This window comes from Pecten maximus, chromosome 11 (assembly GCF_902652985.1).
Source record: "Pecten maximus chromosome 11, xPecMax1.1, whole genome shotgun sequence".
Lineage (NCBI taxonomy): Eukaryota > Metazoa > Mollusca > Bivalvia > Pectinida > Pectinidae > Pecten > Pecten maximus.
Window position 1 is genome coordinate 30,362,425 of NC_047025.1, and position 144,179 is coordinate 30,506,603.

A 144,179-nucleotide genomic window follows, 5' to 3' on the forward strand; every position below is an offset into this window, starting at 1 on the left:
TCATATACTAACTCATCAAAGGAAGTATATAAAGTGGTTTTCTTATCAAAAAAAAAAAAATATCACTGATTAAAAATGTAACGTTTTCCCTGTGCATTTGTCAAACCGTATTCGATGGATTTTATACACACAGAATTTGAAGTTTTCATGGACATAGCGGACATTTTAACAAATCGAAGGTCAGGGAGAGTAAAACACGTGTTTACGTAATACTTACGTGTCCCGTACCACCGCCCGTATCATATATTACCTAGATCTAGGAACGCGCACCTGTCCTCTTTCTCTTGATGTCATTCATATTTATATATTCCTAATGTGGTAACTAAAGAGATGCCGAAGTACTTCATTATGTAGAACAGCCGCCGGCGTACAGCATCGCTTTTGTCATAACATGTTTATCATAAACATGGTAATATACGTATATACAGGTTTTTTTCTGCAAGATGTACACCTTCCTGTATCTTATGATATGTGCTAGTCATCGCTTTAAGAAATAAACAAAAGTAAAATCGTTTGAGGCTTTGGAAATATTAATACAAAGTATGCTTATTATTTCCGCCCAACTCTGACTGGTACAAGGCTGGAGGCATTTCAAAAATACATTGAAGTTTTGGCATATGCATGAATTTATCCAGAGGGGGTTCAGGAATATTAATAAGTAAATGGTCGAGCGGTTTTGTATGGATGGACGTTAAAGCACGTGTATCACGATGTTTTATACTTGAAGCAGATACGACAATATCTGTATATACACACTGTCAATCATTGTCAATCATATACATGTATACGAACATGTCGGGTGTCGCATGCTCTGTAGCAGGTGTTAGTTATAGATCGACATCCTACAGGGAAATCTTAGTGTTTAATAAGGCATTAAAGGGGGGGGGGGGGGGGGGGGGGGGGGGGGGGGGATAAATCTCTGCACACTATATTTGCTTAATATTTTATCTTGCTTAAAACAAGCATTTTCATTGTCTCAGCAATTCATTTGTAACGTCGTTTTTAACTGGCCGATACAGCGGCGTACTAATTTCTAAGAGAAAATAGTTCATTAATGAAAGTGGCTTTCCACAGGGATTATGTACAGTAGGTTAGATTATAAGTATTAGCCGATGGCGCTTATAACACACACACAAAACCGGAGTCTGCTGTCATCATAAACCGCGAAGTACAGTCCATTTTTTTGCGTTATATCGCTATAACATAAAAATATATTCAAGTTAATATTTAAATTGCGAAATGCATAAAGAATGTGAGAAAATACAGAGAAAGATGAAACATTTTCGAGTTGAATGTTCCGACAAAATATACAAAAAAAATGTTGGCTGTATGTACTGTTCCACATGAAATTCTAATTAAATGTAAAACAACATAGCCTGTATAATCTAATTAATTTAGATTAGGCTGTCCGCGCAAATATCACATTTTGACTCGTTTTCATTTCAAAGGGCGGTATCACATATGGTCTTCCATACATGGAAACATTATATTTTTACTATATTACCACCACGTGTAAATGTAATTGGATGGACTTTTCGGTCTACTTCAATGCCTATAAGCAATGCAACCTAGAAAATGCTATTATAAATTATATTTGACTGTTCCTTTGCACGCGCGAACATTTTGTCACGCGATGCCTCGATTTCATTTTGACCAACTAGCCGAATTGCAGACAGTGGTCACGATGTGCTTAATGTGAATTGCACGTGAATACAAGTCACATACGTACTCCATTGTTTACAACGTCAATGGTAGAGACATTTGGTAGAAAACTGCACGTGCACTGCTTGTAAGGATTAAAAATCATGAACTATCCGATAACTCAATGATGTTGACGTGATATTGTCTTCAACTCCATCTACTTGTAAGGATGGTATGGGCTCCCGATTAAAATTCAAACGGTTTTGTGATAATGGAGTATCAAGTTGTTTCTAATCGAATATCAAAACAGTGAAATTTCTATTTTATTTACTTTAACAATGGTATGTACATTTCTCCTTGTCTTATGAAACCGAATTCTTGTCCGAAATTTTCCGCTCGTCAGTCCTGTCTCATTTCCCCAGATATTGAGATTGTATGCAAAGCTAGATAACACGTCATTAGATGGCCCGAGTTTCCTCTGGCCTACATCAGACATGGTGTCAGGGCCAGAGGAAACTCGGACTAGTCATTAGAGAGTAGATATATAACAGTTAACACTCCATCTACGATTGACAAGATCGCCAATACAGTTTGGGTAAAAGAGATACATGTATGACGTCATCAAGTCAGGCTATTTTTCTGTCCATCTCTTGACAGGTCATGTTGCGATTCAAATGTTAAATTATCTCTGTGTTTAGGTTCTGATCGATTGTCTTTCCTGTACGGTAAGATACTGTTGGTCAGGGCAGAAATAGCCCGACAAATCGCGACATCTCGGCTAATCCTGTTAAGGCTCGGAATCAAAAAATCCAATATGACGCATGCGTATTGATATACATTATCATTAGTATTATCATAAATAGGATCTTAAATGAGTTTTCATTTCATACGAGAGTATATGAACTGGATCTTAGAAGCGAGACTTGGCGAGCAAAAAGAAATCTTCGAGACGAGTTTCATAAAATATCATATAACTCGGAAACCTTAATTTTTTCAGGTTTAAAAGTAGTCTTGCGCCATGTTGACTTCATGACGTCACGTCATTGTCCATATTATAATGTCTAAATCGATTTCTGAGTAGCAAAGTCAATAAAAAAAAACGCTCCAAGGTATATTACACTAAAAAAAAGGCGGATAAACCGAAAAATAGGCCGATTACGTAATAAATATATATACATGTATGTATATATCAATAAGATTTCTTACAAAGCTGTCTTCTGTTAAACGTCAAACGTCATACATACTGGTCTTTTAACGTTGTAGCTTTTTTCTCATTAATAAATCATTAGCAGAGGGGAGAGTGAGGGTGTAAAAGTCTTGACAAACTCGATATTATTGTCAAATTTAAAGTTAGTGGTATTTCTCAGACGACATTTAATGAATGTTATAAATTTTATTTGTCCTATATTAACTTTCTATGTTTTACAATATTCACTTAAAAACGTTAAGATGTAATTTAGATCGCGTGGACAGTTAGAAAACATATTAACACTATACAATAGTACAAAATGTTGGACGTGAATGTCCTTCCATTTTAGTACATAAGTTCTGTACATCCATCACGATATAACGAACTATAAAATCTTCAGTACCGTCCAAATATAAACTAAATAAGGACGACAATAAATTGCCCTTTGTCTCAAACCGTCATCACGCGAGAAAGACATAACCTTGACCATGAAAAGATACATCGTACTTAATGCCGAGAAAAACACTTTATCCTGGACAATTTCGCTGTAATTTATCGAACGCTATTATTTTCAAAATCAACAAAAACACGGCAATTTTCTTCTTTGCCGTATGGGTATGATAAGAGATACAAGTTCAAACCTTAAATCCAGCACCGTTTGATATTCGTCACAGTGTACATTTCATGTAGATTTATGAAATGAGTCTTAAACGAGCAAAAGTGGAATGTAAACGGACTAAGGTGACCATTTTGTTTCACCTGGTTTGATGTGTTTTATAAATATTGCTGAAATCACACTTTCCAATCTCATTCTTGAATCTTGTTAACCCTGCATTAATTTCATCTGTTGTGATTTCAATGAGTTACCTCCTATGGTGTGACGTCATTTCATCATAAATCAATATGATCTGAACATGCTCACTAAATAACATGGCAATTTTGTGATAACGTGTTGCACTCTTCAGAGTGCTCATGGAAAGTTGATCAGAAACAACTAACTTTTGACGGGTCTCCTATGGCGATCTCTTCTTATACGTAGGAGGCGACTTTAATTTAGGGGACATGGGGGAAATACATAGTTGATTTACTACTCTCATTGCGAAACCCCGGATGTTTGGCTTATTCTTCCTCTCCCATTCTTCAATGTCTGCATTTTCTTACCTTGGTTTCTCCTCGACGGGTTTAAACTCCGCAAACGCCGGGATAAAACTTCACAACAGAAAAGAATACAAGTAACTTTTGTAGATACATTCCGTACATTTTCGGACATGTGAGTTTTGTAGATACATTCCGTATAATTTCGGACATGTGAGTTTTGTAGAGACATTCCGTATAATTTCGGACATGTGAGTTTTGTAGAGACATTCCGTATAATTTCGGACATGTGAGTTTTGTAGAGATATTCCGTATAATTTCGGACATGTGAGTTTTGTAGAGACATTCCGTACATTTCCGGACAACTGATTATCTATGGAAGATTTAACAAAGCATACATTATAGCTGGACACCATTATGGATTCCACTGTAAGGTACGAGGATAAATCATAAAGGGGGATAACAGGTTATAGAACTACCCTATATTACAATATCACATTCAATAACAACACATCGAAGTGAGTGAATTAAAATCTAATCCGACGATGTCAATAATCCCGTACATATTGGAGGAATATCTCAGTCATAAAACTAACAATTGTGAACACAGAGATCGATATGAATGATAATGTAAATTGATATCGATCTATACCGGCTTTTAGCTGGATGTATTTTGCCTTTGATGTCTGGTCTTTATGACGGAATCACTACACCTGTACATTGACACATCACAGACATATCTACACTTATGGAAAATAGATTTAATTCGATATCCATTCAGAATTCGTTATTGGCTTCGACAGCGATGGTTTTGAAATCGAATTTTCTGATATTAAATTGTAGTATCTGTATTTTTAATTAGGGTATTACAAGATACGAAGCCATTGTCACGAAAGGATATTCGTCTCTAACAGAAGCAACGCGCCTCCGACGGAAACAATACACCTGGGTATGGCTTGGACACCAATCCGTGTGCATACCGAATATTCCACACATCACATCCGTACTCGACATTTTGATATTTTTTGATGTGATAAAGTGGCGATAAATTCTACTTTAACACGAGCATTGAGACAGACTTTTAGAGCTGTCTTCATGGGCATTGCACGTCGGCACAAAGATGACATGTTAAAGAATGAAATACCAGTTTAGATATGTCCTGAATTGGCTGGGATATGACACAATGTTAAGATCTATAGACGGTGTTGAATATGAACGATTCTCTTGTTTTCTCTTCGCGCTGGTGATCCTTCATGTTGTATTCCTCTTTGTTTTGGTGTTGATCAATCCTTAGTAATGTGGTACAACATGAGCCTTTATGTTGCGTTCCCCATTATTTCGGTGTGTCGATGGTTTATGTTTGGTAGTGGTATGTTCGTCCTTTTAAGTTGTATTCACAAAACATTTGTGAGAAGTACACGAAAATAAATGTAGTTTTATTGTTTATCAACGTTTAGTAAATGATAACAGTACACTCGCTGTGTATCTGTGACGTTTCTACGATGAATGATTTCGATCATTCTGTAGCGGCTGTACTGTAGACTTATTAAGGTACACTGGCACTTTGTCATCATTGCTATTGTTTTCAATATATATAAAACATCAGCTTTTAGTTCATTTTTCAAAAGATCCTGGAAATTGCATTTTATAAGACGGATATTTAATTCAAAACATCAATGTTTTCACTTCTAATCCCTTTCTTTGGTTACATCACAGTGCATGCGGCGCCATTGACCTATGACATCACAGTGCATGCGGCGCCATTGACCTATGACATCACAGTGCATGCGGCGCATTGACCTATGACATCACAGTGAATGTGGCGCCATTGAACTATGACATCAGTGCATGCGGCGCCATTGACCTATGACATCACAGTGCATGTGGCGCCATTGACCTATGACATCACAGTGCATGTGGCGCCATTGACCTATGACATCACAGTGCATGCGGCGCATTGACCTATGACATCACAGTGAATGTGGCGCCATTGACCTATGACATCACAGTGAATGTGGCGCCATTGACCTATGATATCAGTGCATGTGGCGCATTGACCTATGACATCAGTGAATGTGGCGCCATTGACCTATGACATCACAGTGAATGTGGCGCTATTGACCTATGACATCACAGTGCATGTGGCGCCATTGACCTATGATATCACAGTGCAAGTGGCACCACTGACCTATGACATCACAGTGCATGTGGCAACATTGACCTATGACATCACAGTGCACGTGGCAACATTGACCTATGACATCACAACCAAACCAAAGGAACCTTCTGTCAATTATAACTAAGTATTATTAGGTGCGATATTATTTATTACTGTATGTATTTGGTGTTGATACACTGATTATTAGGTCACAGGACTTGACACAAGTTCCCAACCCACCATCCATATACACCACAACAAATATCTATACATGGACAGTTGGTTGGGTAATGTCCCTGTGGAGTATAGTGACCTGATGAATAACATTTTTGTCTGGTGTGCATGTGATGTTACTGAAATTATGTACTATCCACAAAATGTAAAAATAGATTTGATTTCGTCATGGCTCCACAACATCAATGATCATATCATGACAATTTGTAATTTTGGATCCTTAGCTAGAATCATTCATGTTGACGCTTTCCCTGATCTCTACAGAAAGTAGAGCGGCACCAGTCAACCCATTAATATCTGATTAAAACATCGGACTTTGTTGGTTTTTGCAAAAACAAAAGACAAACACAAATATACAGTTGCTTTGGCCTTTTTATTTGTCTGTATGACAAAATAAAAACCTAAGTAATAAACTACATTGTACAGACTGTCTACCATTACAACTTGTCCAGCCACACAATTCCTTATTAAATATCTAAAGGTCAAAGGTCAGGTGAGGTCAGTCACATCCTAAGGTCAAAGATCAGGAGTGGTCACAATATCACCTAAATCAAAAATATATATAGCGCATTAAAGTAAATAAATACTCATTGCACATGATCAAACCTTGTATCTGTTAACTTCCTATATGAACACAAGAACAGCATATTCAGAAAGCTAGCCAAACACCCCTTCCCTATATTAAGGGTCCCCAGCCCTCCCTGTTTATATATTAAGGGTCCCCAGCCCTCCCCTTTTATATATTAAGGGTCCCCAGCCCTCCCTGTTTATATATTAAGGGTCCCCAGCCCTCCCTTTTATATATTAAGGGTCCCCAGCCCTCCCTGTTTATATATTAAGGGTCCCCAGCCCTCCCTGTTTATATATTAAGGGTCCCCAGCCCTCCCCTTTTATATATTAAGGGTCCCCAGCCCTCCCCTTTTATACATTAAGGGTCCCCAGCCCTCCCCTAACGTACTGTTACAGGCAGTGTAATAAGACATGATTAGAATAAAACCACATAGGCGTTCTTTAATAATGAGAGATGACCTGAGTCAGTAAACTATGTGAAAACATTTGGGTCAAGGTCAAAATACATGGGTCGAGGTTAAAGTTCACTAAAAAGTAATGGGAACAGTGAGTTTAAACAAGTCATTAACAATTTAAATTTATTTTGCGACAAAAATTTCAATATTTTCCTCTTCCAATTTTTTTGTATTTTCACCAATAACAAAATCAAATATAAAAATCATTAACATATATATGATATGGATATATCTATTTTATTGTTTTTCTTCATATTGATCTCCCGAATTATTCACACAATTTGATAAATACATGTGAGAGCTAATAATATATTTAGAATAACATTACATTTTATTACATTAATCTCTAAAAACTCCCCAATATATGAACAACAAATGGTTTCACAATAGAAGCACATCAAGTGTAAAGATTTCCTAGAGAGTGAAGTGAGTTCATAGAGAGTGTAAAGACAAAGGTAAAATAAATCACAAATTTTCATCTGACTTGTGTTGGAATTGGTCACATTCAGGGTAGAATAGCACATTTACAGGAAAGTTGAACACAGGGAAAAATAATATGGATTTCGATGATTGATAGCGAAGACTGTGAAGGATAAAAATAAAGTAACTTAAAAACAAACAATAATTAGGTACATTTACCTACTAACATGGCTTTAAATTTTGCATCTGAATTATGATGGAAGCTCTTGAGACATGTGCAATATCAATGGATTTCATTTAACTGACAAAATAATTTGTTTACACTATTCTTTCAATGAACCAGGAAACATATCATGGTTCACATAGTTATACCCTGAACAAGGTGATATTCTGTCTTTCACAAATTAAATGTTATTATAGCAAAAAAATTATTTTGCTTTTTAAGCAAGAATGAATATTAATCACCGGAAAAGTTTGCTTTGGAATTCAGCGGATAAAAAAACTACTACATGGCATGGAACCGGTATTCTATAACTCTCAGAGTGGAAGACCAAGTAAATTTTCTACAACTCCAGTCTAGCCATGCTCCAACTGTATTATTATTATCAGTAACAAAGACTTTAAATTAAAAGTGTCAGAAATATTCTCAGAATTGTCTGTAGGATTCAGCATAAAGACAATAGAACCAGTGTCTTTATATCGAGATGAAATGATTTTTAAAAAATATGAAAATGAAAATGTATTTGAACAGTTTTTGTTTCTTACATTAAGAAGCACCATCTGCGTTTCTGTAAAAAAAAAAAAAAAAACAAAAAACAAACAAAAGTTTGTAAACATTTGAAAAAAAAATCCTTTAGCAGGAGAAGAGCTGTAAATATATATATAGCAACTGAAAACCAACAAGCTGTAATGTAATGATGTGATGTGCAAATAAATGTACAAAATAATTAATTTACAGTAGCAGAAATATTGCTATGCATGTACATAGGGGCTATATACAGCTTAAATAACAGAATCTTTGGTGTCAAGACAGGTTTGCATAGTTGTTAACTATGTTCAAACTATAAGTATATGACTAATGGGGGAGGGATAGGAGGGGACTAGAAAGTAAGATAATACCATATACTGTTATGTGATAGAGGAAGTTTACACTGGACAGTGGGGAAAGGTGGCAGAAAAAAGTGACGGTATATTAGATATTGATTTTAAATAATGATACATGTATATAACTTGTGAAAGAATACTGATGGATAAGGTAATTGTCTACTTATCAAACGACATATCTGCATTCAGTAATATTAAAATAAAAAATTCTATTCTTTTTTCGCTGTAGATGTATCTGACTGGCAAGATTTTGGAAACAAATTGCAAAATAAATCGCAAAGGTTGACAATGCTAAAACTCAAGTTACAATGAACTGCTCAATGGAAGGCAGTGGGTCTAACAGCTATTGTATCAAAATGGGCCATGTTTTTTTAAAACTAGTTTGGATCTTGACCACAGATCCAAGGTGAGCTTGGTTAAAGGGCAAGGCAGGGTAGATCAATTATTATGATATGCAAATATAAAATTGTTTGATTAGCAACAATGTATCGACTAGATATCATTTATTTTCTACGTAAAAGTACACTTAAAAACACTTAAGACTACCAGGAAGTTCCTTTATAATCATTCAAACCATCAAGGTGCACATCATGTAAGTTTAAAGGGTGAATGTCTACAGATCTCATTCCATAAACATTCACTTTATACAAAAATGTACCTATACATTTATAACATATTTATATAACTACACAATACATTTCATCATGCGTACCTTAATAAAAACAAAACCTGGTGTGCACAAAATACTGTGACATCTCCATGATAACTATGTTACCATGGCAACACACCCTGTTTCCAAGACAACACAATGTTACCATGACAACAGAGCTCAGAGTAAATACACAATGAGTTATCACAACCGTTATTATGAGGGAGATTCTACATGTATCCGGTATTACAACTTCACATTGAGGCGGATTTTTTAAAATATATAATACACCATATATATGTCATCTGCCCTTACGTATACCTTGAATCAATAGTGATACATTCACAGACTCATAAACTTCAATAAACATCATATTTCAATTTCTTGAAAAATTCACAACAAATGTCTTTCGCTAAAAAACAACATACCAACAGTGACAATATTGTTCTTGCAACATTTTGTGGAATGTCGCGTGAGATAAACATCCAGGCCTATAATTACATCAACAACAGGCTAAATTGTTACGATCCACCTCTCTCCTCACATATTTATGTACACATATTTGTACATATTGAACAGCATGCAATATTGGTCACAGAAAGGTAAACTGTTCTTATATCGACAAAGCCACACTGAAGACCAGGAGGAGAGTATGTAGAGTTCACAAAACATCTCACAATATATAATAGTTATGGCAACCTCAGGCTACAACCCCCTTATGGGCAGACTCGCCCTTCAGGTGGAAGGGTTGAGTGTGGTGGTCGATGGGACTTGGTGAGGAGTGATAACCCTTTGAGGACCAGGAGGAGACCTTGTCAGGTAGTGAGGAAGTGTTTGGTGGGGAGGGAGACGACCGTGAAGACTTCATGCTCAGGTCAAGCTCACCTGAACTTGACGCACTACTACGAGAGTCTGTGTTACGACCTTCTGAGGAACTTTTCACTTTCCAGTCAGATTTCGCGTTACTGAAAGAGTCTGTGGCTTTAGAAATGCTACCACTACTGCGAGGGGATGTCATCTCTTGTGAGAGAGACATGGGAGGCATGTGTCCTAACCCTCCTGCCAAGTTCTGGATCACAGAAATTTCGTTCATTTTTGGTGGTGTCACTCCCATAAATGGTGGGAATTGATAAGGGAAAAAGTCTGGCGATCGGTGTGGAAACCCTGCTAGGTAAGGGTTGTCTTTGTGGGCCATCATAAATGGTGGCTCAATTGACATCCTGCGTCCGCGTCGCGAGGGACTGTTATTCCACATGTGAGTGCCCATGTGTACCTTTAAATTACCTTTGGTGGTGAATGCCTTTCCACAAACAGTACATTTGAAGGGTTTGTCACCAGTGTGCGTACGGATATGTATCTGTAGTGCACTTGCACTTGAGAAGCCTTTCTGACAGACCTGACACTGATGTTTAAGAGGCGCCTCGCGTACGAATGGCGAGTGGTCGCCATCGCGTGAACTGGTGGTGTTGGTGGTAGTTGCAGTGGGACTTGTTGAGGTGATCTGATTGCTGGAGGATCCTGAGGTGTTTGAGGAATCAGATCGGTTACTAGAGAATTCCTGAGAAGACTTGCCCTGTTCCATATCGGGAGCGTCCAATGAATTATTGTTCTCGCTCATTTTGCTATCACCATTTTCCTTGAATGATTTGGGTAAATCACGGATTTTATGTGTTAGCATATGCTGCCTCATATTTCCCCTGGTGGAGAAACTACGGTCACATACATTGCACTTAAATGGTCGTTCCTTGGTATGGCTCCTGTAGTGAATTTCCAAAGCACTTCTACATGCAAAAGTCTTCATGCAAATGTTGCATGTTGTACTTGTCCTGCGATGGTCACTGGCATCCATCATGAAGCCACTGCCTGACCCAATAGAACTTCCCCCATCACTGTTGACCGACAGAGCTGGGGTGCCTGGTTTGCTGCCGTCCTCACCACTGTGGCCCTCCGACCCGGACTCATACTGATTGTTGGGAGAGGTTGGTGAGGTGTCACCATTAGGCAGGGACAGCGGCAGCCCATTCATGTGTGAAATGGGCCTGAAATGATGCAGAGGCGATTGAGCCATGGATGCATCGATTGCTCGTACACGTTCTTCTAGAGCAGCAAGGGAGGTGTTGAAGACTGGTGCAGAGCTTGTGGAACCAAACGATGAAAAGATGGGCATGTCTGGTGCCATCTGTGGAGACCGACTAATGTATTTTGGACTCAAAGACCTTTCTAGATCCTGAGATCCATCCGATGCTGCAGAGGCAGGTCTTTTCATATTCTCTTTCTTGCTCTTCTCATTCTTATCAAGTTTGGTGTTCATGTTCAAAGCTAAATTGTGATTTACAGCATCTTCACCATCTTCATCCATTAACTCCTTTTTCATCCTCTCCCGATCCTCCTCTAATTCCATATCTTCCTCAATGTCACAATCGTCCATGTCATCAAAGCTATCATTGTCCATATAATCGTCTCTGTTGCCTTCATCACCACTGTCTTGTTCATGGTCCTTCTGGAGACACCTAGAGCTGGAGTCCTTGGCCTTACTAAGGTCAAGCTCCTTCTCAGGGTCTGGTTTAATTGACAGGTCAAATGGCCTTGGGGCCCAGCTGGGCATTGGTGGGTGCATATCCTGGAACATGCGCATTGGTTCTACATGGGGCATAGGGTGCAGACCCTGCATGCCAGCATGGCTCCGGATGTGCTGCTGCAATACCAACAGGTTGGTGAAACTCTTATGGCACACAGGGCACTGGTGCATCATTCTAAGTGGTGGTTTCATGCGATGGACTCCCATGTGGGTCTTGAGGTTGCCCTTGGTTGTGAAGGCCCTGCCGCATATCTTGCACTTGAATGGCCGTTCCCCAGTATGGATGCGGTAGTGCATTTGAAGTGCACTCTTGCAGCTGAGGACTCGGTGACATATAACACACTGGTTTGGATCAGACACTTTGTTCTCCAAGTTGTCGACCAGTTGTTGAAGTTTTGAGGTTTCAGATCGGTTGATCTCCATGTACTGCTCCAAGCTTTCATCATGGTCGATCATCTTAGCAGGCAAGATAGAGTCCCGCCCAGTAGGCTGGCCAAATGGAACAGCTGACATGAGAGGTGGAGGTGGTGGTGGTGGTAGTGCATGATGCATCGAGGACAAGGGAGACAACAACGGGTGTGACATGATAGGTGGCATCTGTGATGTGGGTGGAGCCAGCATGAAGGGACTAGAAACAGACTTTAGTTCATTGTGACCAGAATCACTGGAGCTAATCGGTAAGGAAGGTGGCAGTAATGCAGACACAGATGCTGACGATACTGCCTTCGAGGAATCATCCACCGGAGACTTCTTGCCACTAGAATGGTCACTTACAACAGACGAGGGAGTTGTGCTAACAGCAGAAGTAGACGACTGCTTGGGACTAGGCAATGACTTCCTGTCCTCTGAAGACTTGCTCTCAGATCGTGGCCGAGAGTGTGCTGTTGGTGGCAGCGGTGCGGGAGCTATGGAGGTGATCGGTGGTGGCAGCGGAGCATGTGAGGAGCTCATCATGCTGGAGGACAGAGACAGAGGAGGAGGAGTAGTGATGTTATGGAATGGTGATCCCAGCAGTGGTATTGGCGGAGTTTTGTCCAGGTGCTCAGGAACAGGATTCGGGTTCATTTTTACATGTGGATACTTGGCCTTGTGTCGCTCAAAGTGGACCTTGAGGTTACCTCTGGTGGAGAACCGGTTTCCACAGATGTTACACTTGAATGGCCGTTCCCCTATAATGACAAAATGGGAAGGAAAACATTAGTACGGAGAAGGATATACGGCATAGTAATGAAATATCACTAGTAACAACTTATTCTTGAAAAATATGAATATCTTGAAAACAAATAAGAGAAAATTATAGTTTGTTTCAAAATTTCTGCAAAAGGTACTTTAGTAAATTGGTCCTTGTTGCTTAAATCTTTTGATAATACTGCAAATATCTGAACCATTAAAACAAAATGTTTACAGTAATTGTAATATCTATGAAGGTATGGATGTATATTGTAATATCTATGAGGTATGGATGTATAATATATCCTGTATTACATAGACAGAGTTGTATATTGTAATGAGAACTATCATTACACCATACATCTCCAATATTTGCTCCAACATCTTTTGTTCTATCTACTCTGGAGATAATTGTGTGTTGATGATCGAAGCACAAATATAGAACAAATTATTGTATGCTAACTTCAGGTCTGAGAGACAGATTTCAAGCTATAAGCTGTTTTTTCTTATATTTCTTGAAAATATCCACATCCTGGCCATAATATCTTTTGTGTAAACAAATCACAGTTCCTATAAACTAATTAGACAGAATCTGATGGAAGAGAATTCCAAGCCCTTTATAAGTTCTGATATATGGACAGCATTAATATACATCAGAGGTGTAAAATTGAACAAAGGAAGCATTAGTAAGAAAGCGATCTGGGTTTTAGTGTAACAGATAGGCCTCTGGTTAGCAGGGCTTTTTTATACAAATTTCACATCTGAGTAATATTTGACGGGATGTAGCGGGGCCTGGTTTATATCACAGATATGAAATTAAAACCACTCCACTTTGAGGTAGGGTCACGATACAGGGTCTAGATGCAACAAATGAAATGGTCTGATAGCGGACTCCAATGAAGTCATGTCATACATCATATATATTTTCGACAAATAGCTCACAGCTGGGTGCTCCAGCTTGCCAAAACTGGCAGACATCTTGTTTGGAACGGCACTTAATGTTCACTTTGTCAATGCGATAAGAAAACTATCTACTTTTTCTTTCTCATTATTTCATACGAACATGTCAGTCCCACACTTAATATCTAGGCATTTTTCGCTAATTGACTCATAAAGTAAGAATATATCTTCAGTTCTGATGAAACTAGAGGCTGAACAGACACCCAACTAAATCAACTTCAAGCATATGACATGATTCAAATATCAAAAAGAATCAACATTTAAAATGCAGAGCTTGCTGCTATCTAGGAATGGTTTATATACCAAAAATATCAAGCCATAACACTGTATTGTACAACTCCAATCAGTGCAAGACAGAAATTTGTCATACAGAATACTAAGTCACGGTCTGGCCTTTACACCCCCCTGCCACGCTTAATTGTCAGAATTAAAAACTAATGTATATCTGAAGAAGAATCTGAAGTATCTTGAGAAGAAATCCAGCTTTGAAATACAGTCTGTAATATATGGTGTTGTAATTTTTCCATTAGGTTCCAGTACTACCATCACATAGACCCCATCATACCCATACATGTCTTGTTTCCTCGCATCTCCTGCCATCCTTCCAATTAAACTTTACATCACAAGTGTTCAGTAATTTTTGTGTGGTAATGTTGTTCAAACATGTAATTAGCTTCATCCTTTGGTATGCAAATAGTTTCCATTATTTCACGCACCAGGAAAGACAAGTGTTTTTTATAATAACATCAAAATTGCTTATCTACATTCACAGCAACTAAAACCTGCAAGATGTGAAAAGGAAAAATGTTGGCTTCTTAGATTTCATACACAACCACGGATCATTAACGTCATAGCGAATTACTTTTGAATCCGAAATAAACTGAGTCTTCATATCAAGAAATCCAAATTTCCTAGTGGTTTATAGGAAGTCATTATCTGGGTAACATTTCACTATAGTATCTCCAGTCATAAATAATCTCTAAACCAAAGAACAATGGAATTCTACACAAAACATGGTTCCCACACTCTGACAAGTTTCAGTTTCAGTGTTGTGGCGACTTTTGATATTATCGGGAGTAATAAATGCTCATATGAAACTTGACAGTTTTTAGCTTGTTAGCTACCGTTACCTTTAGGAATGTCTATCAGCCCTATTGCCGTGGATACTTCGAACAATGGATTCCACTTATGTCCATCAGTTTTGTTTACAGTGAACACTTGCAGATGCTCAAAAGTCGCCTGTTTCAAGCATGGTTCTTACACAATCGACTGGGACGGCCCTTTTATATTAATACATTTCACTTGTAAAAACTTCCTTTGTTAGTTCTGTTAAATGTCACCAATAGTTTCAACCTTTACCGATAGCTGGGGAGGTCACCAGGTTCAATTTGCCCCATGCGTTATTTCTGTAGGTGGATATGAAGTGTGTATATATTTGAAATCTTTACCGTAAAGATTATATAAAGTTTCAAAATAAGGAAAAACTGAGAAAGTATAATTTTGGCTTAATTATTTTAATATTGGAATAAGAACAGATAAAATGGCATTTATTTTTTTTTTATTTCTGAGAAAAAAATTTGCCCTTGGAACATTATACAGATATGGACTATTTACCTGTGTATAACAAAAGGTCACCTATACTTATTGTTAGTGTTAGGAATTTACTTATTTCCCCACAACAATTGCTAACAAAATATGTAAGTCCCTCTTATATAATAAATATGACTCGACTTATACGCTGACCATCGTCCGAGCGAACAAATTACCGGTGTATACCTTGTGTAAAATATCCTTTGTTGAGTGGGTGTAGAATGATATTCAGCACTTTGTCTATCAACTTATTGTCTCTAGAATAACGTGTTTGAAACATGAATTTATCAAAGAAACTTATAAGAAAATATTTGATATACAGATTATAACATTTATTATAAATTCATCTGAAAATTAATTCTCTCTGAAAACTGTTGTTAGTATGTATAAAATAAGTTATGTAAGAGTTATAAAATGTCACAGCTATAGACATTGTAAATAACACAGGCAATCGGTACAATGGTCAGCTAAACCTCTATCAAAATATTAGGCCTGTAATACTGAGAATAACATAAAAATCCATAAAACAAATTGATTTCTGATAAGCTAAATAAAATTGCCTTGCCCTAATCTCAGTTGAATGTGAGACCCAGATACAGGAGATGTTATGTAATAATAAGTGAAAACAGCCTTGCCAACCCCTATCACATGTTTCACCGAGAGTGGTCAGGGTTCAGCAACTATCCATATCAATTATGGTTACAGTTGAAGAATTTCTAAAATTACCAGAAGGAAGTTATCAGTTTCCATTCTGAGATCAAAGGATTCCAGTTACTCTGTCAGTTTTAATCACTGAAAATATGAAATAACACTAGGGCTGAGGAATTCTCGCCTTTGATTTCTCAAGAAATTATGTAGGCATTTAAATATAGGTTTGATTAATATGTGACAAACAAGCCTCAAGAACTTTCCATTAATCTCCCTTTCATCCTAAGATTTAGGTAGCCTAGAAGGGCTGTTTATTTAATTTATCAGCTGACCAGAGTTATGTACGACTGGACAATACTGACCAGCAAACATATCAGAATGTAAACAACCATAAATTGCCTCAACTTCAATTGCAATCTACATAGACCTTCAATTAAATAAATAAAAACAGTCTGTTTTTGCCTTTAGGCAGAAATCTGGAGAGAAAAGAAATGCCAAACTTGTGTATACTTTTATTATAAATATTTCATTGTATAATGATTGGCCACAATGACTGGGTCCTAGCCTTACCGGCCAGGGAGTGCCCCAAACCTCGGTCATACAACCAATTACTTTCATATGACTGCCTATTACTATGCAAATTGAGAAACATTCAATTTAGATGCCTCTTAATGACAAAGGGTGAAGAGGTCATCTCTAGTACATACTGACCCACCATGGTCAGTTCCAAATGACCATAGTAACACCATCCTCATTATCTATCCCTGTCTATCTGATTACATATATCATACCAAAATCTTATATCCATTTATGTACATATCTTAATGTAATGTAATGTCAAACATTATATATATCCACCTGCTGTCAAAATGTCACAAGATATCCTTCATTAGAGGTCAAGGGTAATAATGATATCATATACCCATTCTTTTAGTTCAGTGATCATTGATATCTATCCTACACTAAGTCCAAGGTCATTGATATCCCACCTAATAGGTCAGAGGTCATTGATATCCCACCTACATGTAATAGGTCAGAGGTCATTCAAACACCCCTTTTTATAAATGAAAAGTCCTCTCTATCTAACCAGCTGACCCAAGGTCATTAATAACCCTCCCAGAAACAACCAATATCTATTCCGGAAGGTCAAAGGTTATTGACATATCTGTCATATCATCAAAAGTATTTCCATTAGAAGGGGGTCTTTAGTTTTCAGCAATTAATATTGGACCAAAACAACAATTACGATAGGTTAATAGTAAAAGTGTAATTTTTCATTCAAGCATCACCATCTCATAAATAACAAAAAACACTGTATTATAGAACTCTCATGTTTTCTTCACTCAGAATATAGAACAACTTATAATATACCATTAATATGAAAGCTTCGAATATGAATAAATGATATAAAATTATTCACTGGAAACTTTTATACTCACAGTTCATAATTGAACATCACAACTCATAGCTAAAATTCATTTTCCGTATGAATAAATTACCTATAAAGCAAAATGCTGTTAATTATTTATTTCATTTTAATGCATATACTGGAAACCAATTACTGTTTCAATAAGTCAATAAACATCATCTTCCTTTTTATCATAAATATCTGGCACAGAAATACTCCATTTTTGTCTGACAATAATGTGTTTTCATATAATCAGCAATTCACTAACATGTATAATTCACAGAATGTGTTGTGATGTATATTGCATTTGTTTCATCAACAGGGAGGTGTTTGTTGGGAACATTATAGTAAAATAGAATACATGAACATGTTTTTATTAATAATGATCGGTTGATATAGACTACACACTCAATGATCCCACTGCTTCAACAAAATGGTTTAAACCTGTACTTCACGTCAGTTATCAAGTACGTTAAATAACAAAATCAAAAACAGCAAAGTGTCTCAACAACAGTACAATCTGGAGACCGACATGTTGTACTAAACTTTGTTAGGAGAAAATAAGACTTATATGTGGGAGGGGTGGGAGGGGTGGGGACTGTATACAGCTATAGGCATCAGGACTGGAATAAGGTTGGTCTGTAATACATGTATGTCTATTTGAGTATGTACATGACTCCTCCTTATGGGGCAGGGGGAGACCACTCTGATTTTATAGGGGTGAGATGGACCACTCAAGGTGTTATAGTAAAGGTGTGGAGCGCACTCACTATACAGGTAGGGGTGGGGAGCACTGACTATACAGGTAGGGGTGGGGAGCACTGACTATACAGGGAGGGGTGGGGAGCACTGACTATACAGGGAGGGGTGGGGATCACTGACTATACAGGGAGGGGTGGGGAGCACTGACTATACAGGGAGGGGTGGGGAGCACTGACTATACAGGGAGGGGTGGGGAGCACTGACTGTACAGGGAGGGGGTGGGGAGCACTCACTATACAGGGAGGGGTGGGGAGCACTGACTATACAGGGAGGGGTGGGGAGCACTCAATATACAGGGAGGGGTGGGGAGCACTGACTATACAGGGAGGGGTGGGGAGCACTGACTGTACAGGGAGGGGTGGGGAGCACTGACTGTACAGGGAGGGGTGGGGAGCACTCACTATACAGGGAGGGGTGGGGAGCACTCACTATACAGGGAGGGGTGGGGAGCACTCACTATACAGGGAGGGGTGGGGAGCACTCACTATACAGGGAGGGGTGGGGAGCACTCACTATACAGGGAGGGGTGGGGAGCACTCACTATACAGGGAGGGGTGGGGAGCACTCAATATACAGGGAGGGGTGGGGAGCACTGACTATACAGGGAGGGGTGGGGAGCACTGACTATACAGGGAGGGGTGGGGAGCACTGACTATACAGGGAGGGGTGGGGATCACTGACTATACAGGTAGGGGTGGGGAGCACTGACTATACAGGGAGGGGTGGGGAGCACTGACTATACAGGGAGGGGTGGGGATCACTGACTATACAGGGAGGGGTGGGGAGCACTGACTATACAGGGAGGGGTGGGGAGCACTGACTATACAGGGAGGGGTGGGGAGCACTGACTGTACAGGGAGGGGGTGGGGAGCACTCACTATACAGGGAGGGGTGGGGAGCACTGACTATACAGGGAGGGGTGGGGAGCACTGACTATACAGGGAGGGGTGGGGAGCACTGACTATACAGGGAGGGGTGGGGAGCACTGACTATACAGGGAGGGGTGGGGAGCACTGACTATACAGGGAGGGGGGGGAGCACTGACTGTACAGGGAGGGGGTGGGGAGCACTCACTATACAGGGAGGGGTGGGGAGCACTGACTATACAGGGAGGGGTGGGGAGCACTCACTATACAGGGAGGGGTGGGGAGCACTGACTATACAGGGAGGGGTGGGGAGCACTCAATATACAGGGAGGGGTGGGGAGCACTGACTATACAGGGAGGGGTGGGGAGCACTGACTGTACAGGGAGGGGTGGGGAGCACTGACTGTACAGGGAGGGGTGGGGAGCACTCACTATACAGGGAGGGGTGGGGAGCACTCACTATACAGGGAGGGGTGGGGAGCACTCACTATACAGGGAGGGGTGGGGAGCACTCACTATACAGGGAGGGGGTGGGGAGCACTGACTATACAGGGAGGGGTGGGGAGCACTGACTATACAGGGAGGGGTGGGGAGCACTCACTATACAGGTAGGGGTGGGGAGCACTCACTTCAGGGAGGGGAGATACTCAGATTTTATAGGGAGGGGGTGGGGACCACTGATTACACAGGGAGGGGAGTTACTCAGATTTTATAGGAAGGGGGTGGGGACCACTGATTACACAGGGAAGGGAGTTACTCAGATTTTATAGGGAGGGGGTGGGGAACACTGATTAGACAGGGAGGGGAGTTACTCAGATTTTATAGGGAGGGGGTGGGGACCACTGATTACACAGGGAGGGGAGTTACTCAGATTTTATAGGGAGGGGGTGGGGACCACCATAACTATAGACACAATGGGTTGAGGCTTTTAATGTCCACCCTACAAATATTTGTCAAATCTATATATACAAACTATGACAAATCCCAGATTACTATGGAAATAAATTTCCATTTAAGTGTCAGCTGTTTGTGTGGTCAATGGTCAAAAATGTGGCCTGTTTGATAATAACACCTACACACAGTCCCTGGAGTGGTCAGGTATCATGGGGCTGACATCTCATTTCTCAGGATGACTGGACATAACATGAGAAATAATTAGTACCTAGCTGAAATCATCTGAGCGTTTCATATTATACAATGGCTTGACCCCCATTCCAGCCATGATAATAGCATCTCAATTTATATTCACCAATTTAATGTGAATGACAGGCTTTTCATTTTGATCTCTTTAATTCATTCTTTACTCCAAAATCCTGTCCACTTTTATAAATAATTTTTGCCCTGAAGTGGTTTAGTGTTTCTGACCCATTTTTGTGAAATCACGTCCAGAATATGAAATATCCTTTGTAAGGAATAGCAACAGGTGTGTTGTTATTTAAAACTGCCCACTGCCCACTCAATGGCCAGAGGGTGGGGGAGGAACAAATAATGCTCAAGGTCACTTTCAAATGATGTTGATAATGTTAGGGAGTGGTCAAATATTTCTATATTTCCTTCCGCAAACAAACCTGACCAACACTGTCCTTTATATGGTTATTGTTAGTCATTACTCTAACTTACCATCCCTAAATCTATCTAAACAAATTTACCTGGAGAGAAAAAAAATTCATACTGCCATCATTTTTTAAGAATGATGTAAACATTTTAGTTACGCTATTATTTACAGACCACACAAGAAGAAATCCAAATCTCAGTCAAATTCATATTTCTTTAACTCTCTTGACTAATTATTAAATTCTTATTCACATTGGTGACACATAAAAAGCACTGTGAAAAAAAACTTCTAAAAATAGTTTGTGTGAAAATATACTAAAAAAATAAAATTCTCATATATTTCGGCTGTCTTTTTTCTCAGCCAACTCACCTGTGGGGTTGAATGAGGATTTATTTCTATGACCCGACACCGAGTGGTGCCATTGTTGTGTATAAAAGACAGGTAAAGAAGATGCTAATACCTTGCTTAACGAATGTTCCTTTGGTACCAATATATGTCACCTTTCTAAGTCTTTCCCACCTGCACGCTGAACGGATCTGAGAAATGTGTCTATAGGGACAATGTTTAGCATCCTATAGTACAGCCATATCATTATGCAAACCCAAGTATTGTAGCTCTCTGTCAACACATTATAATCCATATATACATAGAGGAACGTCTCAACATTCCCACACGGATCTGGGCCCAGACCATTGTCTTCACCGAGGACACCGTCCCAGGAATGGATTACAGGAAGGTACAGCACTTACCATCCCTATCTTACTGTTGGATTCAATTAATTCTCATGGATACTTTCCACTTTTCCTTGTGGAAATATCATTTTGTTACTCGGAAAGCTCTCAACCCTTTCTGTCCTTAGAAAAAAATTATATATTCTAATGTAAATTTTCTTGAGTGTTATTGCAAAATGTTTAAAATGAAATTTTGGAACATCTGCAAAATGTGTGTGAGCCTTAGAATCCCTCTTTTATCATGGATGGGTGGGACCCATGTCAGTATGGTGCTATGTCATCTACTAGACAACTTTGGTTACATAAAATCCACCGTGAGGCTATTGATAACCATACAAGTCTTAATCCCCTTATATCTCCCTCAACATAAAAATGATTTTATCACCTCCGACCCACTTTTAATTTCACCCTTACTCATCAAACCCTTCAGTACAGACAGATGTCTATTTGGGTGGTTTCTTCAACTTGGGCCAACTGTGACGACCAAGTCTTATCATGTCCAGATCAGACCAAAGTGAAACTGACCCTTCTTTATCTATAGATAATTAGATAGTTTCATGAGTGAGAGAAATTTAATAAAATCTACATTGTAAAGCGATATTGGCCACTCACAGTCACCATTAATGACCATTTGAGAAATTTCTTCAAACGGGCATGATTTCCGGTAATTTATCATACAACTGAGCCTGCCCATTAATTATACAACTGGGCCCTAGCTATCAAATGACAAAATGATAATTCCAGATGTTACAAACCCATTATCCCCAATATCAGTATTTATATTCAAACTTATTCAAATTCGTTACAAAATCCTTTTTCATGAAATGGAAATTTTCAAAGCATGCATATAGTTCAATTATAGGAACCAATTTTTATCACCTTTTTAAAAAATACATCTTACTAACAGAATATCTTACCAAGCTTTTCTAAGATATGATTTTTATCTTTTTTTTAATCCTATTCCAAATGTGCCAAGGCAGTTTGTCGTAGAATATTTTTGATCATCTGATTTGAAGCTCCAACAAAATGACAGAACGATATTTCAAATAAAGCAAAATTGGAAAATGTTATTATCCGTTCTTACTGGTGTAGTAAAACTCTGATAGAGCTCGCAACAGGAACGGCTTATCTAGATGTACTTATCATCATCGTGTCTGGCAGTCGTATTTGTCAAAGAACATGTAATGCGTTAACTATGCGCTAGGGTTTTAACTAATTTGGAAATACCATAACAATGGTATATGGATATATAAAGTTTGATTGTTATAAACTAGAATTTGTATGTAATACAATCAACCAAACGATTATTTTTACTTTGGTAAGTATTGAATGACTTGAGCAATCTGTCATTCTTTTTCATTTTGTTTCAAAACTAACATATAGTCAAGTGATTTATCAAAATTTGCCACTCCGTACACAATGGCGAAATGTCAGTTTTATTTGAAGAATTCATCTATTTTAATAAATGAAGACAATTAACATTGTTGTCATGGTAACACCAGCATCTTACCAACTGCTTCAAGACATTACTGCCATCGAGAATTGACATAATTCTAACCGACTACAGTTCATTTTTGTAAATTGATTTCACCATCATGAAGAAATACATCATCAACATCCCTAATCGCAAATAATCTAATTTTTGGACAATTTATTGCACGGGCTGTGTTAATGAGATAGCATCATAAGGAGTTGTACCGTCGAATATTCACTAATTTCTAAAACAGTCTTTTCTGCAATTAATATAACGAAATATTCTTTTTCGCCATAAATTTCACAATAATCAAATTAGCACCTGCTTTTTTCACCTCATTTGTATGAAGACCGACAATCATTCTTCCCTCTTCTTCTTCATAGGTCTGAATTCTAAATGATCATACTCCTGTACTTAATTGCAGATAACGGAGTCCGGTGCAACATGAATTTTAAGAATGAGTAAATGGTACACACAAATAAATTCTACACATGTACTTAAATGGTGTCCTACACTTTCTTTAGGAGTAAAGTCGATGTTTGATGTCCACAGTGGGGGTTTCACACCCTCCCTAGACATGCCTGGATGACAAACCGACATACCAGCGGAATTGTAAATGCACAGCTAATTACGTTCCGCCTCTTCAGGCATTTTTTCCCAAAGAAAAATGAAAAAGTGTGGAACAAGGAAAGTTCTGTGGTATTGTTAGATACTATGACAAAAACACTTTATAGTTTAATATAATACCATGTCACATTTCATCGAAGTCCATTTTACATTCACAATGAAATAACACCTACAAACAATATGGTGACCAGGTTTCTGAAGTCAGTGCCAACTATCTGGGACCACAAGTGACAAAGCCATCTGAAAATCATCAATGAGTGATGAGGATGTTTAGACACCCCATTACAGTACTGGAGGGTAGATGTGGCCAGAACTGTGTATAACAATACCATATGACCAGACAATTGTTTTATCTTACTTTCAGTACCAAGAATATAATTCAGTATCTGTATATTTTTTACTGTGTAGATGAATATCAAATCTAATCAGATTGTGCATCATGATCCTCAAGCAACTTAAGCTGAGTATAAAATTTTTCTGTCACAAAACATTCTAATCAACTAGCTGGTTTGATACATGTAAAAAGAGAGAGCAAATCCAGTCATGATAACCTTGACATGTCTCCATAGAACTTATAGATCAAGCCATACCAAACCTGGAGAAGTAGACCTATGATGTAAATCTCATTTCTAAATTCCTTGAAAAACAGAATCTTCCCTAAGTGATAAAACAGGAGGTTAAGTGTTATACTACAAATAAATCTTCCTTAGATCGCCATTTTTGCAATTTCCAATGCTGACTTTGAGAAACAGTATCTTGTACTTGTAGTGACTGGGTGTCTTACCTGTATGAGAACGTATGTGGATTTGAAGGGCACTGTCACTGCCAAAGACTTTATGACACAGTCGACACTTGTGACGGAAGAAAGGATCATCACTAACAAACTGGGATCTCTCTACCACTGAAAGACACAGAAAGGCCACTTTGAAATATTCATATTAAAAAAAACTTTTATCTATCTAAAAAACATATAAAATGCATTAAACTTTTTCTCATTCTTTACCCCAAATCCAATGCATTGTATATCAATTTTCTTCCCCACTTTAGATCCCCCCTCATTTCTGTATTTAAAATGACAAGAATTATTTCAAACTTTATTGGTCTTTCTTTCTCTTTCCAGTGAAAAAAAAAAACAAGAAAAAAAAATGCACATGCAATTTCCGGGCGACTTCTTGCGCTCTAAAAGGAAAGTCAGCATATACACATGTCCGATATATAAATTACACTGACTGCAGAAGCTGATCGCAGTCTCTTGTTTTTAATTTAAAATGTTCAACTACACACAAATTAGGGTAAGAGATTTTTTGCAATTTCATTTAGTTAAGTTGAAATGAATACAAATTGAAAGTGCCTTTGTCCTAGGGATAATGTTGATTCACATTGTGGAGTATGCTGGTAGGTGAAGCATGCGATAAATTCATTTCTCACTCACTATCTTCCTACATAATACAAATTCTAATAACTCAAATTTTCATACAATTGAAACTAGGCTGTTTCTAATTATTTCCAACTTCTTTCCCCTATTTTGAATTCTGACCCGGTGTTAAACATATGTTTGGCTGAGTTTCTCTCCCGAACAATCTGTTTAGGTTCAGTTTTAAGTTTTGTTGTTACTAATTAAATCTATTTAACAGAAAACATTTCCAGGAACAGTAGTGACAGTGGTATAATTGTTTAAATCTTTCACTGTAACCATGTAAACGTACCGAAGTTCTGACAAAAACAATTCTATGCAGTAATACATTAATTATACTCGCACTTGACAAAACGTTTTTTTAAAGTTAAGTAATAGAATAAAAATTCCAACATTTCTGCTAATAGGAGATTTTCCTTAAGTTTTTTAGACAGATCTGTACACACAAGATAATCTTTATCAATAAGGTTATTTCTACCAATTACAAATTTGTATTAGAAGCCAGCAGCCGGAGCTGGGAGGGGGGGAGGTATAGATGTGTGGGTATAACATCTGATATTAACATTTCATCACAGTCCAAAATGGTTTGACATTCATATCCACTTACAGCTGGTATCAACCTTCTAGGCACAGATCCTTTAGAACTCAGACACCCTCAAACAAAATACACCCAAAATATGGCTGATTCCTGCCACATGTGCTTCTCACTTCCGCATCATTTTTCTTTATGAATTGCTCCAATATATATAAACGCATTACACACAACAATGACAAATGGTATACAACTGGCAGCGAAACTAGAGAATGACATTCCCACCAAAAAACTGGATTAGAGCTGTCTTAGAGCTTTATCCAATTTGGAACTTTTTTATCAGGTGACCTGAAGTTCAAATCTTAGCCGTCAGACTTGTTGACAAACCAAACTACCTAGGCACAACTTTTAAAGCAACTCTTTTTTTAAATGGCATTTTTATGAAAACAAAAACCATTTCGGAACCATTTTTTCCCTCCGACTCCCACTGATGGATTAGATAGGATATTCAGCTTTCTTCATATCATAATTTTGGTGAAATGATATGAAAGCGGGATAGAAGGAATGAGTAATGTAAATATGGCCTTTATCCAAGACGTAGGTTTTGACTGGCAGCGCGGCAGCTGGCAGGCAGCAGTGCTACTATAATTCTGTCAGGCTTGTTTGATATGCAGTATCATATTTTGTTATTTCCCGATATACCAGCGGGAGTTTATAAGGGGCACTGCCCTCAACATTTTTACTTTTATTTAATTGATGTGATTTCACTTTTGTTTCTAACAGAAAAATTATGTTTTAAAATCTTCCCTCACAATCTTAAAGAGACCTGCTTTAGCTCATACCTGTATTTCCTAAATGTTTTCAAAGTCAACAAGAATATATTTCATTTTTGTGCGTACAGTAAATCAGAAATGTTGCTGCTGTGAGGGATATAAACAATGTGATGTTTATGGACGAAGAGATTTGATTTTATCCTCTGTGAAGAGATTTCAGGCAGAATACTTCCCCTTGGAGATGAAAACTTAACATGTGGGTGGCAAGATATCTCAAAAACATATTTTCTAACAAGAACCAGCAGGGAGGGAGACAAGGTTGATGGAAGCGATGAGGAGGGACCCCAACCAAGCAACACACTCTTCCAGTTAACAGTGACAAATTTGCACAGCAGTCAGTTAATAGAGGCAACAAATCAGGGATAACTAGGCCTCTCCTCTGACTTATATATATATACATATATACCTATGTATAGTCCAGGGAGTTAATTTGTACACACATAATTTACATTTCTTATTTTATAAATTTGATCCATTAGACCTATACATTACCGGAGGGTACACTTTTCAATTTTAAATGTGTTTTGCTCATTAATTTATCAGTCAAATTAAATATTATAAGATATCTTTTATATAGTCAGATGGTTTATATAGACAAAATCAGAATGAATAAAAAATACTGTCTAAATAAGACTGTTTCATATACACATAAATTCATTCTGATTATTAAATAGATATTTGTTAAAATATTTGGGTTATAACAAATCATTTTAACATGGAGAATATAACGTAATCGGATATCCAATAGCAACACCATTCAACAACAGATATAATTAACCAACTCGTTCAAATACTGCAGAAAAATCTGTCAACCTCGAGCATTTCATCAATTTGTAGTATTAAAAAAAAATAATTCAAATTACCATTCCAAAACATTGATCTATATCATTAAATATATTCAAATTTCATGCTAAAATTAAAGTAGCAAAATCAGTGTCAATTTTTAAACCTTAAAAAAATAATTGAACTTATCAATTAGATGATTGGCTATATAACGTGCATCAAATGCATCAAATATCAACTAGCAAGTACTGGGAAGGATGATTTTTACTCCATATTTTAATACTATTTTATCATGATAATTTGATAGTTCTGGGAACATCTACTGCAGCACCCTGAAGGATTAACAAAAACTAAATGTGTCATGTACATTAAAAACCATCCTTTATTTACAAACTGAAATGTGTTTTAACGAAGGATGACTCACAAGAACAACATTGGAAGTATATCCTCTACAAAAGAATGCTTTTTTTTCTGTCCGGAACATAACACCATGGATTTACGATATGATAGGTTTTAAATACATCTCAGTCCGATACCGCCAATGACACTGGTAAAAGATAATAAGATGATAACAGTGTTCTATTTTATGAAATATACCGTGCCATCCAGTGCATATTCATAACATCTAATTGATTAAATGGACCCACAATTTTTAATGCCTATCTTCATTGGATTAGCCTGTTGTGTTTCTCCACAGACCGAAATTTGATATTTCTGTGACCGTGGACTGAAAAGATTATAAAGTGTTTTTGTTTTTCTTCTTTTTCTCTTTAAAGATCAGTACAGCTTGAAATTAGCAACACTAAACACTAATTAGTCAACTTAAGGTAAGATAAAGGTGACCTTCTATAAAAAACTCCATTATTAAGGTGACCGTTTGGGGATGTTATAGGCTGACTGATAGGTGTTGCTGAGCCTCCAGTTTATCAGATGATCTGTACCGTGATAATAATCGGGCTATACAGTCCCTTAAACAAGATCTGGACAGTTATATAGAAACTTGTAACAATACCAGAGTTCCTGTCCCTCTGTCAGTTTAAAACCGAGTATAAACTGATTAATATACACAGGGCATGCAAGTCTTCGTTCATATCTATGACCCTGGAAAAAGGACAAGATTGATGACAAATTGTATACTAGAAAAGTCACTTTGTTCACAATTTTTTTTGGTAATATTTCAGAATATTCCCGTGACTTTGATGACACAAAGGCTAACCACCTGTGACGGGTTGGGCAAGGGTTGGAATTATACTCCGGTCTCAATTTTACACTCCACTTGTATTTTCTTTTTAAATTGCATTTTCTTACAATAAAACTTGTACATGTCAGTAATTTCTATAGCCCTTGTTTAATAGGGTTGTGTGGGGTCGACAAAAAAGGAATTTTATCATCGGTAAGAAATACCTTATTGTTAATATTCAAGGGACTTACATCTCTTTTATGTACCGCCAGCGCACAGAACTTGTATACTAATAGAGCTGAACCGATTATATTAATATTTCAGACATGTGGTATTTGTGAATTTGTATGCAGACTTTTGTGGCAAACAAATAGATTATCTGAAGTGTAATAGACTTGATCATAAAGACATGTAATAAACCTGAAAAGATATTGAGGGAATCATTTAAAATTGCCATATTTCTCATATATCAGTCAATGTATTAAAACTTTGTCATCCGATATTAAATATTTTCTATATCAGGACAGGATATTGGTACTCTTTCTGTCAAGTGTCTAACATCTACAGTCAATACAGCGCTCGCTGCGGGTTACAGTACCAATGTCTTCAAGAAAATCATGTTAATAATGAACTTGTGTCCTATTTTTTGTCATCTTAATTATATGACAATATAACAGTAAAAAAGAATAACATTGTTTATGGCCCGTATATTAAAAGACCAATTCCCTTTGAAGCACACTGTATTGGAATCAATTTCAGTTATTATTAATGTCAATCTTGTAAAATCAAAGGATGCCACACGAACCGTAATTTATTAGAAAGTCTTAATCATTCGGAGAGCGGACAGCAATAATCATCAGTCTGCGTTAGCCGTCCACGTATAAAATTACAGGTAAAGGACATATCTCTATACATCAATACATTTGTGTAAGATGTATCCCTCGGTGATAATACTGAGCCAATATTGCTGGGTTTTAATATTGGCCATAACTGTGTTTAATTGACAATCCTTTATAGAGATATAAACTGAATCTTGAACCAATCTAAGCAGCTTGATTAAGTTTCAGTACATATTATGTATATATTCTTAAAATTCTTTTTTCACCAATTGACAGTAGAACATACAAGAGTAAGCAGATGAAAGGTTATACATATATGACATGCACCAAATTACATCACGATTCTAAATCTGATGCAGTTTTATATATATATATATATATATACGTATAATGACTTCCTGCTAAAGAGCCCAATGTATGCAATTTGAATGATTCAAACACTGTACAGACCCAGATCAAGCTCTGGTCTAGATCAGCAGCTAGAAAGAAAACCTACTTTATTTACACTTTCACAATTCTGCGGATTATCATCGGTTCCAATCCACTTTAAAAATAATACACTGCCAGGCCATATCTCGCCCTGAACCCTGGAAACATACGCATCTCATGATGTAAAAGTCATTTTCCTTTCTAAACATGCCTAGCAGATTTGGCGGTAATGTCATACATATGCTGTAACAGAAAGCATGATTGGGGTGTTCAAACAGAGATGTATAAAACAACGCCAGCCTTTGGTGATCACCTACACTATTTACTCTCCGATTTCCTCCTCCAGAGGTGAACAAGTTTAACAGCTACAGAATTTCGGTGCAAAATGAATATTTATTAGTGTTGATGCTACATATGGTTAGCCCTGCTCTCAATTATAACAGGATTCATAAAAGTCTACAATCTAACTCTTCAGGATATCATTAACTCCAGAATAATTTACAGATTAACATTTTTTCTAATCTTGTAAATTATCAGAAAAGCAAAATGCTTTTTTTGAATAATACATGTATAAAGAAAAATATTTTTGCCAAATTATTTTTTATGAAACTAATTTCAATTGCAAACTAATCTCCAAGTTTAAAGTCAATTTTAGCTCCACTGATAATATATTTAATTTAGTATGTGAGGTAGATATATATATACTTACATGGATCACACAAGGCCAGGATGTTTGCCTCTAACACCACTTCCCCCTCCCTACCACTCATAGCTCACTATATTCAATGCACTTAATTCTTCGCCATAAAATTCAATTGAAATGTAACCCTGCATTTAAATTTAAGTTTCGCTTTATGCCTAATCATATTTTCCTCCATTTGTACTGCGGTACAACTATTTATATCACTCATTCTCATCCGTTATCACTTTACTTGTCTGACTGACTGGCGTCGTGAATTATTATAACACATATGCTTATTTCACGTTTGATGTGCCTTTTAAAGTCATTGGACTGAAAACTATAGAAACGAAAAAAAAGGAGAGGAAAATGTATGTCTTGATATCTGTTTAAAACAGAATTCACAAAAAGATTGTCTTGTTTCTAATAATAAAAAAAAATATATTAGTCGTAATCCTTTTATTGAAACAGTAGTACCCAGGTGTGGGATATCACTATTTTGTGTGTACTGTAACCTCCAGCATTGTCACCTAGATACAAGATGAAAGAAGCTTTATTGTATAATATATGTGTACAGTTTTATTATAAATGTGATGTATGCTTAGTAGTTGTTTTAGTTTTCACTTGCAAAACATGAAACTCTTTTATCTACACCATCCTACCTGGAGGGGAGAGGTGACAGACTTTGACAATCACACTAGGACTGTGATGTAATACAGCAGCTTTGAGATTTTAAAATGTTCCTTAAAGCAAAATAGCGTGCAATTCCATTATATTTACATTAAAAGTTTGTGAGATAATATGATGTCTCGACACCTCAAGATCTTTCAATAGGTCGATCCATAAATCATGTGTCCTTACTTTTGTTTTGTGCTATTAAGTAGGGTGTTTTGTCATTGGTTTGATAAAGTATTAAATATTATATGTATTTTATTCGTAAACACAGTATACATGGAGAGAAAGGGATATCCTGCCTGTATGATGTACGGGACAGGTGACACGATGTCTACTGGGTCAAGTCTCTGATAGAGCACACCTGAGCGATACCCACCTGTAATTGCCCAATAAGTAAACAGGTAAAACAATAGTATACCTGTGAACTTAGTAAACATATCAATACATAAGAATCAAACTGAGCACAGTTTCCGTCATTTTAATATTCAAAGTAAAAAATGATTAAATAAATTAGATACACCTATAGAATTCAGAAAATTCAACAAATCTCCAAAATCTGAAATTTACATGATTGTGCGCTGTTTAATTAATCAAATTTTCCTCATATCCTCATTGGTGATTAAAAATTGAGTTACCTAAATTCGTCTTCCATATCTATTTTTGAGTATACAGTACCATCATATTTTAGTTACGTCATACAATCAATGACATCACATCAAAGCAGTTTTTATTTGGACTGTCACGTTGAGTAGCTGCCTAACAGTAACTCTTTGGATGGTATCCACCAAGTAATTCTTACTATATTTTTTTTCCGCTATTGAGCGGATAACTGTTGTATTGTGATATAATTGCTTCCAGACAGATCAACAAAGCGTCTATAACCGTCACAAATTTCCAGGTCACAGATTTCAATACACCCCACTGCCTATAGGACTTGCCCCGTGACCTCCGACACGCTCCTACCGACCCCGCTTTGATACAGTGAAAAATACCCTTATTCAATGCACGTTTGGTCGCATGGTTCTTCCTTGTAACTCTATCAAATAGCCTCGATCCACTGATAGCCCTTTACGAGTGTTCTACTCAATACTGACAGCTTTAAACTCTATACATACAGTCAATAATAATAGTCTTTGATCTTCATACAGGTGTTTCCCCAAACATACAGGTAGGTAGGTACTCGTTAATATTCCCCAAACATACAGGTAGGTAGGTACTTGTTAATATTTTCCAAACATACAGGTACACCGTAGGTAGGTACTCATTAATATTTTCCAAACATACAAGCAGATAGGTAGATACTTATGTTACCCGAAACTTACAGGTAGGTATACTCATTATGTTTCCTCAAACTTACAGGTAGGTATACTCGTTATGTTTCCTCAAACATACAGGTAGGTATACTTGTTATGGTCCTTAAACATACAGGTACAGGTACTCTTCTTTGAAGGTTTCCCCCAAAAAACCCCACCTTATTAAGGTGTTGACCCCCCCCCCCTATCCTGTATGTCTAACCCCCCCTCGACCTGGATTAGGAGATACCCTCCAGTCAGTGGTAGACCACAGGAGATTTATCACTATGTATAAGATAGGCATTATATAACCGATTAAGTAATTACTATAGTAGATACATAAAGTCTAAACTGGTAATTAGACAAGAGAGACATTATTTCTTATAAGGTACCAGTCTCGGTGTGTTCCAATCAATATTACATATTCATTAACTTTTGTATAGATACACACAGCGTGATCATCAACATATGATATTAAATCAATCTTGTATCTTTTCAGAAGATTACAGAAATATTAATTTAGGATTTAAATCTATCTTATTTTGACATTGTGTTCTCTAAATTTGATTGAATTACAATTAATTGTTGATATACAGAGGTGAAGTAGGGATCCGTGGCGTGCAACAATGTATCGGGTGTGAGGGTATACACCTGGTGCCGTCGGTGGAATGACGGACTCGCCGACAGGTACAAATCGCCAGGTAGATAAGTCTATATACAATGTAACTCACCTTTGCGTCAGGTGCACTTGCTTAGACTACAGGTAAATCGGTACTAATCAATTTCCACATTGCTAATATTTCTAATCAAAACAAAACCTTAGCTATAGGTACAAAAAGCATTATTTCGCACCTTGGCTCCAGTAATGGATACCCCTATGTCACACACAACTAACTTAATGGCAGCAGTAAACCGATAATTAAAAATTATAAAATGAATTATTTCCAATAAGCTGATTGCCCTGATCAAGAAAAGGAGGCGACAACCTGGAGGCCTACCTACACCAAACCACCAGGCTTTATATATATATATACCTACCGAGTAGTCCAGGCCTACCTACACCAAACCACCAGGCTCTATATATATATATATATATACCTAGTAGTCCAGGCCTACCTACACCAAACCACCAGGCTCTATATATATATATATATACCTAGTAGTCCAGGCCTACCTACACCAAACCACCAGGCTCTATATATATATATATATACCGAGTAGTCCAGGCCTACCTACACCAAACCACCAGGCTCTATATATATATATATATACCTAGTAGTCCAGGCCTACCTACACCAAACCACCAGGCTCTATATATATATATATATACCTAGTAGTCCAGGCCTACCTACACCAAACCACCAGGCTCTATATATATATATATATACCTAGTAGTCCAGGCCTACCTACACCAAACCACCAGGCTCTATATATATATATATATACCGAGTAGTCCAGGCCTACCTACACCAAACCACCAGGCTCTATATATATATATATATATACCTAGTAGTCCAGGCCTACCTACACCAAACCACCAGGCTCTATATATATATATATATACCGAGTAGTCCAGGCCTACCTACACCAAACCACCAGGCTCTATATATATATATATATACCTAGTAGTCCAGGCCTACCTACACCAAACCACCAGGCTCTATATATATATATATATATACCTAGTAGTCCAGGCCTACCTACACCAAACCACCAGGCTCTATATATATATATATATACCTAGTAGTCCAGGCCTACCTACACCAAACCACCAGGCTCTATATATATATATATATACCGAGTAGTCCAGGCCTACCTACACCAAACCACCAGGCTCTATATATATATATATATACCGAGTAGTCCAGGCCTACCTACACCAAACCACCAGGCTCTATATATATATATATATATACCTAGTAGTCCAGGCCTACCTACACCAAACCACCAGGCTCTATATATATATATATATACCGAGTAGTCCAGGCCTACCTACACCAAACCACCAGGCTTTATATATATATATATATACCGAGTAGTCCAGGCCTACCTACACCAAACCACCAGGCTTTATATATATATATATATACCTAGTAGTCCAGGCCTACCTACACCAAACCACTAGGCTATATACCATATACATAATCACTCAATTTATTATATTTATTTGCTTCTTTCACTTTTTTCTTAAATCTGCAATTTCTTATATTTGTTTTCATCATATTTAAATATCTACAATATGTCTATCTCAAACAAGCCTAGAAAGACCTCCATACACCAGGGAAGAATTGAAGGCCCGTGATGAGTATATATTATAGTCTATCAATCCGCATTCACCAACAATAGATTGGTACCTCTAATACTACCGCATACAAGTCCAGTAATCCAATTGGGACAACACCCAGAGACTGGGCAGACGGTATAGACATCTCCCTTCTCACACAATACACCCTCTCCATAAATCTCCTACATTGAAGCAAATCATCTTCCACTGTCAACCAAATACACTTATTCGTGATTTTTCTCTGCATCAGTCCCCTGTTGGGAAATGACATTATATTTGTCCTTGTCTTTCAAACGTCACATTATCAGGATATTGACGGAAATATGACGGCTGTAGAAATTTCTACGCTTGGCCAATAGATCAAACCAAATTTAATAAATCAATTTTCTTCTACACTTTGCAGAATTTGACTTGATCCAGAATTGATTGTCGCGACCCTTGCACATAGTAAATGGTAGCACTGTCACGCCAATGTAAAAGAAACATGGCCCTCTCAACACATACAATATGTCACTGGAAAGTATAGCTACTCCGGGGTTGCTGTAAAACTTGGCCAGTAAAGATTTGGTCACTCTGACTGAAGTGACCACTGGAGGACCACATGTCTATAGTAACTGTCTGTTCCCAGTGAAGAGTTCTTTTTTACCTTGACTTGGTTTGATTGACCCTGTAATAATTTGGGACCTGAATGTGTTGTGCTGATAATCTTTCTTTAAAGCCACCTTGTAATGCTAAATCTAGTTTAATCAACATTACTTAAGAAATTCTTAACTTAAAATTTTTCGCAGGTAAGCATTACAGTAATTTTTTTAAGGAAAAAATCTTAAAGAACATTCCTCAAATTATGTGATGCTTTCTTGCGGAAAATTTCAAGTTAAGAAATATAGATGAAACTGGCACCTGACATATCTAAAATTCTATCCCTTCTGTCCATTTCAAACACTTATAACGATTGAGTCAAACAAAAGACCGAGAACAGAACTAAAAACATGTTACAGAGTCAAACAATTTACTTAGGACAAGAACAGAACTAAAAATATGTATACCGAGTCAAACAAAAGACGGAGAACAGAACTAAAAACACAAGTGCCTTCATCACTGTTCTTCAAATACCAAATCCTGACATACAGAGAAAAAACCTGTGAAATGTTTATGGGAAAAGTGGCTTTCAAATCAATATTTCTCTTTTAACAGCAAATTATTAGCGATTAACTGTGCCTGAAGGATCTCACAGATATAAGTCTAGACTTATCAATATTTTACATTTTGCCGTAGATCTCACTTCTCCCACTAATCATATTTGGATCATCTTTCCTTTGACATTTTCACCATTTAATGGAATCTGTTAACATGTGTAACAGTGACCTGCCCCACCCGATGATTTGATATTGCGATTGTGATGTATATTTCATATTTGACAAGTATCGATCCAGATTCCAGACGGAAAAGTTTTCCCCCATCCAACTGCATCATAATTAAGCGGCACTTGTGATGCATGACTGGGTCCCTGATGTAGAAGAAGACGGGCGCTGAAGTGCTATATGGGAACAAGACTATAACGCTGTACCAATACTGCCCCAGCCACGGACTTGATTTCACTCTTTAGAGCTTGTCATTAAAGATTTAGTTTACTGATGCTTATTCTCTCGAATAAGACACAATGTACAAACATGACATCTTGCGGGCCAATACCACCACTGTGACCATTGTTATCCTAATGACAACTCTCTAGCCAGGAAATGAACACTGCCGAAGTACTGCAGTGACATCTCACACAACATCCCAATCTGGTTTCATATAGCAATCAGTTTATATACTCAAGACAGATAATTTCTGATAAAAAGATGACATAACTTTGAGTAGAATATGACAATTTTATGATTGGTACAGCGATCTGTAACCCAACTTGTATCCATAGCAAGACATGGCACAGACATCACACAACTATTGAAATACAAATGTACTTAATAAATTTGATTTCAATTAACTATTTTTAACTGATTCTTTATTTCAACACAGCAGTTTTGTAATAATTTCTTATACATAAAATTAGCCTCGTAAATCTGTTTTTTATCAATTCCTATTTTCCATCCTCGTAAATCTGTTTTTCATCAATTCCTATTTTCCATTCCACCATCTATCAATCTCCATCTTATCTTTTGATGTGAACATAATCCTGAATTATATTTACTACGAAAAAAATAAAAGTTTTTAAAAGTACACATGACAAAGGTCAAATACCAATCAGAAGATGTTCCAATGGAATCAGGCTTTTGTCTCATATTTTATTTAAATAATTTGAGGCAAGGTTGTGAGTCGTTCACTTTCATGTTCCCACAGTTGCATGTACTATTGGTGATAGAGCCATATGGCTTGGAAGTCAAAAGGCTTCCATTCGTACGCGCACGATTATCATATGGCATAATGATGTTTTATTGCAGATACTTCCACTAAATTATTTGAAACTTTAAAAAAAACAAAGAATTACACTAAATCAACCAACTTCAACAACCAAACTCTCTCATTAGAAATGTATGACTTATTTCCAAATATCAAAGATAAATGTGATTTTTTGTACTCCCTCTGGGAGTAAAAGCATTTTCATCTTGTATCATTTGGTGTTAAAGAAATAATAAAAACATACAAAGAGTTATTGCTTTTTCTTTAAAAAGAATTAACCCGATCTAAGACAGCAGATTAAATAATATCAATCTCAAAACTTATAATGAAAGTAAATTTTCAGAACAATTTTTCTTGACGTCAATAGATGCTTCGTACTGATAATTTCACATATAAATTGAACAAGTTCAATAATATTGATTTCCTTTTTTCGAACTGACCTAAAGATTTACCTCAGATAACATTTTGAAATGACTTTCTCTCAAACCAAAGAAAGTCTTTAAAATAATCCATTCAAAGTGACATTTGAACTGTTTTTTTTTTTTTTTTTAACCTGGCTACATGAGAAATTGTTTAATACTTACACCTCACTGACATTCTCACCGTAAAAAACTCATCATGTCGCCATTGAAAACAAATACATCACTCAACCAGAGTGACGGAGCATACAACATGCACATCACATTAACAAATCTATTTTTCTGACAAATTTTGTCTTTGAAATTTACTCTTTTATAGGGCTCATCTTCTCTCCATCATAGTTTTGACGTTCACGCTGAATCAATTGTTCGATATTAAGATCGATCAGCTATGGAACTTGTGTGAAATAGACAAAGCATAACAAATACCTTCCCTTTTATCAAAACTATAAGAGTAATAAATTGGCCCTTTGATCCTTTGCTACGGAAAACTCTTGTCGGATGACGTATGATGCATGCATTTGAAAATGGTCGCTATATAATTCATCATGGTTTGTTCCAATGGACAAGTACATCTCTTGTGCACAGTATAGCTGCACGCCACGATCAAGTGAAAAACCAAGGTGACTGTCGGTGCGTAACAGTTTTTGCACAGTACTTTTAAACTAATTACTTAGGAGTCTACAAATCAATGAATTTTTGATACATATTTGATGGCGTTAATTTCTGTGTAACCATCCAAGTGTATAGAGTGTTTCCTGTTAACTAGACCAGTTTCAATCCACATATTTCAAATGACACATTGTGTATAAACATCTGTAAACTCTATTATATTCTAATGTTTAAGATATGTTTACTGTTGTATGGCATCAGGAATACAGGAAAATGTCACATACCAGTGGTTATGGTAATAATACTGTTCTGGACTCGAAACTGAATCCACCATAGGCTAATCTGCACCTTTAAGGTATACATTCAAGGATTGAAGAAAACCACATCCAATGGATATCTCATAACAACCTCAATAATGGAACACAGGACCTCCATCCTACATCCCCACCCAATGGATATCTCATAACAACCTCAATAATGGAACACAGGACCTCCATCCTACATCCCCACCCAATGGATATCTCATAACAGCCTCAATAATGGAACACAGGACCTCCATCCTACATCCCCACCCAATGGATATCTCATAACAACCTCAATAATGGAACACAGGACCTCCATCCTACATCCCCACCCAATGGATATCTCATAACAACCTCAATAATGGAACACAGGACCTCCATCCTACATCCCCACCCAATGGATATCTCATAACAGCCTCAATAATGGAACACAGGACCTCCATCCTACATCCCCACCCAATGGATATCTCATAACAGCCTCAATAATGGAACACAGGACCTCCATCCTACATCCCCACCCAATGGATATCTCATAACAGCCTCAATAATGGAACACAGGACCTCCATCCTACATCCCCACCCAATGTATGCATCGCAATAACTTAATTAATGAAACACAGGACCACAACAAAATACTTAACTCCTTGATTTCTCCATCTTTGACAAGTACCTACACATACCATGACAGGAAGGCTACGTTAAAGAGTAAACCTTTCCTATGATGGAGACTTAATTATCATGTGATTGCTGGTCCTAACCTTTAAAATGAGTACTCTACCTATTTCGAATGTCTCCAAATCCACAAACTAATTAAATTCCCGATAAAACCATTTTGTCCAGAACTACTATATTCAACATCATTTTCATAAATCTACTTAGTCTCCCTAAAATACTCCCAGAAATTAATGAATAAAGTCATATAAATAAAAAATTCATCACGATGAAACGATTTATTCGTGAACGAATCAAAACAATAGAGGCGTCCGGACCAGGTACATGGCTGGGGTTTAAACGCTTCGTATCATAATATCGTGTTACACTACATTTCAAAATAATTTACAAATACCATGCCAAAAAACGATAAAAAGGTTTCCGTGCATATAAATCTGAATGATTTGCATGAAATTAAAAATGAGACATTAATTTTACTCAATAGATCTATAACATTTTTTTTGGTAATTAATGTAGTGTGAATCAGTAAAGATCGGTCTACAAGTCCAAGGTGTTGAGAAGGATATCATCTCAAGCACTATTGATCTTCACTTATAACATTTTTCATTAAAATTTGGGTACACTCAAGCCAATTATAGATTTAACCTGCCTTTTGTGAGATTTTGAAGCAATTTGAGGTGAATCTATCACATCTTAAGATCTATTGCTCCAATGAAAATGAGACATTCTTGTAGGTAAACAGATTTTTAAATAATTACTTTCATCTAACTTATTAAAATCACTTTAATTTTTACCTAACCAAATTCTGAGGATTAGGTAAGACAACTGCCCATTGAAATCTACAATAATAGCTACATGTTTTTGTCCAGTAGTAACCAAGCAAGTTAAATGGGAGAGTATGATCCCCACCTAGGGCCACTCGACTCCGACTCATCAGGACGTCACGTTCAATATTTTATAATTTGTTAGTCTGAAGCTGAGTAGATCACATCATATTCAATTTGATCCATGATGGCTGGCCACAATAAAGTGACATTGAGTATTTTTTGCATGATTTTATATTGATTTGCTACAGGTATGCGTAGAGCCGTGGTAAGAATCGACATCAAACAAGGTTACAAAATGGGTTAGCATTAATAACTAGTCTCTACAAGTCGCGTAAGTAATGTCGTCAGAATGCTGGGGCCATCAGCCCATTCCCCTTGACCATTCAAGTGCCAAAACTTACCGGCGATAGCCGTGTAATGGTTTTTGACTCGTCTACCAATGTGCAAGGAAAAAACGCAAACGTGTGGATGTAGTCGAAATATAGATCTTATTCCATACAGAAAATTCAGGTTGTATTCTAATTTCTATGGGGGAAAGCAAATCATTTAATGGCATATAATGGCAGAGATAGATACAATAAAGATATGCTCTCTAAACTATCAGTCTTGTCCATTTTGACCAATACAGAAATTCACTGGAGCGATCTGATATAGGACGGGAAGTCGCTGACAATTCCACAGTGAAATTCTGGAGATTTTAAAACTGTTAACCTCAACATGTTATGGATTTATAAAATTATAAAATGAAATAAAAAACCCATAATATTTTTTCTAGTAATAAAAGAATCTCCATTCTGTCCCTCCCCACATGACATGGCTATATTCTAAAGAGCAGAAAAATGGCCTCCATGACCATTGGGCCATAATCCAATTTTGATTTTGAGTTTGTTTCACTTACATATGAGGTATAGTCCTTGGGATGGCTTGTGTAGCCTACATATTGCATAAAACTTGACATGATGCTAAAATGGCCAATTTATATACGACATTTATTAGATTGTGACAGTCCCGTTCTATATCATTATTAGTGTACGCCATCAAACACTGACATATTCCCGGCCAAATTAGTCGAGCCTCGCAAACCTATCTTAATCTGCGATATTACCATACATATCGGTATTACTCCAATGCACTGGGACATCAGATAAATCGCAGTGCAAATTCATATTTTTACTCATGCAACCTTCCCTGCAAACACACGCTTTTTACTGAAGCATGTTACACAAGTTTCCGACTGGATTCATGTTGCCAATATTAAATGTCAAATCCATATTTATTACCAGTAATCTATTATATTTAATCATCACTTTCTGGACAATGGCAGTTATTTTCCCAAAGTGCAATTTATCATATTCCATGACATTTCAAAATTATCCGACTAAAACATATCATAATATAATTGGGGCTGTCTACAGCAGGTACGATGGGCAAGCATTGTAACAAGTTGAGTTGTGATCGTTTTAACTCCATCACTACCGCTCACAGGAAGTCTGTCAAATTGGCCAGAGCATGTCAAGTCACAGTGAACTCATCCGTCATCCTTCCTCTAATCTCATCAATTTCTTTCCATTCATAACCCTTTCCAAATCTCCAAATTATATAAATGAAAAAAAAGATTCAATATTTTTGTCTAATTTTCTTTACAAGAAAATAAAATGTCCATTTTTTATTCCTTTTGGTAGTTCCTGAGATGATTGGGTTTGTAAAATGTCAATGACTTAAATGTCTCATTAACAGAACATTGTATGAATTTACATTATGACACACAGTAGTTATATATTACATATTTTGTACCGGAATCTTTTCTGACCTAACAAATTTACCCTCCAACAATGAAGATTGGCCATATTTGATATATCCCCCCTCCCCCAACAACTGACCAATTAGCCTTAATACTATAAGACCAATCAGACTTCATGGTTATTTTTCTCCATTGTGAGATTACAATATCTCCTACAAGTATGGTGACCTTTTATACAGTTTTAATAAGTCATTACATTTCTCTATAGTGACCTGACAATATCAAAACTATTAATCATTATAAGGACACTTTCTATAACGACCATTTAAATATATTCGGACCATTAACCTATATAGGGTTTTAATAATGATAAATCATCTATCAATGATGTAATGTGCCGTGTGATTCCGCGGATAGAATACCAATGTAAGGGAAGGTCATAAATTGATGTCCCTCTAGTCTTACGTCACATTTCTGTATCATAGTCGGGATAACGACAAATCAATTACAGGAAAAAATTATCAATAAAAATTCTCCCCGCATAGCTGAGCAAATATTTTTATTTCCACATTAAGTAAATATCTTCTATTTTTATTGTTCCCCTTTATGTGCCAGAGCTAATATGGAAATATTAAAATTTCATATGGTGCGAACAGCCTTAATTGAGTTATAATTCATCGGAGACCATCAAAAAATAGGCAGTCTCCGTTATTGAATAATATCTGCTGAATTTATCTATATGTATATGGCAGAGACTCAATACAGGTTTGTGTGTGTATAATGACGGCTGGCCAGTAATCCACCTAGATCAGGCATTTGTCATCACTGTCCTAGCTAAAGTATCATCGTCCTGCCCTGGCCCTAAGTCTTTTTCACATAGACATTGCCAACACCTGCATATGTTCATACGCAGGTGAAATAAAAATCTGCATGAATAAAAAAATTGATAAATACTTTCATAGAGTGCATATTGCCATGAAATATTGCTCAGGAATCAATAAAACAGGATTATCTCCCCCTGAATCAATTACAACACTCCATTCAAATTCAATGTCTGTGCTATCTATAGCTTTCATCTTAAAATTTTCACTTTTGCTCGAGTTTAATACAGAAATGTGCCTCCAGATATTAATAAATGAAAAGAAAATTTCTATCTTTTTTGCGCATTAAGATCTACAAACGTATCCAGGACATCATCTGGTGCTATCTGATTGTCGAGCTGTGATGTATGTGTTAGGTTTGTCGCCAGTTACTCAGTTCATAAATGTCCCACATCATCATGTGAAACAACGTTACAAGTTTTATGAGAGAAAAAAGGTTCAACGGGCCTGCGTTACCTTATACCCAGTCTTATGTGTAAATCCAATTAATTTGTGATTAGAAACTGCGCCGTTTTCAAAAGCATTCTTCTTCCTTTGATGTTTAAATAAAGTAAGCGTGTAAAAATATTTTAAAAAGCAAGCAAATGTTGATGAATATCCAGCTGTTCTGCTACAACACTCAAATCGCCATGAAAATGAGGCAGCTTGAATTTGATATATTACATAAAAGTGTGGGTGTTTATATTCAATATCCCAGATGTGTTGTTTATAAAAATGTATTAGACAGAATCTGTACCACACCGAAATGTGATGATTTTTTATGTTATCTGTCACAGGTCCAAACAACGATCACCTGATTTCTGTTGTCCACACTTTTTCTGCAAGATGCTTTATTTTACCTTTCAAGCTGTGACAATCACTATCTTCTACATCCTTAAAGTTGAACAATGTTTTAATTCATTCCGTTTTAGAATAGGTCCATGTTTTTCCAGAAAAAATACTGAATTTAAATTGTTTTAAAATAATTTTCATACACTTGATCGATAGTTTGATTACCAAATGAATTAATAATCACTATGATTATCACAGCCTGTTTTAACATATTATATACATTATCATTGATACTGCACACAAAAGCCAAACCAAGCAATATATTGTTATCGATCTATTGTTATCAATCTATTGTTATCAATACATCGTTATCGGAGGCATTATATGAAACTCGGAGAGAGAATAAACAACACTGATGCCTAATTAATCTAACAGACCTCGTTAACTTTTCCTGTAACTTTTACAGTGATATCTTTGTTGACTATCACATGATTCCTGATTACATTGTTTTGTGATGGTACAAAAAAATACCCATAATTAGCATATCTGATATTTAAACCATCAAATAATTGAAAATGACAAAAACAACCATTCCTTAATTATCAGAAAAGAAAAGGCAAATGAAAGTTTCTTCTAAAATTTGAAATAAATAAATTGAAATTTACCAGAATATATGCTGACAATGAAAGGATTTTTTTTTAATATTTAGATATAATTAATAAAAGAAATGGGAACATTATTGAACTGAAGTCAAACTTTATACATTTTAAAATGATGAAGTTGCATTAACACTTCTGTAAGTTTAATGGCATATTTAGGATACCAAGAATATATCACCTGTCTTATTCTCTAACCCTTCAAGTGGTGTCCCTATTTTGTATATATTCTCCCAGCCTATATTCTACGTACAACCTACCTTGAAATGTTGCCCCCTATCCTTACATTTTAATCTACCTTTCCCTGAAAGCATTGTTCCCAGCCCTGTCTTTTCTACGCTTCCTTTGCACTGCTGCCTCCATCCATTATTTCTTTGTAGTATTGTCCCCCTTTAAATATGCTACAGCTAATTGTTAAGATAAAACGCAGTACAGAACAGCAAAACAAAGCTGAGAGGACAAAAGTCACAATATATATATACTTACACATTGACAGCCTTGCAAAGTCAGAGGTTTCTGGGACAACAGCAGCCTTGGATACGGCATCATTGCTAGGGAGTGGTTGCGATGACGGAATAGGCTTTGAGGACAGCGACGGTGTAGTGGTAGATGAAGATGAGACCATCGATGTTGAATCCGATGACGAGGGTTTTGAGGATCCTGTAGAGATATGTTCTGCGCTGGTGATTGCAGGCAGTCCCGCTGATTGGATACATGAGGTCAACTCTTTGAGAGGATATGTTGCGGAGGAAACAGGTGGTGTGAGAAGAGAGAGTTGACCGTTGGGCAGTGGCGAGGAGCTGGACATGCCCATCAACAACTGTTGCTGTAACTGCTGTATCAGCTGTAACTGAACAAGCTGTTGTTGCTGTAGGCTATACAGTGTGGTGTGTAGCATGGCTAAGTCTGATGGTGGCAAGTTGTTTTCCGCAAACTGAGCCACGGCCGCCTTGGTGGCAGTGATTGGCTCCAGAGTAACATTGTGATTTGTGGGTAAAAATGAGGAAAATGGCAACATGAACTGAGGAAGCTGGAGAGACAGGTCACCTTTACTTTCTGATGATATTTTCCCATAGTCATTTTCTTTGTCATTTATTTCATCAATATCGTCTAAATCCTCCTCCTCTGATACTTCACCATTGAGATACGAGTCCTCCATAATGCCATCCTCTTCATCCATTTCGTCCACAAAAGCCTCGGTTTGTTCTTCTTCCTCTTCCTCCTCCGATTGGTCCATGTGTGTCTCTCCGTCTGAACCGTCACGAGCAGTCACATCAGACATTTTGCTCATTCTTGGAATTTTGCTGCTTCGTTCTAAATGATTGTCACTCTGTGAATTATCACTATCGTTGGCATCAAAAAATACTACCACTCTTTTGTGGCTGCAAGCTTTCTTGTGGGCCAGGAAAGTGGCTAAATCAGGAAACTCTTCGCGGCACTTACCACAAACATGTGCATCGCCCCCTGGTGAGGAAGTTGGTGACTGACTATTTTCACCTGAAACATACCAAGAAATATACTTTCAATTACCTCAACAAGGAAGGATACATCTTATTAAAGTTTTAATACACAACAAAATATATCGAAACTCAGACTTAACATCGTCTGTCACTTACAAAGGACTGTGTATTGTACACTATTTAATCTTGAAGACCTCCACTTGTTTTACAACTTTTTTCTCATATATTAAAGAAATGTTTGAGATATACAGACGACAGACAACATCAATAGCCAGTACAAAGCTTGTGTTTGATGAAATCAAAGACATCTAATCTTGACTGATGATGTCAAGAGAGAGATGTAAATTGCAACATAAAAATAATATTATATTTCTTCATGGCAAAGATGTCCATATGTTCACACATCCCATTCAGACAGGTAACATGGTTTTATTATAAGTGTGCGGTATTTAATTCTCCGTTTGAAATGCGTGTTGGGTCAGGTGATCAGGTTTTCCTGTGATGTGGGTATTTCGTTTTGACAGGTAGAGACCTAAGACCACGACACACAATGTAATTTCCTGGCCATGTACACCCTTAGTATCAAGTGCAGATAGCCGAGTGACATTTTTTGGAATGACTTCGGGAGTTCTTCATCACAGTTAACTGTAAAGGGTTTCAGCGACTGTGATTTGTCGAATGTGTTTCATAGACAGATGATAAGACTGATGACAAATTAGATGACAGAAATGATGATTACACAGACAATAGATTAACCGGACCATGTCAAGTTCAAATAAAAAATTGTCAAAATCATTTTATTTGTGTTACATGTTTATATAACGTGATAAATTGTTTGTAGTGCACTTAGGGACCGACTGCTTACGATTCAGAAAGTTTACTAAAAAATATTATTATGATGTACAGTCTAATTTGTCATTTGCTATATCAACCCTGTCCGACAGAAAATAGATTTGTAAAAAGATTTATTTCAACATTTGTCAGCCAAAATACTTATTTTCATATATCAAATGCAAATATGAGTTTTTCATTTGATGAGATATATCAGAAAGAAAAGTTGTTTTCAGACCTGCGAAGATATTACGTCAAACAAGTATATTTACATGTCAGCTTGCGGTAGTCTGAATGTTGTTGACAAGATTTTTACACCAACACTGGATTGACATAAGACCCAATTTATTTGTACACAATCAACTCAAATCAGTGTACAGTTTCTAAAAATATTCAATATTATTGAAATTTATATTCATTTAGCCTCAGGTACTGCATAATAATATGAAAAGAACTTTAGGTAGGAGTTTGAAAAACATTTGATAATTTATAAAAGCAATAAATTCAAAGAACTGATATGAAACATATCCTACTTGATAGATTTTTCTCCTTCCATAAAAAGAATTAATGCATAAAAATAATAATCAAAATCCAAACTACATGCATGAATGAATGTTGTATGTGTACAGTTTAGTTTAACATTCCATTTCAAATTTCAATGCGTCTTTAAAATTTTGACTATCATGTCATCTTTATGGCGTAGACCGAAGTGCTATGCATAATAAATTGAGATTGGCTATCTGGAAAAAATGTTCGCATTTCTGTGTATACTAGTTTACATTATGGAGATCAAATTCCTACATTAAAATTTCAAACAAAATTGTTTTTATATATGTATAACAGAAAATATGAAAATGCTGTGGTCTGCAAATCATATTTTACACAGGATCAATCATGTTTAGCTGGGAAGAACCTCCAGATTGTGTGGGCTAGCTATTTCTACAAAAGGTTAACTGTACATAATACTAATCTATGGAAATTAAATTAACATTTTCTCTAAAAAATCCTTACATAGTTATAATAATTCATTAGCATTTTCTTTATCGAAATTGACACAAAGTTTTAATATTTTATAATCTGCATGAAATTTGAGAATTGGTATATCTGTTTACGTATGAAATAAATGAATAGACTCAATGAGTAACAAAGACATCTGTTTATACAAAGTATCGGATTGCAACTGAAAAAAAAATCAGGCCTGTAAAAACAGGAATTATTTGGGATTCGTTTACACTTGCAAGAGGAAAAAATGTTGATGAGCCTTTTGACATATCAATATTTATTACTTGATCACAGGTCATCAACTCCAGGTCTCAACAGGGAGACAAAGAAATACCACTTTACAATAGTCCCATAAGTCATCAGGTTTGATGAATAGATATTGAATCGTCCCGAAAAGAAAAATCACAAATTGAAGACGATCTGATCCATTACTATCAATCTATAGACGGATGATATCCGGTAATTCAAGCCGAAAAGATTAACTTCCTCTCAAATCAAAAACCTTTTTTCTCTCCTTAATTTTCAATTTGCACTTCCTATGTAATTGAAGTTAAGGAACCAGGGTTTTTTCTTATTTCTAGCCAATTATTTTTGATAATCTAGTAAATTTCATTTTGCAAACATTACAACTATTAAATGGTACATAAAACTCCTCTAATACTATACTTTACAATCACTTCCTCTAGAAATATATGCAAAGTTTGTTTCCGAATTTTGAAAATCTGTCTTTCCTGTGAATATTTTCACCAGTGTTTAGTTTTGGCATACTTTGCATACAAATAACAGCAATATGTTATATATGCTCCAAGTCAGCTGAATCCTGTAAAAAATAGAACTAAAACTCAAAAATTCCTTAGCTAATTGGGTGACTGTTAAAATTACCATAAAACTCGGATCTATTACATGAATTATTGATATAAAGAGGCAGCCTCACAACCTCCACAGGGCAGCCATATCATAAAACGGATCCAAAAATGAAAACCTATCCTCAAATTTCTGTCTGTAAGAAGTTTCTTGTGAATTGGCTCAGAAATGAAATGTGGTTCGTAGAATTTTAATGAACACTTTTCTGATGAAGTACCAAATGACTGTCACTTTTTGTTGTTGTTTATTTCGTGTTGCAATGTTCAGCTTATGTTGGGAAACAAATTTCCACAATTTTCGAAAATGTGCTATATTACCTTCCCAGAACATTTCGGTGCAAAACTTTTCTAACTAAATGTAAATATACAATCTGGCCATCTGAATCCTTGGATGCCAGGGTAAGAATTCAGAATTAACAGGCCCCCATTATCTCAATCAGTCATTGACTACTTGTGGAACTGACCAAAACTTCCTTGCTCTAGATTGGTGTCGATTTATCAATGTTGAGTGGTATAAGTAACGAGTAGAAACTGACCAGATAAGCCTTTATCTCTAACTATTCACATGGCTGCTACACTACACTGGGGGCTGTCGGAACAGAGCCATCTTGTTGACCCCAGAAAAATACAAGTGACCCTGGTTATTTAGCTGTAACGGGGTAAATCAACTGTGTCATACAGGGTTCTGGTAACGGGGTAAATCAACCGTGTCATACAGGGTTCTGGTAAGGTAATCTTATCAAAATATATAATACAACTCCCATGTGTTGTTAAGATTTGATCTAGGCTCAGATTAAGTTGATCAATCAAAGTTTGGTGATGTTTTAGAATACAACTAAAAAAAAAATGTTCAGTTAAAATCTTTTAATTAATCAAGGATATTTTAATTAAGAACTTCAAAATGTTAACAAATGAAGAATTTTTTAGAAACAGAAGGTGTATCTTAAGCTGAGCATGCTCTCTGTATAGAGATTGGTGGAGGGCTCCCTAAATCTCTAATATGACTGTAAGCATATAGGAAGCACTTTAAGTGAAATCAGCCATACAATCATATGGTTGTGAAGGGGAAATGTTGGAAAGAAGTTTTACATTCATTGGTTTTTATGATATTACAGAAAATAACGGTCTAAAGAAAAATTTGAAACTTTGACAACATTTCATGAAGTCCTATCCTAGGCTCAAAATATGTAAAAATTCAGACGAAAAAATTATGAAATCCGATATGGAAAATTATAAATTCAGAATTCTCAAATAATGCCTTTTCCACTCTCAAACAAAAAACATGATTTAACATAGGGTATCCTTAGGGACCCATAAGCTGCCCCTAGTTTCTCAATCGTCTAAACATATGGCAGATTCTGCATTTTTAGTGCTGAAATGATGACATCCGATGTCCTGAAATCAACATCTTCCCGCATCACCCTACCATCTCAACACCCTAGGGAGCTACAAACTACCCCATTACCAAATCTCTAATGAGGCAAAAGAATGAAGCTCCCATTTTTTACTCGGGACCAATTATGCTTTAATGAAGAAATCAGTTATACCCACCGATCCTTAATTATGATTAATATTATGCAATTTTACAAGAATTAAGTTAGGTGAAGATAAAAAATTCTCACTGATAATAATTCTGTCTTAATTATTGCCAAGAATTTTATTTCCAAGATGATACTGATGAGTCTCCTCACTTATCAAAACTCTATTCATCACGACAGTGTTCACTCATTTGTTTTCATATTCCTAACCGTTAATTTGTTAAAATTTACATTGTTGTCACTGGGGCATGACCTCAGGTTCAGCGATCATCTGGCTCAATTTGTTTCTCCTATCCAAGAGCCAAACAGTTATATGCTAATTTTCAAAATCTCGTAACTTGATTCCAGGATCTGTATTATCTTATCATCATAAGTCGGAAAAAGTTTGCCGATTTTGAACAAAGAACCTGACAAGATATGATTTTGAACAAAGTATCTGACAGGAAATTTTAGCCTTTATGAATGTTATCGGCCAAGAAATGAGGTTTATGAATTTCAATAATGATAATGAGAGACTTGAGAAATGAAACTGACATAAAATGTGTAATCATATCCCGCCAGCCATCTATACACCTTCATGAGAAAGGACATAAAACGGCCAACTCCAAAATAATACAGAAATTGACAGCTTTTAAGGAAAGGTGGACAGGTGCATTGATTTCCTTACCTGTATCATTTTTACCTGACCAGGTAAATGGCCTAGGACCAACTGTAATGTACACGAAGTGATGATGAGCAATAAACAAATATTTTATACCTGGAGAAGACAAGAAAATAAGATGAGTGTTGTCCAAGGTATGTGAATGTTGGTATCAGAATACCACCTTGTCCAGGCCATAATATAGGTACCTGTCCTGTGTCATCGGTTTATATAGGGGTATTCATATCATTTTCATATTATTCAAGCTGAAGTGGCACATGGTATGATTTGCCATTCTGTGGGCTATTCAACCAGCCAACAATGCCCAGATGTAGATGTAATAAAATACTCTTCAATTGCAAATTGGAAAACATTTTAATATGTGGCCAGGACGTTATTATCTCAAATACCCCATACATTTATTCATAGCCACGAAATGATTCAATATTTAAGTTTTGGAAGGTCCCCAGTTGGTATCTGAGGCATATTAAGTTAGGGTAAAATGGGGAGTAAATCTCCACTTCCCTCCTCCACTAAATATTTTCCTGACCCCTCACACCTGGGTCTAGCGATCACCTTTCACAACGGTTTAATGTGCATATTTAACTTATCGCTCAATTGGGTTCATAGCTTTAATATGGAGACAATACAGGTACAGAGTTAGTGTCATGGAGACAAGGGGCAATTACTCTATAAACATAGAGACAGGGAAGGGGCAGTGAGGAGGGGTCTGGGGGCTGGTAGAGACAGGGAAGCGGCAGTGAGGAGGGGTCTGGGGGCTGGTAGAGACAGGGAAGGGGCAGTGAGGAGGGGTCTGGGGGCTGGTAGAGACAGGGAAGGACAGTGAGGAGGGGTCTGGGGGCTGGTAGAGACAGATTTGGAGGGGTCTGGGGGCTGGTAGAGACAGGAAAGGACAGTGAGGAGGGGTCTGGGGGCTGGTAGAGACAGATTTGGAGGGGTCTGGGGGCTGGTAGAGACAGGGAAGGGGCAGTGAGGAGGGGTCTGGGGGCTGGTAGAGGCAGGGAAGGGGCAGTGAGGAGGGGTCTGGGGGCTGGTAGAGACAGATTTACAGAGTGGTTTGAGGGATATATCTTTATATAGAGTGGGGAGATATGAGTTGAGAGACAGATTAGTGAAGGAATATCATATGGGATTGATGGGGAGATATGAGTTGAGGGGCAGATTAGTGAAGGAATATTATAATGGATTGATTGGGAGATATGAGTTGAGGGGCAGATTAGTGAAGGAATATCATATGGGATTGATGGGGAGATATGAGTTGAGGGGCAGATTAGTGAAAGAATATTTGAAATGGAGGACTGTCCAGCTAGACAGGGTTTTATAAGGCGTATCTGATTATAAAGACTTCTAAAATACTTGAAGTGCTGGCTTATAATCGGATTTGCCAGATTCGCTATCTACTACTTCAGCAGTAACCCTTTCGGATTGTCAACCGCAGATGATTCAATGAAACGTGCATCTGTATACACACTAATATTGATTTCTCTCATAAAGTTATTGCCAGTGTCAACACATACATGTACAGAACCTCACATTTCACTGATCAATTTCCATACATTTAAAAAATTAATATAGATATCTCAATATCGGATAAAACCGTTCGCTGCCATTAAACGAATCTAGTATTTATCACACAAAAAGCCTTCGCATGAACTCTCGTAAATCAACTCAATTCAAAAAATCAAATTTTGTATGGTTTCATATTTACCCACATTAAAACATATTTGTTTTGTGTGGGTCATCATTGTAATCACATTCCTCCGTCTGTTTGGCATTTCAATTGTGGCATTGTGAGAAGTGACACACATTATTAGTTTGTCCCTGGTGTAACTCCACGTGGACCCAACAAGATGTCAGTCTCCATACTAAACACCTGTCACTTGTTCATACTTATATCACCCGTCTCTCGGGGTCAGATAATATCTAGTTTAGGCAACAGACACGAATAACATACAATTGTCTGAGATTTCTTTATCAATGTGTTTGAGATATGCGTCAAGTAAATTAATCTGATCAGATTCAAGCTGCCGTTAAATACTTTATATGTGACTTCACACTTAGATTTAAATGCATGTGCAGTTGGTAAGGATATGACAGTTGTTTTTACACAGGTGGCCCTGTCCACAGAGAATCTGATACACTGTCAATGCTGAAGTCAGCTGTCCATTTTTTCCTGATTTATTGCTATTTATGTAACAAGGTTATCTGAGCAATAATATCAATGACAATTTTATGACACATGTGAAGTAATATTCTGCTGTCAAATTATGCTTCCGAGTGTTTGGAGCTATCACGCCATTTCCTCTCCATTTTTTTAACAGGTATGTATCAAGGTACAAATATTGATATCCGGTGCATCAGGGACTGTCAGTGGATGATGTTAGAAACAAGTGTAATTTCCAAACACATAAAAAATTCTTCTTAAAAAATTCCCTGAAGAGAAATTTCTGAAATATTAATTATCTTTATCTGGAGATAATTAGTCTTTGCTCCGTTGAAGTTAAATAATCCTCAAGGAAGCAAAGAGAGCTACAACTAGTTTTTAGGAAGTGCCAGCAATGTTAGTTACATACTTTTATACATTTTGGGAACAGCTAATGGACAGAGAACCCTATATCTACCCAAGGTCAAGAATGTATTGGAGATTGATTTTTCTCTCCACCTTTTAGAATGAAATGTTGATCAGGGGTACCTAAATGTTTAACATGAATGACCTTGCCAATGACTAGGGTCTGTGTCTTGAATGGCCAATTAATAGCTGTGTTGCCAGCTAGAGACAAGTACCTGGGGCTCCTGTCGACACTAGATTACACCCTAATCATACCCCGCCTTGTCACAGATTAAGTCAGCCCAACAACTTTCTTAGCCCTCTATAATGTAGCCATTTACCCTGTTTATGTATTCTGTGTGTCTAAGGATGACCATGTACATATACCCAGCTATGTGTGACCCTGTACCCAGCTGTGTGTGACCATGTACCCAGTTGTGTGTGACCCTGTACCCAGCTGTGTGTGACCCTGTACCCAGCTGTGTGACCCTGTACCCAGTTGTGTGTGACCATGTACCCAGCTCTGTGTGACCCTGTACCCAGCTGTGTGTGACCCTGTACCCAGCTGTGTATGACCCTGTACCCAGCTGTGTGACCCTGTATCCAGCTGTGTGTGACCATGTACCCAGCTGTGTGTGACCATGTACCCAGTTGTGTGTGTGACCCTGTACCCAGTTGTGTGTGTGACCCTGTACCCAGCTGTGTGTGTGACCATGTACCTAGCTCTGTGTGACCCTGTACCCAGTTGTGTGTGACCCTGTACCCAGCTGTGTGACCCTGTATCCAGCTGTGTGTGTGACCATGTACCCAGCTCTGTGTGACCCTGTACCCAGTTGTGTGTGACCCTGTATCCAGCTGTGTATGACCCTGTACCCAGCTGTGTGACCCTGTACCCAGCTGTGTGTGACCCTGTACCCAGTTGTGTGTGACCCTGTACCCAGCTGTGTATGACCCTGTATCCAGCTGTGTGACCCTGTATCCAGCTGTGTGTGTGACCATGTACCCAGCTGAGTGACCCTGTACCCAGTTGTGTGTGACCATGTACCCAGCTGTGTGTGACCCTGTACCCAGCTGTGTGTGACCATGTACCCAGCTGTGTATGACCCTGTACCCAGCTGTGTGACCCTGTATCCAGCTGTGTGTGTGACCATGTACCTAGCTCTGTGTGACCCTGTACCCAGTTGTGTGTGACCCTGTACCCAGCTGTGTATGACCCTGTACCCAGCTGTGTGACCCTGTACCCAGTTGTGTGTGACCCTGTACCCAGCTGTGTATGACCCTGTACCCAGTTGTGTGTGACCCTGTACCCAGCTGTGTGACCCTGTACCCAGCTCTGTGTGACCCTGTACCCAGTTGTGTGTGACCCTGTACCCAGCTGTGTGACCCTGTACCCAGCTCTGTGTGACCCTGTACCCAGCTGTGTGACCCTGTACCCAGCTCTGTGTGACCCTGTACCCAGTTGTGTGTGACCCTGTACCCAGCTGTGTGTGACCCTGTACCCAGCTGTGTGACCCTGTACCCAGTTGTGTGTGACCATGTACCCAGCTCTGTGTGACCCTGTACCCAGCTGTGTGTGACCCTGTACCCAGCTGTGTATGACCCTGTACCCAGCTGTGTGACCCTGTATCCAGCTGTGTGTGACCATGTACCCAGCTGTGTGTGACCATGTACCCAGTTGTGTGCGTGACCCTGTACCCAGTTGTGTGTGTGACCCTGTACCCAGCTGTGTGTGTGACCATGTACCTAGCTCTGTGTGACCCTGTACCCAGTTGTGTGTGACCCTGTACCCAGCTGTGTGACCCTGTATCCAGCTGTGTGTGTGACCATGTACCCAGCTCTGTGTGACCCTGTACCCAGTTGTGTGTGACCCTGTATCCAGCTGTGTATGACCCTGTACCCAGCTGTGTGACCCTGTACCCAGCTGTGTGTGACCCTGTACCCAGTTGTGTGTGACCCTGTACCCAGCTGTGTATGACCCTGTATCCAGCTGTGTGACCCTGTATCCAGCTGTGTGTGTGACCATGTACCCAGCTGAGTGACCCTGTACCCAGTTGTGTGTGACCATGTACCCAGCTGTGTGTGACCCTGTACCCAGCTGTGTGTGACCATGTACCAAGCTGTGTATGACCCTGTACCCAGCTGTGTGACCCTGTATCCAGCTGTGTGTGTGACCATGTACCTAGCTCTGTGTGACCCTGTACCCAGTTGTGTGTGACCCTGTACCCAGCTGTGTATGACCCTGTACCCAGCTGTGTGACCCTGTACCCAGTTGTGTGTGACCCTGTACCCAGCTGTGTATGACCCTGTACCCAGTTGTGTGTGACCCTGTACCCAGCTGTGTGACCCTGTACCCAGCTCTGTGTGACCCTGTACCCAGTTGTGTGTGACCCTGTACCCAGCTGTGTGACCCTGTACCCAGCTCTGTGTGACCCTGTACCCAGCTGTGTGACCCTGTACCCAGCTCTGTGTGACCCTGTACCCAGTTGTGTGTGACCCTGTACCCAGCTGTGTATGACCCTGTACCCAGCTGTGTATGACCCTGTACCCAGCTGTGTGACCCTGTACCCAGCTGTGTATGACCCTGTACCCAGCTGTGTGTGACCCTGTACCCAGCTGTGTGTGACCCTGTACCCAGCTCTGTGTGACCCTGTACCCAGTTGTGTGTGACCATGTACCCAGCTGTGTGTGACCCTGTACCCAGCTGTGTGTGACCCTGTACCCAGCTGTGTGTGACCCTGTACCCAGCTGTGTGTGACCCTGTACCCAGTATGTGCGTGACCCTGTACCCAGCTGTGTGTGTGACCCTGTACCCAGCTGTGTGTGTGACCCTGTACCCAGCTGTTCGTGTGATCCTGTACCCAGCTGTGTGTGTGACCATGTACCCAGCTCTGTGTGACCCTGTACCCAGTTGTGTGTGACCATGTATCCAGTCTGTATGATTCCCTCCATATTTGAACAGTATACTTGTATTATTCATGTATGTAACACTTTGCCAGTACAGAGATCTCATGACTATAATTTCAGTTATTTGCCAAAATAAAAATGTTGTTTTATTCATTTACCTTTGGGAGACTTCCAAGTGCAAGGGTACCAAGATATTAATCAAAGGGAGATAATTTTACAGGTATTTCTAGCATCACTGTATTACATCTAATAAGCACTCTCTGCATTTAGTTATTTATACAGAGAGGACAGAAAACAATTGAAATATTTCAAAGTATATATAAAAGACCATTTTATTTCAGTTTTTAAATTATGATAAAATGATGGATGGAATTAAATTTTGATCAAATTGGAATCAGTGGAGATTGTGAATTGGGGTACATGTTAGGTATAATACAGTAATTTAAATCGATTTATTCACTTAACAAAAACTTAAAATTTTCATTCAAGGAGGCAATGTTTCTGACATTTAGTTTTATAAATGATATTAACCTTTATAAACCAACAAGGTAACTCTGCAGTTGCTGTTAAATTTTCTCCAGACATAAGAAATGAAACGTAAATCTCCGTTTGTCTGGCGATAGTGATACTTGGGTGTTTGTAAAGTACTTGGCTATAGATAGGGCCAATCCATATACTCTGTATCCAAGGCGCATCAGTCAAAATCTGTCATAGGCAATCATAGGAGCAGTTTGATGAGGATCTCGTAGGTAGGCCGCCGCGGCACAAACAGTACAGCTACCCTGAATAATTACTCACCTTTTCAGTCCCGCAGACAATGCATATACACCAATAATTTTGATTGAAAACAAAACCAATCAGCTCATTGTTTGGGGTACAAACTTGGCTAATCTTTCATATCAAATCAATTTTGCTGATACTGCACTTTGTGGATTGCCGTTTTAGAGTACAGAGTGCCCTGTATGTTGGTAGATATAGGTATAACATGTACCGTGGGGCACGGACTAACAATTGTACGGGAAACATACTGTAGGTGTCTTACTTTATAAACAATTGGAGATCAATACCTCTCCTTATAGTCATACCACTCAAATATAAACAGCTACAACCTTATATAGTCATACCACTCAAATATAAACAGCTACAACCTCTAATAGGAAGTTTTTTACAGCAACCTATATCATCCAAGTACAACCTACAACATCTGATACTGAACAGTTCTACAGAAACCTATAAATCTTCTATCTCTCAGAGGAACAGTTCTACACAAACCTACAATCCACAAACTCTAATAGGAACAGTTCTACACAAACCTACAATCCACAAACTCTAATAGAAACAGTTCTACACAAACCTACAATCCACAAACTCTAATAGGAACAGTTCTACACAAACCTACAATCCACAAACTCTAATAGAAACAGTTCTACACAAAACTACAATCCACAAACTCTTATATAAACCTACAATCCACAAACTCTAATAGGAACAGTTCTACCCAAACCTACAATCCACAAACTCTAATAGGAACAGTTCTACACAAACCTACAATCCACAAACTCTAATAGGAACAGTTCTACCCAAACCTACAATCCACAAACTCTAATAAGAACAGTTCTACACAAAACTACAATCAACAAACTCTAATAAGAACATTCTACACAAACCTACAATCCACAAACTCTAATAGGAACAGTTCTACACAAACCTACAATCCACAAACTCTAATAGAAACAGTTCTACACAAACCTACAATCCACAAACTCTAATAGGAACAGTTCTACACAAACCTACAATCCACAAACTCTAATAGAAACAGTTCTACACAAAACTACAATCCACAAACTCTTATATAAACCTACAATCCACAAACTCTAATAGGAACAGTTCTACCCAAACCTACAATCCACAAACTCTAATAGGAACAGTTCTACCCAAACCTACAATCCACAAACTCTAATAAGAACAGTTCTACACAAAACTACAATCAACAAACTCTAATAAGAACATTCTACACAAACCTACAATCCACAAACTCTAATAAGGACATTCTATAGGAACCTACAATCTACAAACTCATTGCTGCTTGCATTTTCTTTTAAAAACAATTATGTATTTTATCAAATAAGTAGTACATTCCTTTATTATACAGAAACCAAACTTCTCACTGATGTAATAAACCAACCCAACAAAAAATTGTCTTACAGATACCTAAATAAACATTTCCACAGAACAGCCCTTGTCAGAAATCCAGCCAATTCAACCCACTTGTATTTAAAGAGTATGTTTGTGACAAAAAAATTATTCATATCCAGCAAAATGACATCTGAAGTAAAGTTCATATACTTCAATGTCAGAATGAATTCCGTGTGAGATTATATCGGACCAATAGAAACAGGCTAGAGAAACAAAATCAGGATTTTTTTGCCATTTCCACTATAAACAGGGTGCCCATCAGGCCCACTCTATTGATCCACACACAAGGCCCAATATCAACAGCCTACATTATATAGGTGTCAAATATGAAATTAAAAGTGAGATAAATTTGTCACTTTAATACCGCTGGAAAGCATCACTCCCAACTACTTGAGTCAAGTCAAGTTTTGCCTGATAAATACCATGGCCTTGCTAAATCTTCCATGATACATATGAATTTCTTATAAAACACTACACATGTTCCGTCAAAGGCAGTGGAACTCTTCAGACGTCAAAATGGACATTCCCATGCCTTAGGCAGGAGCTGACATTGAAAATCTTCAGACTGCCTGTCACAAACGAATATATTCTCAAAAGAATTTTTATTCTAAAATACACTAATTGCGTTGGAAGTATCTAACATTTTTCTTTAATTTTCTGAAAAATTTTCATCTTTAAACCTTAAAATTGTAAGTCATTAGAAATGGTTAGTTTTCAGTTTGTAACAGTTGTCCTGATTGATAATAAATCACTATTTTAACCACTAGTAATTAAATCTTTGGTTACAACCTCCCCCGTCATATTTACCACCACATTATAATGTGGGGACTGTTCCCTGCCCCGGGGCTAGTGTCACTGTGACCAATGATAGACTCATATCTACCTAACCATCTTTCTCACCTGGTTCTCTAACACCTGTTTTTATAATGACCTTCGTGAAAAAAGGATGTTTAACAAACTGTCCAATGCCCAGAGGGAGAGATGTTGTCAAGGTTGTCATCATAATTTGTCTGCACTTGTAGACTGACTGAGAGGGAGAGTAAAACCACTAATTGGCTATAAGTCTGGGAGGTAGACACATTCACCCCACACACGTCCTACGAGGGATAGAAAGCTCGGTGACAATGCAGAAGGAGGAAAAACTCTACACAAACTTTCTGTTCTTTTCACCCCTCAGTCCTAATCCTACAATTTCCCTTGACATAAATGATAACTAATATTCTCAGTCGTAACTGTAAGTAAACACATGTTTTAGTCCTGAAAATAATGTCCTTTAATCCTACAGAAATACCTGTGGTCCTGTGCGATCCCAGTAAGCATGCAATACATTTGATATATTTTATTAGAGGTAAATTTTCCAGAGGTCGAATGTGTTGCTTTTACCCCACATCCCCGTATTACCGACCTTTATAACATTCCCAAATCTCCCATCCTCGAGTCAATTTCAAGTTTAATAGAGAAATATATGATTTACATAAATCTTTTTAAAGTTGTGGGTCTTATTAAAAAGTATATATATAAATCGATAGAAAATTCCAATAACATTTGTTCAAATATTCCACGCTCGCTCGCAATAGCCCCACCCTTGTCAGGATTTAATACAAAATTTAGATATGTCATGAAATTTATGCACATATTAACACAGTCGCCACAACTTGCAACATTTATTTCCTGGCCAGTAAATAATTCCTATAAAGACGAGACAAGTGTGACCGTGTGTGATCCTGTTATGAAGGGATATAAGTGCAGTTATAGATATGTCTCCTTTCATAAAGATTCCCTTTTACAAAATATAAATTCCAAATTTTATTTTCTGTATTTTTGTACCTAATTCTTTAATCCAATTTATGATCCAAGACAATCTGATTAAAATACAGATCATCACCATACATAAGTATGCTCTTGTTATGCAGCTCTGATGGTGGCCAATGAGGGGTCATGTTCAGATGACCTTTCAACCAACCAATTAAAATGCAATTGACAAGGATGAATATAATAGCATATATTGGTTTATATATCAGCCAAATGGAGTGAAAATACACATCTTCTCTGCACCAGTTTCATCAACTCACAAAGACAGATAAGATTTTAGCTAAGGCACAAAGGTCAAAGGTCATGTGTAAATGTACCATACTGGAAGGAGGAGATTGAGGACTAAGAGGTCATCAGTCATAATGGTACAGTTATATAGAAGGACATGAAGGCGAATGGTCATTTGTTAAAAAAAATAGTGATAAGGTTTGAATTAGACAATATCAAGGAAGCAGCTAGACAGGAAAAGGATGTTCAGCACCACAACTCAGAGGAAGAGGATTTCCAGCACCACAAGTCAGAGGAGGAGAATGTCCAGCACCACAAGTCAGAGGAAGAGGATGTCCAGCACCACAAGTCAGAGGAGGAGGATATCCAGCACCACAAGTCAGAGGAAGAGGATGTCCAGCACCACAAGTCAGAGGAGGAGGATGTCCAGCACCACAAGTCAGAGGAAGAGGATGTCCAGCACCACAAGTCAGAGGAGGAGGATATCCAGCACCACAAGTCAGAGGAAGAGGATGTCACGCACCACAAGTCAGAGGAGGAGGATATCCAGCACCACAAGTCAGAGGAAGAGGATGTCCAGCACCACAAGTCAGAGGAAGAGGATATCCAGCACCACAAGTCAGAGGAGGAGGATGTCCAGCACCACAAGTCAGAGGAGGAGGATGTCCAGCACCACAAGTCAGAGGAAGAGGATATCCAGCACCACAAGTCAGAGGAGGAGGATATCCAGCTCCACAAGTCAGAGGAAGAGAGGATGTCCAGCACCACAAGTCAGAGGAGGAGGATGTCCAGCACCACAAGTCAGAGGAAGAGGATATCCAGCACCACAAGTCAGAGGAGGAGGATATCCAGCACCACAAGTCAGAGGAAGAGGATGTCACGCACCACAAGTCAGAGGAGGAGGATATCCAGCACCACAAGTCAGAGGAAGAGGATGTCCAGCACCACAAGTCAGAGGAGGAGGATGTCACGCACCACAAGTCAGAGGAGGAGAATGTCCAGCACCACAAGTCAGAGGAGGAGAATGTCCAGCACCACAAGTCAGAGGAGGAGAGGAGAACTGCGGGTCAGGGGAAGGAGTTTAGTGATCATAAGGATCAATTCTCCCCAGCATCCGTTAGGAAAATCTGACCAAAAAAATCTGTGTGCTGACAACAAAATTTATTTATGGCAGGATATAAGAATATTTTATATGCATTTTATAGTTGGAGGGGTTTTAAACCACTTATACTCTTCTCCACTGTTTACCGTAAGTATAAATATCTGTCTTTACCATTGCAACTAGATGTGTTTGCTTATTCAAAAATATTAAAAAAAAATGTGAATGTGTGTGTGTGAAAATCTTAATTAGCTTGATCAGAAAGTGAGATTAGCCATACCGTCAAATATTTATTGGTTAGTGTTACTGTGTTCACAGTTATTATTAATACACAAGTAAATAATTGGTCCCAGTCCTGTAACAATTCCCCACTAATTGATCTGACAGCTATGTCATCAAACAATGGAACAAAAGCAAATTAAAACAAATGAAAAAAGTGTCACAGAAAAAAACCATTCAGACGTTAAAATTCACAATAATAGAGTTCACATCCAAGTACACCAGTATGGCTGTTGTGACAGGGGAAATGTTTTATATACAAGATCTAATAACATTTTATCAAAACTCAATCTTATCACTAGACTCATCAATTCCATCAAAAAAATTTGAATTTTGAAAAGAAATGAAATAGTCTTTGACACACAATAAAATTAAATGGACCCCAAATCTCATTGAATTTTTTTTCATAACACATTGTCCTGTTACGACCGTAGGATTTGATAACAATCACACATTTATATAATCCTCTACCTGTCACATACACACACAAAAAAAGTTACAAATTCCATGTTTAAACAATTACACTTAAATAAAATAACAAAATTCAAAACACCCCAAGATTAAGATTAGAACGGGAAGCTCAGGATTTGGGATTTAATTATTATTGTTGTTCCTGTGCTAGGCCAGGATCTCTCGGACCACACACACGCCTGGAAACCTGGGGCCATGTTATTTCATATTCATATACAATGATCAAATTTCTGATATTTCAGTCAGTTTCTAAACAATAATATGTGTCAGTGACATGTGGTGCTAGCGTTTACTGCCAGAGTTACAGGCCGACACAGGTTTCGGGGGAGGGGTGTCCGTCTTATCGCTGATTTAAACAACTTGATAAAAACACACCAACTCTACAGTGTTTCCTGTTAAAATTCAATGAACAAAGGAAAAAAATATGATTGATAAAATATTTTGTGTGGGATGTGGATTTTTTTTTTTTATATTTATTATGAAAAACTATCAATAAAGCCAAGATTGATTCAAAGATATGTCAGAAATATGATATTTATCTATAAACAAATTAGTTCTCTGAAGAATTAATGAGTTAAGTTTCAAGAATATAATGTGTACTGATAATTTTAAACATGATCTGATCGGAATGTTGTGAATGTGGTCTTAATAATCTCGTTATATTGAGCCTGGTTCAGGGTCCTGATGTGAACATTACAAGGCCTACCTGATTCAAGTAAAATTTCACGCTGTATTACACTCCCTAACTGCCCTATGTAATGTGATCATCACATCCCCACAAGTGGCATCTCTGTATTATATTAAAAATTGGCCCTTTGACCCCTGATCAAAACCTACCACAGGTTTCCCCCTCCAAGGAGAAATTCCTTCCCATCCAAATTAATGGGTCAATTTTGACAGAGAGAAAGTATTCACTATCCAGCCTTAAGATAATAGGCCCTAAAATAAATTTCTCATAGCTTTCCTCTGTTTGCATATTAGGCGTTCAAATATACTCTATGGAATTTACATTCAGCCTTTGAACTTTATTAGAAGTAATATTAAATTCAAAAACCCATTCAGTAAAAGTGTATTATGTGTTTGGTTCAAACCGGCTACCGGTACAATTGTATCATAACAAATAATTCTCTCATAATGACGAGGACTTGGGGAGTAAATACTAATTGTGTTTATCATACGACATCTGTTGGCTTATCTGGAAGATTGGACTTGAGACATCAAGTCCTGAAATAAAATCCAAATATTGACCTAAAGATATTTGAAAATTGAGATAATTCAAACTGAGCAAGGTGAAAAACAAGTTTCTGTATGTTTGATATATATGTCTTTTGAAGTGCTTCATAACACAAATTACAAGTGCCAAACGTTCCAGTAGGGGGCAGCACTTGAGTCATCATAGGATGGTACAGCATATTATTTTTGAACATGTTACATTAAGTAAAGATATTTTTATATAAAAAGTTCTTTGATGCTTTTTCGCTATGACACAAGAAAGTATTTCATTTTAATACTCCAATTTCTAAGTAAATAATGGCGATAAATTTTGGAATATTTTTTTTTGTGAAAAATAATTTTGAAAGAACACGAGAGGGTCAATAGTAATGATAAATTCTATTTATACCCGTACTTTTATCACTCAAGCCTACCTGGATCGATGATCGGTAAGTTTTGTGAGACATTAATTAGATAAATAGCTACAGGGTACATGTGACAGCTAAGGGGAATATAGCTCCTAAGTCCTCATTCTATACAGGTACCTAAATATTTAATTACGTAAATTACAGAGAAATGTATAATTATAAATCAAACAACACTTGTATGTCCTAAGGGACATTCTTGTTATCTTGTGTCAAGTCATTTTCTTTATATAATTATGGAAAGTTTTCTACCAAATAAAATGGAGACCCGCTCTATAACTTTCTATGAACAATGAAACCAGTCATGCAAATATATAATTGAACCTCAATACTATCCAATCAAATTGACAGAAAGGAATTATCAACCACCTGTTATAAACACCAATCAAATAGAATGTAACAGAACATCTTATCCAATGAATCTCATTGTTACACTGATTGAGTAGAACTATAAAATAAACAATGACCATTTTTTATTTTCTTTCACATAATTTCTTAGGTATCATTTTTCCATTTTCTTTCACATAATTTTTTAGGTATCATTTTTCCTTTTCTTGAAAAACTTAATATATAAAATCTGGAAAATTATTTCAGATTTTCCATCTTGCTCTCTGGCAATTAATTTAACAACCACTGACGTGTTTGGTGGTTTGTTGGGAGTTCACAAAGACAAGAATCAGACAGAGTTATTTATCCTATAAAACATCAGACTGAAACAATAACAGGTCTACAACAAACAAAACCCCTTGTGAACATTTCCCTGAATTCTGCTTAATATACTAGCTAGGTAAGTGGATTACTTGATTTCAACTTCTACTATAAAAAATAAAACGCCAGAATCAATTCAATTTCAAAACGATTTTCACACACATATGACAATTTATAGTCTTCCCTAACCTTTTATAATTCTGACATTCAAATACCAAGAGATACAAAATCTTATCATTTTTTTTTAATACTTGGACCAAAGTGGAATGCTGTTGGTTTATCCGCAGAGACTGGTCAACCATTTACATATCATAATGTAAACTCTCCTCGATCTCCCAACAGACAATAAGGGTTTGGGTTATTTAGAAATATGAAATGTCGGCCATTCTCTCCGGATATAATCTCCTATGGGTTGCTATAGAGCAGATATGATGCCGAAGCATATCTCTATGTTCGACATTCAAATGTTATTTTTCTGTTGGTGATAATTTATGATATTTTCTGTGATAAGCGGTAAAGCCGTTTACTATAGAGAGAGCTATGGTTGTGTGATTGATCACCAATGCTGAGTGTTAAGGGTATATATCTTTGGAGTTTCAATAATACATATCACCACAACTCGTCACATTAATCTTTAAAGTTTAAACTGAACAATGGTACAATTGCCATAAGTATGTCAGAGAGTTGAGCCCCAGTCTGGGGCACCGTCCTTCATCTCCGATTATCAGGCCTGTCTCTGAGGAATATTGACAGCAAAATACAGCCAGCCCAGACCCAACTTCAACATCAATTTTTTAATCCTAGCAACCATATCATTTTGGCTTAATCCAAAATTATACTGCTTTCAAATTCCAATAGTTAAAATATGTGAAGCAGTGGAGGGAAATAGTTATAACAAATTAAGATATTTCTCATTTTACTACAATTTACTTGTAGAGAAAAGCTTATAAGCGTCTGCATCTGATCCCACAAGCCTTTGTCGTTTAAAAAATTCAATAAATACTGTTCAATAAAAGATGTGTAAAGGTCTTGGATTTGAGGCAAAAAATGGGAGTGTCACAATTGTGGAATATGCCCTCTGGATATGAGTCATGTTTCTGCATGGTGCTATTCCAGTTTACAATAAAAACTGATTACATAATTCCCCGATACATACAGGTAGATATATAAGTCATAGCAATAACAAAGACAGACTGGTTTACCTGTCCTCCTATATAACATATACATTAAAACCATATACCTGTTTACCTTGTCCCAAGTCTCCAGTAATTACAATGGTATTTTCACCCTGAGAACTTTCTCTTATATAACCATGACAATAGCTGTTGTTATGAGGGTTGATTTAGGACCATCTACACAGGAAATGGGTTACAATTCCATTATGTTGGACACAATACAATTCTCTGACCATTATAGCCCAAATATCCCATGTCCAATTTAATGACCAATTTCATATAAAAGTGATATTGGTTGGAGCCCCTATGGTGAATCTCATTCTCCTGTCATACCCTCTTGCTAATTCTCCTGGTGAAAGGATTCTGACCATCAGATCCCATTCAATGCCATCCTTGACCATTTGCTTATTTGGTCACGGTCATTTGGTTACAATTGAAGTCCTGCTAAGTAGTATTTTATGGCTTTACAAACCCTACCCCATAATTGAGTCAGACTTAAGTACAAAAATTAATACCTACAACAACAATATATTCAACAGCCACAGATGAAACAGCCTAATGACAGTGTTTTAACGAGAAGCAATTTCAAGAATGCTATTCAATTGTTGTATATGAAAATTAATACTTTTCAAACGCGCAAAAGAAAAGATCAAGTAGGTTTAAAGCTATGTTGCAATTTCATAAACATTTGTTAAAAGTTTTTTCTAATTGCATCCTCTCTAATTAGATTTGAATATGGTTTGACAGACATTACTGTTGTTTTAGTAATAAATTCCTTAGCTAGTAAGATAATGAAATTACAAAACACAAATTTTCTCTGTAAATGATCCTACATATTATGAAAGTCACCTGTTTTTTTGTGTTAAAACGGTTTCTTTTAACACAAATTTAGCCTTGAGAATTACTATCTCAACCCTCGGTATTATGCACTATCATCATCACATAATATTCTTGTCACTTTGAAGACTTCCAAAACCCTATAAATATATCAAACACTATTTTTTTTCTCATTTAATTTTTTTACATTGACTCATTTCACAATGTTTTTCACAGGTTCAGAAATAGGTTTTGTGCAATATACATATTGCTGTCTGACCTTTTTGTTTTTTGTTCCTAACCCCCTATCATTTGCATCTCTCCCCTTTACACCCCTCCTAACCCCCTATCATCTCTCCCCTTTACACCCCTCCTAACCCCCTATCATTTGCATCTCTCCCCTTTACACCCCTCCTAACCCCTAAAAACTTTCTTCTCCCCCCTCCCAATATATTAAACTCTTCCACTTTGTCTTCAAGGCTTTTCCAAAAGAATCAAAAACTTTTCCACCAATTTTACTTAATTACAATATGATATTGGGGCTATGACGTAACTTATTTGGGCTATGACGTAACTTATTGGTGATATGACCCTACTTGTTTTATTACAATGTAATAATAATAAATATTGGAGCTATGATGTCCCCAATTTTACTATGCTGACCAATGTAATATTGGAGCTATGATGTCCCCAATTTTACTACGCTGACCAATGTAATATTGGAGCTATGATGTCCCCAATTTTACTACGCTGACCAATGTAATATTGGACCTATGACGTAACAAATTTTACTACGCTGACCAATGTAATATTGGACCTATGACATCACAAATTTTACTACGCTGACCAATGTTATATTTGAGCTATGATGTAACAAATTTCACTACGCTGACCAATGTTATATTTGAGCTATGATGTAACAAATTTTACTACGCTGACCAATGTTATATTTGAGCTATACTACGCTGACCAATGTTATATTTGAGCTATGATGTAACAAATTTTACTATGCTGACCAATGTTATATTTGAGCTATAATTGTTTCATTCAAAGGGATTATCTTGTTATTCCACTTGAATGAACAAGTACAAAACAGTTTGACCACATGAATAGCCAGCAGGTCTATTTTCATCCCAGGTACTCATTATCCACGGTAAGAGGTGAGGGCCCACCAGGTAGAAATTCTCTCACACCTTAATAGTCACATTTCTGTAACCACTTATCTATACAAGTTTATGGACACATCTATGGAAATAAGAGACATAAAAAGAAAATAACAATTCTCGAGATATTCCTCGACTGACCACTGTCCAGGTGACCTGGTCATATTTAAATGAAGTATAAAACTGTTTGAACAAGATATGAATAACTTTGTACTTATTACAGTATTTTTGTAAATATATGATAAACGAATGGAAATTTTTTAAAACTGAAAATATACAAATGAAATTTGTAGTTATGAACTAAAAACAATATTAGGATTTTGATAAGTTTGATCCCATAATCTGTACCTGTACGTACCTTTAACTAATAGATAACCCTATGTACTACATAAAATAATCTGGTGTTTTTTTAGTACAATTTAAAACTTTAATCAGGAGCTTGTCAGTTAAATCATGTTGTATTTAAGAGGAGGTAAACAATAAATGTTTGTTTGCGTTCCCAAATTGCACCTGCAATTTTAAAAAGATATAATTTAGATTAAGATACGAGATTTTGACAAGGCCAGATATTACAATGATACCCTAAATAAAAGCATTCATCAATATCTCTACACCAATCAATTACTGTGAAAAAATTAAATGTAAAATCTGACTTGGTTCGCAGAGTAATTATATAGCCGTTCAATATTTGTTCCCAAGACAGATTATGATATTTTTCCTTTGATATTATATAGGTGTCATCCGTGTAAAACTCAATTGAGCTACAAGTACCTGAGGCAAGATCTAGTTGTCCTCAAGGTCACAAATACCACAAGGTCCTTGTCTCTTGGTTGGGAGCCCTTTTCTGTCGAGATTCGTACAAATATCACCTGAACAGCCAGGTAATCCTATCCGGCCACCAAAGTTTCTAAATCTATTTGCACTGGTGTACAAAAGAAAACTGACAAGTTTTTTGTAACTGAACTTCATAATTACGTATCATAAGATAGAAAGCGATACCTAAACTAATACATCACTTTCCTTTTGCTAAAATATAAAAGTTAAAAAGACTTGAAAAGAATCCCCAATATCAATAACTATTTTTTTTTTATGTTTGTACCACATTTGAGAGTTTTTTAAATTCCCACATCAATCCATTGTTCTGATTACGCCCTGTACAAATATATTTATAGTTACTCTGGATAATAGATCACTTTGATTGACCCTCGGTCAACTAACAAGTTATTTCATTTTCTAAAATATCAATAATAAGCGGTATAAATCAGACGTCAGTCATTCCAGTTACTGGGATACCAGTAGGGATCCGTGAGTTAAGAAACTCGGACTTGCCTTGGTATTTACATAAATTATGTTACATATCTTGCCAAGTATAATTTAGAACTTCCCGGTTCTTTTTAAATATGAATTTAATACACCAATAAATTACTTGTCCACGATATCGTTGTGTGATACCTTTACGATCTTATAATTTGCTAGGCAACTATCTTTTTTAAACTAGAGTCAACAGTGAACTTATCGGGACATAGAGTAAGCTCAACATTTTCTTATAAATATTTTTTTCTCTTTCTGCGGAGAAGTTAGCAGGGTGTTATCACAAGATAATATACAAGTTTGTGCGTTGATTAATCACACCGGAACTAGGATGAAAGTTAAAATAGGTCCGGTGTGTCATCCTCCCCATAATGTGTCAATATCATGGGGACAGTAGAGGAATTTTCATGTTTGAATATGACAGACACATCCCTGCATCTTTCAGACAGGAGATGTTTCGTTGACCAAATGTGATCATTTGTATCCATTAACACTGGCTCTAATACCACAAAAGCTAAGATATTTGACTAGACTATCCTCCGTTAATGGGAAAAGCTGGGGAAACAAAGCAAAACTTCAAATCATAAAGTTTTATCATAACTAAGGATGAAAATTCAACTGATAATGGAGAGCAAACATGACCGGCTAAACATTCACCACACTTTCACCTTCAACTTCCTCGAGACAGTAATATGTGTGTACAATATATCTTACAGATTAAAGATACATTTAACGGATGCTTTGATATTTCATTTTAAGCTCGAGATAAAGGTCACATATATGACCCTCAAGTTGTTAGCGGATACCAAGAAGCCCACAACTCCCTTTTGACCTGGCCAGCAAAATTAACCACACAGGAATTCATGAATGAAGAAAAATTAACAAGAATATTCTTATATAAATCATTTGGCTAAAATGTCATTTTTTTGAAAGAACTACCAATTTTTCAGTACATTCATTTTCTGGAAGATCTGACACACCAACCATCAAAGGGGAGATAACCACACACCATTGTCACCCAGATCAATTCTACAGAAAGTATCTACAGTTACAATTGTTAATCTACTAATTCTTTCCAAAAGTCAATAATATATTGCACTGATTTCATACATTTTAAATTTTTAAAGTTCAGTCCCATCTTTTATATATTTGAACACTGTTTTACAAAAATGGAGGAAAATTACCAAAATACGTATCAAAATACTATAATAAAAATGTTCTGGTTTTTACAATATGGGGGGAAAATCTCACACATAGTCAAGTAAATTCTATATTAAAACACATTTTAACTGATATATAGGTCTGATTATCATCACTCCGGACATTATTATCTTCAGATGGAAACAACATCCAATCTTAAGAAATACCGACTTTTAACGAAACCAAACTTCTGAAAACTGTTAACAATCATTTCTCAAAAAAACTTTGGACAGATGAAAAATCTGTGAGGTTTTTCTTTCATGCTGCTATTTTAAGGTTAACATGTATCAAGACCAACTCGTCCAAGATATGTCAGTTTTAACGGCCTTTCCTGCTAAATAGACTGTCAAAATTTTTCAAAATTCCATCTCAGAACAGCTGTTGGTACTATAGGCTCCACGTTCTGAGATGTCATTGCTTACAATCTATCTCGGCTATCACACTTGTACATCTTCAGCCCGGTTATCTCTAGCCAGCCATCAATGCCTATTCCTTTCAACCCAATACATTTCCCTACCTCTAACTAAACCTAAATGTTCATCTGTTTAGGAATTGATGACTGGCAAAACAAATTCAAGATTCTTAAATCAATTTCTGAGATTGAAAACCTCTCCTGTGCCGTTATTTAGAAGCACTGATAAATGATCTTTTAAAAGCAAACACTGCATTTGTATACATGGAAAAATATATAAATCCTCACAGTCTTCTTTTGGGGGTAAGAAAAATAAAAATTTTGACATTTGTGAAAAATGAAATTGATATCCATCATCAATTTCAACAAAAGCTCTTATTGAAATGCATTGAAACATTTTAAGGAAAGTTTCTTTTAGAAATAACATTGTTTCAACTCCCCTTGAGCATCCTTACCAAACATACATTTTAGTGAGGAAAAAATCTAATGGCTATATCTTAGAAACTATCTTAAAACAGAAAAATATATATCTCAACACAAATAAAACTGACAGGTCGAACGGAAATTTACATTTGTTAAAACAAAGTCTGATAATTTAAATCCTCTGTTTTAAGTTTAAAATACTTAAACTGTCACCTCAGGTTAATTTTATGGTAAACTTTTTGAAAAATAAAAAGATATTAGAAACTTGAAGTAAGAATTTATTGATACAATTGTCCATTGAGAATATCCATGTAGTATCGCTAACTGTAGAATTTTATTACAAGTCTTTCTCTCAGACTCATTCCATTTTAATTCTTATGGCCATTTCATGCAGTGTCAAAGAATTTTACATCCCCAGAGTCCAGGCCCTTGGCTATATATCTAACCATTCACAGGAATGTGTTCCTTTGTAATTCACTTATCTTACTACTTGATTACAGGTAAGATTTACAGGTAACCCTTTATAACTCATTGGCAAAATATCTACAATAATTTATCATCAGGGATATTGGCTATCAAATTTGAAATATGTATAGCAAATGAATAACATTTTGATACAATTTTATCCGGTTAGCAACCCAGATCTGTGGTATCCCTGTTAGATTTCCTTCCTAATATCTTTTTGTTAAGAACGAGACTTAGGGGTATTATCAGTTTCACTATTGTGTATTATTTATCAAATATCTTCAAGATTTTGTATAGAAATTTAAAGATTGATAGGAAAGGGAATGGTGATTTCATATGAGTTACTCATGTCATCGTGTTTGAACAAGGAATATTACTAATACTTTTTACCGTGGTGGTGACATGTTTGACTCGACTCGAGTACAGCTTGGAGACGATATGGAAGCTGCCACCAGGATAAAGTTCAGTAGGATTGGAGTATTTATTGGTTCAAAGCACGCCTGCAGATTATTGTTGGGTAGTGTATTGATAAAACAAATACAGACATACACAATTTAAACCCCCATTTACAGATAAATATGAACAGCCAAAACTCCCAACAGGGTATGTTTACATCTTTTATCCCAATAAATTTGTAACATCTATTATGACCTTTAATGAATTCCAGTTATGTATAACCTACCAATAATAATTTTATAAGACAATGTAATTTAATAAAAAAAATAATTAAAAAAAAATCTTTACAATATAATTTGAATTACTGTAGCTTATATTTTAAAATTTATATTTCAAAATATATGAGGAGTGAACTGTATAAAATTTCAAAAAAAAAATCACATACCTGTGTGTTTTAGGTTTTACATTTAAACTGTCCAATATTGCTTAAATGGGTTTATCCCGCACCAAAATATCTTAAAATATAATCCAGCCTGGACTATCTGTCATCTCTTCTTGCCCCAACTAATCTCCAGAGTCAAATCACTTTCATAGCACGTGCATAATTATTGATTTTTTAACAAAACACTTCAATGCTGACAATTTTTTCACTTGTAATCAGTACAGGAAAATTGTGTTAAAATATCAACAATGATATACATTGTACATTTAAGATTAAATTCAATAATATCAATTTCTACTAAATATTGTGATTAAATATTACTTTCTTTATCATTAAATAATTTTCTTTGTCTAGTCCACAATAGATAATTACAATAAGAAATATCTTTATATTTATATCAAATAGATATGTACCTGATTCCGGTACAAACAATACCCGGAGATCTACATACATCGTATACAGTCAGTCCTCGTGGTCGTTCGCGGACTTTTCAAACGTGAAATATACACACGCACGCTGAAGATTATATATACAAACAGAAAGTTTTTACCTACGGTCAATGAAAGCTGGTGAAAATGCCTGGAATCTGTCCACTAGTTAAAAACAATGTCCATCCAAGGATTGTAATTCCGGGTCGTACTTGAATGGTCTGGTATCCCAAGTAAACAACCACCATGTGTCAAATACCGATACACACACAACACACACGTTACTGAGCGCTGCGTACAATAAACATTGGATAGCCCAACAACAAAACTCCTATTTCCTCCGAACAAAACAAACTTACCGTTTTGCAAGATGGTAGCAAGCTCATCCTCCGTTTCAATGTGTCGAGGGACGGGCTGCTTACGACGTGACATTGCTTAGGTATAGTAAGCAAGCGAATGACAAAACTTCTTGTGTTGCAATTTTCTGATTTACAAATAAGATACCCTTATGCGCATGTCGAAAATATGATTATCAATAGAGCATTTGTAATGTGGCCGCGATCGTAATTATCATAATCAAATTTGTAACAAGACTTTTGATTGGTTTTGATCCGACTCGGCAAATTATCTGCGGGAGGTTTTCTAGCTGTCAGCCGATGGGTAAAATGTAATACTCCAGTGATTTTTTAAAGCGAGGAGGTAGCTTCGTATTGTAACGCTCATTCATACCGAGGTGTGATACAGTCACTATCTTATAACTAGGCGAACAGTCGACTCCGGTCTAACGCATTACATCATATAACGGCAAGTGATGGACTTGTATACTTTATACATATGTAGGCCGGTAGAAAGGGAGTATTTTAGAAAACAATTCTTTTGATGTTTAATTTTTTATTTAACTTTTATATATTACCCGAGGGTTACAGATCTACCTAAGCGTTAACATAATCTTTTCATCTTTTACGATGACTCATAAGTAACTGATATATATTAATATATGAAAAGTGAAAAATCAACAATGTGAAACTTAATACATTTGTTATTTAGCACTTGTGAAATCAACCAACAGGAAAGTATTGTCATAATTATACAACCATAAAATCAGAGTATGGTTTCAAAAGAAATCGTCCATTTTGTGAATTTTTGTCTGGGTCAATTACTGTATTTTATATATAATATATATATTTACTTTATATGTTTTTTTGTTGTTGTTTTTTTTTTTTATTATTTTTTGATGAGTTGAAAAGTCTTTTAATATTGGAGATGAAAAACATCTATAGACAAGGCCTTAAGTTTGAAAACTTAATGTGGAATTCATAACAAATTTTATGTAACAGGGGATTTATAATACCTTTTGTTCGTTTTGTCAGCGGAGTTTAAACCAGCAATTTTCATCAACGCGGAGGGGACATTTCTGTTACACTAAAGCGGCCATTCAATTGATCTGTTTGGTTAAATAACGTCGTAAATCAAAGAGTTTGAAAAGTGGAAATTTGCATATCCGGTCGCTGAAGCGTGACCATGCCACCCTCGGTGTTACACTCTGGTCATAAGATCGTCTAAATTATTTGTCCAGAAGACTTTTAAGTTAGTATATAGGTCTCTGTTTGTATGTACTATATGGAACAGAAAAAAATACTTAAAAGTGTGATTTTTAACCAACGGAATAAAAAAAATACTCTATTTTATCTTAAACTTATAAAATAAAACCTTTTGGAATATCGAATATAAGACATATAATTTCTATTTATATACACGTGTATCTTGTTCACTGTGTATGTTTCAAAAGATTGTAACTGATAAGTTTCAATTGAATTCATAATTTTCAGAGCCAAACTTTGTAGATTTAAACGAGTTAATCCAAAGAGCTCAATTAAAAATGAAATCAGCACTAACAAGGATTGATTGTTCTAAGGCGCTGGTCAATTGTCGGCATGTCCTTTGAAGTCCACCTGACAAAGGTGCCGTCGACTCATCAAGGTACTTCTCGGCTAGTGACGGCGGTACAGGTTATCGCATTTCAATCACCTTTTCAGTGGAGTGAAGATCGAACAATCGATATGTTCTCAATGAGATCCGACATGACTAGCCGCTTTAGCTCTCTATTTTCGCTGGAGACATGGTTGTATCTTGTCGAGATATTATTATTTATTTACACATGAATAAATTCTACTATTATGTTTTGGTATTTACTTACTTTTTTTCCTCCTTATCAATTATATCTACCATGTAGTATATTAGCCACAGGAATAGTTATTGACAAGTTTGTTTAAAATGGGAATTTGGGAATTTATTTGTCTGGAATATTTTTCTTAAATAGGTAACGCTACTAATAGAATTATTAAGGTATTATGAATAAATAATTTACAAAAGTCTTGAATAAATACCTGAAACAAGATATGTAAAATTGTTCATATACCTCTATTTACAAGAATTTAAAGAAAATAATAAAACCTGAGTAACTCCTCGTAGCCTGTTAATTAACTCATCCATTTCATTATGTTGATCCCTTTTTTTGTTTTTGTATTATTTTTTTTTTTTTTGTATATATTTTTTTTCAGCTCATGCATAATTAAAAGTATATATACCAGGCCAGTTTTTTTTATCTGGAGTTAATCTCTGCCATTCCTGGGTTGTAGTCTACTATCTGTGGTGTTGTGTTTTTGCCGTTCGTCTGTAGTTCAGCCTCAAGACAACACCACTGCTTCCCATGGAGAACACTGCCCCTCAATACACGGTTCATCTAGTTTTAGTTGCCGGATAATCAGTCCCAACTCCTGTCCGGGGTTTAGGATATCTTATCATTACGTGTGTATTGCCTGGCATTTTCTGGGTTCCCTGTGGATATTTTACAATTTTCTATTGTGTATTTTAAATGTGTTAATTTTTATATCAATTGTTCTGTGTCAATTTTGCAAGTAAACAATTAGAACACATTATCATAGGTATTTTTGCCCCAAAAAATCATTAATGATTATTTATCGAAATTCATACAGATTAATCACGGAGTTTCCTTTTATTGTATATAAAGGCCATTCGTCTTATGCGGAGAATTAAAACGTAATATTTTTAAAATGATAATTTATACCATAAACAAATTGAGAACTGTATATATTTATTCTTGAAACTGCAGTTGTCCGATTAATAACAGTTTTTGGATACAAATAAATATCTATATCAATATTCCTGTTTAAACATGCATTTTAAACAAAGCTGGAATGATTTGTGTTTAAAATCAACATTTACACAGTTACCTAAATATCTGTAAATCTTATTAATCTTAAAAGAGATTGGATTAAAGGAAATACTTAAGCAGACATAGTACAATATGTGGTGTAGGTTTTACCCGTAATGTTACACCACTAACTCATTGTCTTTATACCTCCTCGGGGAATCACCCAAACTAATATTACCAGGAATTATACTGACTTCCTGACATTTAATTTCTAAAATATGACCAATTCTTTTCAACAGGCTTTTCAGGTGGGCTATAACAGTGTTTGTTTGTATACTAGACTAGCTGTTGAAACATGACTGAAGCCGCCTGTTTGTCAAACAGTGGTATTAAAGCTGTGTTTTCGTTCCTATTTATGCTACCATTAATATTTCAGGTATTTCATTCAAAACCAGTGACTCGCTTCAGCAGACATGCTTAGAAATATCAATTAATTGCAAAATTATTGGATTTCATTAAAATAGCATCAGTTAATAATTAATTTAATTAATAAAACTTGTTCAGTGATGTGTGAAGCAAAAAAAAACCCGAGAAACAAGAAAAATTTGATAATTACAATATCAAACACAAAAATAATTTCCCAAACCGGTTATGACAATTGACTTGTCGCTGGTAAACAGCGCCTATCAGATCTGTTAATTACGTAATGCTGACAGTATTATCGTAAACCTATTCAGTCAGTTCGTGTTTGTTTGTCTTTCTATTAACGCGGACAAATACCTGCCTTTCATTTCCCTTGCTCAGATATGCCAAGATATTTTTTAACAATAGCAGTTTTTGACATGTGAATCACTGTGGGTTTCCACAGATAACAAAGGAGAGTGTTTAGGTAGCAGTACTAGTGTTATCGGTGGTCAGTGTGTGTCCGGGCTATCTAAAGCCGTGTAAACTAGCTGTACAAGTGTGTTCTTCACCCCGGGGGTTGTGTTTAACGGGGCGGGGCGTGATAACATCGCGTTATGTCCATCAATCAAACCTCGGGGGTCCTAGGTCTACAATAGTGAGAAAATATTAGTTGTATTTAATATATATCTGATGTAGACATTCCGTTACATACACATCTACAACACTTAGCTTGCAGGTAACACGGAACGTATAGTTATATATTCATATGCAACATAATTTTCGCATGGATTGGAGAAAGCAAATATTTGTACACTTATGAAACATTGTCATTGGCATGTTAAATAAGTCGACACTCCCTTTAAGAAATCTTGATGGTATTGCTTCCTGCCATCCTACATTGTTGTAGGCGATTTTTTGTCTAATTTTCCAACAATAAATTCCAATCAAACATCTCTACATCACACCACCATTGGCGGTTCTCGTCATGCTTCAAACTTCAGTTGAAAAATCATGTGCCGGAACGGTTTTTGAAATAAACAAATTTCCATTACTTTAATTGATACAAATTGATTTGATATGCATGGGTGTTGTTTTTAATATTGTACGTTTTCATAGTGCTTTCTGTTTGAAACAGATACCCATATTTCAGTTCTAATTACTTATGACACGTGTATCGTTTTGTTTAAAGTGTACTCTCATTATTGGTTGTCAATTTCGGGAGCTAGTCTGATATTTATAAACAGCAATTAGTGAATACCCATATTTGGTAATTGTATTTTATATTACATCAACGTATGCTTCTGTAACATTATAAGGGAAAACTACTCGAATTACACAAGAAACAAGTTTATAGCCTAAACCTACATGCAAACAGCCTTTAATGACATATTACATCAAATGAAAATAAATAATATAAAAATGTTTACATCACATTTTGAAATAATATTTCCTCCATTAAATCCATGTTTGTGTGTCGTTAGCCCCGTGCTACACGGCTATTATAGACACGGGGGCTATAACCAGACCCCAGACAGTTGTCTGTCTGTAAGGTACACGCCACTTCCGCACAACGTCTTATTAATAAATAGTCATCAATGAAATTGATCGTATTTTGGCCCAGTCACAATTTCCGGTCCATTGAAATGAAGAAAATAACCGAAATATCTTTTGTCTTCACATTAGGAATTGTTCAAAAAATTTCATCATTTATTTCTATTGTTTTATTGTTTGTAAGCCATCAAAATTCAAAGTAAACAATTTATTTAGTTTATAAATGTATCACTCCCGGGCAGACAAAGATAACTAACAGTTTAAAATTGTATTAATTTTACCATTTTTATGATAAATTATATTTACACTATATCACTCTTTTCGAGAAACTTGTCAACTTCTTTTGCCGCATATGATAAAAGTACTACAATATATTGCATTTGGTGATGAAGCTGTGCACATTCAGTAGATGTGTGTCCGGTGCCCGTCGGTAGGTCTGAAGACTATTGATCGTTTTGCCTGCATCTCCAAAGTGCGCCGGTATAGACCTGTAGTCAGGCCACAGGACATAAACTCACCCTAAACCATCTCTTCAAGTGCTACTTAACACCATCAAAATTCAAGAAAATGTAAAAGATGGAGGTTTTGTGTCAAATTGAAATCAAAGTACAAACTAAATTCACCGTGAAGAATTCAATAAGCGAAGATAGGCGCCTCTTAGACACTGCCGATTTTCTGCCGATTTTAACAACAATTTTGCATATCGATTATAGAGTGTTCCATAGAAGGTACTACTCACCCGAGGGACTCTATCAGTACCCAGGTACTACCGAGACAATGAGGGCTAACCCGACTGTCCTAACTGATTTATATACAGATACAGCTATAACTTTCAAACATTTATAATATTCTTTACTGAATTACGTCACAAATATGTTTCAACCCCTACCCCACTATGGCTTTGCGATATTTTATTCAAATTAACTTCAATTTGATCTTGGTCTACCGTATAAAACTATTGTTTTCTGGTTATATATGTTTGATAGAGAATATACCTATAGTATTATAATATTTGTATTAGTTTTATTATATGTGGTTAAAAAGTAATATCAGGCTGAACTCTGGAGGAAGATAAAATGAATAATAAAATTGATGACAGGTGTAAAATAAATATATTATGGAGAGGACATTGAACAGTTGTGATTACTTGCCTCGTTTAGTGAATTGTTTATGCAATAAAATTGATTTAGATTAAAAACGCTATATTTCATTGTTGAATATCTATACCTGTGCTATGTTAGTTTAAACAATATTTTATTCAATATTTACATGTCATATATATGATACATAATAATAAAAGGATTCAGAAAATGAAAATACCTGTGCTATGTGGTATCAATATCTAGTGTACCATTTACGCAGTATAGTCACGGGTTCCCGTTAAATCAAAACTTATTTGCACAATATGTTATATTTATATATACGTATGCACTAAAAAATAAAATCACAAAATTGATGCACAAAACCGAGTTGGTGTTTTTTCTAATTCATTTTATTATAGATTAATCACTGATAAGACAGATACAAAACATTTTAATGTCTAGAAACATTTTTTTTCTCGACATTCTCGATAGTAAGGAAGAACAGTCGACAAGAGTAAACAACAACAACAACGTAACAGGCTGTCTATATGTATTATACATCCCTGAAGAAAATGATGGAAAACGGATTTGAATCGAAGCCGTATTGATTTAAGGAACTGATATCTCTTAATTTTCAATGAAGTAGGCAAAGATAATGAAAATAAAAGAGAAAATGCAAGAACGAAAGATGGTGAATAAATTAACAAATGAAGTGAATGACTAAATGTGATGAGTGAAGAAAGAGGTGAAAAAGTATGGACTGATTTAAATTAGAGCGGAAAGAAAACTAGTGAGATAAAGAAAGAAAGTGGAAATGGAGGAAGAGGACATTTCATCCAGAAAGGAAGGACACAGGGAGAAAATTGTAGGAAGACAGAAACCAAAGATGGAACAAGAGAGGAAGGACGGAGGGAAAAACTAGGAAGTAAGAAACCAAAGATGGAACAAGAAAGGAAGGACAGAGACCCCCTCTGTTCTTCTTTTCTTACTCCATCTTGGTTTCTTTCTTCTTAGTTTTTCCCTCCGTCCTTCCTTTCTTGTTCCATCTTTGGGTTTTTTCTTGTAGGAAGTAAGAAACTAATGGAACAACAAGGAAGGACAGAAAGAGAAAATTGTAGGAAGTAAGAAACTAAAGATGGACCAAGAAAGTAAATGGAGAGAACAACGGCATTACATACCCTCCTAACGATATCGCAGACAAGCTCGTTATCATTCCCCTGATAATATAACAAACAAAAGTTCACTATCACACACCCCCTGACAATATAACAAACAAAAGTTCATTATCACAAACCCCTGACAATATAACAAACAAAAGTTCATTATCACAACCCCCTGACAATATAACAAAAAAAAGTTCACTATCACATTCCCCCTGACAATATAACAAATAGAAGTTTATTATCACATTCCCCCTGACAATATAACAAACAAAAGTTCACTATCACATCCCCCCGACAATATAACAAATAGAAGTTCATTATCACATCCCCCCTTACAATATAACAAACAAAAGTTCACTATCACATTCCCCCTGACAATATAAAAAACAAAAGTTCACTATCACATTCCCCCTGACAATATAACAAAGAAAAGTTCACTATCACATTCCCCCTGACAATATAACAAACAAAAGTTTATTATCACATTCCCACTGACAATATAACAAACAAAGGTTATTATCCCCCCCCCCCCCTGACAATATAACAAACAAAGGTTATTATCACCACCCCCCCCCCCCCCACCCCCCACCCCCAAATAGAAGTTCACTATCACATCCCCCCGACAATATAACAAATAGAAGTTCATTATCACAACATCCCCCTGACAATATAACAAACAAAAGTTCACTATCACATTCCCCCTGACAATATAACAAACAAAAGTTCACTATCACATCCCCCCTGACAATATAACAAATAGAAGTTCATTATCACATCCCCCCGACAATATAACAAATAGAAGGTCACTATCACATCCCCCCTGACAATATAACAAACAAAAGTTCACTATCACATCCCCCCGACAATATAACAAATAGAAGTTCATTATCACATCCCCCTGACAATATAACACACAAAAGTTCACTATCACATTCCCTCTGACAATATAACAAACAAAAGTTCACTATCACATCCCCCTGACAATATAACAAATAGAAGTTCACTATCACATTCCCCCTGACAATATAACAAACAAAAGTTCACTATCACATCCCCCCTGACAATATAACAAATAGAAGTTCACTATCACATTCCCCCTGACAATATAACAAACAAAAGTTCACTATCACATTCCCCCTGACAATATAACAAACAAAAGTTCATTATCACATTCCCCCCTGACAATATCACAAACAAAAGTTCACTATCACATTCCCCCTGACAATATAACAAAGAAAAGTTCACTATCACATTCCCCCTGACAATATAACAAACAAAAGTTCATTATCACATTCCCCCTGACAATATAACAAACAAAAGTTCACTATCACATTCCCCCTGACAATATAACAAACAAAAGTTCGCTATCACATCCCCCCTGACAATATAACAAAGAAAAGTTCACTATCACATTCCCCCTGACAATATAACAAACAAAAGTTTATTATCACATTCCCCCTGACAATATAACAAATAGAAGTTCACTATCACATTCCCCCTGACAATATAACAAACAAAAGTTCACTATCACATTCCCCCTGACAATATAACAAACAAAAGTTCACTATCACATCCCCCCTGACAATATAACAAACAAAAGTTCATTATCACATTCCCCCTGACAATATAACAAACAAAAGTTCACTATCACATTCCCCCTGACAATATCACAAACAAAAGTTCACTATCACATTCCCCCTGACAATATAACAAACAAAAGTTCACTATCACATTCCCCCTGACAATATAACAAACAAAAGTTCATTATCACATTCCCCCTGACAATATAACAAACAAAAGTCCTTCTTTACATTCTCCTTGACAAAATAGCAAACAAAAGTTCATTATCACATCCCCCTGACAATATAACAAACAAAAGTTCACTATCACATTCCCCCTGACAATATAACAAACAAAAGTTCATTATCACATTCCCCCTGACAATATAACAAACAAAAGTTCACTATCACATTCCCCCTGACAATATAACAAACAAAAGTTCATTATCACATTCCCCCTGACAATATAACAAACAAAAGTTCATTATCACATTCCACCGAGAATATCACAAAGTTCATTCTATATGACAAACAATGTAATTTTCACGTGACATTCATTAGTTTATATACACGGTATCTATTATATATATTTTATCTTAAAGACGATATTCACTAAGGTGTCCTTTTGTGTAATCTTATTTTGATTACAATTCATCACTTTATATAAATCCACGCAAATCTGGTATTGGTGCAATCTACTTATTATCATTGTCTAATACAACAGATAGAGGGATAATATACAGATAATATACTGATTGTAATATAACCACTAAAATGATGCATGCCTATCTTAAATGTCATATGACTAACCAAAGTGACATACAGTGTTGTAATGGCTAATTCAAGTGTCATACAGTATGGCTAACTTAAGTGACATACAGTATGGCTAACTAAAATGTCATATGACTAACTTACGTGTCATATGACTAACTTACGTGTCATATGGCTAACTAAAGTGTCATATGACTAACTAAAATGTCATATGACTAACTAGGTGTCATATGACTAACTAAAGTGTCATATGACTTACTAAAGTGTCATATGACTAACTAAAGTGTCATATGACTAACTAGATGTCATTTGACTAGCTATGTGTCATATGTCTAACTAAAGTGTCATATGACCTACTTAAGTGTCATATGACTAACTAGGTGTCATATGACTAACTAGGTGTCATATGACTAACTAGGTGTCATATGACTAACTTAAGTTTCATATGACTAACTTAAATTTCATATGACTACCTAAAGTGTTATATGACTTACTAAAGTGTCATATGACTAACTAAAGTGTCATATGACTTACTAAAGTGTCATATGACTAACTAGGTGTCATATGACTATCTAGTGTCATATGGCTAACTAAAGTGTCATATGACTTACTAAAGTGTCATATAACTAACTTAAGTTTCATATGACTGCATAAAGTGTCATATGACTAACTAGATGTCATATGACTAACTAGATGTTATATGACTAACTAGGTGTTATATGACTAACTTATGTGTCATTTGACTAACTTTAGTGTCATATGGCTAACTGAATGTCATATGACTTACTAAAGTGTAATATGGCTAACTAAAGTGTCACATGACTTACTTAAGTGTCATATGACTAACTAGGTGTCATATGACTAACTATGTGTCATATGACTAACTAGGTGTCATTTGACTACTCTGTGTCATATGACTACCTAAAGTGTCATATGGCTAACTAAAGTGTCATATGACTTACTAAAGTGTCATATGACTAACTAGGTGTCATATGACTAACTAAGTGTCATATGGCTAACTAAAATGTCATATGACTTACTAAAGTGTCATATGACTTACTAAAGTGTCATATGACTAACTAAAGTGTCATATGACTAACTAAAGTGTCATATGACTACCTAAAGTGTCATATGACTAACTAAAGTGTCAATTGACTTACTAAAGTGTCATATGACGTACTAAAGTATTATAAAGCATGACAAAGTATAGTATCATACAGGTTGATTTACTAAAGTGTCACAGAGAGAGGACACTATAGAGATTCCATACTGATACAAATATAACTACTTTATTTGATACAAAATAATAGATTTTGTTGTCCGACCGCTGCGATAGGAAATATTGAAAATCGTTATAGCCGGAAATAAAACGCTTTGCATATAGTTATAATGTTGAATCACTTTCCTTTGCCAAAAACGTCCCTTCCGCCACTAATTACGTCAGTTTCGCTACTAATTAATTACTCTTGTTATATACATAATTGTTTCGTTTACTAATATTATCAATTGATCGATATTTTATGAAGAAAAAAATAACAATGACTTCGTAAAATCATTTAAAAAAAGCGCATAATTAATAAAACAAAATTACGAATATGATCAAAGTTATAAAAGACACGCGCGCGCACACACTCACACACACACTCACACACATGTCGCCTGTAGTCAATGTTACCACTCAGGTTCACAGACTTTGTTGATATATTACAATTAAAAGACAAAATCGATTTTTTTTTCTGTTACGAATCTTTTATCAATAATGACAGAATAGTAATAAAACGTGAAAGAGGAATCGTCTGGGTGGTGTGATCAGATAATTAAAAGAAACGTTAATTATGATTAATTAAAAAATCCAACAGAATATTAATTGTTTTCTGTTCATTAAGGCGGCTAGGAAACCCGATCAGTTTTTTTCAGCTAGAATTCAATCGGTTTTAACATAAGGATGATCTTTAATTAATTTTTAAAATATAAATCTTTGAATCCCAAAAATCAAAAGAAACATATTTTTACGCAATCGTATCCAAAGAGCGTGATTAGGTATCCATACTTTGGTGATTCATTGAGGTCGTATTCCACAATCTGCCTTTGCCAGTAACGCACGTGCGCTCCATGTACATCTCTTTTACATTTTGGCATTGTAAATATATCTTGACGATTAAATATTGTATTGCGAGAAATCAAGGTAGCTGCATGTATATCAACCGAGTTCCCTATCTGTGAGAGGACCCATTAGATATGTGTCTGAAGAGAAAGAAAATATATGAGAAGGACAACAGTCATTTAGAAAGCTTGTGTGGGGGTGACTTTTATCTCGCAAAGTAATGGAAACATGCTTCACAAAAAGGAGGGGGGGGGGATACTTATTTTTCTCTTACCCTGTTCACCCTCTTATGTTTCTCGTTACACCAATGCAAGGAAATGTTAACATACAGTGAATGAATTTTCAATGTCGACGTCATTGTATTATCGCCGTGACGTCATGGTATTGTTGACGTGACGACATACAATTGTTGAGAACGTGCAAAGAGCTCGTGTAGCTTATCTCAAACCTAGGATGAGGTAAGAAAATCTAACACCGGTAAAATTACAAGGTAAGATAATAGAAATCTCACACCGTTATATTATAGATATCTCTGTCCAAGGTATGAGACTAGAAATCTCACACCGTTATATTATAGATATCTCTGTCCAGGGTAAGAGAATAGAAACTCTCACACCGTTATATTGTAGATATCTCTGTCCAGGGTAAGAGACTAGAAACTCTCACACTAGTTATATTGTAGATATCTCTGTCCAGGGTAAGAGAATAGAAACTCTCACACCGTTATATTGTAGATATCTCTGTCCAAGGTAAGAGACTAGAAATCTCACACCGTTATATTGTAGATATCTCTGTCCAGGGTAAGATAATAGAAATCTCACACCGTTATATTGTAGATATCTCTGTCCAAGGTAAGAGACTAGAAATCTCACACCGTTATATTGTAGATATCTCTGTCCAGGGTAAGATAATAGAAATCGCACACCAGTTATATTGTAGATATCTCTGTCCAAGGTAAGATAATAGAAATCGCACACCAGTTATATTGTAGATATCTCTGTCCAAGGTAAGATAATAGAAATCTCACACCGTTATATTGTAGATATCTCTGTCCAGGGTAAGAGACTAGAAACTCTCACACCGTTATATTGTAGATATCTCTGTCCAGGGTAAGATAATAGAAACTCTCACACCGTTATATTGTAGATATCTCTGTCCAGGGTAAGAGACTAGAAATCTCACACCGTTATATTGTAGATATCTCTGTCCAGGGTAAGAGACTAGAAACTCTCACACCGTTATATTGTAGATATCTCTGTCCAGGGTAAGATAATAGAAATCTCACACCGTTATATTGTAGATATCTCTGTCCAGGGTAAGATAATAGAAATCTCACACCGTTATATTGTAGATATCTCTGTCCAAGGTAAGATAATAGAAATCTCACACCGTTATATTGTAGATATCTCTGTCCAAGGTAAGAGACTAGAAACTCTCACACCAGTTATATTGTAGATATCTCTGTCCAGGGTAAGATAATAGAAATCTCACACCGTTATATTATAGATATCTCTGTCCAGGGTAAGAGACTAGAAACTCTCACACCGTTATATTGTAGATATCTCTGTCCAGGGTAAGATAATAGAGATCTCACACCGTTATATTGTAGATATCTCTGTCCAGGGTAAGAGACTAGAAATCTCACACCGTTATATTGTAGATATCTCTGTCCAAGGTAAGATAATAGAAACTCTCACACCGTTATATTGTAGATATCTCTGTCTAAGGTAAGATAATAGAAATCTCACACCGTTATATTATAGATATCTCTGTCCAGGGTAAGATAATAGAAATCTCACACCAGTTATATTGTAGATATCTCTGTCCAAGGTAAGAGAATAGAAACTCTCACACCGTTATATTATAGATATCTCTGTCCAGGGTAAGATAATAGAAATCTCACACGTTATATTGTAGATATCTCTGTCCAGGGTAAGATAATAGAAATCTCACACCGTTATATTGTAGATGTCTCTGTCCAGGGTAAGATAATAGAAATCTCACACCGTTATATTGTAGATATCTCTGTCCAGGGTAAGAGACTAGAAACTCTCACACCAGTTATATTGTAGATGTCTCTGTCCAGGGTAAGATAATAGAAATCTCACACCGTTATATTGTAGATATCTCTGTCCAGGGTAAGAGACTAGAAACTCTCACACCAGTTATATTGTAGATATCTCTGTCCAGGGTAAGATAATAGAAATCTCATACCAGTATATTGTAGATATCTCTGTCCAGGGTAAGATTATAGAAACTCTCACACCGTTATATTGTAGATATCTCTGTCCAGGGTAAGATAATAGAAATCTCACACCGTTATATTGTAGATATCCCTGTCCAGGGTAAGATAATAGAAATCTCACACCGTTATATTGTAGATATCTCTGTCCAAGGTAAGAGAATAGAAACTCTCACACCGTTATATTGTAGATATCTCTGTCCAGGGTAAGAGACTAGAAACTCTCACACCAGTTATATTGTAGATATCTCTGTCCAGGGTAAGAGAATAGACATCTCACACCGTTATATTATAGATATCTCTGTCCAGGGTAAGATAATAGAAACTCTCACACCGTTATATTATAGATATCTCTGTCCAAGGTAAGAGAATAGAAACTCTCACACCGTTATATTGTAGATATCTCTGTCCAGGGTAAGATAATAGAAATCTCACACCGTTATATTGTAGATATCTCTGTCCAGGGTAAGATAATAGAAACTCTCACACCGTTATATTATAGATATCTCTGTCCAGGGTAAGATAATAGAAATCTCACACCGGTATATTGTAGATATCTCTGTCCAGGGTAAGATTATAGAAACTCTCACACCGTTATATTGTAGATATCTCTGTCCAGGGTAAGATAATAGAAATCTCACACCGTTATATTGTAGATATCCCTGTCCAGGGTAAGATAATAGAAACTCTCACACCGTTATATTATAGATATCTCTGTCCAGGGTAAGATAATAGAAATCTCACACCAGTTATATTATAGATATCTCTGTCCAGGGTAAGATAATAGAAACTCTCACACCGTTATATTATAGATATCTCTGTCCAGGGTAAGATAATAGAAACTCTCACACCGTTATATTATAGATATCTCTGTCCAGGGTAAGATAATAGAAATCTCACACCGTTATATTGTAGATATCTCTGTCCAAGGTAAGAGAATAGAAACTCTCACACCGTTATATTGTAGATATCTCTGTCCAGGGTAAGAGACTAGAAACTCTCACACCAGTTATATTGTAGATATCTCTGTCCAGGGTAAGAGAATAGACATCTCACACCGTTATATTATAGATATCTCTGTCCAGGGTAAGATAATAGAAACTCTCACACCGTTATATTATAGATATCTCTGTCCAAGGTAAGAGAATAGAAACTCTCACACCGTTATATTGTAGATATCTCTGTCCAGGGTAAGATAATAGAAATCTCACACCGTTATATTGTAGATATCTCTGTCCAGGGTAAGATAATAGAAACTCTCACACCGTTATATTATAGATATCTCTGTCCAGGGTAAAATAATAGAAATCTCACACCGGTATATTGTAGATATCTCTGTCCAGGGTAAGATTATAGAAACTCTCACACCGTTATATTGTAGATATCTCTGTCCAGGGTAAGATAATAGAAATCTCACACCAGTTATATTGTAGATATCTCTGTCCAAGGTAAGTAATAGAAATCTCACACCGTTATATTGTAGATATATCTGTCCAGGGTAAGATAATAGAAACTCTCACACCGTTATATTATAGATATCTCTGTCCAGGGTAAGATAATAGAAATCTCACACGTTATATTGTAGATATCTCTGTCCAGGGTAAGATAATAGAAATCTCGCACGTTATATTGTAGATATCTCTGTCCAAGGTAAGTAATAGAAATCTCACACCGTTATATTGTAGATATCTCTGTCCAGGGTAAGAGAATAGAAACTCTCACACCGTTATATTATAGATATCTCTGTCCAGAGTAAGATAATAGAAATCTCACACGTTATATTGTAGATATCTCTGTCCAGGGTAAGATAATAGAAATCTCACACCGTTATATTGTAGATGTCTCTGTCCAGGGTAAGATAATAGAAATCTCACACCGTTATATTGTAGATATCTCTGTCCAGGGTAAGAGACTAGAAACTCTCACACCAGTTATATTGTAGATGTCTCTGTCCAGGGTAAGATAATAGAAATCTCACACCGTTATATTGTAGATATCTCTGTCCAGGGTAAGAGACTAGAAACTCTCACACCAGTTATATTGTAGATATCTCTGTCCAGGGTAAGATAATAGAAATCTTATACCAGTATATTGTAGATATCTCTGTCCAGGGTAAGATTATAGAAACTCTCACACCGTTATATTGTAGATATCTCTGTCCAGGGTAAGATAATAGAAATCTCACACCGTTATATTGTAGATATCTATGTCCAGGGTAAGATTATAGAAACTCTCACACCGTTATATTGTAGATATCTCTGTCCAAGGTAAGAGAATAGAAACTCTCACACCGTTATATTGTAGATATCTCTGTCCAGGGTAAGAGACTAGAAACTCTCACACCAGTTATATTGTAGATATCTCTGTCCAGGGTAAGATTATAGAAACTCTCACACCGTTATATTGTAGATATCTCTGTCCAGGGTAAGATAATAGAAATCTCACACAGTTATATTGTAGATATCCCTGTCCAGGGTAAGATAATAGAAATCTCACACCGTTATATTGTAGATATCTCTGTCCAAGGTAAGAGAATAGAAACTCTCACACCGTTATATTGTAGATATCTCTGTCCAGGGTAAGAGACTAGAAACTCTCACACCAGTTATATTGTAGATATCTCTGTCCAGGGTAAGATAATAGAAACTCTCAAACCGTTATATTGTAGATATCTCTGTCCAAGGTAAGAGAATAGAAACTCTCACACCGTTATATTGTAGATATCTCTGTCCAGGGTAAGAGACTAGAAACTCTCACACCGTTATATTGTCTCTGTCCAGGGTAAGATAACAGAAATCTCACACCGTTATATTGTAGATATCTCTGTCCAGGGTAAGATAATAGAAACTCTCACACCGTTATATTGTAGATATCTCTGTCCAGGGTAAGAGACTAAAAACTCTCACACCGTTATATTGTAGATATCTCTGTCCAAGGTAAGATAATAGAAATCTCACACCGTTATATTATAGATATCTTTGTCCAGGGTAAGATAATAGAAATCTCACACCGTTATATTGTAGATATCTCTGTCCAAGGTAAGATAATAGAAATCTCACACCGTTATATTATAGATATCTTTGTCCAGGGTAAGATAATAGAAATCTCACACCGTTATATTGTAGATATCTCTGTCCAGGGTAAGATAATAGAAATCTCACACCGTTATATTGTAGATATCTCTGTCCAAGGTAAGATAATAGAAATCTCACACCGTTATATTGTAGATATCTCTGTCCAGGGTAAGATAATAGAAATCTCACACCAGTTATATTGTAGATATCTCTGTCCAAGGTAAGATAATAGAAATCTCACACCGTTATATTATAGATATCTTTGTCCAGGGTTAGAGAATAACACATCATTATTCTTATCAAAAATACATTTAATTTTGGGGAAGCGGACTTATATAACAAATAATCTCATCATTTATAATTGTGTTGGGGGTGCTCTAGTGAGTATTTATAAAACTGTATCAGACAGGGTCATACGGGGTTTAATCTAGACGAGACCTGAGCAAATGTTAAATATCACTGATCATTTTACACCAGAGACACAGCTTGGGACACTTATGTAAGATGTGTACACGGCCTATTATATTTTGAATTTATTGAATGACCAAACATTAACTTGATAATCAGGAGTAAGTTTTAATACACAACCTTATCTAAATCGGTACTAACCATAGAGACCCATATTTCATGAATAATCAGAGGTCACTTATTTTACAAACAGACATAAACCAACACAATTTAAATCGGGGATACTCAATATGCAAAGTATAATTTAAGTTTTAGATTATAAGAGGAAGCACTCTTATCTAATAGGATCTACATTTCCTCACAACACCATCGTCTATTTTGATTGATTTAACTATATAATGTGCGATAAAAAGTATCAGACTCTCTTTTACCTTTGAATATTACACCAAATATGCGAATTTTGTATGTTGATAGTCAGTAGATAATAATGGATTAAAACAATCTTTAATCTCTCCTTGATTACTATTATGAAAGCAAAACAATGTAAGGTAGCTTTTAAGTACATTTATTCACACCAAGTGGCTTTCCCCCGAGAACTGGACATATGTTTTTTCACGTGAATATCGCAGATCCTAGGAACTTGGCCTTATATAAATAAGGGATAATTAAAGGGTTACGTATCCAAAATAGATTGATGTTACAGTGTTATTAGACATTTACAGTCGAATTGGCAATGTGATCTCCCAGCATGGGAATCCAATGGAAGACCAATTAATGTTCGGATTCATCTTGTGCATATTAATTACTTTGGTATTACGGAGACAAAAAAAGATATTCATTCTAATTATTTGTTGTAATATCGTAAGTGTAATTGTTGAGTGAGGATAATATCAACTGTTGTAATAAATAAATATCGACTGACTTCATTAATGAGCGAGGAAAATATAAACGGTTACAATGAATTAGTGAATGAAATATAAATTAATGAAATTAATGACGGAGGAAACTTTTGATTGTGGGGAATACATATTGATGTAATGACTGAAGGTAATGTCTTATATAATTAATGGGTTAGAGATATATCACGTGATGTAATTAATGGGTTAGAGATATATCACGTGATGTAATTAATGGGTTAGAGATATATTAAGTTATGTAATTAATGACGAGAGGAAATATCACGTGATGTAATTAATGATGAGAGGAAATATCACGTGAGGTAATTATTGATGAGGGGAAATTTTGACTGATATAAGTTATGAGTGATGGAGATATCAAGTTATGTAATTAATGACGAGAGGAAATATCAAGTGATGTTATTGATGAGGATGGGAAATATCAAGTGATGTAATAAATTATGAGAGGAAATATCAAGTGATGTAATAAATGATGAGAGGAAATATCATGTGATGTAATAAATGATGGGGAAATTTTGACTGATATAAGTAATGAGTGATGGAGATAGCAAGTGATGTATTTAATGAGGATGAGAAATATCAAGTTATGTAATAAATGATGGGGACATTTTGACTGATATAAGTAATGAGTGATGGAGATAGCAAGTGATGTATTTAATGAGGATGGGAAATATCAAGTTATGTAATAAATAAGGATAGGAAATATCAAGTGATGTTAATGGATAAGTAATGGGGATATCAAGTGATGTAATTAATGAGGATAGGAAATATCAAATGCCGTAATTAATGGAGTTGGAAAATATCATATTATGTAATTAATGAGTGCTAGAAATATCAAGTTATGTAAGTCATGGGAGACCAAATATCGACTGATGTAATTAATGAGTAAGAAGAACAAGCATATGATGTAATTAATGGGTAAGGTAAATATCGCCTGGTGTAATGAATGAGGTATTGGGAATATCAAATCATGTAATTAATGAGTAAGGTAAATATCGCCTGGTGTAATTAATGAGTTATTGGAAATATCAAATCATGTAATTAATGGGTAAGGTAAATATCGTCTGGTGTAATTAATGAGTTATTGGAAACATCAAATCATGTAATTAATGGGTAAGGTTAATAGCGACTGGTGTAATTAACGAGGTATTGGAAATATCAAATCATGTAATTAATGGGTAAGGTAAATATCGTCTGGTGTAATTAACGAGGTATTGGGAATATCAAATCATGTAATTAATGGGTAAGGTAAATATCACCTGATGTAATTAATGAGTTATTGGAAATATCAAATCATGTAATTAATGGGTAAGGTAAATATCGCCTGGTGTAATTAATGAGGTATTGGGAATATCAAATCATGTAGATAAAGGGAGAGAGAAATATCGACTGATGTAATTAATGTGTTATTGGAAATATCAACTCATGTAATTAATGGGTAAGGTAAACAGCGAGTGATGTAATTAATGAGGTATTGGAAATATCAAATCATGTAATTAATGGGTAAGGTAAATATCGTCTGGTGTAATTAATGAGTTATTGGAAATATCAAATCATGTAATTAATGGGTAAGGTAAATATCGTCTGGTGTAATTAATGAGTTATTGGAAACATCAAATCATGTAATTAATGGGTAAGGTTAATAGCGACTGGTGTAATTAACGAGGTATTGGAAATATCAAATCATGTAATTAATGGGTAAGGTAAATATCGTCTGGTGTAATTAACGAGGTATTGGGAATATCAAATCATGTAATTAATGAGTAAGGTAAATATCGCCTGGTGTAATTAATGAGGTATTGGGAATATCAAATCATGTAGATAAAGGGAGAGAGAAATATCGACTGATGTAATTAATGTGTTATTGGAAATATCAACTCATGTAATTAATGGGTAAGGTAAACAGCGAGTGATGTAATTAATGAGGTATTGGAAATATCAAATCATGTAATTAATGGGTAAGGTAAATATCGTCTGGTGTAATTAATGAGGTATTGGAAATATCAAATCATGTAATTAATGGGTAAGGTAAATATCGTCTGGTGTAATTAATGAGGTATTGGAAATATCAAATCATGTAATTAATGGGTAAGGTAAATATCGCCTGATGTAATTAACGAGGTATTTGAAATATCAAATCATGTAATTAATGGGTAAGGTAAATATCGTCTGGTGTAATTAATGAGGTATTGGAAATATCAAATCATGTAATTAATGGGTAAGGTAAATATCGTCTGGTGTAATTAATGAGGTATTGAATATATCAAATCATGTAATTAATGGGTAAGGTAAATATCGTCTGGTGTAATTAATGAGGTATTGGAAATATCAAATCATGTAAATAATGGGTAAGGCAAATATCGTCTGGTGTAATTAATGAGGTATTGGAAGTATCAAATAATGTAGATAAAGGGAGAGAGAAATATCGACTGATGTATTTAATGGTTGAGAATGGATTTTATTTATGATTGAGAGCAATGTCAGCTCTGTTGAGCAAATATTTATTTTCCGCTATAAACAAGCACATTATAAATATGTTATTGTCCATTCCAAAACTGCTAGTTGTGCTAAATGGATGACGCTTTCAGGCTTGGCGTGTCAGTTGAATTCATATTTATAGAACATCAGCATTTCATTGCACGTGGCAAGGCGACCTTATGAACCATGTTAGAGGGAGAAATGGAGACCTTTCAGTAATGTCTAAACTAGCATCGAGATCCAGCATTTATATCACTTACTCTGTGGAAAGGACCATCTGACCCATTAGATAATATTACAGAAGAGATAATATTCTGATCAAAGTCAAACCAACATCCAACGAAAAAGGCATCACATGAGTTGTGGTACTACAGTATTACTGACAGACAATTTACAGATTGATGCCAAAAAGCTTTTAAAATATAAATGATGGAAGGCCGAGAAAAACAGAATTCCGGGCGCCATCCTCGCGGTATCATACATGTTTTGTATATTAAAATAAGAATGCTATGTACAATACAGAATTTTATTTATTGAAGGGTGAATCAGATGGAAACAATAAAACTGCCATTTTCTGTGAGTAGCAATGCAAGGTGTGTGTTTAGTAGCGAGCAGGGGATAATGGTTAATGCTAGTCTTTCTTTGTTTACGACTTTTGTCATCGAGACGGGAACGATCTGCGACTGTAGTTAAGGGGATGATAGCGTTAAGGATTGTTATGTTGTGGAAAAATTGCCAGAAATTATTTTGGTATGCTATATCTGATGTAAGAACTTTTGCACTGTTTAAAACAGTTGAGTGTAATTAAAACCTCTGTGCACCTGACGAGATAGAGGAGGAAGCTGGAGGGGGTGTTTTAATGCTTGTTTAATAGTACAGGAATAAAGATGAATATTGATTACACATACCTAACACTAATATGGGAAACATATTTTTCACACATGTCTTTATGACAAGGCCATGGCGATTGAGTTTATTGACACGTTTTTTCAATATTGCATGCCTAGTATATTAACCTTATCAAAAAGATTGCTTTTATTTAGGACGATGCATGTTCTTGTTAAAAAGCTGTTAACATTCTTTGTCGGCAATGAGGGCGGACATTGAAAATTAAGAGAAAAGTGGGGGCGACACGGGGATGAAATGACGAAAAAAATGAAAGGGGGGGGGGGGGGGGGAGGGGGGATAGAAATAATAGATATGGGAAGGAAGTATCAATGCGTGTATGACAATATTTTAATACGTAGTTAATTATCACATTCTTGATAATGACCAGAGAACAAATGAAAGCATTGAAGGAATAATAACAGGACATCGCACTGTCGGGTCTACATACCAAAACATTGATTACGTATAGGTAAACAGTTACCTATGTTACTATACATATACAATCAGTAAAGTTACCAAACTTACGCTAGATATACTGCCATTGTTCGCTCACTAACAATTGAATACCAACACAACATTACACCTGATATAATGATAAGGTCTTTATCGATACTCATCATATTATTTTTCGAAAAAAATCATCGCTCTTGTATTTCAGCTTTTATCGAACGTGGTCTCACCTAGAGTCTTGCTTGCGTCAAAATTGATAGTTTTTGGGGTCAAATGTCCATTTCTTTATAAAGCATTATTCACGAAATATATCATGTTTGTCTATTTCCTTATTGTTAAGTTTCGATGGTTTCTGTTATAAAAACAAGTTTCTGTTTGTGATACGAACAATACCTAGATGATGGGCTGTCACTCACAAATACCGCTGTAAATTTCCTGTTATTGTGTTTAGGGGTTTGTACCTGTCATAGATTGTCTTGAATTAAATTTTGTTTTCATTATTATTGGTTAATCCAGATGGTTTTTTCCAGATGATTATTGCTGATATTGGTGATAATAGAAACTATTTGTGAGTTTTAGATAAATACTATAGATGCTATTGTAGCCATAAGTAACAACTGTAATTTATGAAAATTGTTCCTTTTGGTGATTACTGTTAATATTGGTGATTATTGTTAATATTGGTGATTATTGTTAATACTGGTGATTACTGTTAATATTGTTGATTATTGTAACTATTGGTGATTATTGTTAATATTGGTGAATATGGTTAATATTGGTGATTATTGTTAATATTGGTGATTATTGTTAATATTGGTGATTATTGTTACTATTGGTGATTATTGCTATCACAGGTGATATTGATTTTATTGGTGGTGATTATTACTTATATATTTTATATTGTTTAAATTGATAATTATTGTTACTTTTGGTGATATTTGCTACTACTGATGATGATACATTGATATTGGTGATCGTAGTTACTATTGATGAGATTGTTACTATTGATGATTTTGTTACTATAATTACCTACTATAAATATCTGTTGTTACTATAGTTACCTACTGTAAGTATTAGTTGTTACTATAGTTACCTACTGTACGTATTAGTTGTTACTATAGTTACCTACTGTAAGTATTGTTACTATAGTTACCTACTGTACGTATTAATTGTTACTATAGTTACCTACTGTACGTATTAGCTTGTTACTATATTTACCTACTGTACGTATTAAGTTGTTACTATAGTTACCTACTGTAAGTATTAGTGTTACTTATTAGTACCTACTGTAAGTATTAAAAATTGTTACTATTAGTTAACCACTGTAAAGATTTAATTGTTACTATAGTTACCTACTATAAGTATTAATTGTTACTATAGTTACCTACTGTAAGTATTAAGTGTAACTATAGTTACCTACTGTAAGTATTAATTGTTACTATAGTTACCTACTGTAAATATTAAATGTTACTATAGTTACCTACTGTAAGTAATAATTGTTACTTTAGTTACCTACTGTAAGTATTAATTGTTACTATAGTTACCTACTGTAGGTATTAGTTGTTACTATAGTTACCTACTGTACGTATTAGTTGTTACTATAGTTACCTACTGTAAGTATTAGTTGTTACTATAGTTACCTACTGTAAGTATTAGTTGTTACTATAGTTACCTACTGTACGTATTAATTGTTACTATAGTTACCTACTGTAAGCATTAATGGTTACTATAGTTACCTACTGTACGTATTAGTTGTTACTATAGTTACCTACTGTAAGTATTAGTTGTTACTATAGTTACCTACTGTACGTATTAATTGTTACTATAGTTACCTACTTTACGTATCAGTTGTTACTATAGTTACCTACTGTACGCATTAATTGTTACTATAGTTACCTACTGTAAGTATTAGTTGTTACTATAGTTACCTACTGTAAGTATTAGTTGTTACTATAGTTACCTACTGTACGTATCAGTTGTTACTATAGTTACCTACTGTACGTATTAATTGTTACTATAGTTACCTACTGTACGTATTAGTTGTTGCTATAGTTACCTACTGTACGTATCAGTTGTTACTATAGTTACCTACTGTAAGTATTAATTGTTACTATAGTTACCTACTATAAGTATTAGTTGTTACTATAGTTACCTACTGTAAGTATTAATTGTTACTATAGTTACCTACTATAAGTATTAGTTGTTACTATAGTTACCTACTGTAAGTATTAATTGTTACTATAGTTACCTACTATAAGTATTAGTTGTTACTATAGTTACCTACTATAAGTATTACTTGTTACTATAGTTACCTACTGTACGTATTAGTTGTTACTATAGTTACCTACTGTACGGTACGTATTAGTTGTTACTATATTTACCTACTGTACGTATTAATTGTTACTATATTTACCTACTGTAAGTATTAATTGTTACTATATTTACCTACTGTACGTATTAGTTGTTACTATAGTTACCTACTGTAAGTATTACTTGTTACTATAGTTACCTACTGTACGTATTAATTGTTACTATAGTTACCTACTGCACGTCTTAATTGTTACTATAGTTACCTACTGTAAGTATTAGTTGTTACTATAGTTACCTACTGTAAGTTTTAATTGTTACTTTAGTTACCTACTGTACGTATTAATTGTTACTATAGTTACCTACTGTACGTATTAGTTGTTACTATATAGTTACCTACTGTAAGTTATAATTGTTACTATAGTTACCTACTGTAAGTATTAATTGTTACTATAGTTACCTACTGTAGGTATCTATTGTTACTATATTTACCTACTATAAGTACGGGTGACACCTAATTTCTCTTGTATTTCATTACACACGTGCAATCGGTCGTGAAAACACGGAAGTTTTCTTGCAGAAGAAGATCTCAATGCCGATAGACATGTGTGAATTCATTAGCTTGTTTGAACGTACTCAGATAGCCGATTCATAATTGTTTTTATTTGTTTTTATAACAGTACGAACTAATAAAAGATTCTTTTTAATGAGATAACCAATAATCAAATTAGTTAGCCTGGCTTTTTATGTAGGGTACATGGGTACTTGTTGATATCGTTAATAAATTTTGTCAGACTGTAATTTAATGATCGTTCACTTTGGAAACAAAGACATTCTAAACCTTCTTATACAGTTGTACATGTTAATGTCGAACTAGCAATGAATAAATAAAGGCTAGAGATGGTGTGGTTGTGAACAGTGGGTGGGGTTGGAGCTCATGATTGTTAAAATAATTTATATATTAATAAACTAACTACTGATGCTGATACCCATCCCCAAAAGCCCCATCCAATGTTACTATAACGATGGACTCCCATCCACACAAGCCCCATCCAACGTTACTATAACGATGGACTCCCATCCACACAAGTCCCATCCAACGTTACTATAACGATGGACTCCCATCCACACAAGCCCCATCCAATGTTACTATAACGATGGACTCCCATCCACACAAGCCCCATCCAATGTTACTATAACGATGGACTCCCATCCACACCAGCCCAATCCAACGTTACTATAACGATGGACTCCCATCCACACCAGCCCCATCCAACGTTACTATAACGATGGACTCCCATCCCCACAAGCCCCATCCAACGTTACTATAACGATGGACTCCCATCCACACCAGCCCCATCCAACGTTACTATAACGATGGACTCCCATCCACACAAGCCCCATCCAATGTTACTATAAAGATGGACTCCCATCCACACAAGCCCCATCCAATATGACTATAACGATGGACTCCCATCCCCACAAGCCCCATCCAATGTTACTATAACGATGGACTCCCACCACACAAGCCCCATCCAATGTTACTATAACGATGGACTCCCATCCACACAAGCCCCATCCAACGTTACTATAACGATGGACTCCCATCCACACAAGCCCCATCCAATGTTACTATAACGATGGACTCCCATCCACACAAGCCCCATCCAATGTTACTATAACGATGGACTCTAATAAATGTGTGTTTCACATACGAGATCTAATTTCCTCTATTCTCATCTCTACAGCATAAATCTGTAAAATCTTATTCAATCGAATATTCAATTAAAATTATATTTTGTTATTAAAATATACACTATAATTTGTATAGATAAAGTTATCGTAAACATGTTATTAAAGCACTGGTAAATCTATTCAAAATCAATATTATTTTAAAATAATTATTTTCAATCCCTGATATAGCGGACTAATTGGACTTAAATGACGTTTAATCTAGTTAGCTGGGTACATAGCGGTAGTCATGACTTTATGTAATTCTGTATGTCGATACGCCTGTATGTGTAGAGTAATTCAGCGATAACTTCGTACCGAGCTAGAAGTAAAGAAAAAAAGCTGTCGTAAAAAATTCAATCTTTCAATTGAAATAAGCAGGCGCTAACATCCCCGATTTGATTATGTAGGTTTCAGTTTCATTGTAATTACACCTACTATGAACGGAGATTGTTTCTCATGCAGGAGGATGTCAATATAACAGTGTTCTAGTTGTCACAATCGTTAGTCAGGCTTCTGTCCTAGCCCTAGTAGCGAGTACAGAGGTGCATATCTGTATATACTATTTAGTGTAAATGCATTGCTAATAAACCAGCCCATGTCTCCCTGCTGGCACAATCTTACATATATTCATGTCGACTGCCTGCTCTCTCCCAGCGGCGAGCGTCTACTCGTTGAGAGAAGAACCATTATGACAAACATAACCTATTTACATGTTACGGCCCTCCCCTCGCCACGCAGGCCGCTATGATATACGAATCATAAGATAAGTTATCAATTCTTACCTTGCTTTGGCGCGCTAGTCAGCCGCTGTATCCATAACCATAGCGCGTGGTGTGCGCGAGGCCCTAGTCAGATATCTCTCGCGCGTCGATCCTGTGCTTCAGTCCGTCTGACAATACCGGAACGGCAGCATGCCGTATCAGAGCCACACTATCACATCGGGAATAATTTTCCTGAATAAATTTTCAAAGATGTAATCTAACATGTGAAAAAACACAATTGAAAACAGTTAGAATGTTAAGTTAAAATGCTACTAAATCTCGTTTGCATATAATTGTGACATTCGTGTTGGTTTTAGCTTTCTTCGCCCACATTCTGTAACCAACTGTTGCGGTGAGAGAGAAACCGTACACAAGAGAAAGCAGAACACTCTTGTCGCTTAATGAATGAGATCAGTGTCTAATGGAGACATAAAAACGGGTGTTTCTCCCTGTGATTCTCTTCACGTCTGTCTGCTATGACACAAGCGATGAGCTCGTATCTGAAACGAACCTATAAATAAACGCAATCCTTTAGACCCGAGTGGCGATTCTCCAGCCAAACCTGGACAGGTGAGATCTCATAATGGTTTGGTCTTGGACGATAAGATGTGGCTGTCGTCACGTAACAGGGAATCTAGCACGCTATTACGATATAGCAACGGTCAAGGAATTCTACAGCAATCCATTGCAAAAGATGCCTAGTTCTAATACTTCAAATTAAGGAAAAGCGTATATTTATTATATAAAACCCTGCCAAAATTTCGTTGTCCGATAAATTTTTCAAAATATCAGATTAATGCTTTCTGGAAACAAATGTCGACATATTAACGTTAAATCCGTTAAAATAGACAGGAGGAGAAGGAATAGAAAATAGAAGTACGGGGAGGGAACGAACAATGATGTCGACATTTTAAAGGTAAATTACCAAAAATAAACATTACCTAAAATAGACGGTCGGAGAAGGAAGAGAATAAAAAGTGTCGTCATTTCAATATAAGATTACCTAAAATAGACGGTCGGAGAAGGAAAAGAATAAAAAGTGTCGTCATTTCAATATAAGATTACCTAAAATAGACGGTCGGAGAAGGAAGAGAATGAAAAGTGTCGTCATTTCAATATAAGATTACCTAAAATAGACGGTCGGAGAAGGAAGAGAATGAAAGTCGTCATTTCAATATAAGATTACCTAAAAAGAGGATCGGATGAGGAAGAAAAATTTTCACTTACTTGAAACAGATGTACGAAATTTTGTCGAAATTATAATGGTAAATTACAAAAAAAAACAAAACAAAAAAAAACACATACGTAGACATTTAATCTTAGATTACCTTAACTGTTGAGAGGGAAAAGATTAAAAAAAAAAAAGTGTCGTCATTTCAATATCAGATTACTTAAATAGACGACTGGAAAACATGTAGGCATTTCAATGTTAGATTACTTTAACTATTGGAGAAAGAAAAGGTAAGAAAGTATCGACATTTCAATATTATATTACCTGAAAAAAAACGACCAGAGAGTGAAATGGAAAAAGGTGTCAACATTTCAAAGCTAGTATCTTAATAGACGGTTGGGGAAAGAAAAGGAAAAACATGTCGACATTTCAATATTAGATAACATTAATAGATAGGGATGAAAAACGATTATCTTAATGTTGAATTATCAAAAATAGAACGCTGGAGAGATAGCAAAAAATAACAACAAAAGAAAATTATGTTTACAAAAGACAAACAAGTAACACTTGAATTAAGCAATATTTACATAACAAGCTATGAATATAAAATGGCATCACAACTGTTTCGTCCTTCGTCAATGTGCTAGGGGCCATAAGTACGGAAATCTAGATAGGATGCTAGGATAATCAAAATGGATTTGAACAAGTGTTGAATAATGGAAGGGAAAATTTACCACATAACTTGATCTAACCAGTAGAGCTTACCACCAAGTATTATCAAAGGATTGTACTAAAGAGGACAAAAGGAATATCGTATTAAAGTTCATCAATATATCGGGTTTTGCACAGATGATCATAACAGGTCATCATACCGGTATACAGGTCATCATACAGCTAAACAGGTCGTCATAAAGGTAAACAAGTCATCATAAAAATCACCTTAATTAGACGTCTCTACAGAGACGGCCATGTTCAACGAAAAGGAATGAAAATACCCGGTATTCAAAAATATGATTTTGTCAGAACATAAAACACACTATTGAAAATGTTGGCGTTAACAAATCGAATCATGCTGGGAATATTAAAATTGAGTTTGGGAAAATAAGACCAATCTAAATCTATCCCTTCATCATGTAAGATCACAAACAAAAATGTTAACTTACCCTATTTTGGTTACATTTCTGAAATCATAAAACAAATCACCAGAATTTGCATATAATGTCTTATGTCAGTTGAAAGCTAATTGATGTAAAGGATTTTTTCTAAAAGCTTCAGAACTGAACAAAGCTACTTAAAACGTAATGAGATAATAAACTGTAGATAATATTTCCTTACCTTTGTGGTTTACCTGCGGGTCAAATAGAATGTAACTTTTAACAAAAATAAAAGACCGTACATATTGTAGTTGTATTAAATAGATAATTTGACACCACTAACATAGTAATTCTATGCCTAATGAATTAAGAATTACAATGAATGAAAATGGGAAACAATTAAAATACCCCCATATTCGCTACTTAACATGTGTTTATCTGTTTTATGGAGGTTAGAACGTACCCTTAACTAGCGAAGCTTGTTAACATTACATGTTGGTTTTATAATGTCTTTTACTATTATTATTTCTTATGGTTTTTGGTATATTCGAATATGCTAAAAACAAAATCAACCTGAAACGGAGAAAACATCTATAGCCTTTACATGACTAGGAGACAGAACTTTTACATAGAGACCGGATGGGAAAACACGAGGAAAGGTGAAAACATCAAACGAATTGCATCAACATTTAGTTCCATCTTATTGAGACGATATTGTGCAAAATGGAGGCTACGATTATATGACATTTAAGAAATCAGCAATTGAATTAGGAAAACAATCTCCCTATAAAATAGAGACTAGTGAGTCCACAAAAAGGGATCAAATGGAAACGTAAATCCGTGGGTAGGGAAAGCAGGAATGTTGTAATCTAGAAATGGAAAATTAACTTAGACAGTATATATATAAGTAGTAAGCTATCCCTGTTGGTTATATTGCAGGAAGGGTATTTATGTGGAGGAGTCTGTAAAAACTTCAGGGTTCGCCTGATCGATAGGGTCAATATCTGTATGTGTCATTTTAAGACAACACATCGTTAATAGATCCAACTGTAAAAATGAAGGATTTTTCAAGATTTCTTTTTTGACGTTTTGACATTTCTAAAAAAATATTATCAAAGTTTAGTTGTTTTTTTTTTAAAGTATGTAATTACAATGTACTCTACCTGATAGACAACAGCGGTCACTATTGTTTGTGATGAAATTAATCACTTTCTTAACCTACACAAATTACATGAATATCAATTAAAACGAAGTAGTTCTGTTACACTAATGTACAGAACTATATCAAACACGCTAATCATTGTTTAGAAGAAAAAAAATGTTGAACTTATGCGATGAAATGTAACTTCTGGACACTGGTTGAAGGAGTTTGATCAAAACAACAGAAAGGTGAAATAATCAACTATAAAACCTTGTGACATCTACATGGCAACAATTGGGCAGGATGTCGAGCCAACCATTTAGGGTACAAGGGAGCAATCTGTCAGAGAGATAATATGACAAATGAAGGGAAAGGTAAGGCGACGTCATTGCAATTCAACTACAGAAGTGGTCAGTCATTACAATTCAACTACGGGAGTGGTCAGTCAATACAATTCAACTACAGAAGTGGTCAGTCATTACAATTCAACTACAGGAGTGGTCAGTCATTACAATTCAACTACGGGAGTGGTCAGTCATTACAACACAACTACGTGAGTGGTCAGTCATTACAACTCAACTACGTGAGTGGTCAGTCATTACAATTCAACTACGTGAGTGGTCAGTCATTACAATTCAACTACGGGAGTGGTCAGTCATTACAATTCAACTACGGGAGTGGTCAGTCACTGCAATTCAACTACAGATGTGGTCAGTCATTGCAATTCAACTACGTGAGTGGTCAGTCATTACAATTCAACTACGTGAGTGGTCAGTCATTACAATTCAACTACGGAAGTGGTCAGTCACTGCAAGTCAACTACGGGAGTGGTCAGTCACTGCAATTCAACTACAGATGTGGTCAGTCATTGCAATTCAACTACGTGAGTGGTCATTGGTACACTCAACTACAGAAGTGGTCAGTCATTACAACTCAACTACAGAAGTGGTCAGTCATTATAACACAATTACAGAAGTGGTCAGTCAGTCATTACAACACAACTACAGAAGTGGTCAGTCAGTCATTACAACTCAACTACAGAAGTGGTCAGTCAGTCATTACAACTCAACTACAGAAGTGGTCAGTCATTATAACACAACTACAGAAGTGGTCAGTCATTATAACACAATTACAGAAGTGGTCAGTCAGTCATTACAACACAACTACAGAAGTGGTCAGTCAGTCATTACAACTCAACTACAGAAGTGATCAGTCATTATAACACAACTACAGAAGTGGTCAGTCATTACAACTCAAACTACAGAAGTGGTCAGTCAGTCATTACAACTCAACTACAGAAGTGGTCAGTCATCACAACTCAACTACAAAAGTGATCAGTCATTATAACACAACTACAGAAGTGGTCAGTCAGTCATCACAACTCAACTACAGAAGTGGTCAGTCATTATAACACAACTACAGAAGTGGTCAGTCATTACAACACAACTACAGAAGTGGTCAGTCATTACAACACAACTACAGAAGTGGTCAGTCATTATAACACATTTACAGAAGTGGTCAGTCATTATAACACAACTACAGAAGTGGTCAGTCATTATAACACAACTACAGAAGTGGTCAGTCATTACAACTCAACTACAGAAGTGGTCAGTCATTACAACTCAACTACAGAAGTGGTCAGTCATTATAACACAACTACAGAAGTGGTCAGTTATTACAACTCAAATACAGAAGGAATAATTGCTCTATTTCTTATAACCTAAATATTAAGGACACCTGAATGTGGAAAACAATGCAATGCGATATCGTTATAAATGTAACAATCAAATGACGTGTATCTAGAAATTCTGTAATACGAGCTATACAATGTGCATTTTGGTTTATACAGAAAATAACTCACCAATCGTACAGAAATGAACCTGACCTTTTAGCCCTTAATGTAAACATAGAAAATGATTACCTTTTTAGGCCGAGCCAGAAATAAAAAAGAAGCCATAAAATCAAATTATAGGCATCGTATCAGGGTTTTTGACTACGATCAATCGCCGAAAGTTTTCGTTTTAAAAGGAAAATATGCCATAACATCTAATTACCTGACGAGGCAGAAGAAAGGAACGTCGACGAAATTATCAAAAGTAAGTAGCATAGTCCCTAATAGGGCCGTCTATTATCATTGAAAGTGCAATTCTGGCGGTAGAACGAAGAGTTCCTGTACGAATAAACAGGAAACCCAAGATGCCATTAGGATTAGTCTAGCTTTCCGTATAAAACATCAGTCGTAATTTATACCAACCCATTCCATATTGACAAATTCATCATGAAGTTTGTCGAGGAAACTAGCAAAATTAATGAAAGTAATCGAAGAATGAAAATAAACGAAAAACAAATTTTCTCTTTGGTTATAATGGATGACAGTGAGACCATAACGATAGCCAGTCATCAGCGTGCCACGAGACTATATGGAAACAAATTATGACCGATACCGTACACAGGGTCGGAACGACTTCTGGCGCACTTCCGCCCGCTCCATAACCACGCGCAGTGATATAGGACAGAGAGGCGGCCATCTTTATTGCTGCTTGTTGCGAATTATAGCAATAATAATAAAAGTGCTCTCTGCCTTCAAACGGAAAACATCTCCTTTATTTTATTACATGAATTGGAGATGTATTTTGTTTAGCCTCGCTATGGCTGTTAAAAGGTCGCTGGAAGGACTGGGTCCTATCGTGTTCTAAGTAATTTCATATAGCTACATTTCCCGTCATGAAGCATACATGATAATAAATGGGAAGGTTTTAGTGGGATAATCTATGAAATGACTAGTTTCTCTCTAACTACCGGGATATATATATTGTCCGTTTGAACTTTGACCTGCCTGAATTCCTGTCAAATATCGGGGTATTAAATTTCTTTCCAAAATAATGTTAATAGATTGGACATGAGTTATTATTAACGATCCATGGACGATATAGCTCTACCAGTGATGTAGAGGTTGTACTGCCATCTATCTGAGACTAATAGGTCTAAATGGGACTTGGAGTATCAACCGTAACTTAGAAGTTTTACCAGTAACTTAAAAATTTACCAGTAACTTAGAAATTAGAATTTAAAAATAACTTAGAATTTTGGTGGAGATTTTTTTTCTGGTTAGCTATATAGCTTTTTGCTGCTGACTTTGAAGTCTGGTGGTAATTTAGATACCTTGTAGAGACTTAGAGGTCCGGTGGTAATTTAGATACCTTGTAGAGACTTAGAGGTCCGGTGGTAATTTAGATACCTTGTAGAGACTTACAGGTCCGGTGGTAATTTAGATACCTTGTAGAGACTTAGAGGTCTGGTGGTAATTTAGATACCTTGTAGAGACTTAGAGGTCTGGTGGTAATTTAGATACCTTGTAGAGACTTAGAGGTCCGGTGGTAATTTAGATACCTTGTAGAGACTTAGAGGTCTGGTGGTAATTTAGATACCTTGTAGAGACTTAGAGGTCTGGTGGTAATTTAGATACCTTGTAGAGACTTAGAGGTCTGGTGGTAATTTAGATACCTTGTAGAGACTTAGAGGTCTGGTGGTAATTTAGATACCTTGTAGAGACTTAGAGGTCTGGTGGTAATTTAGATACCTTGTAGAGACTTAGAGGTCCGGTGGTAATTTAGATACCTTGTAGAGACTTAGAGGTCCGGTGGTAATTTAGATACCTTGTAGAGACTTAGAGGTCTGGTGGTAATTTAGATACCTTGTAGAGACTTAGAGGTCTGGTGGTAATTTAGATACCTTGTAGAGACTTAGAGGTCTGGTGGTAATTTAGATACCTTGTAGAGACTTAGAGGTCCGGTGGTAATTTAGATACCTTGTAGAGACTTAGAGGTCCGGTGGTAATTTAGATACCTTGTAGAGACTTAGAGGTCCGGTGGTAATTTAGATATCTTGTAGAGACTTAGAGGTCCGTTGGTAATTTAGATACCTTGTAGAGACTTAGAGGTCTGGTGGTAATTTAGATACCTTGTAGAGACTTAGAGGTCTGGTGGTAATTTAGATACCTTGTAGAGACTTAGAGGTCTGGTGGTAATTTAGATACCTTGTAGAGACTTAGAGGTCCGGTGGTAATTTAGATACCTTGTAGAGACTTAGAGGTCCGGTGGTAATTTAGATACCTTGTAGAGACTTAGAGGTCCGGTGGTAATTTAGATACCTTGTAGAGACTTAGAGGTCTGGTGGTAATTTAGATACCTTGTAGAGACTTAGAGGTCCGGTGGTAATTTAGATACCTTGTAGAGACTTAGAGGTCCGGTGGTAATTTAGATACCTTGTAGAGACTTAGAGGTCCGGTGGTAATTTAGATATCTTGTAGAGACTTAGAGGTCCGGTGGTAATTTAGATACCTTGTAGAGACTTAGAGGTCTGGTGGTAATTTAGATACCTTGTAGAGACTTAGAGGTCTGGTGGTAATTTAGATACCTTGTAGAGACTTAGAGGTCTGGTGGTAATTTAGATACCTTGTAGAGACTTAGAGGTCTGGTGGTAATTTAGATACCTTGTAGAGACTTAGAGGTCTGGTGGTAATTTAGATACCTTGTAGAGACTTAGAGGTCCGTCGGTAATTTAGATATCTTGTAGAGACTTAGAGGTCTGGTGGTAATTTAGATGCTATGTAGGCTGGTAGTGATTTAGAAGGCAGTGAATTATAGCACCATTCGTGATTTACAGGTGTATCATTGTGGTCAAGTTTCTTTTTGAAACCCATGACAAATCGTCCAGGTATGTGCATGCATTAACTATCGCTGGTGTGAAAGCGAGTCGTTTGTATGATTTGTCTTTCTCTACGTTTGGTTGAGAAAAACGCCTTTTCTGTTCTTTCTTCTCTAAAAGAAAATTAAAGTTAAGAGATGCCAGTGTCAATGATGTCATAATGACGTATTGTCTTTTGAATCATTGTAGTTTGAGGTAACCAGAAAAATGACCGGATACATCAATCGAAACAGCAGGAAGTAACACGACCTAATGATGTTTTCGCCGAGATAGCTATATATTTATATGATGTTTCCGTATTTTTGAAGACAAACAAGTTCAATTGAGATCAATGTTCGATGAGCTTTGGCGACCTATGCCACCACTTCCGGTTACTTAACTTCCTGACTTGCGCACAGCACCATTATTGTGATGTTATCGTTAAGTAAATGTTTTGAAAATTGGTGAAACAATAATCTTCTGTTCGGTTTGATTCCCTACTGGTATTTTATATTGTGGTGGAGGAACCAGCGCCTACTTCCAGTCATACAATATTTGACGGTTCTAAATGAATGCACCCTACGTGATATATATCTGTCGGTCCAGGCGAGATGTACATGTATTGCGTGTTTTTTCATCGATGATTTATTGGCGCTAGCTGCTCATAAAACCGCGGATATTTGATCGTAACATGCTCACTGACTAAACATATTACTCCGGACTACCTAACAATTTTTCTTTTCTCTTGTTACTAATTTGCTTAACCTTTGAACCAGTTTTCCCCATTGATAATATGAAATATGTTTTACAACAAATTTTGCACCGAATAATGCTTAAAATGGATTTTTAAAGGATTTTAACACGCACAGGCAGCTATTCATGTTGAATATATTTCAAAATTTGATATAGCAAATTTTATCACGATTTTAGCTCAAAGGAAACGAAACAAGGTGGGCACGTATTCTACTGAATATGGTTAGGGGTATAAAGTAAATATAATTCTAAAAGTTATGGGGTAAAGGGGTAACATAACACCGGGTCTCGAGTAGGATTCTTCGTATGAATTATTAGATACAAGTCATTTAAACATTGTGTTCTGTCATACAAGCTGAGAATCTAAATTAAACTTGTTCTACAGTGTAAACTGAGAAGATCCAACCACTGTTTACGTAGAATTATGAATTCGCCCGAGTATATGACACACAGTGCCTGTCTGTAATGTTACAACAAATCGCCACAACAAAACAGACATACAGGTACATCCAAAATTATAATATTTGGCATTAATTGAAAACAACATTTGGTTATTAGACAAAGTTTTTTCAGAATGAAAAAAAAAACATTTTCTTTATCACCAAATAAATTCAATCAAGAGAAAAAAACAACCAGGCTTTTCAAATTTGCGATGACAGCTAAATACAGTTGGGTTTATTTCTGAAATATTAGAAGTTATAAGTTATTGTCAACACAGAGGAGGTGGTACAGTTGACAGGGACCTAGGGCTGCCCAGTTTCCCACCATCGGTGTCCGGATACACCTGTGTGACTCACTCCGGCACGGAGACCCACCGCGCGTCGCTTATACATTGAAAACCAGAATATATATTTTATGCAAATTTAATAACAAGTTTCGAGTTTGAAATCTTATCTTCTCATAGTGGATTCCAGATGTGTCAAACACCTCGTTGTTGCAGTAATTTGCGTCTATTTTCCACATAAAATTATCTTTACATTTTATACAAATTGTCAAAAGATTGCAGTTAAAATATTAAACAAGACAGTGTTGAATATGCATACGCATGCTTGGCATCATTCCATTGCTTCAGAGGAAAATAAAAAAACACACAAAAAATTCAGATATTACTCATTAATAAACTATTTTTCCATTTTTCATGTCACAGAGATTCCTTAGGGGTAGATATTCCAAATAAGATATTTAAAATCTATTGTGAATCTTATGCATGGCACAGCATACTATAATTAAACATAGCTCACTAACTTGTCATTTGCTGGACATTATGAAATCCTAAGTGGATATAATCTCGCAGAATACCAACATCCTTTAATATCCACTTATACATGTAATATCATTGTCCTTGTGGATGAGTGGATATTTAAGTGGAATTGTTTTTTCCATCGATAAAAGTGACCAATTTCAACAAATACGAGGAATCAGACCTTTTTAAATTCAATCGTCATTACTGCTATCGAGTCTATTTTAAGTCTCTAAAACGTAGTTCGCCTTTCGGAAGTGTTCATCCTTTTTTTAACTCATCTTTATATCTCCCAGTCATAGGTCACCATTCCCAAGCGGTCACCTCTTCAGTCATGAGTCACCATTCTCAAACAGTCCCCCGTTCTCCTTTTTATACTAATCTTTAAGTCTCTCGGTGATATGTCGTCATTCCCAAAGTCACCATTCTCAAACATTCGCCCCATATTTACTCATCTTTGAGTCTTTCAATCAAGAGTCACCATTCTCAAACAGGTATCCCATATTTACTCATCTTTAAGTCTCTCAATCTAGAGTCACCATTCTCAAACATTCGCCCCATATTTACTCATCTTTGAGTCTTTCAATCAAGAGTCACCATTCTCAAACAGGTATCCCATATTTACTCATCTTTAAGTCTCTCAATCTAGAGTCACCATTCCCAAACATTCGCCCCATATTTACTCATCTTTAAGTCTCTCAATCAGGAGTCACCATTCTCAAACAGGTATCCCATATTTACTCATCTTTGACTCTCAATCAATAGTCACCATTCCCAAACAGGTATCTCATATTTACTCATCTTTCACTCTCTATCAAGAGTCACCATTCTCAAACATTCGTCCCATATTTACTCATCTTTGAGTCTCTGAATCAAGAGTCACCATTCCCAAACAGTTCCCCATAATTACACATCTTTGAGTCTCTCAATCAATAGTCATCATTTTCAAACAGTCCCCCATATTTACCACACCACACCTCCCCAACCACTCACCACACCCCAGACTACAGTTATCCTCCCCAACCACTCACCACACCCCAGACAATAGTTATCCTCCCCAACCACTCACCGCACCCCAGACAATAGTTATCCTCCCCAACCACTCACCACACCCCAGACAATAGTTCTCCTCTCCAACCACTCACCACACCCCAGACAATAGTTATCCTCCCCAACCACTCACCACACACCAGACTACAGTTATCCTCCCCAACCACTCACCACACCCCAGACAATAGTTATCCTCCTCAACCACTCACCACACCCCAGACAATAGTTATCCTCCCCAACCACTCACCACACCCCAGACAATAGTTATCCTCTCCAACCACTCACCACACCCAGACAATAGTTATCCTCCCCAACCACTCACCACACCTCCCCAACCACTCACCCCAGACAATAGATCTCCTCCCAAACCACTCACCACACCCCAGACAATAGTTATCCTCCCCAACCACTCACCACACCCCAGACAATAGTTATCCTCCCCAACCACTCACCACACCCCAGACTACAGTTATCCTCCCCAACCCACTCACCACACCCCAGACAATAGATCTCCTCCCAACCACTCACCACACCCCAGACAATAGTTATCCTCCCCAACCACTCACCACACCCCAGACAATAGTTATCCTCCTCCAACCACTCACCACACCCCAGACAATAGTTATCCTCCCCAACCACTCACCACCCCCCAGACAATAGTTATCCTCCCCAACCACTCACCACACCCCAGGACTAAAGTTATCCTCCCCAACCACTCACCACACACCAGACAATAGTTATCCTCCCCAACCACTCACCACACCCCAGACAATAGTTCTCCTCCCCAACCACTCACCACACCCCAGACAATAGTTATCCTCCCCAACCACTCACCACACCCCAGACTACAGTTATCCTCCCCAACCACTCACCACACCCCAGACAATAGTTATCCTCCCCAACCACTCACCACACCCCAGACAATAGTTATCCTCCCCCAACCACTCACCACACCCCAGACAATAGTTATCCTCCCCAACCACTCACCACACCCCAGACTACTAGTTATCCTCCTCAACCACTCACCACACCCCAGACAATAGTTATCCTCCCCAACCACTCACCACACCCCAGACAATAGTTATCCTTCCCAACCACTCACCACACCCCAGACAATAGTTATCCTCCTCAACCACTCACCACACCCCAGACAATAGTTATCCTCCTCAACCACTCACCACACCCCAGACAATAGTTATCCTCCCCAACCACTCACCACACCCCAGACTACAGTTACCTCCTCAACCACTCACCACACCCCAGACAATAGTTATCCTCCCCAACCACTCACCACACCCCAGACTACAGTTACCTCCTCAACCACTCACCACACCCCAGACAATAGTTATCCTTCCCAACCACTCACCACACCCCAGACAATAGTTATCCTTCCCAACCACTCACCACACCCCAGACAATAGTTATCCTCCTCAACCACTCACCACACCCCAGACAATAGTTATCCTCCCCAACCACTCACCACACCCCAGACAATAGTTATCCTCCCCAACCACTCACCACACCCCAGACAATAGTTATCCTCCTCAACCACTCACCACACCCCAGACAATAGTTATCCTCCCCAACCACTCACCACACCCCAGACAATAGTTATCCTCCCCAACACTCACCACACCCCAGACAATAGTTATCCTCCCCAACCACTCACCACACCCCAGACAATAGTTATCCTCCCCAACCACTCACCACACCCCAGACAATAGTTATCCTCCCCAACCACTCACCACACCCCAGACAATAGTTATCCTCCCCAACACCCCCAACCAATACCTCCCCAACCACTCACCACACCCCAGACACTAGTTATCCTCCCCAACCACTCACCACACCCCAGACAATAGTTATCCTCCCCAACCACTCACCACACCCCAGACACTAGTTATCCTCCCCAACCACTCACCACACCCCAGACAATAGTTATCCTCCCCAACCACTCACCACACCCCAGACTACTAGTTATCCTCCCCAACCACTCACCACACCCCAGACAATAGTTATCCTCCCCAACCACTCACCACACCCCAGACAATAGTTATCCTCTCCAACCACTCACCACACCCCAGACAATAGTTATCCTCCCCAACCAATCATCACACCCCAGACTCCAGTTATCCTCCCCAACCACTCACCACACCCTAGACACTAGTTATCCTCCCCAACCACTCACCACACCCCAGACAATAGTTATCCTCCCCAACCACTCATCACACCCCAGACAATAGTTATCCTCCCCAACCACTCACCACACCCCAGACTACAGTTATCCTCCCCAACCACTCACCACACCCCAGACAATAGTTATCCTCCCCAACCACTCACCACACCCCAGACTACAGTTATCCTCCCCAACCACTCACCACACCCCAGACAATAGTTATCCTCCCAACCACTCATCACACCCCAGACTACAGTTATCCTCCCCAACCACTCACCACACCCCAGACACTAGTTATCCTCCCCAACCACTCATCACACCCCAGACTACAGTTATCCTCCCCAACCACTCACCACACCCCAGACACTAGTTATCCTCCCCAACCACTCATCACACCCCAGACTACAGTTATCCTCCCCAACCACTCACCACACCCTAGACACTAGTTATCCTCCCCAACCACTCACCACACCCCAGACAATAGTATCCTCCCCCAACCACTCATCACACCCCAGACAATAGTTATCCTCCCCAACCACTCACCACACCCCAGACTACAGTTATCCTCCCCAACCACTCACCACACCCCAGACACTAGTTATCCTCCCCAACCACTCACCACACCCCAGACTACAGTTATCCTCCCCAACCACTCACCACACCCCAGACACTAGTTATCCTCCCCAACCACTCACCACACCCCAGACAATAGTTATCCTCCCCAACCACTCACCACACACCAGACAATAGTTATCCTCCCCAACCACTCACCCACACCCCAGACAATAGTTATCCTCCCCAACCACTCACCACACCCCAGACTACAGTTATCCTCCCCAACCACTCACCACACCCAGACACTAGTTATCCTCCCCAACCACTCACCACACCCCAGACAATAGTTATCCTCCCCAACCACTCACCACACCCCAGACAATAGTTATCCTCCCCAACCACTCACCACACCCCAGACAATAGTTATCCTCCCCAACCACTCACCACACCCCAGACAATAGTTATCTCCTCAACCACTCACCACACCCCAGACAATAGTTATCCTCCCCAACCACTCACACACCCAGACAATAGTTATCCCTCCCACCACTCACCACACCCCAGACTACAGTTATCCTCCCCAACCACTCACCACACCCCAGACACTAGTTATCCTCCCCAACCACTCATCACACCCCAGACAATAGTTATCCTCCCCAAACCACTCACCACACCCCAGACAATAGTTATCCTCCCCAACCACTCACCACACCCCAGACAATAGTTATCCTCCCCAACCACTCACCACACCCCAGACACTAGTTATCCTCCCCAACCACTCACCACACCCCAGACTACAGTTATCCTCCCCAACCACTCACCACACCCCAGACAATAGTTATCCTCCCCAACCACTCACCACACCCCAGACAATAGTTATCCTCCCCAACCACTCACCACACCCCAGACAATAGTTATCCTCCCCAACCACTCACCACACCCCAGACAATAGTTATCCTCCCCAACCACTCACCGCACCCCAGACAATAGTTCTCCTCCCCAACCACTCACCGCACCCTAGACAATAGTTCTCCTCCCCAACCGCTCACCACACCCCAGACAATAGTTCTCCTCCCCAACCACTCACCACACCCCAGACAATAGTTATCCCCCCCAACCACTCACCACACCCCAGAGAATAGCTCGTCGGGATCGTATGATTTGATACAGTTTAGAAGTTTACCCTAGAATTAGATTTTTTTTTATCTCACCCTATGGTTGAGACAAGCTGTACGTGGTCTTTAAACGTTCTCAACAATTATATGACGTCGCTGCAACAATACAATGACATCACGGCAACATTGTCTTGCATTGGTGTAATGTCCATATTAGATACATAAGAGGGTAAACAAGGTTAGAGAAAAAAATAATCAAGTTCAAGTTCAAGTTCAAGTTTTATTTTATTTGAGTGTCACATGTCAATACAATACTTGATTAAAAAATGTACATAAGAACAATAAAATACATATTGACATCCAGCCATTATTGGCTTATGAGACACTAATTACGATTAAAATCTATTAAAAGCTATCAATTATGCTATCCGTTATTGTTAAATTATACAATGATTAAAATATATAGATTATCAATGTCACATAGTTATTTTTTTGGAGTTCAGAGACTAACACTAGTCTGTAATAGTTATGGTATTATCAGGCTACACATGAGCCTTGAATTAATTAGTAAATAATTGTACTGCATATTAATGAGCCAATTGCTCATCTTAATAATTAATTAAATTTCACACTGGACATATGAAAGTTACAACTGTACCATCCTATAGTGTAGAACATGGTTAGTCTCCAACCCTCATATATACAAAATACAAGATATTACTTTCAGGAGAATTAAACATACTATAACAATGCTGTTGGTATATATGTCCTGCATTTGTACGTATTAAAAATGGTAGCTGCTAATATAAGCTATCAGAAATGTAATCATTCAACTCCGTGGAAGTGAGACAGGGGAATCTCAACCCTTGGGGTACTGACCGTTGGCCGGTAGTTCCGGCTTTCCTCCACCTCAAACAACAGGCCTAACATGACCCTGGCTGTAAATAGGACGTTAAACAAAATAAACCAAACCTCAGTAAAGATGCGCACTATTGATCAATTGATGTATTTGAATGTAAGTAATATAACACATTAATTGATTGATTTAATTGTACGCACATTTTATGAAGTAAAAGGTTTAAATGTGCGTACTATTCATAAATAATGAGATTTAAATGTACGTTTTAATTATCAATTAATGGATTTAATTTAAGCAATGTTTATAAATTAATGGTTTTAATTGTACGTGCTATTTATAAATTAATGGTTTTAATTGTACGTGCTATTCATAGATTAGATTTTAAATGTACTTAGTAATAATACATTATTGGATTAAAATGTACGTTCTGATGACCAATTAATATATCTAATTTACGTGCTATTAACAAATTAATGGATTTGAATGTACGTTCTAAGTATCAATTACTGGATTTATTTACGTAACATTCATAGATTAATGGATTTTAATGTACGTTCTATTGATTAATTAATGGATTTAAATGTACATACTATTTATTAAAGGATTTATTTGAGTGTACGTAGCTTTGTCTGATTATTAATTGACAGCCGTTAACAGCATCATTTAAATAAATGTAAAGGCATGCATTAAGCATTATGCAAATTTTACGTTTAAAGATGTGTGGTCACGCCTGACTGCCTAAGCCTAATGTCCCTATAGTAAATACCTGGCGATGTACCTGGGAAAAAGACACCTGTATTATGATCATCCCCCCGTGCAGGTAATTCTCATCCGTCTGTAGTTAGTTGTCTATGCGAGAGTTCACGTGAACAACACGAAGGAGATGTAAGGTTCAGACTCAGCGACATAATACACACACTGGTCCCATCAGTATTTACACGGCTCAGGCCACGGGTGACGGCTTGGAGATCTGATAGAACTGTTAGAAACCAGCAATTCGTGAAATTTTATTTAAATGTTGCGGTGTATTAAGATGTGAATTGAGTGATTGACGAGACTGTGAGAGACACGGGATATCCACGGGTACATAACCTATTCCAGTTGTAATTAAATTCTAACTGCACCAGATTTGTGTGTCTGTGTATTCAGCAGCTGTTCGTCAGCATATCATTGTTAACCTGGTTTTAATTAGGCTATATTTTTATAAGATATTTTTATATAGTGGTCGTCAGTCTGACAATGATATCACAAACAACTCCATACTACTCGCTTTATAAAGACACACTGGTAGAGGTTTCGTTTCGTAGGTACCCGGATTAAACGAGAAACATTGGCTTATAAATATACGACATTTTGGTTCCATTTTAATATAAGTACTGGATAATACAATGTACTATTCGTACTTTGTCTGAAGAATTGATCTGGTTTGAAAGGGTGTCCGGATTATCATATATGTTCGGTTTGATTGGTTAGTTTGATATTATACACGAGTATCTTTGTTATGTTGACGGTTTGGCATTGTCATGATAACGTTGTAATGTACTGTCACGTGACAAATTGTCATTTCCTTGATGACGCTGTACTATACAGTCACGTGATTTTGAGTCTCGAACCCGAGCCTCAGCCCCTTCGTCACTCACTGCCAATTTCAGCACACGATGTTACTAAAATCGACTTCGTACAGCAGATAATCATATATATTTGTACATATCTAATGTATATGGTAATGTCTTCCGGAAATAGAAACACCCGCGCACCGGCGATATACGTCAACAACAATTTACGTAAAGCCATGTATTGTGGAAAAATCACTTTTTTTTTGGCCAATGAAATGGATAAAAATCATGTTTCTTTGTCCTCAGAAAACGTCTGTTTGAGACAGACAGTTTTAATTTGTTTATATTTATGAAGCGGTGTTATTTACAGCCTATCATTGAGATGACAGAAACACTGATGTATTTGAACACTATAGCTTAAAATGTTTTTCAAAATAAGGTCTATGCCGTATTGTGTTGGAACATTACATTGCCGGTGTTGTTGTCGGATGACAGTAACCCCGGGGTATCGGGGACCCTTCCCTGGGCCCCGAGACAAATGTAGTCATGAGAAAAGTCTGGATTTGTCTGGAACAATACTGTCGTTTTTTGATGCAGAAACTCAAACTCTGCGGTAACATGATAGAGACAATGGCCTGACATCGTTTTGGTTTTGACTGGCAAATAAGCCCTTTATTTTCTCTATAGAACGCTTTACGTGCATATCATATTCAAACGGTCGAGAGACTGCGGACTGATGTTTCGGAGTTTGTATCCTCTCCTGTTTGGGTGTTTGTCTCAGAGAATTGCAAATATATTAACTCATTGTCGAAGTATCCATTTTATAGCTGCCAACGGTCTGTCACAAACCTGTCTTTGTCTCCGACAGACACGCAATATCTAATCAGCTTAATCTCATAATCTTATACAAACTGTACAGAAACAAGAATATAACCGCGCATGCTAAAACTCATAACGTCAGTGAAGCAATAAGACAATAAATCGGCGACATATCTGTATACGTGATACATATTGATGGCTGTGATTAGTAGACTGCGATGTGAGAGATGAACATCCGGGGACGACCTCGCCCAGACAACAGCCAGTGTCAATGCTGTTCTGATTATTGGATAACCTCCCCATCTAATCAATTTAAACCTGTCATGTCGCGTAGACCAAACTGTCCAAGCATGCCGTCAGATAAACACGTAAAAATCACATTTCGTATATTTTTTTTTATGTTTTAAATGTCTAGAAAGAAATCAATCTATTTTTTTATGCTTTTAAATATCTAGAGAAGAATAGTCCATTTATTGTTTATTTCTCCCCATTTCCTTTTGTTTTATTGAAGCCTCCATCACGGGATATAAATATGTGTACGATCATGTAAATGACCAGCTATCACGTGATCGTTATGACCGGCTGTAGGATCGGACTCTCTTTACGGCCGTGCCTCGTCTCTGCTCGGTCCTGCTCGGCCCAGAACGTGTACCAATATAATGTTTAAACCCTGCTCCGTCGGTCCAATATTGCCTTTTATGTATTTCTTAAATTAAATTCCTCTATTGCTGATCGTAACGACACACTATGTCAGAGCATACGAGGGGGAATTATGATTTGTTTTCTCGACTCACGCCAAAAAGGGATAAAGAGAAATGAGGAAAATTAATGTGGTAAAAATTCAATTTTTCAATTTCATCTCGAGAACATATACATGCATTACGAGATGAATAATACCAATTAAAAATGTTAACTATGACGACGCCGCGTTCTCATTAATTTTCATAAAAAGTAACTGTTTCCGACCCGAAATGTAAATATATCGAATGTTTTAGCATTCTTCTTAATGGCAATGTGAAAAATATTGCAAATGAGAAGTTGATCTATTATTCATTTGTTGACTAAAATACATTGGTTGTCGATGTTTTGTAAAACTTGACTTGTGTTATGAAGCTGGCTCATCCATAAACTTGGATTTTCTCACTTCTTTGCCTATACTGCATTAGCTGATTCCAAGCGTCACGATGAGAGTGAAACCTGCTCTGTTAGTCAGTAAAACGCTTTAACTTGTTATGTCAGTGATAGACCAACTTGTCAATGCAATGTAGACACTAGTCGAGAACGTGTTCAAGCGCCTCAGTGACAATGCTTTATCGATACAAATTTATATATACGAGTTGTTTGATAGACATCGAATCGACTTCCATCTTCGTCGGAAGTATTCGTAAGGTCAGTGGATGACCTTTGATCTTTGACATTCTTCTTAAAAGTGTGAACGAATATCGAACAGGCAGCACATGGTACATCTACAGTGGCGACACCTATATCGAGAGTAGCGACACCTACATGTACTGGATGGCGACACCTATATGTATCATGACGTAAGCCGTGGTTAGACCTAAAGTATCATTGTTATATTCATTGACTTCGGCAGTACTGTGCATGCGCATAGACGCTCAAGTGAGAAAGAATGTGGACTGCTATAGAAATGACCTACATTTAAATTTAGAACTGGTGTACACCATTTGAAATTGCTATGGTTAAGTCTGTGTACAGAAGAACTTCACAATATTTGCATAAATTGTGATCAGGAAAAAAATACATGTATCAGAATCTGAAATATGCCATGTTTCTGCCAGTTGGTTAAGCGGATGTCTACTACATACATTTTAAACTTGATTTACTTTACAACAATTGCAAAACAAGTTATACTAACTTATGTCAATCACTCTTGTTGGCCTGTATGGAGGCATTCGATGGGTCTTACTGTGGGAGGAAAGACCTCTCGCACGCTTTCATCCGGACAAAAACAAGAGTGATCGGTCGAATACTATTTGGTTATCAGTGTATTACCATTTCAGGATTCCGTACAACCTACGTGTTGCGTATTTAGCAATCCTTTGTTTTGAGAATGAATTGTGTATCATTTAAATGACCTCTCCTTCTTTAATCGTCGTCCTAAATGAATAAAGATGTTGAAAAAACGTTAAACAAAATCAAACCCTGCCTAAGTTAGCACATCAACTTCGTGTGTGATTTTGGAATTTAAAATGCTATAGCCGGATAAGACTCTGTTTGGAAGTTTGATGTTATATTGTCATATAATATGAACTTAATATGTATTAAAGAGACCGAACACTTTAGAGTATTAAGATTTTATGCCTAACACGACAATGGTTGTTCCCGTACCGCCATAACTCCCTCCATGGCTACAATAGAATGTCCCAGCATGTATCTGAAGGTTATATTCATAAAGGTGAACAGTGGATCGAGGTTGAAATGATTGATATATTTGAGGGGAAGACGGACGTCACTGGGGTGACAGCTCTAAGTAATATGCACTTGGACATGCATTCTGTCATAAACAGTGTCGATCAGCCACTTACACGGACTCAAGTGGAACAGACAGCTCTTGGGTCCTCGGTGTCCTGTCTGGCGGACCCGTCTACGTAATGTTACATATTCCAATCATGCATTATCACTTTAAGCGCTATTGTGAAATATGCACGTATCCTTTCTTTTGTGCTGAAATTTCCAACAAAAAATGAGGAATAATTTAATTCTGGATTTTCACATTTTAACGCGTACAAAGAAGCATGAGGTACACAATGCTTTCTGTATTTGGGCCGGAATCGTTTGTAAATGTGTATTGAATTCAAGTTTGGTCATTTCAGTTTTTCTTGTGGTAAATTGGAAACTATAAAGATGCTATCTATGGCCAACATAATGTGACACTTTACCATTTATATCTACATTTAAGGTAAATAAGTTTTTTTTAAAAAGTGTAATTCTAATAAAATTGTCTAGCCGTTTGTGAGCGGAGATCTGTCCGGATGTATCTCTTCCAGCCACGACACACGACACATTTTAATGAAACTGCACATAAAAAAGATAGGACCAAACTGGACGTTCCGGTATTACCCGAGTGGTTCTCGAGACACGAAACACTCTCTCGTTAGTTTTGCGTTGGATCATTTCTATTTATTGGTTCGATAGATAGATTTTGACAGATTACTGCATTGCTTCACGTGTCTGTGTCTCCTACAGCCTCTCTCGTCATAAACAGAGTAGTTTAAGCTTTAGACTCTCTTGGTCAAGATAGACTAAATGTTTCACAATCATACTGAACGGTAGCGACATCGATAGGACGTATGTCTCCGATTTCACGGTAATCCGAAATCCAGTCGTTTGGAAGCTAAATAGGTCATCGCTACCAATGACAGAAACAGCATATAAACCCGTTTTCAATGACCTTCCATAAGTCCAAGTGCTCTTGTCTTTAAACTCTCTATAGAGAATCTGTAACTTGCAATATTGGAACCTTGCTAAACCGACCGTTGACAGTTTGCAAATCAAGCTAAATCGGGACACAAATTGTGTCCTGAGCTTCTTGTCGTGTATATTCGTATCGTATTTAACTTCCGTAAACAAATCGGATTTTCATGGTCGACTGTTAGCTATTGTTTTGTTTATTTTTAACGTAAACAAACTTGTTGTAACGTATCTGTGATAGGTAGATACACCCTCGAGATACAGATTTACACGCCACGGTGCTGATTTCAAAGACAAAATAATGACAGCTGTGGGCTTGTTGACTCGGTTTTGGTGTCCGTTAAATGTTTGGGTTCAATGCCCGTACCTTTTTTTGTCTTTAAGTAAATGCGATATTCATATGTAAATGTACCGGAGTGGTAGTGTAGTTACAATTTCAAAGTGGACATCACAGAGACGAGTATTTCAAAGGTAGGGGTCAACATTTGACCCTCACTTCAATTTTTCTTACTTTTTCACAATTTGTAGAGGCATGAAAATAACCCATATAAATGATTAGTAATTATTACTTCAAATAGTAGTAGTGGGCCTCCTTGCATAACACCAAGTTGAGTGAAGGGGATACCCTAACTAAATAATTTTCACTGGCTACTATAAATTTGAAAATCAATTATAACATTTTACAGTGTGTCAATTACCTGTTATTTTGATACCAAATATGTCATATTGACATACATGAAGTAAGCGTGGTGATATATTCAATTAGATAACATGGGAAATTTTCAGAAAATTGGAAATGTATACAATCTTGTCAACGTGATTAAGTAAGTTGTAATCACAGTCTATATTTTGTACTCCTTTGAAAACTTTCCATTTCCATATCCATATCAAAACCAGAAAATAACTTTTTCAGCATGGAATACAACATCCCTGGGTGTGGCGCAACGATCGCCACAAGGAAAACAGAAGTCATTGTATTGAGCGCACAGCCGTCAGCAAGCTACAGTGCGCACACTCATCACCAGATTTCAGGGTGCAAAGCCATACATGGCGCACTGTCTTCACCAAACTCTATGGCGCACTGTCTTCACCAAACTCCATGGCGCACTGTCTTCACCAAACTCCGTGGCACACTGTCATCACCAAACTACATGGCGCACTGTCTTCACCAACTCCATGGCGCACTGTCTTCACCAAACTACATGGCGCACTGTCATCACCAAACTTCAGGGCGCACAGCCATCGCCAGATTTTAGGGTGCACAACCATCATTCATCCCAAGGGGTTCATACAATAGTAAGGGCACATAGCCCTGGTCCTAAGGAGCGAACCAGTACTTTTCGGTCGAAGTTGTTTTTTAAGGATGGGGGCACGGAAATAGTTCCAGTAGGAAGCAGTATTTGTTACAAAGGGCACAAGAATTGATGAAGTAGACTCAGCAACCGGCTTAAGGGACGCAAAACCAACATCAGAAGGATTGGGGGAAGTTTGGGGGGAGGGGTACGAAAATAGTTCCACGCGATGCGGTATTTGTTAGAAGGGGCAAACGAATTGCTTGAGCTTACGTCGTGTTTATTTGATAAGAGCGATTACAAAATCCTATTTGTAACTGGTAATATTAGATCGTTTTTTGATATTGCAGTGAACGATTAATCATTTAAAGATTATACAGACGTTATCAAGCTGAATTTTCTAATGTCTTTATACCACGTAATTTGATTCTTTGTCATAAACAAAGAAATCCTAGTCCATATTTTCTAATTTATAAAACGATTTGTAACTCTATTCTCATGTTTTAACGAAGAAACAATTGTGAGATAAATGTGCCCGCTTTCCTATTATAAACTGATTTGTAATTCAATTCGTGTGCTTTAACTCTGTGTTGTCTACTCATATTTGGAAACATTAATGTCACATACAGATTCATATATATTAACAAGTATTTGCTTCCAAGACTGCCAGCAATTAACATCTCCAATAGAATGTATTTGAAGTTATCGTGTCAGCAAACAAGGTAGACGAGAGCGTTGACATTTTTGTAATTGAGGTAAATTTCGAGTCACCTCGTACCTACCTCTGATCTCAGACAAAGCGTTATATTTTCCTATAAACTTATTAATAACATTTTACACTTTTGTGACAGGGTGATAAAAAACCGCAGCATAAACACACAAGAATTCAACCCCCGCTAAGAAAGCTAATGTAAATTAGCATGCGCGAGGTTTAACGTGAAACTCGGTGTTTGGGTCAATGATAAAATATGTGTGCTTTGTAAAATTAAAAGGAAATATGTATCGTGATTGTGACGGATTCTAATTTAGGTATGGTAAATATATGCTATGTGCGTCAATGGAGGGCACCGTTTTGACCAATCTCATATTATTAATCCGGCGACTTCAAACATTTCCTATGTTTAATCAATTTACATTCAAAACAGCTTTCAAGTAATGAGATAATAATTTAAATAGCCTGTGTATAATTACTTCATTTTTCAATTTATTTCAGTAAGATTTACGTTGACTTATATACAATGTTTCAATGTTTATGCGCTCGATTTTGATAGGACCGGTGTATCGGGTAGTATTAATAGACCATATTTATTATCATCTATCGCCCCATTGGTCGTGTGATATCGCACAGGCCTGGCAAGCACAGTTTGGCGACGAGCCAGTATCATATTTGTTTTCTCCTGATAATGTAGATATACAATGTGTGTAAATGTGATGTATTCGCCTTTCCGTAATATAAACCATGTATACCTGATCTAGCTAGTTATGAAAACCATAAAAGGGTAGATATTGACAGGACACATAATTTGTAGTTTGCAAACATGCATTTATTTCATTCAAGACATATTTGCAAATTTCAAGGACTCCTTATTGACAAAACAGGAGAAAGTTTATTCAGATAGCAAAAGCAGATAATCTTTTTCAACGACCGAGTTTGTTTGGTGGAACTGCCACGGGATTTATTAAAACCAAGGGGGATTTATTATAGGTGTACATAATGTATATGTTATATGCATGAACATAACTCTGTTTACAGGCGCTTGCACATTGATACTGTTTTTGAAAGATAGCACGAACATCACATGTAAATCAAATAAAAAACTTCCAATTTCCTCGTCTGATGTTTGCCATTTGTCCTCACACGGATTAAATATTACACATTAACATGAGCGAGTGCCGGAAGTGAGTATCCTGGTTCTACGGCAACTCGGCCATTCTACTGAAGGACTGAGACTATACACTGTTATAATGTCCTGTTACTTACCTATATATAGGTCCATGATTCGTGTACCTTGGAGAATACGTCTGTGAGGACTATGAGTTATACCGTAACAACTTTATTAAAATGAATTTTAATCTTGTAAGAGAAACAGAAGATAATTCTAGATTATATTTCTGTGGTGTTAGTTTTGGATCGTACATTAACTACGATATGATGAAACAATAGCCTCTATAGGAACAATGTGCCAAAAGTAATCACGCGACACGCATCTTTTGGTGGCAATTTTGTTTCAATAATTTTTTTATTACTTTCACACTAGGCCGGACCTTTATAGTGCTATCTCACTGAAGTATACTGCCGAACCAGCTTGACATCACACCTGGTCATATTATATCAACAATGGGCGATGCTGAGAGCTAATCAGGAGTAGTAATCCATTCTGGTATGAGAAAATATAATACCCCAAATTTAGTCGCCTCTTACAAATTCTTGCGCCCTACCTGCAGCCAGGCAGTCGGTAGTGCAGATGAAAGTGATATCGCCAACTATCACAGAGCTACACAAGCAGTCAAAGATATTAATACAAGGCGATAAAAGAGAGATACCAAGAGTTGACGGGTCCTCCCCTTATTATTAGAGATCACACATCTAACAACTTACTATTCCGTGATTCTCATAATTTAGTTTAGGACCAAATTACTCAACTGGATTAACTAAAAAACAATGAAAACTTTTTTATTCATAAAAATCACACGTACGAATATCATTAAGCTGACATACAAAGCGACGATCCCTTTATCGTCAGAAGTCATCGATTCTATCATCGTACATGTCAGAAGAGCTATGACACTCATTGTTGGCCGTCACGCTCTGCCTTTAGAAAGGAGATGAAGGGGATGTCACGTGTAACCGGTGTCCCAATGTTGGATAGCTTTAAACCAATTTAACATGTTAGCTTACATCAGTTCCAGTCAATTAGACGCAAATCTTGAAAAAATAACAGTTTTGTAACAGGTTTGTTATAGAATAGTGACAATGGTTGTTTCCCCCGACATATCCAGATACAGCGTTGTTTACATGCGGCTCGAGAGACCCTGTTTAGTTTTGTTTTAATCATCATCATCATCATCATCATCATCATCATCATCATCGTCGTCGTCGTCATCGTCGTCGTCGTTTTTGTGCAGATGCCTTTGTCATATATGTCTATTGTTTAACATGTGAAACAAATCGTCAAAAAATGAAAGAATTATATAAAAAAAAAAAACTTTCGTCTTCATGTATTTTGTTGTTGGTATTGTTGACTGGACATAATCATCACAAATTCTAAAACAAACTTATTTTTGGAGACTGTTATTTTACTGACGCGTTCAACGAGTGTTGCAGTAGACGAGTTGAAGTATGAAATTGGATAATAACATAAACCAACGGACACAGATCTATTTGAGTCGTATTGTTTATATACCAATATACATCTTTTCTAAAATAGAGTTACGAAGCATGCCTGTCACCATAGTAAGTGTCAAACTTCTCAGCAGGAGTAGAAATCCTCAAAAATCGAAATTTGCCAGATGATAAGAGCTTATGGTGGAGTTGATGGTAAGCAGTTTTAACCAATTTTCCCTGTTATACCATGAACCCTTCAGGCTCCTCTTCCCTCATAAACGAATTTATAGAAATCCAATTTGAGTTTTTATCAAATGTGTATATTAAAAGCAAATAAGGTATTATTTAGGTAAACACGTGGACTTCATACCTAGTTCCTTTTGTGTCTAAGCCGAAATTGTCTGACATTTTTGTGTGATAATGAAATGTATCAGATTGCTGTTTGTCCGAATAATTATTCTGTCATACGTCTCATAAATAACAAGAATGGAAAAAGCGTCTAACCCAACACATGGGTACAAAACGAGCACCTGTCCACTGTAAACAAGGTAAACATCACCAACACGGACTGGACATTTAAACTTTTCATTGTGAGAGAGTTTACTCTTCCCGTCCATCCGTGGCTGAATATGGCGAAATTCAAAAGAAAGTATGACACTTGTTAGTTTGTAGCATTACTCCGTTTCCTGTTTCGGATTTCATCATTTTAGAGTATAGTCAGGTTGACTTCTAGAGCTTTACGATTGAAGTGGCGATTTTGTTCACAAAAACATTCGTCAAGGTTCTTTACAAGGTCACCGACTATCATGCAAACTGGCAGATTTTAATATAACTACCTAAAGAATATATAATAAACATCCGTGTTGATATTTGCGAGTGATGCTGAGTTAACCATGAATCTTCGTAGATGTCGTTAAATGAATCACATTTAAATTTTACATGGAATTCAAATAAACAATCGAACTCACCCATACAGAAAGGACATGTAGAATATTTCACACACACAATGAACTTAAAGAATTGAGGATACGCATTCTTTGAAGTCCAGACAAAGGAACCTTTGTTGTTCCTAAATTGCTTTTTTATATGAACCGATACACAGATATATATGTATAAACCTATAGGATGTCGAGAAACAGAGATACAGTTTCATAACAAAAGAAACGTACAGGCAGATTTCCCCCCGGCTCTAGACCGCCATCTTTGTTTATCGAGTTGAGATCCAAGGTCAACATAAAGGGATGTAGTACATTAACACGATTTACATATTTTGATGAAATTTATACACATTGTCGTTTTATATTCCCGTTTAGCTAATGGGTTCGCCCCGACTCTTAAGTTCTTAAGTATCCTAGGTTTTTTTTTCTCTCTCTCAAACATTGACACAGTCACATACACCTGAAATGACGCATTCCTTATTTTTTCTAAATTAAATGGACATTTTACATGTTTGTGAAACAGTACAGATTATGCGATAGCTGAGGATTGACGAACAGAACAGATGAGCCATGCATTCTCCGACACACGATCTTATCTATTTCAGAAATAACGCGTTTTTGTGTGACCTTTATATTAAAGTTGACACGATTTACACATAAATGTAGCGCCTTGGCGGGTATATTTACATAGGAATATTCTCATTTGTTTGCAATTTATCTTCAATTGCCATCTCAGTACTTTAACGTTAGACTATGCTTATCATATTTCCTTTTGTCTGATTACAGTTTAAACCTCTTTCGATCACGAGAAAAACATTGATTCCTAGACAATTAGTCACATGTATAGACACCTAATATGCTTATTTTCTGTATTTATCTACCATTTAGATAAATACAGAAATTAATATCTATCATTGTAGTAGCTGGTGCCTACCTCACTGATCAGGACACGGGATAACCATCGCATGTTACCTGGACCGATCGGGGTAACGTGTATTGTATACCGACGACACAACCACGATACTACATAACGGTCTGTGATCTCTGAGAAATAGAACCCGTCCTGGCTAGGGGGTTGAATACCTCGGACCATCCCTGCCTCCAGACGTTCAGTACTGGCTACGGATGACGTGAGCGCTTTATCAAATGTCCAGTCTGGGACGTCAACAGTCTTCATCAAATGTCCAGTCTCGGACATCGTTAGTCTTCATGAAGTGTCCAGTCTGGGACGTCGTTAGTCTTCATCAAGTGTCCAGTCTGGGACGTCGTTAGTCTTCATCAAGTGTCCAGTCTGGGACGTCGTTAGTCTTCAGCAAGTGTCCAGTCTGGGACGTCGTTAGTCTTCATCAAGTGTCCAGTCTGGGACGTTGTGATTATTCATCAAAAGTTCTATCTCGGACGTCGTAAATTCTTCACCAAATGTTAAGTCTTGGACTTCGTTGGCCCTTCATATCATTGTCTGCCCTTTGACTGGAACATAGCTGACACTCAATAGCAACAATCACAGTAAATGGAAGACAGCACGTGCAGCGTCCAGGTAGACTCTGGAGATGTCTGACATTTATTTGTCTCCTTTTCACTATGAAATCTTGTTTATATACACTAACGAATTAGTCCATGCTATAACTATGAATCATAAATGACTGTATCGAATGGCCCATAATTCTCAACACCACTTTCTCTAATTAAAAGATAATTAAACCAGTCAACTCCAAGGGGCTGTCATAGGTCTTTGTCAAAGGTTACATTTTTCACCTTGGATTTCAGTGCAAAAGATATTGCTTCATCGAACAATGCACTGGAACGAATAATCCAATTTATAGCATGCTATTTATTAATATATGAATAATATAAATAAATCGGCCGCATACAATATACAGCATGTGGGGTGACGGGGTGCAAGCACGGCCTTAGACAGACTGAGTAGCACGAGCACGCGACGCTGGTAACTTAGCGCGCGGCCTAGACACCGGTACCGCTCAGTTTTATTAGCTAAACAAGACAAGCCAAGGTCTCCAAATGCCTTTTTGATTTCTAGATATTGAAAAATATTAACGTTATTTATGGTTTCAATCTTCATGTGCTTGATTTCATCCCCGACCCGTGTAGTCTATTTCGTGTTAGAGATCCGGTTAGCTAGTATTCGACCGAGCCTAACTTTGAGCACCCCGTACCCGGTGCAGTAACGTTAGCCCGGTGAGGTAGCTCCAATGACTCTTATGCATCTCATATTCTGTTCCGTATAATAATTGACTCTTTTGCAATATTTTCACCATTGGTCCATATATGTTTTTTGTTATTGTTTTGTTTGTTTTAGAAGGAAATGCTGGTTCGATTATGTTTTTTAGCTGTCTCTGTTGTAACTCACACTTCTGTAGTGCGTGCACCAGAGTATTAATAGTCCCTCAGTAAGTCATACAATATTACAGAACTAAGCAGCATAGGTGATACCCATTTTCCTAGTGTGTCATTACCACAAGGTTTACAACGTCATCCGGGTATTATATACCGCTGCTGACACGATTATTATAATGTGATTGATGTAACCGGAAGTCGTCCTGAGTATAATATCCGGCTCGGGTAACGATGCAATAATCTGGTACTATTTTTTTTATTTTTTTTATTTTCTCTTTTCTTTTTGTGAGAACAATGTCTGTTCCATAAGTCTAAAATCTGTTATGTGGCAAGATTGTTTGTAAAAATAAATAAATAAATAAATATGAATGTCTTCAGACTGAAGACGTTCAGTTAAAGCAATACACGTATTATTTAGGATCTGGACAAAGGTCTGGTAGGAAATCTAAAACAGAACCAGCCAATGGTTTGTGGCTAAAGTTACGGGGTGTAAGATATTCCATATATATTTTCAAAATGATATTCACATTAACATAGCGTCATTTTTTTGGTGGTTATACTTTAAAAAAATTGTGTAAATAGCAGCTCATAGCCCCAGGGGCTGATTCAAGAACAGAGGGGGTTGGGATTTGGTCGACCTCTGATCATGGATGTTGAGGCGATAGTACTTAGTCTCTTCCCTGTTTGTTCGCGGAGTAATAGTGACAGGATTGTACACCGACAAGAAGGAAATCAAATGAAGAGACTTGGAATAAATCTAATTCTGAATTTAATGATGTTTCCTCTCCGTGGTTCGAGTATGCGTATACATTTTCTAAACATGCTTTTCGTTTGTGAGATGTAATATAGCGAGCCGGGATGACGGGACGGGAAGCACGCTTTATTTATAATAACGACGTTTCTTACTTCTTGTGAGAAGAGAGAAAACAAATAGGTTTTTACATTGGATCAAAAGGCACAGAAAGACATAAAAGAAAAATCGATTTAATTATTTAACAAAATATTTCATCTGGCGTGTGTGGAGTGGAGGGACATGTCGCCAATAGATATACATCTTAATCTGTCGTGTTGGACGATTACGTACATTCTATATTAAAGTTTCCACTATCTCACATGTCACAACATCCGATTAATTTCGGGGTCTGCGCAAAAGTAATTGATGATGTAAGTAAAACTTATGTATTGTGAAGTGATCGATGTCTGTGTTTATTGATCGGCCACGTTTATTTTGAGGTTTTTGTTCTCAATTCTTACTAACGTGTAAATGTAGATATATATATACGTAAACTCGAACTCTGATAAAGCGTGACGTATGAAAACACTGTTTATTAACGTACACTTGATTAAATATCATATTGAATGTTATAATACATGTATGTAGGAAATATTAAACTACTGAAAAAAAATATAACTTTTGATAGCATACATCCGGGTTAAAAGTTATACGGTGGTCTGTTTGTGATGTTAATGGAGACTTGAACGCAATAACACACTTCAATGATGGGAAATGGAACGGATGTCTATGTCTGAAAGTATCGACTTATTCGGCTAAAAAATATGTTCACGACAGTACCCCAAACCCAACCCACCTAACCCCACCGCGGAAACACGGAAATCTGTGAAAGAGAAGATTTGCTGTATTTTTTTTTTAAGAACAAAGTGATGAAGCTGGAATTATTTAAAGGCATTGTTTGAAATACAGTAGTTCCCAAATACGTATTGTCTTGAAAATTTCATCTAATTCATGCATATTTTTACAACAGACAACACGGTAACTTTAATCAGACTACATAATATACAGTTATTTGTACAAACAACTTCCTACTTTATTGGACAATATGACAGACAGACGGACAACCAACCATACGTGACGATGGTCGAGTTGATGCATACATGTTTACAATTCCTTTTAATGTATTTAACAGCAAAATGGTGTTTAGCGACATGAACAAGAAACCAATCAGGGCTTTGCTTAGAAGTTTTACTCTTTAGATCCGGAGACAGACTATCCGTCGTCGGCTCTTCCTATTATTTATTGGTGTCCGGTGCATTTTGGCCTCGCAGGTAAAGCGATTCAGCCACAAGACGGCAGGTGATTGCAGATCGGAGGTCGATACCAACTCGTCACAACTCCCCATAACATTCCCAACCACTTCCCGCTATAAGCTTTCATCCTCGAGTTCATCCCATATCTTGTAGTTCTTAATTTCTAATAATATTACTGAATTATTGATGCCGGATGTATCTGTCATATTGTCTGCTAGATGATCAAAGCGCCGACACTGATTACTATGTTCCAATATCGTGACGCACCCTCAATAATATCGTATCATTTACACGTAAATACACTTTCTAGAACAAATTATTTTTCACAGCTCTATATGATACTTCAAAGTTGTATGACAGAAGAATAACGTTTTATTGTCCCATTGTCACACACTGCTAATTCTGTCAATGGGAGTACTTCTCAGTGTAATTATGAATAAGACGAACGGCAAACAAACAAAATGCCAATAAGAATAAAATTGGTTAAATTATGCCCTTTGATACAATTATTAAAAAGCACTGTGTAAATACAATATGGAATGTGAGCACACAGCGTGCGTGTCCCTATAGATACTGGGTAAATATATATATACATGTATGTTACCTTACCGCAACATTCAGGGACTACAACAAGTGTTCGCCACACTCCCCACACAAAGGGCAAACATAATTCCGTGTGTTTTAGATTATATCTTCATCAATTCTAAGATCATTTTTATATTTTCAGCGAGAGAAACGTTAATTAATTTTATACAGTAATTAGAACTACAATTATTAATTAATTAACAATCACATACTGTTTGAAAATATCACATGACTATCATTTCAAATGGCGTCAAAAAGAAGCCACGTGCACCGCAACCAATACAACAAACATTTTATTTTCGTTGAACATCAGGAACAAGAATTTAATGACCAACCGTCTCGTCAGGGAGATGATGAAATATTCATTATTTCTCAACAAAATACTTCTTCTATACACCAATCTATTCAGAATTGGAACATATCCATAGTTATACTAGATAATACGTCACTCAGTATAAACAGTTATACTAGATAATACGTCATTCAGTATGAAACAGTTATACCAGATAATACGTCACTCAGTATAAACAGTTATACCAGATAATACGTCACTCAGTATAAACTGTTATACTAGATAATACGTCACTCAGTATAAACAGTTATACCATATAATACGTCACTCAGTATAAACAGTTATACCAGATAATACGTCACTCGGTATAAACAGTTATACCAGATAATACGTCACTCGGTATAAACAGTTATACCAGATAATACGTCACTCGGTATAAACAGTTATACCAGATAATACGTCACTCAGTAGAAACAGTTAAACCAGATAATACGTCGATCAGTATAAACAGTTATACCAGATAATACATCACTCGGTATAAACAGTTATACCAGATAATACGTCACTCGGTATAAACAGTTATACCAGATAATACGTCACTCGGTATAAACAGTTATACCAGATAATACGTCACTCAGTATGAACAGTTATACCAGATAATACGTCATCAGTATAAACAGTTATACCAGATCATACTCACTCGGTATAAACAGTTATACCAGATAATACGTCACTTCGGTATAAACAGTTTTATACCAGATAATACGTCACTCAGTATAAACAGTTATACCAGATAATACGTCACTCGGTATAAACAGTTATACTAGATAATACGTCACTCAGTATAAACTGTTATACTAGATAATACGTCACTCAGTATAAACAGTTATACCAGATAATACGTCGATCAGTATAAACAGTTATACCAGATAATACGTCACTCGGTATAAACAGTTATACCAGATAATACGTCACTCAGTATAAACAGTTATACCAGATAATACGTCACTCAGTATAAACAGTTATACTTGATAATACGTCACTCGGTATCAACAGTTATACTTGATAATACGTCACTCGGTATAAACAGTTATACCAGATAATACGTCACTCGGTATAAACAGTTATACCAGATAATACGTCACTCGGTATAAACAGTTATACCAGATAATACGTCACTCGGTATAAACAGTTATACCAGATAATACGTCACTCAGTATAAACAGTTATACCAGATAATACGTCACTCAGTATAAACAGTTATACTAGATAATACGTCACTCAGTATAAACAGTTATACCAGATAATACGTCACTCAGTATAAACAGTTATACTAGATAATACGTCACTCCGTATAAACAGTTATACCAGATAATACGCCACTCAGTATAAACAGTTATACCAGATAATACGTCACTCAGTAGAAACAGTTATACCAGATAATACGTCACTCGGTATAAACAGTTATACCAGATAATACGCCACTCGGTATAAACAGTTATACCAGATAATACGTCACTCGGTATAAACAGTTATACTAGATAAAACGTCACTCGGTATAAACAGTTATACCAGATAATACGTCACTCGGTATAAACAGTTATACTAGATAATACGTCACTCGGTATAAACAGTTATACTAGATAATACGTCACTCGGTATAAACAGTTATACTAGATAATATGTCACTCAGTATAACAGTTATACTAGATAATACGTCACTCGGTATAAACAGTTATACCAGATAATACGTCACTCGGTATAAACAGTTATACTAGATAATACGTCACTCAGTATAAACAATTATACTAGATAATATATCACTCAGTATAAACAGTTATACCAGATAATACGTCACTCAGTATAAACAGTTATACTAGATAATACGTCACTCAGTATAAACAGTTATACCAGATAATACGTCACTCAGTATAAACAGTTATACCAGATGATACGTCACTCAGTATAAACAGTTATACCAGATAATACATCACTCAGTATAAACAGTTATACCAGATAATACGTCACTCGGTATAAACAGTTATACCAGATAATACGTCACTCAGTATAAACAGTTATACTAGATAATACGTCACTCAGTATAAACAGTTATACCAGATAATACGTCACTCAGTATAAACAGTTATACCAGATAATATGTCACTAATTATAAAAAATATTATTATATACAACATCCAAATGAATCTTTAATTGATAAAGCTTTGATATAGAGTCATGTATTATGACTCTGTGGTAGAGGAGGGACCTGACTAGACTGAACGGCGGTAGTCATGTGACTTCTATGATTAAAGCTTCTGTCTAGAGTTCACAAGTCCCGGGTTCGATTCCCTGTCTGATCGTTACATTTTCCTCTCCTGTTACATTTGGCACCTAACACAATACACACGGGGGTGCACAGGGAGTCGTGTGTGTCTTCGGGGTCGAATACGTCGTTGAAGGAGGGAAGGATGTAGCTGGACTGGGCTGGATTGAACGCTGGTGGTCAGGAAGTTCAACTGGTTAAAGTGTTCGTCTACAGTTCGGAGGTCCCGGGTTCGAGTCCCGGCCTGGTCGTTGCATTTTCCTCTCCTGTTACAATGTATTATGACATTACAATAGCTGGTGACATAACGTGAAATAGAGATGTCAGGAAATTGATTCTGTGGAGCTCCAAAACTATCAAACAGAAGAAACAGTGTATAACCTCGATGATCTTCGGATTAACCATCAGTTTACTCCAACTATATACCCTGGAACTCCAAATCAATGAAAAACGTGTATTTAAAAACCCCAGACATATCCTTTCCTTGTAAAAATCTATAAATAGGTTGGATGTATTTTTAATTTTCCATTGATTTTTTTCTCTCCTTTTATTAAACTCCGTTTTCTTGATTGGCGTTTCCAATTAACTCGACTTGACTTCTCCTACTATTCTGTTTCAACACGTGTCAGGTTAAATAATTCCATGAACTAACAAAGAACAACCCGTATTACCATTTTAATGCATTTTTATCATTTGTTAAAATAAAAATTAAATAATTTCCAACAATGGAATATCCTGTTTGCTATTATACAGAAGAAGCGATGCGGCATTGCCTGGCCTATATGTTTAGGTTTCCTGACAGTACCACCAGATACTGCGAACTTTTTTTATCGTGTTCTTTTCTCCGTCTCTGAGCCCTGGCTTCAGATAAATGCATATTCGTGTTGTTAATTTACCAAGTCCATCAGAAATTCTGTATGTATCAGATGTTTTCCCTACTTCGTTTGTATCTCCGCTCCAGGACATAGTACTACGTCCCCGGATCTATCACAGGTCCCGGAGCAGATTAGACGCCCGGACCAGCATCAGTAGCCGGGCATTAGCGTTCGTGGGCTTATGATTCACAGAAAAAGTGGATGTAGTCGGACACGACACCACTTCGGCCTGTTGGGATTGGCCTGGCGTAAAGACAATAGCCAGTCGTTAGCTAGTAGATGAGCATGGTTGTACATCTGCCATATTCGAATCCCCAAAGTGATGTAAAACATTAATAAAATATATGGATCTATATGTAGATATGATTAGTATTGTTGGTTTGTTGTCACCTATTTACACTTGGGCGCGCGCTCTCGTCTGAGGCTCGTAACAGGTGTATCACGCGCCACAGCATATAATGGTTTTTCTTACAATCAATCAATCAATCAATCAATCAATCAATCGATTCTGAAGAGAATATGAAATATATTATGTTATAAAATTGACAATCAGATTTAATTGTTTTAATTATTTCAAAATTTATTGACATTTATTTCGTTTTAGTAAGAAACGAATTTTTAGGGCATGCTAGATTAGAAGCCGATTTCTCTGCACTGCCGAATTGATAAATTTCCATTGAAAACAATTTTACAGGACCAGTGAATTTTCATACATTTCCGTGAAAAAATATTCGAACTCAGAATTTTCACGGAAACAATATTTCCGGACTAAGGAATTTCCTGGATGATAAATTTTCCATGCAAAAGTTTACCGAGGATTACAAACATAAACAACTATTTGATTTAGCTGTATATTTAGAGTATTCGGAGGAACAAAACAGTAGGGTGACCGTTATTGTGATGTTAAGGACTAAATGGGTGTATGGAACATGTTTGTTGGAAACGTGAGCCACAGATTTCTTTTGTTCGGGCAATGGAAATTTCAAGGCGATACATACCAGAACGAAAAAAAATTCAGCATTTCATGAAAAATGAGCTCTGCTATATGAGATCACATCGGAATGATTTTTACCAAAGTTAGATATAATTGTGTTCATAGCATTCCTTTTATTTACATTTACAGATATATAATTGATTTTAAAGACGCATTGGAAATGAGCAGTGCATCAGAAATGTGACACAGTTGATGGACCAATCTACCAGGTCTAGCTCTAACCGGGTCCGTCCTGGAACGTGACATCATTAAAAAGCAATTTGTTTAAAATGCTGATTGTTGCTATGACTTTGCCATTGAAACCCATTTGAAATATTTACCAATAATCACAATGGAACATTGTGGATCTTTGAAAAATTATGTTAAAAGGATTTCCTTAACTGCAGCATGCAATTGATAAGCTAGTTCTAGATACGCTTGTTTGACTACAGGGAGACAGACACTGATGTCATTCTGGGGTAAATAAATGAAAAATAATTAAAAGAGAATTTAATTGTCGATAAAACAGCAGTTAACAAGGCTAATTACACCAAAATGCAAAACATTACAAAATACTCTTCATTAGAGAAGGAAAGGTGAAATGAATCCCTTTAATCAGGAAAACGGACTATCAAATATTTCCATAATCCGAATTAAACAGTGATCCGTTATATCACTTCTAAGAATTCCGGATAAATAGAACAGACCCCGTCACGAGCATCAAGGACGTAGATAACCAGACAGAGGAAAGGTTGATATCAGAAAACAGGAAACCGACCAATGAGAGAGGTGTTAGGGGAAACCAACAGAAAACAGGAGCCTGAGAAACCGACCAATGGGAGAGGTGTTAGGGGAAACCAACAGAAAACAGGAGCCTGAGAAACCGACCAATGAGAGAGGTGTTAGGGGAAACCAACAGAAAACAGGAACCTGAGAAACCGACCAATGAGAGAGGTGTTAGGGGAAACCAACAGAAAACAGGAACCGGAGAAACCTACCAATGAGAGAGGTGTTAGGGGAAACCAACAGAAAACAGGAGCCTGAGAAACCGACCAATGAGAGAGGTGTTAGGGGAAACCAACAGAAAACAGGAACCTGAGAAACCGACCAATGAGAGAGGTGTTAGGGGAAACACAACAGTAAAAACACAGTACCGAAAGACAAACAAGATAGGCAAGAACACGAGGAAACGATAAAGACACTGGGGGTGGGGGTGGAGGGCAGATCCATTTTGGTTTATTTAATGCCCACTAAGGAGAGGTCACGAAAGAAAATCTCCCATTCTACAGGGTGTCACATTAAGTGGCAACCCACAATCAACAAATAGTGGAATACTGTGGCCTAATCTCGGTTAATTCAATGTTCTATGTAACGAAAGACGTGTCTGAGGAACCACCCCAACCCAAGGGGCAGGAGTTTGGCGAGGTTCGGTCGCCTCTACATAATCTGATGGTTTCTGATGCTTCATCAGCCTTTTACACATATAATGTGAACCCATTAAAACCTCCACTCCTACCATCAACCGATCCGCCCACAGCACTACGTCGCAGGCTGATCAATCATTTCCCTACCTACCTACCCGACCATACAGGTGTACATGTTACATACATAAACAGGTTAACAACTGACATATTTGTAGTAACCGAGTTCACATGACCTGACGAGATTCCGCGAGACACAGCCGAATCCCAATGCTAAGACGATACTTTTATTTCAAATATGTCCGCGAAATGTTTGGAAACAAAGAGTTGGAGTATAAAATGAGTGGATTGGTATGTATGGTGACATGTATTCCACCCATACGACGATCATCGAACCTGTTAGCGTGTCGGTTGTCCCCTCTCTTTTCACTGGCAGGGATTCTGATATTAATCGGCATATATAATATTTTCAAAAGGCTGATAAATCATAAAAGAAAACCTCCGGATTTACAAGAGCATTGTTCCTTTGGACGTAAGAAATATGCACATGTCTCGAAAGTATAAAATCCCCTGAGAATTAGGTCAAGTGACAACATGATGATGCATCAGATCGCGAAAACTCGAATCATGAAAACATCTTTTACAATTCTTTATTTATTATGAATAATGAATACATTGCATTCATATATATATACATACATGTTACAATCACGTGCAACTCCGTTTGATAACACGTGACCTTTCCTGGTGTACGTTGTATGTTCACAGCTCGCGTCTGCATCGCGAACAGAACAGCTTCATATGCAGCATCCGAGTGTCAAAGAAAAAAAGTGCGGATACCCTTTACCGAGTCTGACCGTCACATAGATCTCAAGCTTATATATTACTTCGGTCTAATATTCAAATTTAATTACGACATGAGGATTCACAAGGAAATGCAATTACAACAAAGAAACTAAAAATCCAACGAAACACATCGCCATAATCAAATGAAAAAAAAAGAAAGTTGAAATAACGACGGACGCAATTGCTAATGACTTGAGTTATAGCCTTAGTGGAACAACAATTCGCCAATGCTGTTCAGACTGGGGAAATGGATAGCTTAGATGAATTCCTGACAGGCCTCTCGATCACTCCGATCGCTAAGCAATGTTCTGTCTTATTATCAGAAATAATCCTTCTCTCTGACAAGCCAAGAAATATATTCATTAAGGGTTCTCGACCATTCAATGAAAACAAAGTCAAAATGTTTATCAAAGACATTGTGGTTTTTCGGGTTCCGCTCTGCTGTTTTTGGCGCTGTTGTTCTCGTGTGTCCAATATACAGTGATAGGGTCCCCATTACTTCTGTCTGTCGAGTCCAACTCTAACGGACGCCACACTTAAGACTCCCCAGACCTTCATTAATGAGTATATAACAATTTTACAGGAGATCAATCTTTCTTTCAATTTTATTTCTATCTTAAAGCCAGTGACATCGATCAAAATACTCGTAGGTGGTATGCCTTGGACAGCACGGTGGTTATAATTTCGGGGGGGGGGGGGGGGGGGGGGGGGGGGGGGCGGATTTGACCTACATGGTACACAAATTTGAATCAGGATTTGTATGAACTATATATGAAATAGGGATTTGACCTACACGGTACACAAATTTGAATCAGGATTTGTATGAACTATATGAAATAAGAGATAGTCTTCGTCTTTAGTGGTAATTGTGGATAAACTACATAGGTCTTGATTGAATTTTGAGACCAATGTTTATCGACATAGCTGAATTATTTTGACTATGAACTGCTTCAGTTAACGCAATTCCTGCTGGTGATATACATGTAAACATGTATATATAAACGTCTTAGACAAACTATATTATTGACAATGTAATTTGAATTTCTGATTTTCTGAATGCAAAACTTAGAAACATGAGTTTATAGCAGAAACAATTACTACAAAGCTATATCTAATTACACACGATTTTAAAGTAAAATCGAAAATATTTCAATTTACAATGAATTCTTGTTTATGTGCTTCGTTAATAGCCTGTATAAACATCTCTATTAATCCGGAAAGTATATGTAAACTGGGAATTTTACATTGTAGTATTCGGATTTTGCTTATTAGTATACGGACAAAGAAATATGATTGGTATACTACTTATGTCGATAGGATTACAGATTAAATTATCGTTAACATCATGATTATATGATATATCGTGTTGTAAATAGGTCTGTGTTAGTTTAGCTACTTGAGATTCTGAAATATGACCAAAATCAATTAATTTTGCAGGAAATATTTTAACCTAAGCATAAACCAGTAAACTCAGCCTACGTTCGGTATAACGAAATTCCGTAATATTGGATTTCCGGAATTCCTTTATATTGCCATTCATTTTACTTGACTAGGCATGGGATTCACAACGGGGACTTTATTTAAAGAAATATTTATGAACACATCGAAATAGAAATAGATAGATAGCTACAACTATTTAGATTTTCTAATACCATTGCTTATAAGTATTGAATGGGGTTTGCTAGGTATGCTCTTTGCCTAATATCGTTAACTGTAGATGTGGACAGCTATATTTATTCTTTGATCAAATCAGTAGGATGATGGCCGGTCGATGGTGTTCTCCACACTGCGACATTAGATTACCAGTGTATTATGTCGAACTGCCAGTATAGCATCCAAACAAATCTATTTATCTAGAACTATTTTCTACAAATATAATCTATCGCGTGGATTTAGAAGTTTTCTCGAGGGTAAATCTCTCTCAGTAATATAGCCATATTCAACATGAGACATTTTGTACTTTATAGAAGATACCATCTCATTTCATCAGCAAGAAAAACCGTTCATTTGTCCCCGAAAACTTATTTAGGAATCTTTCGCGGGCTTGACTAACGACACGAGGAATTACATACCAAACATTTATCCTAATAAATAAGGTTTACAGAAGAGCTGTTAAGACAGCAAATAATCCACCAAATAAACCATCCGTCGTTTTGGCCATATTTCATCGTTAATATCCAGCGAAACTGCAATTATTTCTTTGGCGGTCATTGAGAGGAAGACGGCAGCGACATGTTGTAATCGCTACGCCAATACACAGCCAATTATCTCGCGGGAACAGAGTCAGATTTATGAAATGCTGACGACATAATACCGGGTTGTCATCTGAAGTAAATCGTTTTGATTTGTATGCTAAGCCGAACGTAATATTTCGCGATGTCTGAGTACTAGGTTTGGCTTAATTAAGAGGGATCACGCTCGCTCCGGACCAAATCGGGCTCGAGATTTAGATGACAAGAGCCACAGGTCCGTCCGGGTCACAGGAACGCTTTACAGAAGCACACACTAGGTTCCTATTCATAACTGATTCTTATCATTCAACATAAAATTAACCATGATAATTTATATAAAAAAGAAAACAGCGATTAAACGACACATGTTTAAATATATATCAGTAGTAATTTACAAAATAGCTCTTCTGCCAATACTATATATATACAATATAGCTGGACTAGTTTCTATAAAAAGTGCAAACTTGGGTGCAATTTGGGTATAGCCTAACATTACTTATTATTGAACCTATCATACGTGTTTCCTGATACCTAAAATCTGGAGTAGTAAAGTTCACCAGACGAAGCCAACATAGCGACAGTTATGAAAGCAGTTAATAGCTTAGACGATAAACCATTTCAACGCATGCGCAGTAGATTTTATGGACGAGGATGTACAGTCACCTAATCCAACACTGATCTATTTCGTCATTTCTGGGTAATATCTTTGTTCCCAGTCGGCAGTAATTGACAAATTATCAGAAAGGGTGTCATTTTATTACCGTTCGGTGTTATATTACACCATACATGCATATCTTAAGGGATATATTCATATGTATAAATATAAAGCGAATTAGATATATTATGTATAAATTCAGTACAGTATATAAAGTTGTATTTCGCTAGCTAAATATAGATGTTATGAACTTTTACAGATCCGGTATAGGAGACACGGATAACCGTTATACCTATCGTGGGGCAAAGAATATAGTCCAATTATAAAGTACATCCTATGATACACATGCATGTATTAGTTACCTGTAAAATTACATTTACCTTACTGCATGTATGTAAACAAAGAACTTTATAGTGAAACATACGCTGACAGAACACTTACTAGTCGATGAAACCTAGATATAGGTTGAGTCATGTAGGTGATAAACCATCAACTTACTAAAACATTAATGCATGTATGTTTGATATATATATATAAATATATATAACGATTTGCAATAAGACCAATGCAAGAATGGTTACAAAAACAACTTGATATAATGTTCCTGCATGGAATTAATAAACTGATGTCATGTTCATGAATACAATATTATCTACACAAACAACTTAATATTGCTATGTACGATAATACAGATTTTTGTCTCGATACAAATTCACGTATAAATGTTCAATGGTGACTGTCCATGTGTTTTATAGTGATCTAACCTATTGTTTTAAACCAATGTTAACGTATAACACAAAGGTTTCAATATATATCCATTATATACGTAGATCACGGTACTTAGTGACGTCAGAGACTGACATATCACATATAAGTCTATTGTGACGTAATTCAGGAATTGAGGAAATGCCGGCTGTTTTCCCCCTGAATGCTAGTCTGGGGCGACCAATGTGAATCCTGAGGAAAGTCTTCTGCGAGTTTCTCTTTCTGAGACACTGACACACAACAGACATGATGTGTTCAGACTTTAAATTCCTATGTTAAATATCAAAGTACATTTCTCTAAATAGTCCGTCAAAAATTACATTTCCGGACAATATAGATAACTCGCGTGGCGTGCTAATGGAAGTCTTTTTCTCCCCTACCTCACTGTTTACCTGTTGTCTATACACCATATACAGTGACGTCATGATATTTACTAATTTGGTGAAAACTATGGTTCGTACAATGAAAAATTTACATGAAAGTCTTGAGTCATGGACTCATAGAATTTTGTTTTCTGGAAATACTTAAATTTAACATTGTGGGACTCATTGTTTTAAGCAATATAGTTGAAAAGGACTCACGAATAGTATTTCATGTCTGGAGAGTGTAGGGGTTAAAAAGAAATTAATATATAGGTTTTATGTCAATGTACCACTAACTTATTTTATTAAGTTATCTCGTGGGCGTAATAAACCCGTGATTGAAGATATGTACAGGTAATAAGCTGGTATTATTGATTGTAACACTCCTTCATAATATGTCATATTATACACATAGATTTATATATACATACGTATGAAGTATTGCATGCAACGTCACATGTGTAGTCAAGGTGGCCGAGTGGTTAAGGCGTTTGACTCGAAATCAAATGGGCACTGCCCGCGCAGGTTCGAATCCTGTCCTTGACGTTGTATTATTTTTATAATATTTCTTTTTGTTTAAATTGTGTACTAATTGTCAATTGTTGTATACGAATTTGACTAATGAAAACCAAGTAGGGTAGGGTTATTATAATGTAACAAAATATATCAACTAGTAAGGAAAATTGTTATATAAATACACAATAAGCTTTTCTGTGTAGCATATTTCGGGGTCACAACTTCCGGGATCACATGAACAAAACAAGTTCTTGCTTGTAAAACTGAGGTGTTCGATTCGAAATCAAAGATACTGTATTATTTGAGAACTTACATCATAGCTTTAATCTGAGTTCTTATTGAGTCTTAATATCGAAATTGAATTTTGTGTAAGTTTTGACTTCGTCATTCCGAAGCTGACCTTTGTAGACATGAAAGCTGATTCGGAATGGACTGTTTATTAAATACGATTTGAGGGTTACTGTTGATTTAAGTTGCAATTTAAGGCTAATTTTAAAATAAATAATTTCGTAATTCACCAAATTACACCTCTGTTAGAAAAAATAAATAAATAGAAAACACACATTAGCGAGACAGAACAAATGAATAGAGAAACACGTTTCATTTTTAATTAAATCTATACAATTTCTATAGATCTATTCACTGATTCCGCCACTTTAATTTCAATTGATCTGTGTAGTTTTTATGATTGTTAAAAATCCATGGCGCGCATTGTGTAGTGTCACAGCGCCGGTGGAACAAGGATTAACAACGCTACTGCTTTCTTGAAGGCAGAAAAAAACCCGCGGCACTGCCTTTTGGTAGGCTCGTTTTTTCTCCCTCTAATGGGAAATATTTGATGACCATTTCTTAAGACAATGTTGCATTTACAGACAAAGAAATCAATAGCGGCAATTGCGTTTTAACAAAGACATTCTGATGAGTCCAATCTCGAGTTTCCGCCACGGTGCCCCCACCAATTGTAACTGACAGGAGGGGGAGATTATTTACTGGAACATCCAGCTTCGTATTCATCGGCACATCAAGATCGCTCAGCCAGCGAAACCCGGCTCCCCGCCAACTACTGCTCACCCGTGATATTTCCAACGCT

At 36.7% G+C, this 144,179-nt stretch overlaps 1 protein-coding gene and 1 non-coding gene across 3 annotated transcripts; one reads left to right on the forward strand and one right to left on the reverse strand.

Annotated features, from left to right (window-relative positions):
• Positions 1-6,671: 6,671 nt before the first annotated feature.
• On the reverse strand, positions 6,672-73,316 carry LOC117337400 (sal-like protein 1). 2 transcript variants are annotated; one of them, XM_033898376.1, is made up of 4 exons: positions 72,933-73,316; positions 44,592-45,602; positions 24,669-24,785; positions 6,672-13,262 (listed from the first exon to the last, which is right to left on the reverse strand). In XM_033898376.1, the coding sequence occupies exons 1-4, from the start codon at positions 73,003-73,005 to the stop codon at positions 10,216-10,218; spliced, it is 4,248 nt and encodes a 1,415-aa protein (XP_033754267.1). In that variant the 5' UTR covers positions 73,006-73,316; the 3' UTR covers positions 6,672-10,215. The 2 variants fall into 2 exon arrangements, with proteins under 2 accessions (XP_033754267.1, XP_033754268.1); XM_033898377.1 differs by lacking the exon at positions 24,669-24,785 and having other exon boundaries at positions 72,933-73,315.
• A 69,721-nt stretch (positions 73,317-143,037) lies between these two features.
• Positions 143,038-143,119, forward strand: Trnas-cga. The gene has a single exon. It is a non-coding gene; the product is annotated as a tRNA-Ser (tRNA).
• The last annotated feature ends 1,060 nt before the right edge of the window (positions 143,120-144,179 follow it).

Bases quoted from the DNA above. Each gene is read 5' to 3' on its own strand.
- LOC117337400 (XM_033898376.1), bottom strand. From the start codon at position 73,005: ATGTCACGTCGTAAGCAGCCCGTCCCTCGACACATTGAAACGGAGGAT. The intron at 45,603-72,932 runs GTAAGTTTGTTT...GGTATGTTTCAG, and splicing joins TGCTACCATCTTGCAAAACG to GTGAAAATAGTCAGTCACCA. The intron at 24,786-44,591 runs GTAAGTATATAT...TGTGTCTTTCAG, and splicing joins CTTTGCAAGGCTGTCAATGT to TGGTAGAGAGATCCCAGTTT.